The 137,786-nt window shown below is 39.6% G+C and overlaps 1 protein-coding gene across 2 annotated transcripts; it reads left to right on the top strand.

Moving 5' to 3' along the window:
• Positions 1-17,579: 17,579 nt before the first annotated feature.
• Positions 17,580-129,577, top strand: nphp4 (nephronophthisis 4). Of its 2 annotated transcripts, none has more exons than XM_026153873.1 (23): positions 17,580-17,838; positions 21,530-21,662; positions 40,002-40,220; positions 40,751-40,889; positions 44,116-44,168; positions 59,871-60,008; positions 64,692-64,849; positions 67,732-67,920; positions 72,015-72,202; positions 85,146-85,306; positions 85,855-86,038; positions 96,067-96,201; positions 98,388-98,587; positions 100,002-100,207; positions 110,892-111,081; positions 111,744-111,827; positions 117,067-117,223; positions 117,765-117,835; positions 118,646-118,731; positions 120,233-120,404; positions 122,760-122,939; positions 125,491-125,634; positions 128,658-129,577. In XM_026153873.1, exons 1-23 carry the CDS (start codon positions 17,645-17,647, stop codon positions 128,796-128,798), a joined length of 3,522 nt encoding a protein of 1,173 aa, XP_026009658.1. In that variant the 5' UTR covers positions 17,580-17,644; the 3' UTR covers positions 128,799-129,577. The 2 variants fall into 2 exon arrangements, with proteins under 2 accessions (XP_026009658.1, XP_026009657.1); XM_026153872.1 differs by having other exon boundaries at positions 17,581-17,838; positions 40,748-40,889.
• Positions 129,578-137,786: the final 8,209 nt, after the last annotated feature.

The raw sequence follows: 137,786 nt of genomic DNA, 5'->3' as shown, positions 1-137,786 counted from the left end.
ATTCACTATATAAATAAAATGTACTTACTTACTTATAGACTTATCAACTGATGATTATATTAGCGCTAAAATACTGCTCCAGAGCTGTCATCCTCTCATCAGTATATGGACACCACTGAGTCATTTAAGTCTTTTAACTTTAGGCATTTTCAGACTGCCTACTGTGTAATTAATGTTTTCTCCCAGTCACTCTAACTTTGTTTACAATCTGTGGACTATAGTTAGAGCAAAGAGGGTAAAACATGTGGGCTAACTTTAACAAAGTAAATGAAAAACACAGTAAATGCAATAGTTGCTGTGGCATAGATATAGCCTCCTTTTAGAAAGGCTTCTATTTACAGAATTATGGATGAATATCAATTCAATATAAAAGCCAGTACAGATATTAACATCAATTATACCTATCACCGTGTGACGGTTTTGGGTTTTTCTTTTTTAGTCAGTCAGGGTATATTTTTTTTAATGGAATTGCATTTGAAAAATATACACTCACTGGCCTCTTTATCAGGTAAACCCGTTCAACTGCAACAAACAATTATCTAATCGGCGAATCACATGGCAGCAACTCTGTGCTGTTAGGCATGCAGAAATGGTCGAAATGGCTTTCTGAAGTTCAAACCAAGCATCAGAATGGAGAAGAGAGAGACTTAAAGGGATTAAGTGACCAGCAGCTCTCTTGTTGATGTGATTTTCACCTGGAGGTTAGGAAATAATCACTTGTTACAACCAAGGCTTGCAGAAGAGCTTCTCTAAACACACTGAACCTTGAAACAGAGAGTCTAGAGCAGCAGAAGACCACACCAGGTGCAACTACTGTCAGCTAACACACCATGTCACATAGCTTAAATCATTTAAAACCGGCTACTTTAACATTACAGTGAGTTCGCTGGTAGTCAAATGGCCTCCACAGTCATCAGCTCCCAATCCAACAGAGCACCACTGGGATGTGGTGGAACAGGTCACGTCAATATGGATCAATATCACAAATAAATATTTCCAGCACCTAGTTAAGTCCATGACACTAAGAATTTGGACAGTTATGAAGGCAAAAGGAGGTACAACCCAGCACTATCAAGGTGTACCTAATTAAGTGGCAGCTAAGTGCATATATTTCTTGCTATATGAATAAAATATACATAAACTGGTATGGTTACCAACATACAGGCCATGCAATCCATCATCAGAGAAAAAGTCTGGTAAACTGAAATGAATCAGTGGAATAATACCATTACAGATGTTTCCTTGTATTCAACCTAAAACAGCTAAAATTACCAGGGATGAACATAATTTATGTTAAGCTCTTCTCTTCTCACGGAGTGACATGAAAAGTGGACATGAGAGTTAGATCATGTCACATTTTTCCGAAAAGACGTATGTGACAGCTCGATGTCCACGGTTGAGTGGCTGGGAATCATGTGTGGAGTCATACGTGGCAGACTGCAAAACACTGTGCATGGCACACAACAAATACACCAGACTTCAAAGAGAAGTTTTTTCCCCCCCTCATCTGAGCAAGCCTTGCTGGAGTATGTCTCTGCTTTAAGAAAGCAAGGAAAAGTAGAAAGGGTTGAGGCTTTAACTGTGGCTTTGTTACAGCTCTGACAGCTTAAATTTGGCAATCTATTGTATGTTTTAGAAACTTACACTTTGCAGATGAGTGTGGTCTGACAAGTGTTTGGTCTATTGTATTTCTTGTACTGTTATTGACTTTCTAAATCTTAAAAGCTGACAAATGCCATCAATAGCCAAAATTAAAACTAAAATCAAAACAAAACTAATCTGAAAACTGAAATAAATTAAACTGAATTTTAAACCAAAATAAAAAAAAACAAATGAAAATAACAGTACTTATCAATCAAATCTGGTTAGAAATGGCCCAAAACATTTGCTGACTTTTTCCAGTGCAGGGACGTTGTACTTTTAATCCACAGTTGCATTATAATGTTAATGTTAAATAATCAGTATCTTATTCATTCCATGTAATAGCCTAACTAAGATCAAAAAAATCTGTTTTCATAAATTACCTGGCCAAGAGGACAGCAGATTATTAGCAAAAGAAATCGCACAAATGCAACTCTCACACAGCACAAATAAATAAACACAGCATCCACATCATATGCAGTAATATGTCATAAAGTAAAAATTCAAGAGCAATCTCACTGAAAAAGGGAACAATATAAACTTTTTGTAAATCATCCCACAGTAATGTGTTACGACAAGTTCAGGTCCCCGTGTAGATTACTCCAGAAACAATGGGACAGCATAATTTAAAAGACATTTTGCACAATTTCTGTTCTGACACTGGGGACCAACATCTGTATAACAGCGTGAAAACAAAGGTCCAAACTCATTGTGGTTTTTACGCATGCGTGTACTGTGACAAGAACAAGCCAACACAAACAAAATTTTTTTTATAGACAACCGGTGGAAAAAGGTTCAGACATACAGACATGGCCACTTAACAGCAGCATAGGAAGAACAGTGAAGCATTTAAATTTCACAACACGTTCTCATCCCATCGTGTAAAATACCGACGATTGTGACAAATCGTTGCTATGTTACGCATTGTTAATGATAATGCTCCTTTAGGTTCTGGTCTGGTGCATTCATAGCAGGACACTGTAATTCAGTAATGACAAAAAATATGGCAAGTGTTTTTCTCATTTTGAGTGAAAACTAGATGCTTATTTTTCATACCATAAAAAGGTGGTTTATACCAGCACAGAGTTGACAGCGAGTATAAATATTGGTCTAATTTTTTACATAGAAGTTGTATTCCTTTTGGATAGAACTGTGTAGAATCTCAATAATGCAAAAGATCCACAGAAGAATAAATATTTTATTTATTCATTTATTTTTTTGGCTGACTTATAGTTGGATGGTGGTTCTTATCTCAGTAGTCTTGTTGTAAACTCGACCAAAGGTATCAAGGTACAAAACCTACTGCCAGCACAACAGTCAGCTTGTGATGATGGAAGATTGAAGAGAATGCTAGTGGAGCTAAGGACCTGTAATTTCACAAGGTTTTACATACGCTTGTATATGCAGGTCATGCAGCCCTAAACCTCCCTTTAGAACATTATTGATTGATCTGTACAATCAAACAGTCAGTTAGGATTTTGTCTCCACTACTTTTGCATTAATGAAACATATTTCAGTAAAAACTGAAAAAAAAAAGACTAACCCAGTTTTTTTTTCTTTTCCAAACAGGCCTATTCCCTTTGGCACTTCAATCATTAAGCATTTACAGGCAGCTCTGTCCTTTTTATGTTTTGTCCCCTTTCTCGTTTCCAAGGATATTTCTTGTATTTCAATCCAGTTTTTGTTGCATGCATACAGTTTGAAATTATTTCTGTATATTTTATTTCCGTACCTAAGTGTAAATATGGGAAAGTAGACTACAACTTTTTCTCTGTGAGCAAAGTGTCATGCTAGCATGACTAATTTTCTCATATTGGCGTTCACACTTTTTTTCCCTCCTTGGTGAGATGTTCTTTGCAGGTCCTCATAACCAGCCTATGTTGCGTAGATGAGTTAAATGTTCCAGACTTTTATAACTTCAGCAATATGACGACATTCTCACGTCTGCAAGAGGTGTTAATACATGCAGAAGTCAGCTTGATTGCAGCTTTTAATTAAAACGTGTCCGCATGTGTGTGTGTGTGACAGAGAGAGAGAGAGAGAAAGACAGACAGACAAAGAGAAAGGGTGTGTGTGTGTGATCTGTGTGTGACCTTTAAAGTGTGACTCCAGCTGGATTGTCATCAAGCTGTCTCTGAAGTGATGCTGACACCTCACACGCCAACTCGGTTTTACCGTTGTGTCTGTGTGTGTGTGTGAGAGAGTGAATGTGTGTGACTCCATGCTAGCGTGCTTAAATGATACTGAGGCAGGAATGGAATAGCAAAAATGAAAAGGAATGGGGAAGCAGATGAATGTACAGTACAGCATGAGACAAAATCCTTATACTGGCTGCTTGTCTAACATATCGTCTTCACTTAATCTCCCCATAAGTATTTCTATTTTTAGCTCAATAAACTATCCCAGTGTTGCTTCTTTCTACAGTCCACTTTCCCATATATTATACAGCCTGTGCCCTAGTTGATGTGCTTTTTTATGTGGACTAGTGTAGCTACTTTACTTTTATATAACAGTTTAATGAGCACAAGATTAATTTAAATTGCAGTCTTGGACCTCTTCAAACACACTCTGACCCCCTGTTTAAAAAGAAAAAGGGAGAGAGAAAAAATTAACACTACTCTTCAGAGATGCTTGAATTTGTCTACATTCCCCAAAGCCAAAGGCTTACACCTCCAGTGACCTGTAGCACCCGCTCACCTATATCTTCAATAAAACCTATTGCGCTTGTTGAAAGGGCCTGAGATCCTGTCAGAATGTATGTAACATTTTAGCTTGTGATCAAAAGAGCAGATAGAACAGAAGATGATGAAGAGGAGGAGAAGAGCAGGGGAGGACCAATGCCGCGCCGCAAGCAGAACAAAACGCCTTAGGCTGATTTAATGAACGGAGAAAGACTGTGGCAACAAAGCTCGGGGAAGTTTTCATTTGTCCTAAAAGAAGAAAATTCACTCAAAGTAGGACTGCCCCTGTGGACGCGGTAGTATTTAAAAGAAGAAAAAAAGAAGCATTTTTTGTTTGAACATTTCTGAACAAAAGCAGCGTTCTTGCACATTGTTCTCCAAGGAAACCCAGTTTGACTGCAGGCCACTTACCCATGTAACTGATGCAGCGCAAAAGAACAGGGTTAATGCAGTTGGCGAGCATAAAATATTCATGGGATCCAGGTCTTCGTAGTGATTGACGATCCAGTCATTAGAGGAGATAGACTGCAACTGATTATAGACACTGTAAGTCAGACAAGACAAGAAATGCCCAGCTGTTGAATCAGGAAACAGATAAACTTTAAACATCATCAAGAAATTATTATTTAATTGATTTTCAACTGATTCTTTTCTCTCTGTCATGAATTATTTTAAAATCCCTCTGAGTGTCTTTGAACACTGTTTCAGATGACATGCAATACCATACAATACAATAAAGCTCTCCTGAAAAACAAAAATTCTGCAAAAACACTGATTTCACTCTTTCACCTGCATTTAAAAGGTCTCTAAACATGCAAGGAAAATCATTATAAATATATATGTATTTTTTACAAAACAATGTATTGCATTTAAATTTTTTAAGTATTAGTTTTATAGAATTTGAATAGCCAGTATGGAAATGTAAAATAAACTGAGTCCAGATAGAGAAATTAAAGTGTTACATTCTGTGGTCATTTATTGATTACATGCTGCCAAGCCTCCAGTGAGGACTGTAAATGGGACTATGTAAATTCCAGAAAATCCATTTTAGTGAGCACAGATGTCACTTAAGGATAGTTGACCAGTGTGAGTCAGATATGTGTCAAAACCGCTGACTGTGACACTGTAAGATAAACTATTCAGAAATTGGAACACGAGAATCAAATGTCATTTATCGATGATATTCCACTAAGCCTGCTTTATGCACTGTCGCTGCAGAGCTGTTGTTGCAGGAAGAGTTGCTACTGCTGATTATCATTTCAATAGGGATTATCATTTCACTCACCTCATGCTGGCTGTTTCCTGACTGTAATGCTGAAGAAACATTTTTTATTTTTATTAAAACGGCGATTATGTAAAATTACGTTTTTTTGTTTTGTTTTGTTTTTTAGCAACCTTATAATTTTTTAATTCTAGAAATCGCCTTACATTTTAGGAAGTATAGAAGTAACCTGATGGTTCAGATCCATTTTGATACAGCTGCCTAAATATCATTTAGCCCTTGTGTCTCATTATTGCTCATCACCTTAAGCCTCAGTTACACAGGCCTACAGACTGGCTGGTGACCCCCTGGTGGCTAGGCAAAAATTTATATTCTCTGACTGGCTGGTGAGTGGTTGCTGGATGTGACTGGTAGCAAAGAGAACAAACACATCCTTACTACAGATATGGTTGTCTGTATTGTGTGTATAGAAGATGCCAACTTGTCTGCAAACGCTCACTGACTATCTCCTGAGCTGTACTGAAACCAGACAAAGTCCGACACAAACCAGGAATGTGTATATATATGTATGTATAAATGTCAAAGTGCAACTTGTCTTACCCATTAAAGCAACATTTTCCAAAAGGCACAACTTTTACTTTAACCTCCAAAGACCTGCTGTCCACATATGGGGACATCACATTTTGGGCTGTCAACAATACTAAGTTTTACTGTTTCAAATGAGCCATATTGCTCAAAGGGACACAATCGGCACTGAATGAACAATGGGCTGGGAGGTCCATTGTTCATTCAGTGTGCCGATTTCAGTCATTATGCAAATGTACTGTTTTATAGGATATAAGAAACCTGCAGTCAGCTGACACTGAAGAAGTCACTTGGATGAGTGACAAAACGTTTCTCCCACTGAAAACGCTACGTCCAGATGAACAGAATCAACCTTTGGAGATTTACTTGCCTGGATGATTGAGAATGCATCAAGACATATGAGGGTTTTCGTTGCAGCACCACATACCTCTACCTGAGTCTTTGTTTTTTTGTTTTTTTTTTATCTAGCAAGAGCCAGCAACCGTCTGCAACAACTCGCAACCTGATTGCGGAATACACATTTTTCCCTAGTGATGGATGGTTACCATGGAGTCACTGACTGGTCTCTAAGGCTGTGTGACTGGGGCTTAGGAATTAATGAGAGTAATGGGCAGCAGTCTCAGCAATTACTCAAATGTTTAGGGAATATTCGTTTTTACCGAGCAGTTGCCATGTGACCCATCAGTCTTTTTAGGCCTGTGTGACTGGGATCTAAGTGGTGTTAAAAGGGCCTTATATGAGCTGTAAATCACAGACAAATAACACACAGACATTTCATAACCAAAACAAATTTCCTTTTTGTGTTTGTTACCAAATCAACTAAAAATGCCAAAACTCACAATGTATTAATTCTTCTGTGTTGCATGAGCAGCCAAATCCTCGTTTTTAATTTTGTAAAATGAAGCTCTGTGGTGCGACACTACTTAAGCACATATATTGAACACACAGTTACACAGATGATCCTTTGGTACTGTTAATACTGAGGTTAAAATTGTCCCTAACAAATTTCAAAGAAAATTCTGAATTGTGACTCATTAAAAAACAAAAAAACAGTTGTCTACAATATAAATAATTAGGCTTGGATCTGAGTACTACAGAGAGATTAGGGTTAAAAAAATAACATGAAATGGACTTTTTCTTCCTGGTGTGTGTTGTCAGTGAGAAACAACCTTATCATTTAAAGTTATGATATGATATCACATATTTTTGTGCTGTTGGTGCTCATAGTTGGACTCAGCATTAAGGGGTTCCTTCCAAGTCGGACCAACTGTGAGACAACATAATGTGATCATGATGGTGTAGAACTCCATGTGCTGTGGTTGAAAGTGTTACGCTACGCTTAGGGACAAATGGAATGAAATGGGGAGGGGAACGGAAAGGGAGCAGTATGAGTGTGTGTTTGACTCAATATTTTTGGTTGGTGAATTATGGAAGTGTTTCAGCGGTCGGGCAACAGTGATTTATCGGTGGAAGCTCTGTGCCAGTTAAAATTTGTTAAGGAGTAGGGGAGTGGGAGGATGAGAGCAGCATGCTAATGATGCTGCTACTGTTTCTTGCCACGAATGACTCACCCTCAATATGGGGGAGCTAACATCCACTGCGTGGGTAGGAGCACATACTCACTCACTCACTCACTCACTCACTCACTCACTCACTCACTCACTGTCTTGATATGGGTGAAAATGAACACAGGTCATGGATGCATTTGATTTAAAGGTGTGTGAAGCTTGATCTGCCTATATTACATGACTCTTTCAAAAAACAAAACAAAGGTTTCTATTGTAGGTGTGTGCCCTGATTGCACAGATCAAACAGGTTAAAACATGAAAAAAAAAGGTAAATTACCAGCTCGCATCTTCTCCCTGGCTATGTGAGAAGTGTATGATCATAAAAGCTCAGAAGTGTTTCCCTTTGTTTGCCGGTTTTCAAAGGTAAGAGAAATATGCTGGAGTTGTATAACTGACTTGGTAATTGGCTTATACAAAACTCTTGTGGGACATAATTTCAACTGCTTTTTTTCTCTCACACTCTCTTGCCATTTCTCTTTCACACACTCACACACGCCCCTTGAGATGACAGTTGCCATCTGTAGAGTTATTATTACCTGTTACAACAGCCTACACATTGATTTCACAAAGTACTGACATGAAAACTTACTGATTAATAGCTGACAGCTTTTAATGGTGCCTTGCAGAAAAAAAAACCTCAGAAGCATCAGGGGAAAAAATCTGCAAAAGCTATAAAGGTGGTTTTGCTTTTAATTATTTTGTCCTGAAACCAGTAAAGAACCATTTTTCTGTATTCATGAGGAATATATACATAGATGGAGGAAAATATTAAATAACAAACAATCGCAATATTCTTGGCCAATCTGAAACCTGCTAATTACAGTATTTGTCACGTAATATATTTTTCTTAAACTTTTCTTTAATGGAAATTTAAAGTTGTAGTAATAATGAAACATAGACCATTAATTACCTTTTATATTTTATCTAAATTGGTACCAAGTTACATTTCAATAAAAAGTGCTCCTAGTTTCTGGACAGAGCTGTTATATACAAATAAAAATCAGTTAATTGCATTATACTTTACTTGATTGAAAATATTCCAAGTCTCCTTTTTGCCAGAACCCAACACGCATTTCTTATATTTGTGGTCGTCTGTCCTCAGTTAAAAAACAAAACAACACACATCTTTTCTGAAGCATGTAATCGTAGAGTAACCATTACAGAAACATTAATGCCTACAGTTAATAAGTTTTGTTCTTTCGTTGTGTTTTGCTGTTTTTGCTACCTTAAGGCACTGTAAACCTACACAGTTTTTAATGTTTCTTCATTTTCTGTGTTAAGCTGATTGAGTTTCGTGTAATGAAATCTGTTTTATAAATACAATTGTCATTATTATAAAACTATTAAAAAAATTATAATACTATAGTCTGAAAGGCAAATGATGGTCATTCCTGCACTTTTGACAGGTTTTTAAATTCTTCCATTTTATCAAAGTTCTGGGAGTTATCCTTTTGTACAGGCATGATGCAAACGTTTCATTGCAGTACTGAGATGGGTCAACTATGAATGCGTTAGGAGTTAGATGTAAAGTATAATTTTTCAATGTGCAGAGTACATTTATTGAAAAGCTATTTGTTAACCCAAACTACAATATTGTCCCTTTGCCTAAACCTTAAAAACAAGATAAAGTAACTAAAACAAAGCCCCAAATGGAATAAGAACCAAACTGGCTTCTGGCAAACATAAGGGGTGTTCACATAGGAAGTGAGTACGCATGCAACAATTGCTGATGGCTGGCCGGTAGTGGACTTTCCAGGCTCTGGTTGCCTATATAGCCCTCTAATGTGTTCACCATTCGGTCATGTCAATGAATGGTATCCTTCGGTCAGACTAGTAGTCACTTTGATTGGTCGCAACATTTTGAAAAGTTTAATTTCGCATCCCCAGCTGTTACTTCACTTGTAGTTCTCTGAAGTCACCAAATGTTATTGACTTTCTGAACGCCACATGTTTGAGTGGCTTCTTGTATGTATACACCTCTATTCCACCAGAAATCATTCCAACACCCAAATAATTTCTCTGAATTTGTTGTGCGAAGTGGATTAGTTCACCGCCTCCTAGCAGTAACCTTGTGCATATCATTGTGATGCTGATAGCATCTGAGCTAAAAGTCAGTATTTCACATTTTGGGATGAGAATGCGTTGGCTGGTCCCCCCAAATAATCATTCAGTTTAGGTTTTGCCTATTTGCTACACTTTCAGTTGAGTAAACTGAGTAATTAATCCTCCCCATACTTTAAGTTCCCATTTGTTTGTTTTTTTCACTAACACACAAACAAGCAGCTGCATTTCCTTCAGATAGTCAGTGTAAGATAAAGTGGATGATTGGGAATGAGGAGGACTATTATTAATTGTATTGTCAAGATAAGTAAGAAAAGATGTAATTAGTGTTTGAGTGATAGTCATTAAAAATATTTTCCCAGTTATATATTTCAGCTGGCCTCTGCTTTGGCACCTCAGTCACATGAAAATGAAGGCATTTGCCTCTAAGTGAGACGATGATTATATTTAATGGTTTTATTATTAAAGTTCAGCCCAGGAAAGTGCCAGGAAAAAGACTTTCTGAAACCACATTCTTGTTCACTCATTACTAGTTGCACAATTAACATTAACTTCATATTAATAGAAAATAGAGGTGTTGGAGACGTTGGTTTTGGCAATGCTGCTGATGATAACAAGCTGAGTGAATGGCATTGTGGCATTATTTTTTTAAGCTAAAAGTACACTGCACACTAGGCTGCTCATATGTACTGTTTGGATTTTTGAGCATTTGCATAAATATCAATGTACGAGTGAGAAACCTGATCAAAATATGTAAATACAGCATAGAAGAAGTAACTTTCAGCTGCACTCTTATTCACAAGAGGTCACTACAGCAGGTAGCTCCAATAGGGAATGTTATTGCCCCCAGCCTTAAAGTGTTAGTAAACTATACCAGAGTTGCTTGTCAAATGGATGAACAGTGTCTGAAACTTCCTCCACTCATTACTGGCATCATAATTTGTGTAACTTTCTACACTGAACATTCACACCCACATCCTACAGTTACTGGCCAGGTGTGTGGAGCTGAGAAAGTGCCATCTGCTTCTCTCCAGGTTTCATTTTCGCTCTTTACATAGCTCTTTCTGACACTTTCACTGTCATAACTAATGATGGCTTCCAAAGACTGTCACAGAATGTGTGCTGTTAGCTTCAAATGATTATTACTGTGCACCTCTGTAATGACAGCCGGTTTTGAGTGATATAACACGGTTGGATAATAAGTAATGTGAACTTGAATACTTTTACCTTTAGGTTTGTTTGGTAGTAGATTTTCCGACTCATGTCAGGAATGTCTATTAGGCTTCATCTTAATATAGTTTGCATAACTGACTTGTATTGATGTGGTTTTCAGTCAGTTTAAAGTTTAATGCACTATGTTGCTGAAAGTAATCACTTTGCTTTGCTATATGCTTTCACACGTATTTCACACAAACTTGAGTGACATCCCATTGTTAATCCATGAAGTTTGACATGATGTTGGGCTATGATGGCTTCAGTTATTCTAGGAAGGCTTTCCACAAGGTTAAGGGTGGTTAATGGGATTTTTTGACCATTCTTTCAGAAGCACATTTGTGAGGTCAGACACTGATGTTGAACGCAAAAGTTGCGGTCTCTGCGCTAATTCATCATAAAGGTGTTACATCAGGTTGAGGTCAGGACTCTGTGCAGGCCAGTCAACTTCTTCCACACCACACTCGCTCTCTGTCTTTATGGACCTTGCTTTCTGCACTTTTGTACAGTCATGTTATAAAAGAAAGGGGCCATCCCCAAACTGTTACCACAAAGTTGGAAGGATAAAATTATCCATTATGTCTTGGTATGCTGAAACATTCAGCATTTCTTACACTGGAACTTAAGGGCCGAGCCCGACTTTTAAAAAACAACCTCACGTCATAATCCCCACTCCACCAAACTTTGCAATTGGCACAATACAGGGTGGGCCATTTATATGGATACACCGTAATAAAATGGGAATGGTTGGTGATATTGAAGTCCGGTTTGTGGCACATTAGTGTATGTGAGGGGGCAAACTCCTCAAGATGGGTGGTGACCATGGTGGCCATTTAGAAGTCGGCCATCTTGGATACAACTTTTGTTTTTTCAATAGGAAGAGGGCCATGTGACATATCAAACTTATTGGTAATGTCACAAGAAAAACACTGGTCTGCTTGGTTTCAGCACCATTTCAGTCACATGAAAATGAAGGCATTTGCCTCTAAGTGAGACGATGATTATATTTAATGGTTTTATTATTAAAGTTCAGCCCAGGAAAGTGCCAGGAAAAAGACCATTTCACACCATTGTTTTTCTTGTGGCATCACCAATAATTCTGATGTGTCACATGGCCCTCTTCCTATTGAAAAAACAAAAGTTGTATCCAAGATGGCCGACTTCTAAATGGCCACCATGGTCACCACCCATCTTGAGGAGTTTGCCTCCTCACATATACTAATGTCCCACAAACAGGACTTTAATATTACCAACCATTCCCATGTTATTACGGTGTATCCATATAAATGGCCCACCCTGTACATTCAGACAAGTACCCTTTCCTTGGCAACTGCCAAACCCAGACTCATCCATCAGCAAGGCGGAGAAGCGTGACTCGTCACTCCAGAAAACACATCTCAACTACTCTAGAATCCAGTGACGGCGTGCTTTTACACTACTGGTGGCACAAAAGGCTTGGATGCAGCTTGGATTGCACTTACATGCAGCTGCTTGGCCATGAAAACCCATTCCACAAAACTTTCTGTGTGCTGTTCTTCAGCTAATGTGGAGCCACATGAAATTTGAAGATCTGTAGTGACTGACTCTGCAGAAAGTTGGCAAAATCTGCGCATTATGCACCTCGGCATTCAGTGACTCAGTTTTGTGATTTTACATAGCCATTTCATGGCTGAGTTGCTGTTATTCCCAATCACTTCCACTTTGTTATAACACCACTAACAGTTGACTGTTGACCGGACTTCATGCACATGTGGCATCCTATTGCGGTACCACCCTGGAATTCCACAAATGTTTTTGGAAGCAATCAGCATGCCTAGGTGCTTGATTTGATACACCTGTGATTGTGGAAATGAGTGGAACACCTGAATTCAGTAATTTAGATGGGTGAGTGATAACTTTTGACCATAAAAGTCAAAAGCTTGCGTTTTTTATAGAAGCCATTGGAAAAAGAAGCTATGCAGGACCCCAGCCCTCAAATACTATAACCTCTGTCTTTGTTCAAAGGGGTTTTTTTGTCTTTTGACTTGGATGTTACCCAGTATTGCTATACTGGCAGCAGTCAAGAGGGTTCAGGACAACTGTCACGACCTTTAACAAAGTTTCTATCCCATTATTACTGGGATCAGACCCATTTTCTATATTGGGTTTCATATGTCTTAGTGTTAGCCACCGAGGAGAGCTTGCTCCTGCCTTTTAAGCACAAAGAAATAACCTTCAGAAACTAATTTAGGCTTCTCTGAAAATCTACGCTCATTTCCCTTAAAATTGAACAATAAAGCAGCTGCTTCCTGCTTTCCATTTCTTTTTTGACTGCTATTATTTCTAAATTTGTTCTAAAGGACTTTCTTTTTCAGCACCTCCATTTTATTCAAATTACAATGTCTCCAACTAAATCAGTTTTGCTTACTAATATTTCATCCTCACCCCTGTGTCTCCTTTGCCTCACCCTGGAGTTGGGCCGTTAAATTGAATCTAAGAAAATCTTTGTTGTTAATATGTGACAATGTTAATGCTGTTTCCAGGTGTTAATACTCATAATCTTCCACTTCTTCACTTCAGAGGCTTTTTTTTCCATTTTATTTTGGATTCAGATACAGATGAGAGAGGGAAATAATGATAAAAAAAAAACACTCTGGAAAATAAGAAAGGCAAAAATGTGTCAAGTACACACTCATGCGGACTACAAACCCTTGTCAGCCATTATTGTTCACTACAGTGCATAGAAATATATGGTCTTTGTTTTCTGACTTGGTTTTCTTTCCAAGATAAGATGTGTTTTCCACCAGAGTTATCTTTGACTTTCTGCTGAGGGCTTTATCCCCAACCCAGATTTCAAGGCAATATGATTATTTTTCCTCAAGACTGCAGACACATTAGAAATGCGAGTTTTGCAGTTTAAAAAATATTTCTGTTGAGCCCTAAAGGCTTTATTGGTATCAAGTCACTTTTGGCTTACTCTTGATGGACTTCTGACTAACAGCCATGAGACCAACCATCACAGATAATAGTGGTGCACTGGCACTAGTGCATTTTCAACCCTTTGTGTTTTTCCAATGCAAAATGGATGGATAAGCAGAATGCTTAGTTTCCACTTACAACTCCCACATTAGGGCGACTTGTCTAATTAGAAGACAACAAAAATACAACTACAACCATTCCCTTACAACACACTGCTTTTGTTTGTGCTGTTAACAAAGCTCTAAAACAAACTGCATCCAAAAGCATGCAAATTAGTCTTGTTCTGCCTCCCCCCTTTCTCTTTATGCAACAAACACAAAACAGCATTTAGGCATGTTATCAGAAATGAATTCCACTTTTTTTAAACACAGATGTCGAGTGTACATTATGACAGCTGAAGGGACCGTGCTGATTGGTTACAGTGCACTTGTCTGGTTCAGCAATGTAAAAGCAAGCTCTGGGGAGGGGGAATATCAAATATGACACTAAAGTAGGAGACAACAAGCTTATATATGTGTGTGAAAAAGAGAAAGAAACACCCACATAGCACCGGTGTGCTCATCACTCAGAAAAGTCCCTCTTCTGTGACTCTGGAAATGGAGTATAATTTAACTTGGGGGCCATTTCATTGTTCCCTTTAAGCTTCTTAGCTTTAAAATATTCATATTTCAGACGAGGGAGGAAGAAATCTGTGACGGCAGCAGACGGAGGCAAGAGGGAGAAGAAAGAGGATAGCGAGCAAGATAGGTAGGGAGAGAGAGAGAGAGAGAGAAACTGATGGTGTGAGGAAAAAGAACAATGAAATGAAAGAGAAACTTGGAGGAGGGGTGTGAGGAGATGGATAGGGAGAACAGAAAGCAGCACTTTAACTGATGTTCTCTTATAAACAACTTTCTCTCTGTCTGTCTTTTATTTTCTCTCTGAAACACTTCATGGTAGACCTGTCCAACAAAAGACAAAGCCATTTCGCTGTCATCTTCCCCGCCACTGGTTTCCGTGAAGAAAAGAGGCGAGAGCAGACAGACTGTGTAGGAAAAGACAATCATAATTATAATCTGGATGTCACAGAAAGCAATTATTTACAGATATCCTGTCACACTTGTGCTGACAACTGCCAGGAAAGCCAAATGCATGATTTTGTTAGATAGGGTAATGTAAAGACAATTCGGTGTTTATAGTAGAAAATTGTAATGGTAAGCTGTACTGAGACAGAAGGATACTTCTGTTCCCAAGACGATATAACCACACAGTAACTTTAGCTATACTATATACAATAAATACAGTAGAAGTCAAAATGAATGGTTGAAATTTTGACTATGACTGTGCAGTTTACCCATATGGGAGAAAGACCCTTGCGCAATACCAATGCCAAGTGGCTGGTGGATTTCAGCCTACAGCAGCTTCCCAGAACAAGAATCAGTCAACATCACGATGCACACATCCAACCATTGGTCTCAGACACGAAGAGCTGGATAAAATCAAAATCTGGCCCAATCCACTCAAACTTTCTGAATAAGGTAACAAAATACTTCTATTGATCAATCTGTAACATACTTCTTTGCAACCCAGATGCTCCTTGCAAGCAACATAGCGTCTGTGCTGAGTAGACACACAAATCTACAAACAAGCATGGGTCAAAACAGCATTTTAAACAACATCAAAAGGTCAAAGAACAAGATACAGATTGGCTGGACTGACTACAAGAAATGAGGCAAATGTAGTTTACTGTGTTTTTTTTTCTTTCACTTGCACCACTGTATACAGCAATTTAGTCTTCCATAATTTTGTTTGGTAATTATTAATTGTTTTGCTTGTCACTGTGCATGCATGGTGCACGAGATTGACTTCCATGTGATGTTGACTCCTCTGTGTGAGTACATCTTAGTCTTGGCACTCAAAAACAGCAAACAGTAATTGATTAGAGCCTTAGCCTAAGTGATCCAGCTGGAGGACAGTTATGCAAGAGCTGAGTCGGTTGAAAACAGACTATACGTGCAGTGTTGCCTTAGTGAGGTACCAAATCTTAAAATAATACAAAAGAAATCTTATTAAAACGTACTGTAGACGCTAGGTCCACAAGCTGATTATTCATCATGAAAACTCGGCACATTAATTCATTTTTACCTGCATCTTATGTGCTTTTTAGTTGCCCGTATATGTGTAACAGCAAGGCTTTCTCTCATCACAAAATAGAGCACTTGTAATAAGCGGATAGTGTTTTGTTTGTTTCTTTTGTTAGAGGATAGTGAGAAATAAAGGAGTCACTTGAGGTTATCAAAAGAGCTTTAATCTTCCATCCCCATCACCAAAAGAAAAATATGGTATAGAGCTGTGCACATATTGGATAATGTAAGTGAGCGAATGAGCAACGATAACAAGAGGAGCGTAGATAGTAAACATGGAGACAGAGATGGAGTCAGCAGGCGCAGAGATGTAACACGAGGAGAAGAACAGCAGCGAGCGGTGATGTATGTGGGCCGTACAGTTATCCAAGCGGGCTGGGCTGTTACTCCTGCTCCTGTTTCTGCTGTTGCTGTTTTAAAAGAAAAAACCCAAAGCTGAATTGATATGCTAATTTGATTGAGAAGGTGTGGGTGGATATGGAGAAGGCTTTAAGCAGCGAGGGGGACAGAAAGAGAAAATGACAACGAAAAGAGAAGGGAAAAAAGGGAGAGTGGGAGTAGCAGATGTGATGGAGAGAGAGAGAGAAAAGATTGAACTGGAAAGAAAAAATGGGAAAGAGTGGGAGGAGAGGCAGGTTCAGCGTCGCGTTGCACTTCGGGGTAACAGAGTTTACAGTCAGTCACTGAACAGCTGTCAGTCAGCTGCGCATTAACTGCAGCTGATACAGGGTGGCAAAGCCATTTCTGCCAGCACTTGTTTGTTAAACAAAAGGAAACTACATAACTGAAAAAATAAGAATAGTACACACTATTATTTGAATGATGTCTTTCACATATTTTTGTTAATGATAAAATACTTAATTACAATACTAATAGAGCTAGCAAATTATTTGTTAATAGGATAAGTAAACAAGGCTGCTGATGGAAACTTTCATGTTATAAATCAATTTCAACTAAGAAACAAAGTCCCTAACACTGTTACAAAGACATAAAATATAATGTAAAAAATAAAATACTAATATTTATTGATTATAAGTGTAATATATGTTTACTTTTTTTCTTCACCGATTCTTAGCTACAACCAGGATCAGATGGTGCAATAAGGACAGTTGTCATTCAGGAAAGGAGGCTTCATGTTGGAGTCCACAATGGCTGGTGCTTCCTTGAGAAGCCACAAGTGGTAGTACTGGAGGCCTTTCCCTCAGGAGTCAGAGGACGAGCAGGCAGCCCTTCCAAACAGAGCGCTCTGAGTAAGGACAGGTGAGCAGGAGGAACTCTTTATGTCTACAGTAAAGCTTTAATTCTACACCATAAAAGAGCAGAGATGAGCAAAAACCTTTCCAGGAGTGATAATGTTTATGGTATTTCCTCAGCCTCTCCAGATGCCTTTCCTTTTGCTGATGGGCAAGTGATTCGAAGTTTATCTTGCCATGTCAGCACAAGCTGTATTTTTGAAAAAGCTTGGCTGGTATGAATATTATTTGTCTGTATTACTGGTTCAGAGATGCCTAGAAAAAGTTCAATATGCAGACTTTCTTCCTTCCTGGTGTTTCATAAGATATGCAGTATATATAATGTATTTGGTGTGTGTTAATGTTATTATACAATACAATACATGCATTATATAATGCATGTATTGAATTGAATGCACTGATTAGCACGGCAACATCACAAGGCCTCGATGCCCAATGGAAGATGACAGTGGTGGCTGATTGCAGGATCTTCTGTAGCAAAGAAAAAACCCTTCAGAACAGCCAGCCAAGAGAAGAATCAACACACATTAAGAGGTCGGTGTGCAAATGAGGACAGATTTATTAGCCCCTCTATTAAAATTTAATTTTTTAAAAAGTGTTTCCAAAGTGCTGTTAAACAGAGCAAGGAATTTTTAACCCAGCCTTTCTAAATAACCTTGTTTGAATTTGGATGCTTAGATTCTTTTACTTTGCACACAGAAATAAAATAGATGGTCTTCCAGATCTTGGTCTTAAACTAATCCCACAGATTTTCTGTGGTATTCAAATCAGGCTTTGTGCAGGCCAGTCAGTAACATTCACTTTGATTTTCTGGGGGTAGTTCTTCACCAGGAGCAACGCATGAGTTGTGCAGGAAGAAAAAGTGACTGCCAAACCCAGTTTTGCTGTTGACTGCATGAGGTATCTTCCACCTTGATGAGATCTGAAATTCCAGACTGAAGCATCCCCACAGCATAATACCCCCACCACTGTGTTTCAATGTGGGGGTGGCGTTCTTTGGGTTGTACGCCTCTCACGCATTTCTTGAAACATAAGCAGCACCTCTGTGGCCAAAGTGCTCTAGTTTAGTCTCGTCTCACCAAAGGGTGTACCTCCAGTATGCATAATCGTTCTGAGGTTGGCGTGCTAAAGTCTGGCTTGAAGGTGTCTCTTCTGCAGAAGTTTTTCTTGGTCTACAACCTCACAGTCCATTCCTGTGCAGGGTTCTAGTGATCGTCTTCTTTGAGAGGACAATCTCAACTTGGGAAAGTCATTCACGCATCTCTGCAGTTGTTCTGGGGTCTGTAGAAACATCTCTGACTAGTTTTCTTTCCAGAGTCTTTGAAATCTTTCCCTTTCTATCTCTGCCAGGCTTGTTCTGAGCTGTGTGGCTCTCTTTGAATTTCTTGATGTTAGTTCTCACTCCAGTTCTTGACACTTTGTGAACATCAGCAATTCTTTTCCTTAAGTCTAAAGTGATTTCTTTAGTTTTTGAAATGATGCTTGTGACGGCTCAAACCCTCACTGAAGTTTTTATACTGTGTTTAAATTGGAATATAACCCTCAGTTTTAACTTGATTTTACAAGTTCCGAGTATTGCATAGTTGGTGGTATGACTCAATAAAAAAGAATACTTTTTCAGGGAGCTAAGAATATTTACCCTGGTAGTTTTTGTTTTTTCTGTAGTGAAAATCCCTATCTGTGTTAAAAAGCATTTGAGAGGTTTTTGACAAAAAATTTAAATTTCAAGGGGGGAATTATCCTTATCTGTATATAATCCAAGAGTTAAATACAGTAAACAGAAGAAAAGAAGGGAAAATAAAGACTGTCCTATCCAGAGCTGTATTTTCTGCTAAGATTCACTCAAATGCATCAGTGTTCACTGCAAGACACTTCGTTTTACAGATGGACAACTCAAAACATCCGAATGGCTGTAATTCCACAGTTGTTAATCCATTACTTTGTGAAATCTTTGCTGAAAGTCAGCACTTCAGCTGCATTTTGATCTTGGTTTTCCAAATGTATTGCAGTGCCAAACTGAGCCACAAATGATGAAAATTATATCCTTTCCAAAAATATCTGTACCGAACTGTAATGTCACACTCCTGCTTGCCTGCTTGCTGGATAAACAAGAACTTTTAACACTGTGAAAAAAAGAAGTGCACATTAAATCAACACAATAGTCATAATGTGGAATGGTCATGTCTCGATGTACATTATGTTTAAAACTTTCTGTGTGGCTTTGTAAAATATTTGCTGACCTTGCCCATAAAAAATTCTCTTTTTCATAAGGGCTCCCATTTGCTAACCCAAGCTTAGACCCATAATTTACACACCGTACCAAAGCATACAAGATTCATACCTCATAAAATAGTCATGAAGTACATTCAAATGTACTACATTCGGTGTTAAAGTGGTTAAGCCAGTGTAAGGTCACTAGCACCTGGTTTAAATCATGAAAATAAAACAGGAGAGAGAGAACTCCCAAGTGAATTTCACCACTACAATACAGATAAATTGCAATCAAAATCATATTATCCAGACAGATGGATTTATTTATGTATCTACAATAGGAGTGTCAAACATAACACCCAGAGACAAAAACTGGCCTGGTAAAGAATCCAAATCAGCTCACTGGACAATTCTGTAGATTTCTGTAAATTAACGAAAACTTTTTGAACTACCAGAACTTTTTCTCCAGTTTTAGTTTTACTGGCCTGTATGTGGCCCACGATGTAAAATGAATCCTTGATCTACAATGCCCAGTCCTTAGAACCGCTATTAACAATTGGTGAAATTGAATAAAAACAAAAAAATAAATTAATAATAAAGATATTTTGTGTTTTTTTTAAACAAATGAATGTAATTAATTAATTAATTAAAAAATATGAATAATTTTTGAGGTAGTTTACAATAGGTACACCAACTATAACAAGACCCCTCAGCAACTTGTTAGCTAAGTACTGTAATTTCATTTGTGTGTAACAAAGATATTGTCTCTGGAGTGAGGAATAGTTTGAGATTTGACTGTTCTGGCAGCTGTGGCAAAAATACTAACAACTGAATCTCAGTCATACAACAAAATAAAAATAATGAAACTGAGTATGGTGACGTATTACTTATTTTGATTTTGTAAAGTTTATGTCGTATGTGGAGTTTTATTTTTATGCTCTAGCTTTGTCCCTTCTGTAAAGGGAGTGAAGAAATATGTTTGTGTCAACAATACTTTCTGGAAATAACCCATTCTGTCGGTGGACAGTGATGGCAGAAGCTACTGCTTACACTTTCACAACGGTTTTCCACACCTCTCTGTCAGCGTGTGCACTTTCATTGAAGATGAGCTTGTCGGGATGATTAGGAGAAATATTTTTCTACGGTTTCATGAAATAATGATAAACAGGACTTTTGAGCTAAGGATCAAATAAGTCTGTCAAATGTGAGAAGGAAATTAAAGCAAATATGCCAAAATATGCTGTAAAGCTCAGCCAATAACACGCATACACACACACATAAAAGAAGTGAATGATGTTCCCCTTCTCACTGGGCATTTCAATAAAAAATGTGTTTGCTACTTCACATTCAAGAGTAGCTGATGTTGATGATGATGTGGATGATTATACTGTATGAGTGGGTTATTAGTATGAAAAGTAATAACATACTAACCAGCGATCTGTCCTTAATTATGGTTTAAATATGAATAATAATAATCAGCATCCAAAAATTAAAATCTTTTGCACTTTCCTGAACAAAGTTCTTGTAAATGCAGTGATTTAAGACTACAGCACCAATGTAGGGAATAATTACTTTGTTTGAATTGTTTTGGTGCTGCCAGGAAAAGCTGGCAGTCTGTCTTGGTTATGTTATGCCTGATAGTTTCAGACAGCAGAGAGAGAGGGAAAAAAAGGACTCTAGAGAGTCCATGAAGCGAAAAAGGAAAAGGCTCTCGGCCCCACCTCGTGACACGCTAGCACTCCACAGTATGCTCCCGCCTATGGTGTATGCAAACTGTGAATGACGAATACCAAGAGTGCTGTTCCATTTCTCACACAAGAGGCCGGTGCTTGCCAAGGAACATTTAGCAAATCCTCACAGACATTGATTTTGAATCATTTTAATAGAAAATGCGGCTTTATTAACAGAAATAATGGGACCTGTGCATTTCAGTGACATTTAGTCACTGCTTTGCTAACAGCTTTGCGTCGTTTGCACTTTACTGCATGTGTGTGTCTCTTTGTTTCTTCTTCAGCTCAACATCTTCCCTGCCTCAGATCCTGGGCCTTCGCAGCAGCCTAGAGCTTAGACTGACCAATCATCAGGCTCTGGCAATCATCTTTCAGCTAGAGTATGTCTTCTCTACTCCAATAGGCCGAGAGACTATGGTAAGAGAAAAGCAAAAGCACATGGATTTTGTTAATCAACATTCTAGCCAAAAATTAACTCAGGACCAATCAGAAACACTCAAACAAGTCCTCACAACATTGTCTCAGCTCCACTCTGTCTTTGTTGTTTCACCATCGCTTTTGTGTTCTTTGAGTGTCACACCTTTTCCCCATCGTCTCCCAGAGGAAATCACTGAAAGCAATATGGCCTGTGTGAAAGAAGTATGGATGGTCAGATTATAGTGTGAGCTGATGTAAGTTTCCAAAGACATGCAGGCTTGTAGGTTGTATCATAAAGATTTGACCAGATTCAACTATACATCAAATTGTGGTGTTTCATTAGAACAACCTCCCATCTTTTTTTCAAATTTTATTAGCTTCTATTTAAGTTTCATAAATCAATTTAATAAAAAAGATAACAACATGCTGAACATGTTTCTTTAAACATGCATTAATGTGTAGTTTTCTGTTTTATTTTTCAGCTTAGACAAGTGTGCACTCTTTTCCTGCTAAAGTGCACACAAAGCTGAGGTTGAAACGTAGAGCTGTCAGATCTTGAAAAGAATGCCATTGCTCTTGGCTGGTTTGGTGGTATAAGTCATTTTATTAACTAACTAAATTAACTAAAATAAGTTATCAATTGTATCACTGAAATTCAGTCCACCTAAGGAAAATTTGCTGAGTTGTTCAAAGGCTCTTTGAGAAATCCAGCAAGTTCCAGATTATTGTATTTTTTACCATTACAGTGTGGTGTACTTTTTATTAGGATTCTGTACTTTTATAAGTACTTTGTTTCTTTTCATTAATATGTTTTTATAGTCACTATGGTGTGCCAAATTGAGACAAATAAATTAATAAATAAATAAATATTGGTCGAGCTACTCTCTCTGTTAAGTCAATTAATGTCTCAGAAAATCTAAACTCCTCACATCCGTGGTAGCCCAAAATATCCAGCAGCATAAATACCTCATCAGACGTCTGCCTGGATATTTTTCCTTCCAGTCGATTCTCCAAAATAATGACACTGTGCATAAAAACAGAATTCAGTGATTTGCAAATATACGTTTAGTATAACATTCCTCAATGCAAAACTGTTAAACAGAAAAGTGTAGTTAAAAATGGGAATTTCATTGTCTTATTGTTTTATGTTTTGCTTTGAACTTCTGCACAATCTGCTTTTTCAACTTTTTAACTCAACAAAAATTATTATGTTTTCTTTTACATAAATATGTCAAAGGTTTTTGAAGGGGCTCATTAAATGTTGTTGCCTAAAATAACGTCACATTAACAAAGCAAAGTCTTGACTAGTGTTGTAGCTACATTTTAGGTAGTTCTACAAAAAATGAAGCTCAAAATGCAGGTCTGCTTAGAGAATTCCTTTTAATTCTCTCTGTTTCAAATATATTATCTTAGATATTACTTATCACAACTAAAGCCTGGCCAATTAATTATCAACCAATTAACTATCTGCCTGAAATTTTACCAGATGGTCAAAGTTAGTTAGTAAATGTTATATGCATTAGGAAGCCCAATCCAAATATACACTGACGCATCTTAATATATAAACTGTGTGTTGATGTTTTTGTTTGTTAATTTTGACTGCTTAAAAATAAAAGTAATAACAGCAATGTCATTAATGTTGTTAGTTAATTGAATATAATATCTAAAGTCCTGTCAGTGTTACATCTGTTTATATTGGCAGCAGGCACCTCTTGCAAAGCTACAGAGTCGACATGTCCCCAAGGGAAGTAAATTCCAAATTCAAACCACTTAACAACCTCAAATGGCTTAAAAAAATCACAAAAGGACTGTGGTAATTATGTGCGTGGGAGAGCCTTCAACACTTAATGCATGCCAAGGCTGGGCTCTTACTGTGTTACTGCATGTTGTCCCTTACACAAGCATGGGTCACCAGATCACCAATTAAAAACAGCGGGAAAAACAACTAGCCATGGCTGGCACGTACCACATTTGCGTTTATGTATTAATTCACCCAATCTTACCTTTGCATCCACTTGACAGTGTATTGTAAATTGACAGATTCTCCCTTTTCTTTCTTTCTTTTCTTTTTTTTTTTTTACCGTGGACAAGAGTGATAATTTCCTGTTGAGACATAATGGTTTTTGGGTTGTGGAAAGGCAACTGTTTATATGGAATAGTTTTCTAGCACATGAAAGCATTGTTATAACACTAGTATCTCATAGGTGACTTTTAGAATTTAAAAAAAGAGATTGTGACAAAATGATACAGAGAGCCGTCCTAGTGACTCTGAGCAGTTTAACAGCATGAAATTCTAACGGTTACCATTCTCTTTAAACAAACTGTTGGGCTAATTGAAACGTTGACATAGTGAAGGTGCTAGATATAAGCCAGTGGATGAGCAGAGTCATTCTTGTTTATACTTAGAAGGGTGCTTATGTCTGTATTAAACTTTATTATAGCCTATCAACAGTGTGGAATATCTCACTTAAATTCACAACTGGCTGTTAGCAGTTGATTAAATGTCACCAAAGTGCAACTGACCTATAGCTAGAGTGGCTAAAAGTTACACAATTGCATGTGTATTTAGGTGAGAAAGTAGAAATAGGGGATGAATAGAAAGAATTTTCAGCACGCTCTACCCATTGTTGCATCTCTTTTTAAGTTTAGTCTTTGTGTAGAGCAGATATGGCCACAGCTGTAGGCTTGTTGACTTTAAAAAGTCAAGACTTTTCATTTTGTTTCATAAAAAAAACAGTCAAAAGTGAAATGATATCATATTTACATAATTACACCCTTTACTTATTACTAGATTAAACACGTCTGGCAGGATTGAGTTTCACAGCTCATGACGTTACATGTGTCGCACACCTTTCTTTTCTTAGGTTTCTTCCTTTCATCATAACAGATTTGAAAGGAAGCATTGGTGCAAATTGTGATATAGCCCTAAAATGATATCATGATACTTCAATTAAATGTATAGTAGTGATATTTATGATTATATAGAAAAACAAACACTGAAAAATGTTTTATTGATACTTGCAGGTGGCTTTAAGTAAATGAGGTAAATTTCTTTTTCCATCCTTATTTTGAAATGAGCTACTGTCATTTGATGACACACTGCCTAATTTGAGGTGTGAATCTATTGAAACAAGGTGCCGGCAGCTGTATTATGCATGTAACATGCTTTGGCACTTGAGTTTAACAATAACTAAAGTTAAAGTCACCTAGAGTAACCTTTCCACCATGTAACCGCCTCTCATATGGAGTGCAGCTAGCAATGCTCAGTTGAGTCATTTGTTTACATTTGGTTTGCACATCACCAGCTGCTAGCATCTCCTCCTTCGTAGCCCGGTTGTACTTGGATCAGTTTGACACAACAGGTAATGTTTACTCTGTGTACAAGTTTGTGATGCACGGTTGAGTAACAGATGTGAACATGAAGGTGGTCATAATTGGACTCTGGTAGGAAGCAATGAAGGCAAATAAACGTGAAATTAAAATCATTTTTTGTTTTTTGGAGTTGGAGTAACTGAACTTTTTCCCACTGTCAGGGTTACATTAATGTTATAAATTTATTGAAGTGGTTCATGGTCCCAGTAATATGATGTGTGTGTTTTTGATGACCCCATTCCTAATGTGCCACAATTTGCTTTGAGCACATTTGTGCTCACTAAAGTATGCACTGTATAAATTTGTAAATATGTGTCATGAGGTTTGCCATTAAATCTACCAGCCTTTGTTCAAAACATCAGATTTACACAATATTTCTTACTCTGATAGACATATTGCCATTAAATATTTCAAACTTTCAAGCTCCTAGTGGAATTATATTAAAAAAAAAACTTCATCCAAGTTTAGAAATTCTAATAAACTTGATAGAACCATCAAATTGTCATCTACATCCCCCCAGAATAGCAAGGGAGGGTGACAAAAACTACCTTCTGCCACACTCTACTTCACCACCTTCACCTTCTTTGGCATAAATGTTTGAATGTTTGATGAGGTGAGAGATATTTAGTGGGTGGAGGGTAATTTTTGTCTCTGTGTGTGGGAGAGGAGTGCATGTCTGTGTATCTGCGTCCTGATGTGTGCATATGTTATTTGTGAATGTTAATGCACAGGCTGCTCCTTCTTGGGTGTTGACTGATAAGGATTTGATGCGTGCTGCCTCCTGAAGAAATCTCACCCAGCCGCCCACTGCATCTTTCTCAGTCCTGCCATACTATCAGCTGACTGCTACGCCCTCACACTCTATATCTCTGGCTACCAAGAACAGTGTGATGGGACACTATACAGGTCCCTTGACTGTGTCGCAACTGTCAACTATGTGATGCTTTCAAGGTGTTATAGCTGTATTGAGCCAGGGTGTATCTTCAATGCAGACAGTTTTTCACTGCCAACAAGACTTCACACAATTAAATTAAATTCAATTCAATTCAATTCAATTTTATTTATATAGTGCCAAATCACAACAAAAGTCACTTCAAGGCGCTTCATAGATACAGAGAAAAACCCAACAACCATATGACCCCCTATGAGCAAGCACTTTGGCGACAATGGGAAGGAAAAACTCCCTTTTAACAGGAAGAAACCTCCGGCAGAACCAGGCTCAGGGAGGAGCGGGGCCATATGCTGCGACCGGTTGGGGTGAAAGAAGGAAAACAGGATAAAGACATGCTGTGGAAGAGAGACAGAGGTTAATAACAGATATGATTCAATGCAGAGAGGTCTGTTAACACATAGTGAGTGAGAAAGGTGACTGGAAAGGAAAAACTCCATGCATCATGGGAATCCTCGGCAGCCTATGTCTATTGCAGCATAACTAAGGGAGGATTCAGGGTCACCTGGTCCAGCCCTAACTATATGCTTTAGCAAAAAGGAAAGTTTTAAGCCTAAACTTGAAAGTAGAGATAGTGTCTGTCTCCCAAATCCAAACTGGAAGCTGGTTCCACAGAAGAGGGGCCTGAAAACTGAAGGCTCTCCCTCCCATTCTACTTTTAAATACTCTAGGAACAACAAGTAGGCCTGCAGAGCGAGAGCGAAGTGCTCTAATAGGGTGATATGATACTACAAGCTCATTAAGATAAGATGGGGCCTGATTATTTAAGACCTTACTTGACACCACTTGAGAACAACAAATGTGAGGGTTCATGTGTGATTGCCGCCACAACCTCTTGTAAGATTTTTCAAGCGCTAGTATAACTCTGGTGGTGTTTGAAAATCAGTGGCTTCTGTTAGTGTGTGTGTACTCACACATAAGGACACACTGCAGGCCGTGTTGAGAGATGCCAGGCTTTTGGCTAATGGTATTTAGGGAATCACCTTGTTGGTCAAAGAATGCTATTTGTAAAACTGTGTTATCATTGAGATTTTTTCATACTTTTTCTAACAAAGTCCAAATTTGTTCTTTGCTGAGGTGTCTGTTACGTGTAGACAAAAGACTGGATCCTCCCTTGAATTAGGTGCCTTTTCTATGCTTGAGTGATTCATGGGTCAGTGGTAAGTGGCTTAATAAGCAAACACAAAAAAGCAATAACCTCTCAAAATGGTCAGGTACAAGCCCTGGATTGAAAATGGGTGTTAAAGCAGCTAAAACAATGACAAGAAAGTTTGTTTCAAAATAGAAAGACAGGTTTTTTCACCGCACTGTAGATAAACTGAGATGCTAAATTTAAGTATACATATTAGTTATACTTATACAATATATTAGATGGTATATTATATGCATTAGAATAAAATGAAAGTCCATCTGTTTAATAGAATTACAGGATAACTGAGTACTGTAGGAAAGATGTAGAAACTGACATAAACTTGTTAATACACTGAAGTATTTTGCAGTGTTTTTGCAGAATAACGTTCATCGATTCAGCAATAACAATAATACAGTAGCTTTGTTGTAAAGTTTGGGGGCAGTGGGTGTTACATTCCTGAAGCGCTCTGTTTGTTGCATGTGTGGATTTGTCTTTTGAGTTATGTATGGACATCCTGCTACTTCCTTTGAATCCGATCTTTTAATGCCTATGCTGACACTAGATGGTGCTGTGTAGTGCAGCTTGAAAAGAGTTTCATCCGCTACAGAGCTGTGCTTGCATGGCAGCAACATGCCAGTCTGCCTTACTGTTTTTTCCCTTTGATTAAATAAAATTATATCTTTTAATGTATTCTGAGGGGGATGAGGTGGGTGAAAACTGTAAAACAATTTTGTTGAAATCCCTTCTCTTGCAAGACATTACCGCTGCAATACAGAGGCAATCACCTGGTGCTCTGAGACTGCCTACATGTCTCATCCTTGCTGTGTTGAAAGCCAGTCTGCTTCTCACAGTAAGACAAAAAACAAGGATGGCCTCCTTTTTAAAAAAAATTGCATTGCCCTTATCGCCTTTGGTTATGAAGAAAGAACATCATGCAGTGTCGTCACTTATCCTCTTTGGTATTTTTGATTTTGGCTATGATCGGGCTCCTTTTTTCTCTCTCTCTCTATTTTTTGCCTGCTCTCCCACTGCCATGCACTCTCTCTCTCTCTCTTTCTCTCTCTGAGAGCCTTTGAGCACCCTTTTTTATGCTCCTTAGCAGTCAGAGGGATGGAGATAACGATTTAAATGAAGGAGGCTGGGGAAAGGAGAGGAACTGGGAATTTGTCTGATAGGCTGTTCTCAGAGGATATCTGGGGTCAATGAACTTCAAATAATCAACTTTTCTTTGCCACCACACACACACACCGTGCCCACAGTCCTTTTACTTGCTTTCTCTGTGTTTTGCTATTTCATTCTCTCTTATCCTTTTGACACCATTGTACTATGCTGCCCGACACACCGCAAAGTGCCTGTACTTTGATTGGGTGAACACAGGGGAACTGTGTCCTTCTATGTCCATTTTAACACACTTCTCCATATTGTTTCTCTTAATGTCGAAGAAACTCGGGGGGGAGAAAAAGACAGCAGTGCTTAAGAGTTGCAGTTAGTTGCTCTGCTCACTGCCTTGCTCAGTAATTATGATGCTACAAAATATTAAGATGAAGGTAACCTTATTTTCCTCCATCTCTTACTATGTTTTTACTTTAATTGCTTATGTATGCATGTCATTGATTTCTTGGACGAAATGTGGCATTTTTAGCATAAACTAATACCTACTCCAATGATGTGAAAGATAATGAGAGATTTAAGAGGGTTTCAAGGTAAAAGCTGCCGCTTGACACTTCTTCAACTTTTGTAGAATGTTGAAAAAGTCCTCTCCTACCTTTTGCAGTGTCCGTGCTGATAATTGTTGGCTTAATTTGTTTCAGTTGCTGCCCTCTGATGTTTCTGCTTTCATCGCAGTGTGATACAGTGCTTTTGCTGTTTGGTGCTCTTAATATGGGGTTTGATCACAAAATATTTAGAGGATTTACTTTTCTCTGGCACAGACTTTTTTACTTATTAAATGGTTTGAACTAAATCCATCGATTTATGTCAGTGCCCACGACCTTATTGTGCAGCATTTCAGACTTACTTATATGTGTAAACCAAGCAGTTAGTGAACAAAGTAAAGGTCAAGACTATTCACAGCCAGTGCCAGGAACTATCCTGGAACATCATCAGAGGTTATACTTTTATCCCACTTACATGACATATAAACCCAATACCGTATTGGTGTCAAGAACTTTTGTTTTTATGGTAAAATGAGAAGGCCTTACACTTACAATAGAAGGTGAGTAAGGTAAGTTTATGCCAACACAAACAAATGCGCGCAGTTTCATGCCAGCCTTGTAAAATTTTTCAACGTTTGTGATTGCTCCTTTCTCAGCTCCTTCACATGCTCTATATAAGAAGTGGGAAAAAAATCTATTCATGATGTACTATTCAACATAGCACATCATGCTTTTAGTTATGCACTTAAAAGTTTAAGTGAATGCCTTCCATAGGCAGCGGTTTGCTCACTGTGCGAATACTCGGGTCACTGACAACTGATGCGAGGCAATGACGCCTCTCCTAATTGTTTTCTGTCAGCACCAATTTAGCCCCGCCGTAACTTCATCTGAGACATCTCTGCCCCTGCTCCTGCTTGCTGATTGCTGCCTCTCCTCAGCTACCGTTAGCGCAGCAGTACTCATCTATTGAGCCATGTAATACAGTTACGTAAAGCTTAATGCAAGACGATGGGGCTTATTGTTGTCCGCCTTCTTCTGCTGACAAGCACTAGCTCATCGCTAATGGGTGTGGGGGTGTAGGTTGGGGGTGGTGTGGGTAGTCCGGAGGAAATCAGTGAAGAAGGCTCTGCTGGCCCTCATGGCTTTGTCCTTTTGCCAGGAAACAATTTGTCGGGGAATTTGACAGCTACAGCCATCCAAAACACTGACACAGGGAATGAGTGACTGCTTGTAGGTCGCAGCCTAAAGAAAGATGGAAAGCAAAATGGATAGATCGACAGAAGGGAAGGGAGGGACATTTTAAGAGAGCTACTTGGTTTCATCCTCTCACTAACCACTGCTATGCTTCTGAGAGAGTGTCAAAAGTGAATCACATCCTCGGAACAGTAATTGGTGACTCTCCCAAGCTGTTTCGCAGCAGCAAACTTGTGTTGCTGAAAGAGGGTTTTGACAGTTGTGCTATGTGTCATGTACTGAAATGGGATCTCAGCTCGAGTAACTGGGCCTGCTTGCAACCAGTGATAAAAGTGTCACCTGCATCACATTTTCAGGTTGTGCCACCTTTGACCCTGACTGCATTCAGTGAGTGGCACAGTTGATTACTGAGCGTGGGAGGAAGTGTGACCATTAATGCATGACCTTTAAATGTACTCTGTTTTGCCCTTTCCTGAGCTCTCACGCAGATGTATGCAGACGCAGGTCTGAATTTGGCAGCGTGCCTATGTCTTACATGCTATTTAAAGCAACATTCCAATTTAAAGAAAACATGGTCATATGAAAGAAACAGAGTTGGGGTCGGGCAATGTTGCATTGTTTGCTGGCTGTGGTTTAATTTAAAACTACAATCCTAATACATCTGTTAGCTGTCAGAGAAGTGACAGAGAGCAATTTCCAAATAAATGAGACTGATGACTACAGTGGATACAGAGCTCATGGAGAAATTAACAATTTCCTGTATCCTGAACTGTACAGAGAGATCTGCGCAGGGAGTTGTCAGAACATCCTGCTATAGAGACGATTAAAGTCTGCAATAAACTGCATGTACACTAATGCAGTATACTAGTATTATACTGAAATGAAGCAAATCATTTAGAATTGTGCTGAAGATTGTTAATTCAATTCAATTTTGCACATATGGGACAAAATCACAACAGTCATCACAGCGAAAACCCCACCAATCAGCTGACCTCCTCTGAGCAAGCACTTGGTCACAGTGGGAAGGAAAAACTCTGTTTAAACAGGAAGAAAGCTCAGGGAGTGGTGGACATTTGCTGCGAAGACCGGAAAAAAGATAATCTGTTCCTAATGATTAAATGCAGAGTGATGAATAAAACAGAGTAAAAAGAGGTGATTGAAGGATAAACACTCAGTGCATTATGGGAGCCTTTGCTAAACAGTAGAGTTGAAACTTAACAAAGCAAAATTGTGAGTAATATGTGACTCTGCTCATGTCTTGGTAAATTAGTGCTGTGGAAATATATGTCACGGTCACTTTGTTTTTTTTCCATTTTTCTTTAACAAAACTGAAAATCCCAGCCCTTCTGGAGGTGTTTTGGCAGCCCATTATTGTTCATCCCAGGAACATTTTGTTCTGTTTTTACTCAAGCATTGCTGTGTTCCCACAATTGACTGCTCACTAAGCTCTCCTTTAGCAACTGTTTCAGACAGTGGTGAGGAAATCATCTCCCCTCTTGCCAGAAGCTATTACATTGTTTTGCCTGAAATGACAACTGTTGCTAGTGGGTTATATTTGCTGTGTTCAGCTTGTAAATGAATCTAATGTTAGTTTCATGGGTTGGTTGACCCTCTCTATTTTTCATCTGCCGTTTTAAAAGGAGAACCCTGTTGAGTGGTGTTATGCACTTGATGTCTGCGGGGAAGTAGATGTGTTGCTTGTGAGCCAGACTTTTCCTTTGAAAATAACATATAAACCCACAAAATGAAGCAGCTCTTTGCTTGTAAGAAGTGTTGATTACTACTGTATGTAGTATACAAGTTGGTTGGTTGGAAAATGGGGGTTAACAAGTTCTTTGCTCTTTCCTCTTCTTGCTTTTTCCACTGATATGTGGAGTATCGCTTTCACCATAACCCCACGCAGACTGATTCAACGTGTTCAGCAATCCGAGGCTTGACAGGCCTGCTGTGTTGTCACAGGTGCAGTTCCGCCTTGTCTCTGTGCCTCGACAAGAGCTGAAGTCGCTCTGTTTATTGTGCTAATTAGAACATCAACATAAGGAAATAGTAAGCTGCTCCTCCGGCAGCATATTAAAAACTCTACTGTTAATATATTGAATGAGCCAATACACACTTGACTGATGGCTTAGTAATTGTGGTTCAGAGTCTTACGCGGGCATGTGTCGCGTTTGGTATTTGACAATCCTTCCATTAGCTGAGCTATAATAAATATCACTCTCTTAATGATCTTTTTATTCTTCTCTCTGTCTCGGTTGTCACTGCCAGGGGATGGAGGATAAACAGTATGTGGAGCAGAAAGCAGTGACATAGGTTGTGGCTGGGTTTATTAAACGTGATGGTGTAGAACTTCTCCTCTGTGCCACAGAGGATTTTATTTGGGTTTTAATTGGCTCACCGACAGGTATTTCCCTTAAGTAGCTGTTTGTGTGCTTTTGAGTGTGCGTGTGTGTGTTGAGTGGTTTTTGTGGGCCCCTGCAGGGTTTAATGATGTTTGCTGAATGAAAAGTATCTTGCGAAGCTCTTCCCAATCAAATGCTTATCAGAACATCTACTTTACTGTAACACCGCTCTGTGAACTCACGAGCCCCTCCCTTGGTCGCAGTTCTTCCGGTCTGCTGGCATTACATAACGGGAGGGTGTAGACCTCCCTCTTGGTGTGGCCCGCTCCCTCAATGAAACCGGTTATATATTTGTTTGCTACTGATCTGAAATGTCATACAAATGTTAATTAAATGTTAATCAAACATCTTAAGCAAAGTAATGTCATCAGGATTTAAAAGTGATATATTTAGCTCATCGGTGGCCTATTCTGAGGGCATTGCTCCCCGGGCCCCCGCCCCCTTCCTTCCAAATGTGAAGCTGAGGCAAGTAAGGCTGCGTGCCGCAGAGACAATATTTCGCCCGCCTAATTAAAATGAATGTCAGTTCTCCCCCCAGTGAGAAGTGCATCAATCTCCCCCTGCGATTGGCCCAGAGTGAGTCTTACCCTGTCAGTGCCTGCCAGCAGTGCCATCCTTCTCCAGACGGATGCAGGGCCCTGGCAGCCAGAGAGGCATTGGTGATGATGTTTGCTCATCTAATGGTTTTCTTGTGAATGGCCTGCTCAGACTGGGGCTGTTTTATTTATTTATTTTTATTTATTTATTTGGGGGGGGGGGGGGGGGGGGATTTTTTTTTTTTTAAATGTAGATGAGATTCAGTCCAGACTTGATTTTCATTTAAAATAGCAGTTGCATAAAGAAGTCAGTAGCATTTCAGAGACATTTGAAGCCCAAGCAGCTGTAGAAAAGTCTAATTTAGCTTTTCCTCTCCACTGTTGCATACAGCTCATCACAACTAGGGCAGATTAGACAAATCTGAGTCTGCAGTATATCAGTATATCAGTGCACTGGAGACGAAAAATATTACACGATTAATTTTGAGATATCATGTCGACAGGTTTGTTTTGGAAAAGGTATTTGCTTGGCGTAAACTCTCACGCGCACGCGGTGTCATTAACTTTCAGCGAGTGATTATATCAGCTTATCGTATTACGATTATCTTTTGGTGATTTGAATTTTCATGCAAAGAGGTACGAGTGATCTGATGCTTTGATGAGGAATTGATAATCATCTGAAGCACTTCATATTGTCGCTGTCAGTTAAATGTGTCTGTATTATTTTAAATGAGAAAACTACTGATTATGTTTCTACTTGCCAGAATTTAATAAGGCATATGTCATGAGTTGAGTTTGTCTTATGGATGTTTTTGCACCCCCTCACTGTGAAAAAAACAAAACTCAAATGGTCCATCACTTAATGAGGCTGGTCCAAAGCGGCGGACCAGCCAAGTGATGATAACGTCTGTAAAACTGCTAGAGCGAGGATAAAAACCTCCATCCTGAGCATTTGGTCTGTGCCTAAACTATAATTTTCCTAAAAGCCAGCAAAATATCTGCTAATGGGTTTAAGCGTTTCACTATGCTTCTTTTCAAAAAAACATTCCAGAATAAAATTGAGCGAGTCAAACGCTTAACCGTCAGAGCTATGTCTATCGGTGTGTACTGTCGAACATCAAAGCTCGAATAAAAGACATGCATGTCCACGGCAAATTGGCCTGAGCCTGAGTGACTATCATGAACACCTCCTTGAAGTTGTGCCTGTCAACAGCGAGAGCTGAAAAGGAACACAATTCCTTCCCAAGCTTGATTTGGCCTTGGTGAGCTGAGTAGAGCACAGAAGCCTGCTGGGTTCATTTGGACTACTTGTACAGATGGATGAAAATGTGAGTGGTTTAGTGCTCTTAAGTTAATGATCTCTGTGCATGTTCTCTCACTTCCTTCAGGGCTTCTCATTGTAGAGAATAAGTAGCGGGAGCTGTGGGCCGGTGCCTGTCACAGGGTCTTGGCTGAAATAATGACTCGAACAGCCCAACAGACTGCGGTAATGGTAATAACTGTCAGACTTTGTCTCTCATCAATGCTCACATCCCCCTAATTTAGGATTAATTCCTGCCATTCTCTAGAAAGCCCCGAGTCGATGAGTGTCTTGCCATTTTTCTTTGAGCTTTTCCAAAAATATGTTTCTGCATACTGCTTTATCTCGGCGTATCGCAAACTTGGCTCCTTCATATTTGGGCACATTAAGAAAACTTAAACAGGCACAACAGGAGCCAGTCTGACTTGGTGGTTGTTCCTTAAATTAACGGTGGCTTTCCCCAGCCCCTTTTTATATGTTCTTACTTTTTCTGAGTTAATAAGTTGTAGTAAATTGCACTGGTAAGTGTCTGTTCCTCCAGTTCTTCTTGTCTGCTGGGATATGCGTTTTCAGCTCTCTTTGATGTGCAAAACTCGCCTTCTGTCACCTTTATAATAATTTCCTTCTTCCTGTCTTCTCCTCGGTGTCCCCCAAAAGTTTGATGATTACTTTTCTTGCTCCGGGTTACAGACGTGAGATCTTTGTTTCCACTCTGTATTATGTTTGAGAACAGACACACTTATTTGTCTAGAAATGCTGCAGCGTTATGTTTTACACTTCTAAACAAGGTTGATGGATTCTTCCCTTAGAAAACACTTTACCAGTTGGAGCAATTATGTGTGCGGTGACATTGCTGTTATTGTTTTTGGTTTTTTTTCCCTCAGTGCAACTTTATGAAAAAGTTTGCCGCTTCTCTGGTTTTGCCTCAGGCTTTTGTTTCTATTTTTTCCCCCCTCCCCGGTGCACTATTGAAACAAGTGCAGGGTTGCTCTCTGAGTGAAAGTTAATGGCTCTTATTTTAAATGTAGCCTTTAACGCTCAAATCAACGGTGTAATCACACTTTGGGGAAATTGGCTATTGATCATTCTGCCTTGTCCGACATAGTGACCGGCACAACAGCGAACACGTGGAAAAACAACTTTCAATTCAAATGACAAATTCTTTTGATTAATTCAAATGTTTCCTCCCCAAAACGGCGCGAGTGCAAAGAGTCATACTTTATTGCCAGTGAAATATAATGCAATTGATTTGATGTCTCTCTGCTGTCACCAGCAGGCTTTGGGATTGATTAAGTCTCACTGACACACTGTGGTGCTCAGAATAAGTCGATTCGTCTGACCCTCTCGCCAACTTTCTTCTCACCAGAGGCCCTTAACACAAATGCGTCAGCTGACTGCCTCCTACGGTGCTGTGCTCTTACCACGATACCGTTAAAGCCCTTACACCTGCATGTAGATGTGCCATTGCTCTCGGCTGTCGTGTAATCACGGAAATGAATATTGTAGCGCTTAAGCTCCTGCCTTTTGAATTCTGATGACTGTTTCTGTAGAAGGATTACATGCATATTGTGAATTTTTCTGCCTGGCTTTGAGTGGAACTATTATCCTGTTTGTTTACTCAAACCTCAAGAGTCCCTTTGAGATCCCCTCAGTCCTATTGTTTGCCACCCCACGTTTTTGGTGCTTTATTATTTTATTTTTTTTGCAGTTCATATGTAGATCGCGCTGTCCTGAAGCATTTTAAAACCGCTGTACTGAAACCGTGACAGTGATTCACACTTTGCGTCTAAAAGAGAATTATTTCTTGGTGTGATATCTTTCGTTGCCATTGTTGTAATCGCAGAATTCTGTTTTTGTAAACCTGCCAAAAGAAGAAAAGGCAAAAAAAACCCAAACGCCTCCACTTTGACCTTTAATAACTTCATATTTGTAACTTTGATGGGTGTTTAGCTCACTTCTCATTCCTTTTAGATTCCCATTCAGCTACTTGGTGCAATTCTGAACATGGGCTCAGTTTCCTATGATTGGAAGACTGAAAGTGTGATAAGCATTGAGTTTTGGACAGATAAAAGCTTCTTCTTTTTTTCCAAGGCTGTAGGCGTCCCTATAGAAAAGACCCCCTGATTGGTCTTTTGTCTCTCTCATTCTCTCAGAGCTCGGCCAGCGTTTTTGCTCCCGAATCACTCCTGCAATATATTCACTGAATAATACAAGAGGTGAGCGTTGGGTCATGTGCGAGACACTCATTTTGTTCTTTCCCTCATGTTCTGCACAGAGCACAGAGACGTTACAGACACAAAGTACGAAAAAAAAAAAAAAGAGACACATTAGATAAATTGCCTTGCAATTTTTACTGGCTACTCCCTGTGCCATAAAATGATCTTTCTCTAGTCTACTCATTTGAACAAAATCATCGCTTTGAAAATAGACTTGTTTGATTTAACATTTCATATAAAACATCCTATTAATTCAACCCCCATGAAATAGAAAAACAGGCAATGCCTGAACGGGGAATACAGTGCTATCTGTTTTATGTCTGCCATATAGTTCTGAAGTTAAAAAAATTGTTGTTAATGTCTGTGCTACTAGAGGGTAAAATTATAGTCTGAAACTGGCTCCCTTTCAAGAAGAACGGAGTATTGATCAGCAACTTTGGCCACTTGAGATATGTGAGGCTTTAAAGAGTTTTTTAGATGGAATAACAGACCTTTAATGGCAGGACTGGGTACTCTCCTGCTTAATTCCCTCTAAAGTGTCACACAAGCGACAACCATAGTGTTTACATGAGTGTGAAATTGGCAGGTATCTCAGCCCAAACACAAAAACCAAACACAAAGTCCGAAGGTTGGTTTGTCAGTATAAAAGGAAGTAAACGGCAGTCGAAGAACTTAATAAACACTGCAGGATTAGGTGTTCGTCTATTGTATATTATAAAAGCGAATATTCAAATTTGCTGTCAAGCAGGGAGCTGACATGAATTTAACCTTTACACCTTTACCACACGTAGTCCCTGCTGCAGTGCACTTTCACTTGTAGTATTCAAAATGTCAGCTCCATTAAGCTATCTGAACACTTCACTTTGGGCTTTGTTAACTGGGCAGTGAAATTACTTTGCATAATTCATAGTAAACTGACATTTTGAAGCAGCCCTCAACAGAAAAACAAAGAGTGCACTGGTTATTTTTCACAGGAATAGAACAAAACGATCTAAGTTTAAGCTTACATGACAAGGACCTCTTTTGCAAAGGTCAGTGCACCGCGGTGCTGTAAGAAAAATCTCTCAAGGAGGGACACCGTGGTAGATGGCTTGGTCAACAAAAGATACTACAATAACCATGACCGCACAGATCACAATTTATTTAAGAAAGCAGTGCACAGAAATGCACTAGTCTTGCTTTTCATTCACCTTAGATGGTGTTTCATCATGCCATATTGGATTTGTAGGTATATTAATTGTGGTGGAAACTGGCAGCTAATTAAATATCATGCAGTCATTGCTGTGACAGTCACCCCTTTCTCTTTCATTTAAATAGAAATGTGATATCGCACCGAAAAGTCTTCGTTCGTTCTTCTTCTGAATCTTTCGTTGATATTATGAAAGTAGAATTTTATGAATGTGGGCGTTCGTTTGTTTTTATCTTTTCAGTGAAAAATGTCTGATAAAAACTATGCTTTATTTCAGTGAAATCGAGAAGGATGTCACAACACATATATACTCATCTTCTCCCACTATACATTTCATCTAAAATGTCTTAACTGATTTAGAGATGTGCCTGTCGATTACACGACATCCCTATTTTTCAGAGCACTGGGATTAATTCCTGTGTTTGCGTGCTCTACCCTAGGCGTGCTTGAAATGGATGAACTTCCAACCAGTGTTTATCTGTATCACATCCTATTTAGAGAGAAAGTGTCCACTTACTGTTAATGCCAGTGTCTAATCTGGCTACAGTCCCACTAGAGAGTCCTGTATGATTTTAAGTGGATTGAGTGACTAAAATAATTATTTATTTACAGCCAATCTGAGTTTTTGACAATATTACTGATTACACAGTGTCCTGATTGGTAAGTTCAAGATTTACAAGTGATTGCAACATCCACTCTTGAGGCTAAAAGATAACTACAGCAATTGTTAGGAGTTGAATCTCAACAGAAACTGTATCCAAAATTGTATACTCCAGCTGGTTGTGGTGACTGTTATCAGGTAGCTCCTGCTGCTGCTGTTAGTTTAGTGTGTTAAACAGCAAATGCCATAACATGGATTGTGGAGCATAATGTTATTTATGCTTAAAGAAAATGGTTTTACTACAAATAGAAAGCCTGGAGAGCCTATCAAGAACATAATCAGTATGGCCCTGCATTTATTTGGGCCTTTTGCCTTTGTTAGACAGTGGAGAGCGAACAGGAAAGCCGGGAGACAGGCTGGCAGCAGATACCCAGCAGAGGGGGTTTGGGTTGGACTCTGACCCAGGTTGCTGCATTTCAGCCTTGCAGCACCTGCTCACCCCATCAGCCCAACTGGTGCCCATCCTGCTTTTATTTTTAAATCTGGGAAAGTTCCATAAGGCCTACAAGGCCATACGATAACATGATGTGTAATTGGGAACTCTGCTGAAAGATGGTACTGGATTGTGAATGAACATCTTGAACTCTAGTGGCAAACAGGAAACAGAAACACAATTACACAAATGCTGCTCCCATCTGGAATAGCCTCTGTGGTACTAAGTAAGATATGTTCTGTCTAGTGAATTTTTGACTGGATCTATCATGGTGAAGACTCTTTTAACCTTTTGGCTGCTCTCCTTTTATATACTGAAGTAAAAAGTGACTTTATGGAAAAGCAGTTCTGCTTTGCTCTCCTACCTTCCCAGACGATGGGACTTAACTTTTTATATAGAATGAAGAAAGAACTGAAACCACCACACTCTGAATATCATTACTTTTTTTTAGTTGACCTTTGCAAGAGTGGTTTTAGATTAGTTTGTAGATTATATGGCACAAAATTAGCTAAAATCTCCTCAACACATTGCATGGATAATTGTATTCTATTGTACCATTAACAGGTACTGTATGACATTTAGAATAAAGACACTACTTTTATGACTGATTTTCTATAGTGCCAGATTATGGTGTTACATTAAAGAACTATTCTCAGTGGAATTTGAAGCATTCAGCAAACTATTACATGGCCGGCTTTGTCTTGGAGCAGTGTGGGGCTAGTAGGCTTGTTGTGTATTCTGTCCTGTCCTGCCTATGATTGATTACAATCGTCTGAGGCTGACCAGCTTATTAATCGATTCAGCAAAACCACTGAGTCTCTCTGTGGATGATTTAAAGCAGAATGTTTTTTTACTTTTCCTGGGACGGCTGAAGTAGAGCCTCAGCGGCACTGATTGTAAATCATGTTCAAACACAGCAAAGCTGCTTCCAAAACGTGTGTGCGATGTGGGATTTAGAGAATGCTCAGTGCTAACGACAAGCATCACCATGCCACACAGTTTTAAGGCCTCTTGCAGTTCATTTTTGTGATTAGAGATAAGGATTTACAAGTTGGCAAATTAAATTATGTTTTTGTTCTTTGGTCGTACTTGGAGACTGTTAATGCTCTGCTTTATAAATTAAATAACTTTATCAATTGATCACAGTTAAACACTGTAAAAGATTGTAATTATTCAGTTGGATGAAAGAGAAAAGACTACATTCGGTTTAGTTTTTACAACAGTTTAATCGCTGGTTTCTTTTTGCGAGATCATCATATCAATGTCTGAATTCCCTATTCTTCTGTCGTTTTCCATCACACAGCTATCTGCTACCTCTACATCCCGCGCTGCTTTCTTGCATAGCCTTCGTTGGGGGATTTGGTGTCCCTTCCAGGAGCCAGCTGAGTGGAAGGGGGAAGAGATACAGCTTGTATTGCAAGGAGGTGCAAAGCCAAACCCTCATGGAGCCATGGTCTACAGCACAGAGGTGTCTGCCAAAGCTCAGAGCCCTGCACCAATCTCAGCTCCAGGCACAGCTCAGGTAATACAATGGCACAGAAGAATGCTTTTGTCGAAAGACTAAAATGTGAAGAATCCACTGAAAGGTGTTTAAACGAGGTTTTTCAGCAGCCTTCAATACTCACAACACTGCTTCCCTGAATTCAAAAGCTTTCACATCATCTACATTCGCACTTGGGTTTCATGCTAGGCCCCCGTACAGTACCGTTCAAGGTCAGGTTCTATCATCCCTGAAGGCTCTACTCTGAAATTCTGCATGATATTTTATAGCATGGATGTAGGCAGCTGTCTGCAAGTGACATTGTTTTGGTGACGGTATCAAAAATTTCAAAGGGTGCCCAAGTCGTCCTAATATGACTTAACTTTTCACACCTTGCAGAGGATTGCAACACTGCTTGGGTGTTTGGAAATAACTGCATGTCACTATCACGTCTTCTTTCTTCTGTCAGCTTTTTCATTCGTTTCCCTGCAGAATCTGAACTCTTCATTCTGTTTTTTGTTTTGTTTTTGTTTTTTTTGTTGAAATGTCTGAAACTTCCTTCTCTCAAGGAGGTCTCAGAAGCAAAGGATATGATCAAATTTTGGCTGTCATCCAGCCTGGAAAGGAAGGCATCCAGCCCAAAGCCATCCCTGAGGATAAAACAGGTAGACGTGCCTCGCCAGAGAAGATCACCTTCATCACCTTCACAGGGTAAATATCATTATGTAATTCATAATAGCTTTTTAAGCACACATTAATTGGAAAGCTCATACAAAGACTTTTCCTCCACAAAAAGACATAAAAGGCTATTCACTGCTTACATCTATAATTTTTTAAAATGGAAAGAGTGTAGTCTGATTTCTGTGCATGCGTGTGTTTATAGGTTGGGTGCACTTCAATAGTGCAACGGCACCTGTTTGCAATCAGCCAAACTTTGAAGCAACAGGCATCGAACTAGCCTGTCTTGTGCACATGTTATCTCAATAGAGCCACCTGCTCTCTACGTGATCAATATACTTTATGATTGGAGTCTGGGGGGAATAAAGGATACACCTAAAGGGATTGGTGAAGACGTTGGCTGTCCATTAGGGCCTCTCTGATATTAAACCTGCATTACTTTGCAAAATCATCTTACATCTGCTCTCAGAGTGGAAATTCCATGTCCCTCGATTTTTGTTTTGTTTGTTTGTTTCGTGTTTTTTTTAATTGATCTTAGTCTAGCCGCTCACCCAGGAGCAGTTTGTTTTGGGAGGCCCTACAAGGAATACATTGCCCCAGACTACGCAGCTCATAAGATCATGTGGACACACAAAGCCCTTCACAAAAATAAGGTGGCAGTTCACGGACTGGGAAATTAAATTTAATAAATATAGTGACTCAAAATAACTGCTCAAATAAGTGCCCAGAGGCGTTTCAGGATGATTGCTTCTACAAGAATATTGCATATTACCAAAATATTGTTGGTGGTTTGTAATATTGTTAAAGCTGCTGAATGTGGTGAAACTGTTTAATGTTTAAACTGGAATTATTCTTTAATATTTTGCAGTAAGACACGATTCACAGTTCAAGAACAAGCTCCACAGCTATCAAGTGAAAACATATGACTGATGATTGATTTTAATGAAAGCCTGTGTTTAGACAGTGCACACTGTCTTTGTGCTTTTTCAGCAACTCAACTTCTGCAGACATTCAAAAAGTAGATGTGATGGATATCGGGGTAAAGAATATCAAAGTGGTGCTAAAAAACATATTCATGATTCATAATAAGCAATAAGTAACGGTAAGATACTCTTACTGTGGGACTCTCTTTGTTGAGGTTTTTGTGGTAAAGCTTTGAAAAACATTTTTCCAGAAAGAACATATCAGCCATGCATATTGGTTCTTCTTTGCTTTCCGTAAGCATTACGATGAAGAGTGTAAAATTAAGTCTGAACCGTGCCCCTTATTTGTCACATTGGTAGGGGGTTATCAGTGGATGCTGTTGGATTTCTCCAGCAGAAGCTTCTTCTTCTTCTTTTTTTTTTTTAAAATCTTTTCCAATTAAGCGCGGATGTTCCACGATACTCTAAAAATAACTGCTGAACCCCGAGCTTTGGAGGCCTCCCACTGAAACAAAGTTCTGATTAAATATTCCACATCCTGCACGCAGCCAAAGATAAATGATGTGCCACTGCCTGCATCTCTTATTGAAACACAAACTGCTGATTTGCTCTGTGTCTGCCAGTGAATTGATTAAAAAAGTGTAGTAAACACTGCATACAGCCACTCAATCCCGGTGACAGCAGAAAAAACTTGAGTGGACCCAGGCTGTATGCTCGATGATTTACCTTCCTAATGATGCTGTTAACTTTTGAGACAAGAATGCGGTTGATCAGGGGTCTACTTCATTGGTGTGTAGAGAAAGCTTCTGGCAGTGCGCATTGTCAGTAATGACATTTTAATCAGTGTTCGCGCGTCTTCAGAGGGTTGCCCAAGAAGCTTGAATGATTTGGGCTGGTGTTCAGAGGAGAATGAGACCATGAATCACTGCCATTCTTTGATTTAGGCAACTTGATCATCCTCAACTTTGTTTTTTTTCCAAGACTGCATTTGCATGGATTTAAACATATGCCAGAAAGGATGCTTTAAACTGGAGATAGCTAATTTAAATGCACCCTCCATCTGAAATTCGCTGTTATTGATGCATTCATGTCAGAAAGAACCTGATCTCAGAAGGATTCTTTAACTCATACGGTACATGCTGACTTTGCATTACAATGTTGGAAATTCTGAAGTCTGTACGCTTTTATTAATCTATAATTTAGTCGCTTAATTCCTTGTCGTTTACGTGACCATCATGCATCGCTCCCTGTTGATACTGATGAGCTAAGAAGAAGATCAGGGAGCATATCTGGCTGGTTAGACGCAGATGTTCTTAAATTAATTTTAATGGGCCGTCGTCCTTACGTAGCTGTATAACTTTACTGCTCGTAAAGGTGTCTGAATTCACCAGCCGCACATGTGGTAGTTCACTCATCTGTCGAGAAGGCCTCTGAGGGATCACAAATAAATGGCTAATTGCACATTAGTCCAGCTAATGAGGTGATACACACTCTCCGTGGGCTCGAGAAGTAAAAACAGTGAGAAAGCCCTAAAAACAAAATGGCTGCCAGAGGGGGGGGGGGGGGGGGGGCATGCCAGAGCACATTTGTGAAACAGAGCCAGCCAGTGCAGCACCATGTCCACTCTGTGTGCACGTAGTCCGAACAGATGGGAGCTACACTAAGACACCCCAGGCAAACCGAAGCAATTTCCAAAAGGCCAGTCAAGCCCAGCACGGAGAGCGAGACAGCGTGAGGGAGAGGGAGGACAAAGGGATGCTAGAGAACCTTTCATTTCAGTATTACCATGGCTACGAACCAAAAATCTCAGGAAGCATTGTCAGACTTTAAAGTCAGTGTGAAATTTAAATCCAACTCACCTCCTTATCTGTGTGAAATTGGATAGATTTGCTAGGTCTGTAAATAGTTAGGTATTCCAGTGCTCTGCGCGGCTATATACTCCACTGTGCACTGCACTGAGTAAACATTATCACAGTGTATTTTTTTATACCTCAAGATGTCAGCTCACCGCAAATCCAATCATCAGGAAAGCAATTACAAAGGTGGCATTTTGCAGTCAACTTCTATTCCCTCTCACAAGCTAATATTCCACTGAATGTCTAACCAAACTATAAAATGAACTGTGCTACCAGGTGCAGAAAGCATGTGGAAGATATTACAATGTTGTTAATTAACCTTGTTAAACAATGAACTGGAGCTGTTAGCACATTTCCAGATGAATAATGAAGACTTCAGCATGAATACGTCGTAGAAGTGGAAGGCTTTTACAGATGTGTACATTTCTAGGTTGAATGCCTTTATCTTCTTTGTTGTGCGTTTGTTTTTCTTTTTTCTAGATCGGAAACGCATTCCACCAGCTTCTCCTCCAGAATCTCCTCAAGGCCCCGGGGTAAGACACCGTCTCACCTATTGAATTTTACAGGTGACCTATAATACTGGCCGGCCAAGAAAGCTTCTCTCTAAAGTTCCAAGTTAATACTTAAAACAAGTAAACCCTTTTTAAAGCTGTCTTTTATACTCATACTTATTTCAAAAGGAACCTGTGTCAGTAGGTCCACACAGACTCTTTTACACAAACAATTAGTCAAAAGGTCAGTCCATTACCTGCTCCAGTCATCTGTCATTTATTTACCTGCACTAATGTTTGCAGGAACTTTGCTCTGTCTCAACTCTTTACTGAGAAAAACATGTCACCCTTTAGCTGTTAACCGTACAAATTCCTCCAGCGGGAACATTTCAATTCTTTGGAAGCAGTCCTCTTGAAATTATATATTTAGAATAGCTTTAGCAGGGTCATGTGGGTTCTATGATAAAACTGCAATTTTTCATGTTGTGTTCTATTATGGTGCACTATTGAATGCTTGGAAATATTACAGCAGCAGAGGGGAAGGCACACAGGCTGTGTGGTTTACACAAACAATGGGGTTTTCTTCCTGTGACCCTGGCAATAAAACTTTTGTGTTTTATTCTGCTGTTACCTGAGTGAAGCAAGGAAAAAGCAAACGCAGTGTCTGCACTTTTTGAAAGGAACTGTTATGAATGCATTTTGGTTGAAAGCTGACCTGGATAGATTCCCGCCCGCAGAAAGCTCCTCTAGCTGCCCCTTGTACATGGACACAGCTCCCCTTACATGCTCTTTAGACATGGATCATTAATTCTGAGAGACCCACACTTAGGTTTTGTCTGGTTTGTCGACAGAGATTGCAGGTCAGGTCTATAAATTTAAAAAGAAAAAAAAAAAGTCAAGAAAAATTCATTATCTGACCCAGATCTCTCAACAACAGTGGAACTGGGAGACATAATTAAAGAAAAGCACGGGGCCTCTCGCAAACACCCCCCTCTCAATTCCCATCCTGTCACAGAGTGACACTTTGTTTGTAGTTGCACTCACAGCACCCTTCATTAATGTGTAACGTATAAATACAGTGGCAGCGTTGACTTCTTTTCTCTAAGAAGAACATCACAACATGGCTTAGGTGTGCAAAGTGACGTCTGGACAAACAAAAACATTTCTAGAGAAATGTCCTTTGGACACACAAGGCCAAATGGAGATGTAGTGCACAGTGCCACATTTGGTGAAAACTAAAATTGTCATGCTAACTGTCAAGCTTGGTGGCAGAGGGGTGATGATTTGGGCAGTCCAGAGAGCTGTGCATAAACAAATACCTCCAAACCTCAATGAAAAGAAGTTCATAATAATGTGAGAGAGTCATACATAGAACGATTGCTTCAAAATAGAACAGAAAGTAACAGGACACTTAACTCAAAAATTTGAAGATGTAGAGAGTGCGCAGTCAGAATCGTACCAATCACTAGTGAAAATGGTTTGTTAAAGGGTAAAATGTAAGCCATCCTCAGCATGAAAACGGCAAATGCAAAGACTAGGTGAGGTTCAAACATCAATGAACAAAGAGGACTTATATATAAATATTAAATAATGCTAAAAAATGAAAGAGTTATACTTTATGTCCTCAAGAACAATTAAAATGTTAATATGCTGGAGAAAAATTAATAATAAATGTAATTATAAGCAGCGATCAATACAATGTTATTGATTAAACTGTGTTATTATGACAAATGTAGTTTAGCTTAGAGCTCAAATGAATACGTTTTACCCTTTAATAAGCATTAAGAAGTATACTCAATCGTGAGTGCCGGCATTCTGTTTGTAGCATCATCCCTCAGCCTAAGTGAGAAGTGTCAGTGGAGACTGGGAGTTGTGATGGATGGTGCTCTCTCTCAGGATGAGGCCAGTGACACAGAGCGGAGGAGGAGGAGGAGGAGAGACATCAGCTCTGTTTCAGTGTTGGCTCTCTGGGCCAAAATGAGTCTGTATTGTCGACTCATTTTAAATTGAACCAGCTGGGAGCTGTGAGATCATCGCAGCCTTGAACTCTAGAAATCGACCCTCATTTTGATTAAACAGCAAGGGCGGTGGAAACCTACAGAGGGCAGCTCCCAGAGGTTGGGAAGAGACAATTCTGGTCATACTGGGCAGTTCTTTGGGGATGACATTAAAAGATGGTTGTGCTTAAATTAATCTACCATTTTATATAGAGCTCATGAGTCTTATCAAATCAAATTCCCAAAACATTCAGCCCCGAATTATTCTGAAAAAATAAAAATACAAAATTTGCTGACATTTCTGCATATTTCCACTGCAAATTAGGACGCTCTCATATCCTATTTTTCAAGGATTAAGGGTTAAAGTTCAACTGCATTTTCCCAAAAGGAGCAATTAACTTTGCTTCAGAGGAGGAACGCAAATCATAAGGCAGAAAAACACAGCCCAATTTTAATAAGCTGCTGATGTAAATTTTGGAGAAAAACAATCTGTGACCACAAGTGGCCATTACAGCACACTGAATTAATGGACAAACCTCATTCTAGGTTTAAAAAGATGATTTTTCATTTTTAAATGCCTTTCAATGAGTTGAAACAAAAACACTCCAAAAACAACAAGAGCAACGGCAAACATATGTCTTTAGGCTAGACAGAACACCTAAATGCAGAACTGTGAAAACAGGTAGGGTGCAGAAACAAAGAATCATCTATTTACAAGCTTAACAAGAATTCAGATTGTTTACCAAGTGTCTTTATAACAGAGGAAACCAAGAGAGCCAGGGGGAAAGGTTCAAAGTGGCAGCTTGTGGATTGACCAGAGGAGACGAGTTTAGTGAAGCCAGGAAGATTAATCTGTGGAACCAGGAGATCAGTGCAGCTCCAGAGCAGAGGTGGATAAGTGGCTGGAGTTTGGCAGCAACTGGAAATTTTTGTCTGTGGACAAAAATGAAAGTGGGTAAGAAGTTTAGCAAACAGATCGGTGCACAGGAAGGGCTTGACCTTGAATAACTGGGTAGAGGAGTCTAGGATCTGGTGATGTGGTGAAATAAGAACTGAGACAGTGTTTACGGTGTTATTTAAGTGACCTCCTGGCTGGGAGGTAGTCAAAAGTAGAGGGTATAACAGTTTGACAAAGCTAACTCTGGGCTTAAGTGTCAGATATTTTGAGATGTATTTTTAAAATATTATTCTGATATTTTATAATATCACGCCACATAAATGAGCCTCACTCCTGATTATGTAGATAGGCAATTATTTGCCACCATATCAGCCATCATTGTGGGGTTTTTTTTTTTGGTTCTTTCACTTCTGAGTGGTCAAAAAGCATAAACCAAGGCAGCTTTAAGTAAACGGTAAATATTTAGCACATTCACATACACTCCTCGGCGAATAATGGTGAAAGGCAGCAGTCATTAGTGCCTTAGATGCTCAGTAGATATCTGGTGGGCATCCAGGATCTTTCTGAAAAAAGAAGAAACAGAAAACGGCGTGTGAATCAGTGCCACTGCTGTTGGCAGCCACCCTACATTTCATCAAAACTCTGTTAGCTGTTGCAAAATTCACAAATACAGTCTATCATTCTCCCTGTCTGTTTTCCTCACTTTCTTTTAAACATGTATGGAAAAAAGTGCTTGTTCAGTCTTATGATGATATTTTTCCCTGTTCAACAAAATTTTCCTTTTCTCTTCAACATGGCTGTCAGGTGCTGATTAATCAGTGGCATCCTTCTCTGAGATGGCTCTGTAAACAAGCTGCATGCTTTAACTCTGTGCGCCGGCATTGTGGGATCTGACAACTTTCTCTTGCTTGCATAAATTATTGATCTTTGATGCTCTCTCTTTGCCGCGGTGCAGAATGCTAAAGATCCTGTGGTATTTATAGCCAGCATTTGGAAGAGCAGCCGAGTTTGTTTGCCTCTGTTGATGATTTCTCTCATCAGGCTGCGGCCGTGTTTCAGGGTCGCGCTTGTGTTCTGTTGACCCAGGTGGTCTTGTAGTCTGGGGGCCAAAGGTGAGACCGTGTTTCAGTTTGTTGCTGGCAGTGGGCTTGTTCGACAGCAGGCACTTGCTCATTCGGACCTAACTTTTGCAGCCCTCCTTTGCAAAGTGTTGTTTGTGTCTCGTTCTTATATCAATTAAAACAATACTCAGGGTTTTGCTGCTACATTTTATTGTATGACTTTTGAAAATCTAATTATTATTGTGTACTTGAAACTCAATTTCATGCTTTGATGGAAATCACAAGTATACAGCTACTTTGTAGGTATGCCTGAACTTCAAATTGAACATCAGAAAGGGGAAGAAAGGTGATTTAATTGGCTTTGACTTTGGCATGGTTGTTGGTGCCAGACAGGTTAGCCCTAGTATTTCAGGAGCTGCTGATATACTGGGATTTTCCCACACAACCAGGGTTTTTAGGGTTTTTCAGAGCATGGTCCAAAAAGAGCAACTGTCCAGTGACCAGTAGCTTTCTGGGTGAAAATGACCAAATGACTTCAATAAAGGAAGGCAACAATAGTAATAATACTACTACTACTACTACTACTACTACTACTACTACTACTACTACTAATAATAATAATAAGCACTTTCAAACAAAGTGCTGTACAACTATTTGAAACTAAAGAGATAAATAAAATAATAAAAGCGATACATAGCAATACAAGTAAAAAACAGTAAAAATTTAAAAACTAAAAGCCATAGAATTAAGACATGTAAGATAGGGTGAACAAATGTGTCTTCAACTTAGTTTTAAAAAACCTCCACAGAGCATGCCTGCCTAATATCTTGAGGGAGGTTGTTCCACAGAAACGAAAAGAAAAAGCACGCTCTCCAATTGTCTTTTTTCTGGCTCTAGGAACCTTTAGAAGGCCAGAGTCCTGAGATCGTAGACCGTAGATTGTAAAGGTGTAAAAGGTCGGAGAGGTATGAAGGTGCCAATCCGTTTAAAGTCTTGTCGGTGAGCAGCAGGACCTTAAAATCTGCTCGAACCTGACAAGGTAGCCAATGAAGAGATCTCAGTACAGGGGTAATGTGCTCAAATTTCCCAGTTCTTATTAAAATGCGAGCAGCTGCATTTTGCACCATCTGTAGACCTCTAAAACGTTTCTTTGGTAGCCCAGAAAGAAGAGCAATACAATAATCAATACGTGAAGACACAAATGCATGGACAAGAACCTCTGCAGTGTTGCTTGACAAAACTTGGCTGATTCTGGCTATGTTCCTCAAATGATAAACGCCAGTCTTTGTTATCTCTTTTACATGAGACTCGAAGGAGAGCACCATGTCGAACCACACGCCCAAGTTTTTTACCTTGTCCCTGCAATTTATGACACTATCATCAATTTTCAAGATGAAATTTTGAGACAATTGCTGAAATTTTTGTGGCTCTAAATAACCATTCGTAACAAACAGGGTATACAAACAAGCATCTCTGAACACACAACACATCGCACCTTGAAGCAGACAGGCTAAATCAGCAGAAAACTCCACTGGGTGCCGCTCCTGTCAGTTTAGAACTCCTAAATTTGTACAAACTCACCAAATTTGGACAATGGAAGACTGGAAAAACTGGTTTGAGGAGTCTGAATTTCTGCTGCAACATTCAGGTGATCTGGCATGAAAACATGAAAGTGGAGGATATTTTCTTAGTTTAGTGCAAAAGCAGCATTGTTTAAACACCACAACCTACCTGTGGTGGACATCCTTTTATTCGTGCAGCCAACCAATCTGTAGTAACTGTGTGATGCTATTGTGTCAGTATGGACCAAACTCTCCGAGGAATTGTTTCCAGCACCTTGATGAACCTGTGCCATGAAGAACCTGGTACTAGGAAGATGTATCTAATGCAGTGTCCGGTGATTGTACAGTATTGATTCAAGCTTAACTTGTTTTCTAATACATTACAATTGATGTTGTACACTATATACAATATGCAGGTTATAGCTTACTACTTTTTCTTCATGTGTACTTCATTATTCAGCATAAGTCTTTATTTCTTTTTTGAAATCATCTTTAAGTTTAAATCTCAGATAATTGTGTTATTGCACATGTATGTCACACATATGGCATGACGATGTGGAAAATCTGACTGGAAAATATAGAGTTGCATTTAGGAGATGGCACATTATTTGGAGCTCCTTATAGACGGAGCCTGAAGATTTTCCTGCTTTGAGGCTTTGAATTTGTGGGACTGGCAAGAACTGTAGCAAATACTGCGTGGGATCAGTATTTGTTAACAGTTAATATTATCTTGGAGAAGTGTGTCATGTTTGGTCTAGTTAAAACAGCAGAAGATGTGTTTTTAAGCCAACTAATATATATATAAAATCCTGCTTTGGTGGTATTGAGCTGAAGCCCCAAGAATGACAGCCAGTAAGAGAGCATAAGTCTGTACAAATCAAATGCTCGTGGCACCAGAATGCTTAAAATAATATAATCCATAACAACATTAAAATTCTGCACACTGTGCCTTTCCAGACAAGATAAGTGTAGTATACAGATTGACTGTTAAAGGGGCAGTTCACCCAAAAATCTAATTCACATATGTTTTTCCTCTGTGGCCTGTAATGCTGTTTCATGCCTTCATCTAGTCTTTTTGTTTGAGCTACCCAGAGCTCAGAATCTCTTTTGGATTTAAAAAACTCAACTCAGCAACAATGTCTTTTTTCCAGAAATCATGACCCAGTTACTCCAGAAAATCCGCAAACCTTTTATGTAGCAACTATTTTCATTCTCCGGTCAGAATCTTGCAAACAAAAGAAGCACTCAGATAGCTGAGGGACTCCATTAAGGGTTTCTTCTTGTACATGTCATGAGCATGTCATGGCTACATGGGTTTTTGTTTTTTCTTGTGTTATGTACACAACCCCCATCCGTTTTTGTTTTATCCAATTCAGGGTCACAGGGGGACCCTGGCAGTCATAGGGTGAGATGTGACAGCCTGTCTATGATGGGGCCCAACACACACACACACACACACACACACACACACACACACACACACACACACACACACACACACACACACACACACACACACAGATAATATCGAATCACCAGTTAGCTGGTACCTGGAGAGAGCCCTGCCTGGGTGAACATGCAAGCTCCACGCAGCCTGTGAATTCGAACCCACGACTTCCTCGCTGTGAGGGAGCAGTTCTAAACTCGGCACTGTCCTCCCACCCACACCCATTTTTTTTATTTCACACCAAAATAATTGACTGTAGATGGATGGAAGATGTGTGAATGTAATTATGAGTTGTTCTGTCCATTTGAGCTCTAAATGAGACTGAATTTTGTATATATTTGGCAGCTATTTTTCTAATCATATTTAACATTCTTAACACAGTCTTAACAGGCTGCCAGTTTACCTCATTGTCTGATTTCCATGCTCTCTGCACGCCAGTTTATTTTACTATTTTTACTTGTTCAGCCTAGATAAAAATAGCAAAGATTGTTGGCACAAAGCTGGACCACAAGTTTAGACCCATATGTATACAGTCCTAGTATTGATCCTAAACATAATAGCCCAAAATATAATAGTCCTCAAATTGTTATGATGATCTACCCAACATAACAACACAGATACAATTAAATTCCCACACATTACGTTTAAGTTATTTCTGCTGTAACAGAGCTATATTTTAGGAATATTTTCACAATTTTGGTATTACTACTTATATATACAGTTGTATTTAATTCAGTGGTTGTCACTATATACTATAACTTGTGTTTCTCTACTGTTACACATTAGAGATCACTTGTCTCCCAGCCACATACATTCTTACTGAACTATAAGTACTAATGTTCACATTGTGACTTGCTTAGATGGCTATATGTGTGGTGCATCAGTAATATTTTAAACCTTCAGCTTTCTTGACTTCTCTGCCTGTTGTTCTCAACAATTCATCCCAGTAATCCCTGCAACATTTTCACTGGATCTCATTCGAAATCCTCCTCCCTTTAAAGCGACGCCTGACTATTATTTCCTTCCTGTGAGTCACATGGTGAGCTTGATCCCACATCAAGGCCTCTCTCTCTGTCTTTCTCTCTCCTTTATGTGCGCGTTCTGACACTAAGAGAGCGGGCAGATAAACATTCATGAAGCTTCTTGAAGGAATGATGCTGGTTTAGCATATACAGTGGATACGTGCAAAGTTAGGTCCTTGACTCTAATGGAAATATAATCGTGACAAATGGTCAAAGAGCACACAACAAATTCTGAGCTCAACAGTCTGCAGGCTAACAAACAGTTATAGTGTCAAAATATCTCCTTGTGTCACCGGTACACACTTTCTTTCTTTTCCTGCCAGTCCTGCAGTGACTACCATTTTCCCTGCTTCCCGTCTTATTGGATCTTCTCCACCCACTTTACACACATGCTAATTCTGCCAGTAAACCTGCCACTACTGATAAAGGCTCAGTTTTTCTCCATGCGAGTCTGTTGGAGTTTCTTTTGTCATTGTGTGCCAACTGCTACCCGTATCTATTCCCACCTGAATTCCACCTGAATCTGCCTACCCGTACTTACTGTATCTTGCATTATTCGTCATTAAATTACTTGACTTTTTCCTTCCTGCCAGGCACATTGATTTGTAAGAGCAGAATTGGAGATTCTGTGTGTGTGAGGGAGGACAGAATCGTGAGCATCACAGATGATTTGAATATGCTGTAGGAATTATATAACTGCATTTGAGCAGGCACTAAGGAGGCTAAAGCTCAATATGAGTAAAGATGAGGTTTTGGTAGCTTATTCACCCTGTTACAGTACCCCTTGCCCTAACTGTCAAAATAAAAGCTTCGACAATAGACTGTAGTGTTATACTACGAGACAGAGATGTAAACAGACCAAACAGTGTTTGTTGTGCTGTATTAAAATTAACCATTCACTGATCTGATCTCAAATATATATGCAGGCGAAGCCTTTACAACAGAGTCATTTTGGAATTAAAGGTTATTGCAAAATAGAAAGTAGCTCCATATAACGATGGCTGTGTCAGCTTCCTGATTATTGCTGTTTCTAGGGTGTCCTATTTATTCTATTGTCATGAATAATTATAATTATTTGCATGAATAATAAATAAAATGTTTAAATGATTTAAACCATTAAACATGAACATACATAGCTGGTGCTCATTGTAGCTTCCAAGCACAATCCCGTACTCAGAAATCTAATAAGCCTGATACGGGGTGTATGGATTTAGTGTTGTCTAATCCCACTCCATGGGGGATTAAGAAAACTAATATTGTAACAAAAACAATTTTCATAATAGACACGCTGCAAATCTGAGGATCAGTCGCATCTCAAGAATTTGGCTGTCCATCCTTCCACAGTGCCAGTCCACACTTCTATTATAACTCGGTTTCCTCACGCAAAGCAGACTGAAGCAGCACTCTGAATTTGTTTCGTGCTCAGATCTTTCGTCAGCAGCACGTATTTCCACAAGACACATATGTACGCATTCACACATACTCACGTGCAGGTCCCATGAAACTAGAAATGACACACTTGGCTGTCAGGACAGACAGGCTGAGGTTAGAACATTGGCAGCCGCAGTTATGCCACGTCTAATTGCCTCTCTCCGTGTATTCTCCTGTTGTATGTGCGTGTGTGTGTGTGAGATTCTCTCACGCAGAGTCGTCTGCGTAGTGTCTTTCACGCCTTCTGTGTGCAGACGTGATGACTCAATGTGAGATCGCATGCATGTGTGGATATGTGATAGTCCACTGGTCTTAACATTTGAGGACATTTTGACTTGATCCCAACAACCGACTGCTCATATTTTGGTTTACGCCCACACCTAATATAGTCTTTAGAAGCGAGGAAACTATGAGACTTAGCACAATTCAAAATGTGTCAAACCACTTTGTTTGAAAATCTTCCATTTTTGCTCTGTTTAGGTGTCATTTCAGTTGATTCCAATTAAACCATGTCCCATATGTTCCATCAGTGCCACTTTCCTAGACAGATGGCAGTATTTAAAACTTAAAAAACAACAACAACATATATCTGGTTCTATATGCCAGCTCTTTTTTAATTAACAACAAAAATATTTCAACCCTGATTAATTTGATGGCAGTCTTAGTTACTGTGGTGGCAAAAAGTGTGGTTTAATGCCTCCCTTGGCAGCAGTCGGTCCTCGAGAAGCTCCGTCGTCAGAAATACACAAAAGAGCAACTGGTGTTTAGTCCTCAATCAAACAAACACACACTGTTTCAATAAACAAATCTGCCTTTTCCCATCATGGCGTGAGAAATTGATTTATTTTGATTTCGCGCCGCACTCAGCAAGCACATAACAGGGCACATTAAAGTTGGTTATCTTGCTGAGAAGTTGGAGGTGTGCAGCCTGTCACCTGCAGCTCTTTATCAACAGCACAGTTGTTGTTTGTTCTTGTTCCATTACTTTTACAGTGGTGACAAATATCTTGTTTCCTATGGCATCTTCACAGAAAACGTCTAAGCTGTGGCTGTTTTTTCATATCTTTGATATGTTGAGGAGAACACATGGTAAGCTAACTGGAATCTAGCGCACCCAGGTTTTTCCGTAGCAACAGGTTTCAAATAAGCGTTGCAATTTAACTAGGACACCAACACATTTTCAAGGGAGAAACAGAATCAGGTATTCTTAGTGTGATTTTTTATTTTTATTTTTTTTGTGGTTTTCTATCTATCTAGCCTGTCTTTTAAAAAGTGGATACTTTTCACGCAGAAGTGGGAGAAAGCTCTGTCTCTTCAGCATCAGGTCATCTGTTGTTTCAAACATTGTTCAAACTGGCAGACCTTGATTTCTAAATGTGATCTTCCGAGAGAGATCAAACACTCTATTTCAGAATCGATATTGAGGAAATCTGATTTATCGGGGGGGCATCTATTTTTCCATTTTCTAAAATAGTTCTGTCTTTGGTTTGTTCACTCAGTATTATGCTCAAGATCACATTGCTTCACTGAATGTATGGAAACATGTAATGAGTTTGATTAGCTGCGTGATTATGGCTAAAAATGATCTTTTAATTGTACCGTTGTATATAAATTTTCTAAATTAATCCGTTTTAATTAATCTTTGCAGAAAAATAAACCTTTATTTACCTGGCCTAAATCTTTTAGAAAGAAATTAAAAACAAACAAACATTTGACTCCATTCGTTGTACCTGCCTGTTGGAAGTAAATATAACTCACCAGCTGTGAGATCCCTCTCTATTTCCCCTGTTACATTTTGCATACAGTGCAGATTTTGCCACTTTAGAAAGATAATTGCTCGAGGGGATAACATATCTTTTGTGGAGTATGTTGACCATTTTCCTGACACCTTCGTTACTCACTGTGTTTATTAGTCTCGTGTGGCCACATGGAATGTGATTGGTTGGTGTTTGTGAGGTGGATGGATATACTGATGTGCTGCACGGACTCACTTTCATGGATGTCTGAGTCTGCCTTGGTGCATTTATTACACTACAGTTTGTGATGTTTTTTAGGTGGTTTGATCAGTTAGTTGTGTTGCTTTGCAGGCACAGACACACAACTTTACAGCACTTTTTGTATATGGTTTGTTCTTTTATTAACATCACTTGCCCTAAATCCGAAGTTTTTCCAGAAGAATCCGCTTCGAGGGACAGGCTCTTAGTCTTGTGCTGTGCCAGGCATTTACATTTTGTTGTATCTCTGTCTTTTAATGTTTAATTTACTCGTCCAGACTAGTCCAGGATACTCCCGGCTGTGATGGGCACTGATGTTAGGAGTGCTTGATTTGCTTTTGGCTTTTTCTGCTGGTGGAGCAGAAACTCTCATGTTTGTTTAATTGTACCAAGCCAAAATCATGATCAAGATCAAGATTTGATTAGTTGTGCAGGGTGAAGTTTAATGTTTTTCCAACATTAAAGCTACTTTATATCATTTTAATAGATTTTTGTCTTTATAGGGTTTTTTTGTATTTCTCTATTTAGCCAATGTGTGGACATTCAATAAAATTGTGTGGTTGCATCTGTTCACTTATATACTTGTTGCTTGGACACATAGCTAGAATCGTGGGCTGTGTCTCTGTGTGTAGCACCCAGCACGCAGCTACAGTGTAGACACACATCTATGAAATGAATACTAGCTATAACCAGCAGTTTGTGAAGAAGTACCCTGTGTCACAGAGACACATCAGAACTTGCTATGTGAAGTCTTCCTTGTTTTTTTTCTTGTTGAGGATAAGATTTGAAGAGAGCAGGGATGTCTGTTGTAGTTCATTTTAAGCATTTGCATTTGCAGTGTCCTCAGAAAAATACCAAAGTGTGTTAGGCCAACAAAGCTGTGGGTGAGTTAGCAATTCTTCTTTTATTGCTCAGTAAAGTTCATTGCAGTATCTTTATTGCCATCTAGAGAGCCATTTGTTTTGAGTGTAGCAGATTCAGTATGGGTCACAAGTGAACTGAAAGGCCCATTATTAAGGAATACTGCAGTTCATTGACAGATTATTTTTACCATTATAACCTTTTCTCTCTTACTTATCAAAATGACTTCCAAAGCTGAAAAAATATTCTGTAAAGCTCTGTCGGAGATTGAGCGAATAAGCAACGCAGCACTGATCCTACTAATCTTGGCTGGCAGAGTTGTTACACTTGTATATTTTCTAACTAGTTTTTATTTTTATTTCGTTTTGACCTTTTGTTTTTTGTTTTTTAATACAGTTTAGTTTGAGTTAGTTCCCAGAGTGGATTTTCTTATTTAAATTGACTTTTTTATGATTTGGAAATGTTTAGTTTTAGTTTAGTTTTTATAAGTTTCACTGTTAGTTTTTGTCTTTTTATTTATTATTGTATGGAGGATGTGACAGAGGCAATAGTTACGAAAATTAGTGCATATTTCACAATAACAACACATAACTTTATGAAAGCAGTTGACCGATCCAGAGTGTCAATAAACATGTGTATCCATCATATAGTTTATTTAGTATATAGTAATAAATTTATTTAAGTTCTAAAACAACTAAACTAAAACAAAATAATTTCACAAAGTTTTAATTTCTCGAATGCTTTCACATAATAACCTATGATAACCTTGACATGCAGGATTCAGTGTGCTAAGTTAATTCAACACACTATAAATTATTTAAAGGAACAACAGTATCACTTTTGGAAACTGGTTTCCCCAAATGTTTCATATAATTCTTTTTTTTTTTACTTTGAAATGTTCTTTACCTGTATTAGGAAAAAAGTTAACATTAATTGTCTAACTTTCAAAAAACAAAAATATCCAAAGCAGGCATCAGGGATAACATCTTTAGATATTTCCTTATATATTACGACCTGGTCTTTGTCTTTTTATTGATCTGAAGAAAGAGGAGGCGTAATCATGAGAATGATAAAGTGGTGTTTTCTCAGAGAGAACTTTTACTTTAATGACTCATGCAAACATTACACAGTTTACAAAAACTGTATGAAATAGATTCATAGTTCATTTACACATATTGTCACTGCCTCAGACAAACTAAAATCTATAATCTTTTTAAAATGTTATGTATATAGCTGACATTCACTAGTACAGCCCTCAACACGGAACACAATTAGAAACATTTATTGATTATTGATAGAGTACAGTGGCTGTATGGTAAGCAATGATCGAAGCCTTAGACTAAGTTTTGTGGAAGGACTCAGTGAGGACTGCTGTTGGCTCCAGAGCTGGGCAGATCTGAGGGGGGACTGAGAAAGATGGAGGAAGAGTAGGGCACATAATCAAGTACAAACAGGCATGTACACAGGGCAATTACTGTATAGATGTACAGTCTGACGGGAGGTGTATGAAGTCCCTTTTAACCCGTTAACCTGGTAACTGCTTCTGAAGTTAAGATGAGTTATGTCCAACTGGTTAACCATACGTTATTATTCACACTTTAGCGCCATAACCTCTTTAAAAACTTTGTGACAAGTTGTATTGTTGGCTTAAGCAAGTGAGCGCTACATTAAATTTTGTTTTGCAACTTTTGGATAAAACAGTTTGTTTTGTTTTTTTAGTTACTGGGAACGTGGAAATCTTAAAGCATCGGAGAGTGCAGTACATTTTAAATTTAATTTGAAAACGTTGTTCAGGTTTGCGGTCAATGAGCTGTGGGAGAATGAATGTGGCAGCACAGAATTTTCATACACTGATGAAATGTTTTCTCTCCTTCTGGGGTTGCTGATTGTGTGTTCTCGAGTTAGAAACTACTATTGTTTCATTTCTTTTGAGGGTATTTCATTGTGTACACGCTTTTATTTGTCAGGTTTTGATTTACTATCTTTTGTTGTTATCTGCATGTCATTAGGAGCCTATGCACAGGGACTATGCATGAGAATGAGCTTTTAGCTATATTTGGTATAATGCATATATTCTGCATTTTCCCTGCTAAATAAATAAATAAAGCATTGCCTTTTTCTCAAAGACAATAGAGGATTTGGATAAGTTTTAGTAATCATTTCACAGTAGCAAACAAAAAGACTTTTACCCAAAAGGTAGATAAACAAACTTGGATAAAATATCTCTTCACAATCCGATGCAATAAGCTGTCACCTGTCTAGGGGACAATGGTGCAGATTTGAATGTGACGGTAATTTGGGGGCCATTTAATTAGATGTATTCATTCTGATCAGAGTGTATTATTATGAAAAGACTAAAATAAGACAAAGGATCAACATAACTGGGCAGAAAGAAACATTTTTTTAGAAGGAGCTCAGAGAATAACAGCTGCTCTTTAGCTTAGAGATATAAACAGTATCATTTGGCTATCTGATCAAGATGCCACCTGTCTGCCTGTGGAGGCCCATCTCTGAGGAAACCTTTAGGCAGACTTAGTCGCTGCAGTATAAAATATCCCGTGGAGTGTGGGAATGCCTCGAGATACCCCAGGATTAGCTGTGGGGAAAACCGAAGATTAGAGCAATTCACATGTGAAATGTATTTCATACTTAATATTATGGTGATTGTGGAGACACGTCTATAGCTCTGAAGTGTCCATATAAGTGCAATTCTACAGCACTTATTCCATCATTGTTAAATAACAAAGTTGTGTTATACACGCCACTCCCCTGCTTTTTAATTTTACTCCTTCTTTGACATTCCTCACTGGTGTTCTTTTGATATCAGTAATACGCTGATATCATATGAACAATTTAAAAATAAAAGTACTTTTACATTAAGGGCAGTTAATTCCAGTGGGAAAGAGAAACGCAAAGCATAAATAAATATGACAAATTACTTAGAAATCAAGTAAAGGTGAGGTGAGTTTTATTATTTTCACTCTGCATTTACAACAGCTTCAAACAGAAATTAAAATGGGAAAATATAAGAAAGAAAATGCTATTATAACATTCAGAATAAACACTTTATATTTGTGTATTGATGGATGTCCGAAATGTACACCATTCAGTGTATGTACCACTGAATGTAGGTCTTTGGAGGCATTTTGAATTACATTTCAAGTCCCTTATGAGTAATGATTGATATTTCTACATGACACTTTTTGCACAATACTTAAGATAATCATAAAGAACGATGGAAACAATCTCACAAGTCAGTTAAAGTTGACCTGCGGGAGGATGACAGCGTGCAAAAAAGCAGTAGTTTTGGAGGCAGGTAGAGTGACGAGGGTTTATAAGTGTCAAAGCATTGTAATGGGGTGTTGCCATCTCAGACAGCACATGTGTCTCTCTGGTGTAAAGTATATTTCTGAGCCCTGTTGCTCATAATCATAATAATAACAGCGAATAATTTGCATTGTTTCTCCGCAGCTCTCACTGTCTCAGCTGGCAGCTACTTCACGCTACCCGACCATCAGCCACTCCAGCTCGGCGTTGCCGTGGCAACAGTCGTTTCCTTCTCTGCTCCATCCTTCCCCATTGGCATCGGCCCACCAGCTGTCACATGTCGTAAGATTTCCACCCCCGTTCGCTCACACGCGCACCCACAGAAACGCACACATCCTTCACACACACACTCACGCGCGCTGCAGAAAATACACAAACACTAGGTGAAAGTAAGTCATAGATACATTTACGAGGTGTACATTCAATCATAGCGAAGACACACAGTGTCGTACATTGTCCGCTTCTTCACTGGAGTACAAAGCCACACTCACCTTTACAGCACTCAGCTACCAGCTCATACCCATGTACCCATGGAGACACAAACACACACACATCCTCTAACCTGAACTCCAGCCCTGCACACTCTTTGTCTTTGGAGATGCTGGAGGTGCCGAAGCGGATTCTTTTCATCTTTAGAATCAAAAGAAACATTATTTTTTCACTTGGATTTTCAATTATTCTACAAAGACTGCTTTTTTTTAATAAGGTACTCACTGTTCTACGTCAAACTCATGTTTTGACTAATTAGGAAAAAATATGTTTAACCTACCCTGTACAGTACTTCTTTTATTGGTGATTGGTAATTGGTAACAATTAGCTGTTTTCGTGTGTAAATCAACCCTCCATTTGAAATACAAATTCTGGCAATAAAAAGTTTTTTTTTTTAATGAATGCCTTTTTATCAAACTCTTTTTGATTTAATCCCTATACTTTCCAGTGAACTAACACAGAGATAATAATGAAAATTACATCAGAGAAAAAAACATATCCGACTGGCTCTAAATGCTAACAAGCTTTATGCATCTGAACGCAAGTCCTATCATTGCAGCCAGAGGATTCACTGCAGCGTAAATGAGGAAGCAAGCTATACTGTTCTGATTTGATTAACTTTGCTGAATAATTTCCTGAAATGATGCAGGGCTAACCTATTCCCTGCAGTTGTAGGTGTTTGCTGCCGCGAATTGCCTGCCAGACTCATTTTGCCTTTGAAAGCTGCCTTGTCTTTGCTAAATTAGACTACGTTCACCCACAAATATGCATATATTTGGAAATATGCACATTAGAAGCATTGGAAGAATCTCATAGAATGGCGAGGAAATCATAATGCTGTAATCCTGGGATTAACCCTGAATCTTTTTCAGCTTATCGAAATCAGTTTTCACATCCTTATATATGCACATTTGCTCTTTGATGTAGAAAAAACCCCCACATAGCATATTGCCCTTGTTTGAGAAGTATAGGGATTTGTTTGGCTGCTTGTAAACAGTTTCAGTTTAGTCACATCCTGCAGCTGGGGATGGAACGTTTTCTCGAAATGCAGGAGGCACAGGGCATGTTTATTTCTACTTTTATGTTATTAGTGATAATCAACTTAAGCCTGTCACAAGTAGTCACAATATAAGCTTTGTTAATTGCAACTGGAGTGTTGTTGGTTATATCTGCTGTGAAGTTTCCAAAGTGCTCACTGTTAATACATCAAGTCTGCAATGCCACTGAGCTATAAGGGGAAATGCACACACTAATCGTTGCCATGGTTATAGCTCACACAGAGATCTTGACCCTGCCATCTTGATGACTCTGTTTTTTAAATCTTGTTTTGTTTTTCTTTCTGGAAAGGAATTCACATCGGCAATTATGGTGCCTAACTGCAAGGACATTTGAATATCATTAGTTATGTAATATTTTGTATTCTTTTTAACTTAACCCCATGTCTCCTGTCTTTCATATGAGGACAGAACTGGTGGCTAATGTAGTATCTAGTCCTCTAATGTACAGGTGACAGTAAAGCACTGTGGAAACACCATTGCAGATTTGTTCAAATTTAAGCGTACACACCAGCAAATGTGTTTGCTTGCCTCCCCTTTATTATCACATTAGATTGTAGGGGCTCGTTCAGTGCTGCCCTGGACTGTATACCTGCTTTCAGGTATACCCCTTTCAGCATAGCTGAGAAGTCCTGCGATATTGTAACTAGTCAACTACAGCTTTAATGGATTTCCTTCATATTTCATGCTCAAAATCTATATATCTTAAACCATGAATCATTCTGCAGAAATAAGCCAGGAACTAGGAATCAGACTTACTGGAAGGATCAAATATAATAAGAAAGACAACATGGCAGAAGGACACAATACAATTTCATTTTGAAAGACAGACTAGGTCGTGTTGTGAAATTGTCAGAATAACTTTATCCACTTTTCTATCTATCTAAAAGTAGGAACATCTTGTACTTACTGGGCTACATTCCAAGAAATAAGCTTCATTTATACCCATGTTCTCTCATTCACACAAGTTGTAATGCTTTTTATTTCTTTCCATATATATATTTCAAATCTAATGTCTGTTTCTGGCAACACAGCAGCATTTCCTTTTTTTAGTAATAGGTTAGCTTGGCACCTACAGTTGCACCGGTTGGCTTCCAACTGCATCACAGAATGTTTTACATTAAAGGAAAACTGAATGTTAAATTATTTCCGTTACTATATGTGCATCAATCCCAAAACAATAGATGTAATAATTATTTATTATAATTATTGTTCTACAGTGTAGAAGAGTAGCACATACAGGGAGTGAGAAGCTTTATTACTATGAATTTTACTATGTTATGTTTTTACATAAGACATGCTGTATTATGTTCTTTCATAGTGTATATAACCTTTCTTTAAAGGTCACATTCTGCTAGCAGTTTGAAAATATTACCTTAAATGCAGGCGACTTGTTAAAGTGCCTGACTTTGGTTGCTTGGTTTGTACTTTCTAAATGCCAATACTGTAGAATCCACTGCTGGATTTCATATAGGGCAGAAAACACTGTCAACATTACTGTGTACTGTGTATTTCCTTGGTCTCCGCGCTGGCATTTCATTCTGTTCTGATACTGTAAGCAAGTTTCTGAGACTCCTTTTGCGTATATTGAGTAATTAAACTAGATTGCAGCGTTTATTGTTTAAACCTCCATTTGTCCTTGTAACCTTACACCCTGAACTCACCAGCCTATAAAAAGTGCTCGTATGTCATCACACTCCATAGGTTTTATGGTAGCAAGTTGAGATAAAGTATAACTCAATTACTCTGAGCCTTTAAAATGTGTTAAGACTTCTACATTATGCATTGAAATTCTCTTAGGTTATTATATTGCAGGTTGTTTGATCAGAGAATAACGGTGCATATGTAGGGTATGTTGAATATACGTATATATAGTAGCACGACTTTGGTCGAGGTTATTACCAGCACGTTTGACGGAAAGCCCAATAATGCTCAGCCTCGCATGGTGTGTAATAGGCCAACTGAACCATGCACATGTATCAAAGACCAGGGGAAAAAAACAACTGCAAAATGACACCATTAGCACTTCTTAGCTAATTATCTTCGCTAATACCCCTCCAGCTGTGTGCCTGTCAATGACAATGAAGTGGGGATTAATGTTTGCCACAAAAAATGTAGAAATGTTGAACTGATCCACAGGCAATTAACTGTGCTGTTTCTTTTCATAAATATATTGTAAAGTCGAGTACTGTAAAGCAGCACAATGCAAACATTGGTGATTAAAAATGCAAAATGCACTCTTAAAGAAAAATAATTTAACTTGTTATAGGCTGATTAAGTCATCTGTGCTTTTTCCTGAACTTACTGTCATTGGCCCTTCCAATGCTTCGGCAGCCTTAGCGTGACTATAACGCTGCCTATTGTGCATTAGCATTGACATATTTATCCTTTAAAACGCTTTTTATTTGCCCCATACTGTTTTCCTCTTGTATTCTTTATGGAAAAATGTAAATTTGGGTCCCATCTTGACAGATTTTTTTTTTCTTGAAAAACACCAAAAATCACAATGAATTGACCCTGACTGCATTGTGCACTTATCCAGATTTTAATTTATCGTATCCATCTGGACAATTAGCAGCCAGTGTCATTCAGTGATGCCCCAAACTATGACAATCAATAATCTACTAAATTGAAATGATGTTTCTTTATTACGGTGACTGTGAGCATTTTGACTCAGGACCACATAACCTGTCCTGTTCTATTAGAGCAAAACATTTTTGAAAAGTTCCCCTGAGAAATGCACAATTTACTCCTGTTTAAATAACATTTGCTAAAGCCCGCAGCGTCCAGCTGTCTTTGTTTCTGACACACTTTGAAAGAGTTGTGTGTCTGCGGTGTATATTGATGGACAAGGCTATTTATAGTCTTGTGACTCATAGATAAGCTTTGAGGATCAATGCAGACATCCAGTAAACCTAACCAGAGTAAGCTCTTTACGTCCTCCGTGACATATGGCTGCTGTTTTTTAAAGATATGCATTTCCACTGTAAGTGTGCGGTTGGAACTGCTTTTCAGAGTATTAGGCAATTTCCTGAATCAGTTTTAGCTAATCCACCACAAGCTTTCATCCTATTGCCTTGTAAATATAATCCAAGTCTCCATAATGCAGTATACATGCTTTCCATACATCAAGGTGACAATAATGTTTTGCAAAGCAAGTCCTCTTTTGATTCCTTTCTGTCCATAACCGTAATACAGTTCAGTCAATTCACGTTGCTGCACATGGCTTCACTGACACGTGTGTGTAATGTTGTTAAGGAACTGGCTGTGTGCCATTCTGTATAATACGTCTGAGTAAGTTATCGTGGTAAAAACAATAGCGTTGACGTAAAATCCTCATGTACTGCAGCCAGTGGTAATCTCATTTATTGGATTATGCATTAATCATTCCTTGCTTTGTTATTAATGATTTTTATTTCAGGCCTGCTCAGCTGTCAGCAACTTCGCCCACCTGGAGATGGACCTTCAGCAAAGAGGAGGTGATTCAGCTTCACTTCATGATGAGGGAGACCAACTTCAGGAGCTGCCCTTCACCCCTGTCCATGCCCCTGTCATTACTCTGGGGATGAATGTGCCCAGGTGAGCCCAGTCTGTTGTCTGCCTCAGACACGAGCAATGATGTGACCCAGAAAGAAAAGACTCTTTTAAAAAAAAAAGTTATTGGACATCAACAATAACTTTTATAAAAGTTTGAAGATCCCAAATCTCTGCAATGTTCAGTTCAGTTTGCCCAAGGCCATTTTAAGGTAAAGATCTCATAATGTTATTGAGAGAAAACACAAGATTAATTCTCAAGAACTTAGCAACACTGAGGAGAAAAAAAAACTCCTTTATTGGAGGAAACCTGTGAAACAAACCGCAATTGGAAAGGCAGCCATGTATCATGACCACTTAGGGGAAGGGGGACAGTGGAGAGAGTAAGAGAACCCAGAGAAATAAGAAATACTGACATCAGATCAGTGTATGAACTTAGATCATGATACTGAAGGTTGAGAGAGAGAAATACCAATGTAGAGAGGGTTTCTACTGCTAGGATCCTAATTGCTGAGGGTTCTAGCTTCCATTTTACTTTTGACAACTTTAGAAAACACATGTAAGCTAGCACCCTAAGAGTTTCTCTATTTGGATGATCTACTACTGTACTGTGAGCTCTGTAAGACTTGTTCATTAAGAGCTTGTGTGTGAGGAGAAGGATTTGAATTTACACATCAAAACACGCTTAAAACAAATGAAATGCCAAATGGCCATAAAATATTACCAGTGTCTTTTTTGTGTGTGTGTTTTATCAGCTAATGTTTTATTTTACTCCAAGAGTGTCCATCATGTTTTAGGATAGCCTTCCTAAAACATGATGGATATTCTCTTAAAAATGTAATATTGTGGCATATTTTTTCATGCTCTCTCCACTGTGCATCTGAATCATCATTACTCATGTTATTGTTAGTCATTTACACCGGTCTTTAATCCAGCATGTGGGACCACTCTGCAACCCAAAGCTATCTGTGATCCTCTGTAAGGAGGATATGGAGGCTTTGTTGTTGGCGTCAGCTGTGCACCACAAATTGCAATAAAGGCCAGTTTTTATTTGTAAAACATTAAACAATGATAGATGCCTTTGAACTGCAGCACTGAAAAATGCATTAGCTGAAAACTAACTGGAATCGGGTGGCCACGATTAGTGTGTAAAAATATGTTTTTAGTGGATTCCTGATTTGTCAAACAACCGTGTTTTCAGCTAACTGAAAAACACAATTTTCTCCCTTTCTTCTAGTTGTACTTTCAGTGATTTCCACCTCGCTACAGCTTCTGATTTGGCTAACCTCTCCATGTCAGCATGGGAGGGTGACTCATGTTTGACAGGAAACATTACTAAAGAAAGGCACTTCAAATATCCTTTCAACATGCTACTGTTTTATGAAGCCTGGTATCCTGCGTGAACTCTAGTACGGTCCTTTATTACCACAAAAGTTTGCTATCTTGCTATCTACAGAGGGATATTGATTGGCTCACTAATTGGCAACATGTTTGCACTGGGTAGGATAACACTTCTGCCAGTAAGTAGGAGAATTCAGGTCAGAGCCAATTTAAAGAAAAATGTTTTGTCAGCTTTTACATCCCACTTTGGGTAATGGTTTCAGCACTGTTTGTTAGTGTGAAATTCATTATTAAATCCAGCTGTAAGGGAGAGGTTTTGACTATGATTTAGTTGAGCAGAATGCAATGAACTCAGCAGGCAATTTACGATCATAATGTCAGTGGAAATATAGCCAGGTCTTAGACAGGAAACCGAATGAGAGAGTGCATTCTGCAAATAATGGGCACACTAACTCCGAAACAAGGCATTGTGCTAGTACAGAGAGTCAGTAAATAAGCAGCTGGCTCTGAAACTGTTTTCCGATCCCAGAGTTTGGATCCAGACACGATGCTGTTCAGTTCAGTGGGCTGAAACATCTCTGCCTTTTCACTCGGATCCAAAACATCTTTTTGACTGTTTTCAGTGTGGAATGACCCAGTTCTTTTGAGAAGAACAATGAAGTCTAAAGAAGTTTAATTGAAGTTGCCGTGCATATCTGATTGAGCCTCTTTTGAAATAAAAATGATGGCTTGAATATTAACTGGGGCTAAATTAAGATACAACTCTGAGCGATGGGGGAGAGAAGGAAAGCATGAAATTGACACAGCTGCAGAGGAAAAGCCCAGTCGACTGTCTTCTTCACTGATGTTACCTTAATTAGTTTGATCAGGGCTTCGTTCTTTCACAAATGTGACACTGTGGGTTCAACATGGACACAGGCAGCATTACTGTTATGAGAAGCCCAAACATTATTGTTCATTTTTCTATGCCGGCACTTTAGTCAGCCATCTGTGCACGGTGTTATCAGACCCAGAATGTTTGGTGTCAGCACTGAGAGTATAAGTTATAAATGTTACCGTAGTTGTGGGAAAACAGGTGGCCACTATGATTAGAGATAACTGCCAATTATGCAAGAAAATCCTTTGGGAGTGCTTTGGCACCCGTTCTCGCTCCCCTGTTAGTATTGTTGTGGTACCGCTGCTTGACAGATATTGCTGACATCCTTATGCTGCCTAATCATCATTTCCCCACATTTTTCTTAAGTCCAGCCGGATATTGAAATTCAGGTTCAGTTTAATTGGATGAAGTCACTAAATTGAAGTTATTGCCCAAAAGATAAACATCTTGAGTCGAGATGGAACTGATCCAAGGCAAACAAAGCTAGGTCGAAAAATGATAAAAACAGCATTGTATTCCGCTCCACAGATCCAGACATTTTTTTTCCGCCTCATTTACAACCGCAAATCACCCAAGTGAAGCCAGTGCAGTGGGGACTAAACGCATTACCTCCTGCTGCTCGTAAAGCATCAAGAACGCATTCGCTGAAGTCTTTTCTGCTTGGCGAATGATTGATGTGTGCTGAATTTTTCCTCTAATTTAACTCTAGTTCCTGCTCAGTCAGCTCCAGAAGCTCATTGGCCCACCTCTTCTCGGCTGGTTTCCCTGACATCGTGGACTCTAGTGGACAGGTGGCTGATGTCCTGGATCCCACAGAACCCCTACCCTTTGATCCCAATCGAGAAGAGAATGACCTGCAGGGAAACTTGCTGGTGTTCCAGTTTCTGGCATTTACTAGGTGAGGCCTGCAGTACTGTGTCACATGTGGTTGAGGTGTTACTACTGTATAGCATAGCTTAATTGCTGTTGTCTTTGTTGCTGTTAAAGATTTGGCTTTAACACCATGACAGATTGCAAATTAGTTACTTTTTTGCTTCCAGAAATGGCAGATTTGTTGTATTCTAAGTGAAACAGAGCAGCCATTGATTCGACAACCTTGCCAATATCTTTCTGTACACTGAGCCACTATCTGTGTAGAGATTTGGAGACTGATTGACGGCCAAGGGCGGCTCCTCCCCGCCTCAAGGGGTTATCTATTTTTCAAGATTTCAATGCGTTTAAACCAGGCATAAGGTCCTGCCACCCTCTACGTACATGTCGAGCACATACCCCTACACAGTATGCACACATACACTCATGGTTGCAGAAAAGCACATTTCCTGTCAGCACAGGCTGAATTGTACCCCTGTCAGTGTCCCATCACGAAAACCCTGGAGCTGGCATCAACTCTGACAGGGGCTGACAGTGGAGCGGGGTTGGGAGGGGGGTGGGGAATGACGACTGCCGAACGATAGGTACAAAACACACCGATTTTTGTGTCTCTCTATCTTGTCATCAGTGCTGTTGGCATTGCTTACATTTGTCTTGTTCATCATGGACTCACCATCATGGTGCCATGACCACCCATGCATCAACCTTTACACTCTCTAACCTCTTGCTGTTTTGAGATGCATAATCAGTGCTTTGTGTGTGACTAGATTAAAAGACTCTGCTTTTGATTATAATTAATTACACTGTCTGAAAGTGCACCGTCTTTGCCTGTCACAGCTGCATGTCTGCTCAGTTTTAACAAATGATAGCAAAATCCTACCAATGGTGCGACACTATATTTTACATTGTTCACTAATCAGCGGAGTCATGTAACATAGTCCCTGGAAACTCTCAACCATTTTTAAAAACATTAAGAAGGATTTTATTTAAAATCTGGCACCTTTTGATCCTTTTTGGATCAATATTGGAAAATCCGATGTGAAATCTGCCTGCGTGTGGGTCTAAAGTGTCCTTGATAAATCATTAAGTAACACGATTCTTTGTGATGGCAAAGAGGAGGAAAGAAGTGGCAGGAAAAAGGGTAAAGAGCGACAAGTACTTGAAATCTTGTTACCAAAGAGGTATTGAAAAATTTAATAGGGCTGCAATCTTCTACTTTTCGCCTCTTCTTCATTTCATTTTATCAGTAACTTTATTAGTATTTAAAATTTCAGAAAAACATGTCTCTGAGGCGAAGTCTACAGATTTTTTTAAGGTAATGACAGTGTGTGCTTTGTAAAAAATAAGTCTCTATAGAGTAACTTTTCTATGAAAATTGCTGCTACAGTAAAAATAAAGGGAAATATATTCCAGAGTAAATTAAGAAACGATGAAAAAATACATACAAGTTTATTTAGAGGAAAAAAAATTGTTTAGGCAGGAGGTTAATACTTAAACCTTCATCACAGTACCTGATATACCTAAAACCATGACAGATGTCATTGTGAGTTTTTATCAAATAAATCAGGTGCTGATTTCCAGAGTTGAACTTGTATTTGGTAGCACTTCACTTTTCAAAGGTTCAAAGAGATACTGAAACAAGTCTAGGAGGCATCATTAGGCTGAAAAACCAAAAATGCATCAGAGAGACAGCAGTAATGTCAGGAGTGGCCAAATTAAAAGTCTGGTACATTTGTAAAGGGAGGAATGCATTGGCCAACTCAGCAACAGTGAAAAGACTAGAAGACCATGGAAAATGGTCAAAGTGAAAGATGACAGAAGTTGTTATGAAAAACCTTTCACAATATCTACCCAAGCCAGCAACACTCTTGAGGAGGCAGGTGTATCACTGTCAAGCTCAAGAGACACCATCACGAATGGAAATACAGAGTGTTAACAACAACATGCAAACCACTGGTTACACACAAGACCAAGAAGGCCAAATGAGCTGTACCAGAATGATGGGAAGAGAAACGTATAGAGAAGGAAAGGAACAACTCATGATCTGAAGCCTACCTCATCATCTGTCAAACATGGTGGAGGCAATGTTCTGACAAGGCCATGTATTGCTGTCAGTGGAACTGGTTCACTAGTGTTTGATGATGTGAATGCTGATAGAAGTACCAGGTTGAATTGTGAAGTGTACAGGACTATACTCTCTGCTCACATTCTGTCAAACGGTGTAAAACTGATAGGGCAGCTCTACACACCGTGTACAGATAATGACCAAATCATACTGTAAAAGCAACTCAAGAGTTTCTGAAGGGACAAAAGTTGGACATTCTTCAGTGGCCAAGATAGTCACCTGGTCTCAACCCAACAGAGAATCCAAAAGAGACACAGAGACTGACAAACCAGTAGCAACTGAAGGTGACTGCAGTAAATGCATCACAGAGAATCTCAAAAGAGAAAACACGGCATCTGGTGATGTCCACGGGTTCTAGACATCAGAGAGTCATTGACTGCAAATTATTTTCATCAAAGTATTAAAATCAGTCCTTGCATTTAAAACGATTTTAGTTTATTCACATACTTTTGGGCCTCTGAAAGTGGGAAGCTGTATAAAAATGAAGGTAATAAAGCTGAAGCTCCGCACTTAAATCACGTCTTGATTGTTTTATCTAAAGTCCTCTGTGGTCATGTACAGAGACAAAACTACAAATACTCGTGGACCTAAATGTAAAAGCCGACAGATAAATCACTCTTTGTGGTAGCAATTGGGAAGGAAGGTTATAGTCAGCCCTTGTTTTATTGCAAATTATACACCATGGGTGCAAGCTGAAACACTATCACATTATCAGTTGGATAGTACAAGAAAACATATAAATGTCTGAGTGTATAAATTTACTTAAGTGTTTATGTTGTGATGCTATGAAAGCCTGTTCAGTCCCTCTGGATCTTTTTCATCACCATCTTAGGGCAGCCTGAAGTGGAAACTAAAGCCTCAAACTGGAACATAAATTTTGAATCTCTGTTGGTCGTTGTAGAGTGAGGTAAGGCTGAGTTACCTCAAAATTATGACAAACAGGTATGGCAGACTGGGCTTCCGCCAGCGGCAGCAGTACCATTTAGACAGGCAGGGAGCCTGTGAATAGGCAGTGTAATTTCCACCTCTCACCCGGGCGCCATAATTATCAATCTTGTCTGTTTACTGAATGAATATTAATGCTGGCTCCTCTTTGAAGATGGAGCATGGCATCGTCTTTAACAGTGGAACACCAGAGCTTGTGATTGACTGGGAGGTCATACGCCGCTCTTATTAGTTTCCACTTTGAAATCTACGGCTTCGGCAGTCTGTGGTCATGAGGGGGCCCTCACAGCACTCCCTGCTTGTTTTTAAAATGCTTTTTCTTTTTCCTCAATACTCATTGACTGGTTGATAATTTATTCATCATATGGAAGCAAGAAGCTCATCCTGAAACTTGCTCTGTTTTAAATGTGCTTGGCGCTGAAATCGGGTGCTTGCAGGCTCACAGGGACTTTATGTGGGCTAACTGCAGTTTCAAGTGTGGGATTAGAAATGCGTATGTGTGCATGAAATCACACTCAGAGGGTGGCGTTTGTGTGAAAAGCAGTACACAGCACACGAGGAGGAGGTTCTCATAGCCCCAAAGATTACTTTTTCTAAACAGGAGTCCCAGTAAACAAACACAAGAAAAGTATTCTATTTGTGGCAATAGATAACCTAGATATTTATATATATTTATACACTTTTCTCTCGTCCACAGATCTCATAACACGTTCTCTTGCTGCGTTTCATTTTTTAAAAATGAATTGTGAATTTGTACCCACTTAGTCAGCAGTCCAGTTTTCTTAGCAACTTTAAAGTTAAGCTCTTATCCTCTTTTTGGTTTTGAAGTTTTCACTTTTAAGCAGCTACAAAGTTAAACGACTCCTATAAGATGTGCAGAATATTCATTTTTTAAACATTTGAAAAGATTCTGGGGAAAAAAATTATTTTCTAAATATAACATTTCGATTTCTTTGTATGCTAATTTATTTACACTGTATTCTTATACGGTCATTATCATTGTAATCATTATTTTTACATAATAACAATCATCTCTTGCTGTCTTTTCACAGAATAGCAGCACCGGGTGTTGGTCCCGATTGGCCTGAAAACATCTACTTCACCTTCCAGTTCTATCGCTTTCCACCAGTCACATCACAGCGGCTCAAGTTGCTGACTGGTGACAAGGTTCAGCACAAAGCTAGCAATCCACTTCCCTGTGTCCTCGCCTCCATTAACAAAGATGGCACAGTTAACACTGGTAAGAATTCGCAGCTTAAAAAAATATTGTTCATTCCATTTTTTTAAAAATATTATATAATGGTTATGTGTTGCCTTTGTGTCCCCTAAGCGATAGATTTATCAGAAGATAACTGCATATTGCATGCTTTAGAAAATCGCCACACTTGTGTGTGAGTCTCTGCCGTTGATTATAAAAAGTGTACGAGGCGTATATCTGTTCCAGATTCAGAGTTTATGCCAGGCTGAGATTCATTGTACTGCTCTCCAGGTTAACATTGTACAATCACTTCCTACAAACTGCAAGCTCATTCCATGATGCTCCATGATGTTCTCTGATGCTGAGGCACTTCTCTTTCAATCAGCCAAGCGGGCGCTGATTGATGTCAGGTCTATTCATGTAGCAACTAATGAAATGGAAGAGATATTACAGCTTCTGACAGAGCGTGATATTGAGCGCACAAACAACACCCCCCCACCCCATTCCTACGCCCACCCGTATTCTCTATTCCCCAGACACACACTTCAGTCTAACTCTGTCAATATTTCTCCGACTGTCTCTGCATCTCTCTCAGCCTATAGCATCCGGAATGCACTTCCACAAAGCCGTGCTACATCAAGACAAATCCTTCCAGATATTGTATTGCTGGGAGCCTTTTCACCTATTTCCAGACAGCTGTTGAACTACTAAAGCTTTCCTTTCTTATTTGAAGAATAAAACGCTTAGCTTATCACCACCGGCGGTTAGTCCATTCACAGCTTGTTTCCACAAATGTCAAAATCTGCCTCATGTGCCTGCATGCTTTACTTGCAGAACCACAAAAACTGTTTATGTACAATTAAAAGTTTTCCCTTTCTGTGATGATGTAATTTCAGTTGGCTAGCTCAAATAGCAGATTATAACTTAGGGTATCATTAGCTAAAAGACTAACGCAAGCTGAGGACACAATGACCCAAATGAACCGGATATTTTTTTTGTATTGGGTTAAATTGGTGATTCTGTTCAATATTAATGGAATTTTGAACATATTTAATGTCACTACAAGAGAATTTGTGTATCAAAAGTAATATAAGCTAAACAGAGAGTGCGAGGGAGGTGAATCTGAAAGGAAAACTTGATTTACTAAACCCTGGAGTTTTGTTTCTATAGCCTTACTTAGTCTGCTTTGTTACTGCTGCCATCAAGTGAACCTAACGAGAGGGTATTTTTCTTTCCTCTTTGTGGATTCATTCCACTTGATTTCATCCCGTGCATCTTATGATCCAACTGATTTAAAGCAATCTTTTTTTTTTAAGAAACATTTGATATGCTGCTCATTTTACTGCCAAAGGATATAGTTAGTACTGTTTTATTCCTAAAAATGAATCTAATGACTAAGGTGTAAGACATAGTTTTCACAGGAGCTTCACAGGATAGTTGGTGGTAAAGTTAAAATGAGAGTGGAATGTTGCTTTCTATCTGCTGGGAGACACAATCTCCATAAATTTGTTTTACTGTGTCAGTCTTATATTTCCGGCTTGTTTTGTACTGCCACAGTAATAATTCTGTAGTAATTTTCTCCAGTCTAGGTGATACTGTAACATTTAAAGCTTGAGCTTTTGTAAGGAATCTCAGTTTACTGCAGTAATGAATAGTTGCAGACCTTCAGCAGCGTAACTACACTTTCTCCTTCAAAAGCATTGATACAGTGGGTCAGTGACATCTTGTTGCATAAGATTGTTTCAACTTAATTCAGTGTATTTCAGTAGCTCTATTATTATTGAAACTCTTCTGTAAAGCATGATTGAGTCAATTGAAAAAAAGTTCCTATTTTATTCTCATTCTTTGAACCTTCATTTCCTGAGGAAATATCTATTTCTTGCTTCAGTCGTTCACTGCTTAGGTGGCTGTTCAGTGTGGCCGTGTCAAATATAAAATTCACGGTCATGTTTTGTTTGTTTGTTTTATGATGTCCTCTGCACTCTATTCAGCATGATTGCAAAGCGCTACAGTTCACACATTGTACTTTAACGCTCTCTGACACTTACTTTGAAAAGTTGATGGGTTTTTTGCCCTGCTGTCAAAATGTATCTCTTTAACGTGTCCATACCTGAATATCAACATGTTGGCAGGATTCGATTGTGATCAGAAAAAGTCATTGCATACATACAGACACACACAGAATGTTTTCTTGCTTTTATCCTGATGGTTGTCAGTTTCTCTTTCACTATGGCAAAGAGAGAGCCTGGCAGAGAACGGATGGATAGTTTCTCTGGGGGAGTGTCTGCGTCATGTGTTTTATGGTATGGACTTTTCTTTGACCTGTTACAAGTTGTAAAACGTTATTATTTACATTTAAAGTTGCATTTGCTTAGTTTACTGCATTGCATCATTGGATAGAAATTACTATTGCTATTGCAGTTCAGTGACAGAGGGAGTGCTATATATATTTTACTACTACAGATTAAAGAAGACAGTTTAATCACTGTTTTTCAATAATGTTTTTAATTTCTAGCTATACTGCACAAATTAGTCCAAATGTAAAATCTTGAAAGCACTCTTTAAGTGATTTATAAAGATGTGAACGATCCAAGTATTGTACGAGATCAGTGATTTGGTATCTGCTCTCTGGTTTGAGCTTCCTATGTGCGTGTGTGTGTGCAAGAAACGGTAAGAGTCAGAGATGGGAGTTTTAGAGAGAATATGGAAACTGACTTTGAGCTTCAAAGCTGCTATGGTTATTCAGCTTTGTGATTCTGTGTCCTACTGGGTGGAAGTTTCCCAAGAGCCGAATGAATTCCTAAACCCTGCTTAAGCAGTCGCTTAATGAAATCATTAGGTCTCGCAAAGTTTCTTCCAATCCTGCTGTAAAATTAGCTTGAAGAGGACACCTGATCAGGTTGAGTGTAAATCTTCACATGCTGTAAACCAGCGGTCCCCAACCTTTTTTGCGCCACGGACCGGTTTATGCCCGACAATATTTTCACGGACCGGCCTTTAAGGTGTTGCGGAAAAGTACAACAAAATAAAACTAGTACCAGTACCGAAAAAAAGAAGATTTATTCATTCACACGTGAAAAGACCCAGGAAGACCGAGTTAAAGATAAAAACGATAACAAAATAACGCTGAAAACCGCTAAAAACCCTGAAAACCATACATTTCACACCTGAGCCTCAACTCTCGCGGCCCGGTACCAAACGACTCACGGACCGGTACCAGTCCGAGGCCCGGGGGTTGGGGACTGCTGCTGTAAACCACTTAAACCAGTGTGGCTGTAACAATATGATACATACCTCATGTGATTGTGTTTTAGAATCCATTTTGGTATTGGGCTTATCTTTCTGCCATGTGATCAGCTTTCTACATGGGAAATGATGAATACGAAGCCTGGGAGCAAAATTCAAAACCACACACCCAGATTTCTTTGTGTAGAGAGTCAGTGCACAGAGAAATCTATGTGTCTTCCAGGCATTTTATGATATACAGACCAAGTGATTGTGGTGCAACTGAACACTCAAAGACTGAGAGGGAAATGAGGCACAGTTGGGTGTCTTGATGTTTACCTTATGGAAGATAACTGAAGCAGAAACTACAGTGTTCTGCCTCAACGGCTGATTTCTCTTATTTATTGTTTTTTTTCCCTTTTTTTTCAATTTGCAAGTAATTGAAATGGTTAACGTGTAGCTGTTACAAATTAAAGTACAAAGAGCAAATGAAATTGCAATCATCTGTCTTTGTGTTAATTAGTAATTTGAGGCTTCAAAAAGAGACAATATTAAAGTCAGCAGTGGGACACAGCGGTGGAGAATCTGAACAGATAGTAGCAGCAACAAATCAATATGTGAAGTGTGTTATTTTTTATTTTTTTCTTAGCAAATATCTACCAGGGATAATCCCAGATCCCCACACAGCCAGAGTCCACCCACACTGCTGTTTTTATTTGCTTCCTGATTAGAACTCTTCTCGGGAGTGCGTTTGATTGACGTGTCTGAGGTTTTTTCTCCTTTTTTTCCTTCTCTTTTGCACATGTATTGCTCATTAAGATTAAACCAAAAAAAAAAAAAAAAAAAAACACCAACACAGCACCAATAGAATAAACACAATACATAAATACATGTTTATGTATTGTGTTTATGTGTTGAAGCCCTTCTAAACAACACATCGTTTTCTCATCAGATACAGCGTTACACGGTTTGAATGTGCATATCAAAAGTGATGGAGGGGTTTAGTTCGTTCTAGAGAGAAACCTTTAGAAAAGTCCATTATTCTGTTGCATGTTTCTGTTCTCTGCCGACTTGGGGCTGTGAAACATCATCACTTTACACCCACACTGACTCCCAACAGACAAGAGTCAGAGTTCCTTGTCCACTGTGTCACATTTGCATTAATATATAGTTAGACATTTGCTGAAAATGACTGTTATCTCAGCGTGTGGGCTGCTTTCCATACAAATGTATTGATCTAAAAATGGTGTGGATTATTAATCAAGTACATAATAATCCAGACATTGCAATAAGAAGCCCTTAGTGGCCGGTGTGATCTTTTCTTTCGTTCGTTCGTTCGTTCTTTCTTTCTTTCTTTCTTTCTTTCTTTCTTTCTTTCTTTCTTTCTTTCTTTCTTTCTTTCTTTCTTTCTTTCTTTCTTTCTTTCTTTCTTTCTTTCTTTCTTTCTTTCTTTCTTTCTTTCTTTCTTTCTTTCTTTCTTTCTTTCTTTCTTTCTTTCTTTCTTTCTAACAAAAAGGCAGACATATTGGTAATTGTTGATCTACGGTTCTCATCAGTCCTTTCCACATCTATCAGTACACTCTGTGCTTTCTCTTTGTTTTCTTTGCCTGCAGCCCTCACAGTGTTTTTGTGAATTGTTGATCCCTCCCTGGGTGTTCAGGCTGCCCAACCTGCTGTAAACATACCAAGTGCCCGCCCGTCCAGGTTAGGGGGAGGTATGTTGGGTGCTGCCCCTTGTCTGCAGGTCGAGCCGCACATACACGCGACCCCGTGCAACCCTTGGGCCAGATCTGTCAGTTCCTCCCCACTTGTGAGCACAAACACACAGCACATTCTGTCTCCTTCTCTCGCTCTCCTTCTGTGCTCTCATTGCCACACGTCCACAGCACACAACCCTAGAGCATGCTGAGAGAATTAATGGTCCAAGTGGAAAGAGTTGGCGGGTGGTTGGGGAGATGAAGGGAGGAGGGATTGGTGAAGGAGGAGGTGGTGTAGGTTAAAGGAGAAAGAGTTCTGAAAAGACTATATCACGAGTGCCGTGGTCTTTCTCTTCCCTCTCTCTTCGCCTGTTTCTTTTGTATACAGACAAGCCTGTGATGCCCTCTTAGTAAAAATCTAAAGTTGTAACTGTCATGTAAGTTACGTGAATTGGAGATTTTTCTATAATCTACAGTGTGTCCAAGTCATGGCCCACAGGAAAAAGTTGGCCCTTCACAAATGTTAATCCAGCCTGCATATCGCTTTAGGTTCTTAAATAAATTTCAATTTGACCTACTCGGTTGTAGAAGTCATCTGCAAAGCAGTGTGCACCTCACACACGTGCTAAAACTGGATGCAACAAACAGGAAAGTTAGTTCTTAAGGCAGACCATTTCAGCTGTGGTAGGAGACTGAATAAACTATGCCTTCACCGAGTGTAAAGAGGCAATTTCTGTTTTCAAAGAACTTAATTTGTTGTCTGAATCCACATACCAGTAAAGGTATGGAGTCATGGACAAGGAACAAAGGCTTTGGAAAGTCCCTGAACAAAAAAAAAAAGCTGTGCAACTGTGTGTTCCTTCAAGGCCAAACTCAAAGTGATGGAGATGCAACGGTATCGGTTTTGTATCAGCAGCCAGCTTCATGGCAGAAGCTCGGCTGTACGGTAAAAGCTGTTTTCCTTGCCTTATGTTTTTAATGAGACAGTTACTGAGCTCTGATGTTCAGGCCTGCAAAACAGCCTATATGAGACTTGTTAAAATAAAATATTCGCCATTGTTCTAAGCTTTTACATCAACTGTAAATACAGGCTTCTAAGTCAATTTGTTATAATTTGTTTGAATTGTAATCAGAATGCAATATTTTTTCTTGATAAAATGCTGTCATGGTTAAGAAACTTTTGTTTTCTGGCTTAATCCTCTATGCCAGGCACATCAAACTCATTTTACATTGTGGGACCACTTTCATCTTATGTGGGCTGGACCAGTAACACTCAACTTTCTGTCAATGTAACACATTTTAACTACACATTTAATCAATGACACGATCTTTATATAAGACAAAATAACACAATTTTAACAGTATGTTTGAGAAATGTTGCTAAATTAAATGAAGGAAATCTGTCAGCATGACTCTTTGGGCTTAATTTTAAGAAGTAAATGTGTGAAATAACAGAATTCTATAATTTAAATACTGTGGTGTGTTTTTTTGGAGAGGGTCGAGTAGGAAGGAGTAGGCTGTAAAATGTAATAAAAAATATAGTTAAAAGTACCAAATTTAAGTCCTCCACATTTTCCTTTCCATGGGCCAGATCAGAGTCTTCACTGGGCCAGTTCTGGCACCTGCGCCTTATGTTATACACTCCTGCTTTATACAAACCAAACTATACACAAATAGGCTACAAGATGCATAATTTCCCAATCAAATGAAATCCTGTTAATAAGCTATATGTCTGACCCTTGGTGTGACCCTTACGTTAGCGAAAGTGAATTTGACACCCGTGTCCTACTTGGTACTCGTTTTTCTTTTTAATTTTGAAATCTCTTTTTAGAGATCTGAGCAGAAGTCTGTAAGACATTCACTGTAATCTTCCTCAACCTATTTACAGGGGGTGTATTTTCTTTGCTACTTTATTGTTGTAAACCCGCAAATGCGGCTCATCTGTGAAGCACTTTGATGTACCTGGGTCTTTTAACACTAGATTTACTAAACCTGCGCAAATTTGCTTAACTTCCCTAAACCCAACACCCCCTAGAATTACTGGGTTTTTATTTTCTGGTGCAAGTCCCGAGGTGTTAAGCACCCCTGCTGAGATTTTCACAGGTCGTCAGCTCGTTTCTCCTCCAGCTTTTGTTGTGCAAACCACCCATTATCCTTGAGGCCTGGCACATTTGCATTTGCTCACTCAGAGTTGCTCAGATCCAAGTCAGGCCAAACCTCTGTGTTACAACTTTCAGAAATGCCTGCCGTACCTATACAAAATATCCCACACATTGACTGACCTGCAAATATAAAAGACATTCACACCTTCCTTGACTCTCAGCACAGATCTTCCATTGTCACTGTGTATGTGAGGAAGTGGCATTGCTTGACTACAGCACAGTGCTGTGCGTAAAAGCAGACCGACCCAGGCGGGAGAATGATTTCTTGTTACATTTCTGAGAACGCACATCAGGATGGCCTCCGTATGTGCTATAGAAGTAAAACTGAAACTGAAACTGAACTGAAACTCTCAGCACTGACCAACTGTGTTTGCTCTTGGAACTGTTTCACATACAAGGGTCAGTACTACAGGCAGAAACATAGGTGTGTCATGGGTTCCCCACTTTGTTGACCAATGGTCATGACAACTTGCATATTAATCATCAAGAAGCTGACCTCATAGCCCATTGTTTGACAGTGGTGCTAGTTTCAGTAATTATGCAAATGTACTGAACCCACTGACATCCAGATGAACAGAATTTCCTTACCTGAAAGATTGAGCATGCATCAGGACACTTTCTTCTGTATAATCCTCACTTACATTACACTGTTCCTTGGTGCAGCCTCAGTTCATTCACTGACTGTTAGCTCCCATTAAGCCCAGTTTCTTTTATTGGCTGCCCCAATTCAACTTTATTGTCATTGCACATGTTACAGGTACAAGGCAACGAAATGCCTTGGTTGCATCCATCCAGAAGTGCTTTAGCCATGATATAGATATATTACAAATATATATTAGCAATAATATAGATATGTAAGTATATTACAGAAATGGGTCTATTATGGTATGTTATAATGTACACGGTATGTTATGAATATGCTATAACTATAAGTATATACAGGCTGTAGTGAGTACAAGCTATGTACAGGCTATGAACAGGATATAAATATGAAAAACTATACAGAATATGAAATAAAACAACTATACAGAAATATGAGATATACAGCTATACAGAAATGTGAACTATGCAAGTTATAAACAGTTGTAGAATTAAAAATTATCGTATTGTACAGAATGATTATTTACACAGAATTATACAGTAGTGCAGTTAAGATAAGTGAGATATGTGAATAATTTCTACAGAGGCTATATAAAGTGCTAGTGGTTGTGAGTGGTGGTTCAGTCCATGTTATTATTGTGTTTATGAGGGTACAGTTGTCCATTGTGTGTGTGTGTAGGTGGTTGTATCTCCAGTCCATGTGTCTAATGTGAGGCAGAGTTCAGGAGTCTGACAGCTGTGGGGAAGAAGCTGTTCCGGTACCTGGTGGTCTTAGTCTGGAGGCTCCTGTAGCGCCTCCCAGAGGGCAGGAGGGTGAAGAGTCCATGTGATGGGTGACTGGGGTCTTTGATGATTTTCCCAGCCCTTTTCAGACACCGCTTCCTGTAGATGTCCTTTATGGCAGGAAGTGGTGCTGAATTAACATTGGGTTTTAGGCTAGTTTTTTTGTTTTGTTACGTAGGGACAAAGTTTCATATGTTAATAAGATGATATCTTTGTTTCCAACACCCAGGAGAATTTCTTGTAAATTAGATCCCTTGATGTGAATGAAAGCTTGTGAAAGGAAAAAAATATTAAAAGATAAAGTGGGTCACTGTTTTTTTTATTTTGGAGGTCATCAGATTGTAAAAATCTAAATCACCCAAGTAGCTGATTCAAAAAGAACTGGATTTAATTGCCTCTTTGAGCTTAGATCCAGCTATCTTGGAGGCCAACATGTAATTACAGGTATTTGTCTTAAATAAACCAGTCTTTTTGGACCTTTAAGAACCCTGTCTGTTAGCCTCAGAAAAGGCTATTTCTGCATGCATGCTTCATGGGAATACTGACACTAAAGAAGTGTGTGTGTGTGTGTGTGTGTGTGTGTGTGTGTGTGTGTGTGTGTGTGTGTGTGTGTGTGTGTGTGTGTGTGTGAGAGAGAGAGAAATAAGGAAAAAAGAAAGAAAATGTGCAAAGAAAAAAAGTTTTCCCTTCATTTCATGTGTGGAAAGATTCAGAGGGGCATGCTGGTCTCTTAGACACAGCGGGGCTGTCACCAAAGGTCCTCATTACTCCACTTCTATCCAGTCGACTGATTCTCTGCACATTCAACTTATGGGAATAAAGACAGCGTGGGGCTTTGATACAGACTTCCATGGATTCCATGGAAGAGAATTCTGGGAATAAGGTTGGCACGCAGACCCCATACTCACACATTTTAACACACCGGTGTAGGGATGATTTGGACGTAGAGGAAGATTCACTTTTCAGCAGGGTGTATCACACAAAGTATTCAGTTTACGTTCTCAGACTGGTTCTTGGCTTTTACCATAAACCGATTTAATCAAAAATAATTTCTTATGCGTGCGTCCCTGCATGTAGTCTAAACTGCTGTTTAATATGCAACATTTAGTGATGTTTAAGGGCTTGCTGTAGTTCTCAAAACAGCGTCTGTTATCTTACTGTGTGTTCAGTATTTTGTCTAAAGTGGAAAACCTTTTGTTTGAGTGATTAGTCCTTTTAAAGGTTGGAAAGTGACGATTGTGAATGTGCTGATTAAGCCATGACTTTATCCCACTGTTCATAAAATTACTCTTGAGGTTTTTTTGGCAGTTAGGCACCATTATCGTCTTGAATTATGGGAACCCTGGAGAGCTTCTGATTTTGTGAAATAGCTTTATACTCCCTGGGCATTTCACTCTGATTCTGTGCAGTCATCAGACCTAATGACTCCCAGTAGATGGCTAGTGCACCAGTTTAGAAATGCCCACAAGGTTGGCAGCTGATTCCAGATATTATGACTCTTCTCTATATTTAAAGCCATCTGGCTAGAAGGAACGGCTAACATAATCAGATTGGTGACTTTTTCCTCAGACTGACTTGACAAAAGTCAGATTTCAAATTCAAATTCAAATTTTATTTGTCACACACACACAACCATACACAGTATGACATGGGGGTGAAATGCTTGTTGCTGTACAATGCCCGACCATTAAATGACAGAAAAAAAAGTTTTACAATATTTACTATTTACAGGTTACTACAAAATTTACAATTTAACTTAGGAATTTACAGTAAAGAATGTGCAAATAGCAGAAGAGATTATAAAGATTATAAATTATAGGAATTATAGGATTATAGGAAATGTGTGGTGGTGCGTGTGGTGACGTGTGTGAGAGTCCAGTCTTATAGTGACGTGTTTGGGAGAGTCCAGCCCTACACCTGGTTCAGGGCCCGAATAGCCTGGGGGAAGAAGCTCCTCCTCATTCTCTCTGTTTTGGCCTTAAGGGAGCAGAAGCGCTTCCCAGACCGCAACAGTGAGAAGAGTCCATTGTTGGGATGGGAGAGGTCCATCATAATCTTCCTAGCTTTGGACTTGCACCGCTTGGTGTAGATGGACAGCAGGTCAGGGAGCTCTGATTGAATGATGCGTTCGGCTGAGCGCACCACTCTTTGCAGATCTCGTCTGTCCTGCTTGGTGCTGTTCCCAAACCAGGTGCAGATGTTTGCCGTCAGGACGCTCTCGATGGTGCAGGAGTAGAAGTTCTTGAGCACCTTCAGTGGCAGAAGGAAGTCTCTAAGTCTTCTGAGGAAGAAGAGACGCTGACGGGCTTTCTTAACCAGGGAGTTGATGTGGCAGGACCATGACAGGTCCTGAGTGATGTGGACACCCAGGTATCGGAAACTGTCCACTCTCTCCACTGGTGTGCCACTGATGATGAGGGGTTTGTAATTCCTCGCCTGCTTTGTAGTGAAGTCCACAATCAGCTCCTTAGTCTTGCTGATGTTTAGGAGCAGGTTATTCTCCTGGCACCAGGTCTCCAGGTTCCTAATCTCCTCCAGGTAGGCCGTCTCGATGTTGTCGGAGATCAGGCCCACAACAGCAGTGTCGTCAGCAAACTTGACAATGGAGGTGGTGTCTGATGTGGCTACACAGTCCTAAGTGTACAGTGAGTACAGCAGGGGGCTTAAAACACAGCCCTGAGGCACTCCAGTGCTGAGTGAGATGGAGGGGGAGACTTGTTTTCCCACCCTCACTGATTGGGGTCTGTCTGTGAGGAAGTTGAGGATCCACTGACACAGTGATGAGCTGAGTCCTAGATCCGTCAACTTGGTGAAAAGCTTAGAGAAAAGCTTTTCGCCAAGTTCATGCAAGTTCATGTAATCGACAAAGATATCTAGACCTTGACACCCAAGTATGGGTCAAGCCCCCAAAGAATCGGATTTTATGAGTTTTTAACAGCTGTCTGGACATCCTACTGTTGATGTTGCTGCAAACTATTTCAGTCAGTGAGGGGTGAATCATTCCTACTGACATGATTTTCTTTTGATACAGTAGGTGCAGAAACAGTAAGCTAGAGCAGTTACCTACAAAAGGTTTTCTGAAAAATTGAAAATCATGCTTATTATTATTATTATATAGCTGCCACAATCTCATCTAGGGTGGGATGATGTCTCCTGCCTCAATACAGCTCTGAGTGGTTGATTGTTTCTTCAGAAGTTAAATTTAACCAGTCCTGAATCAAGTGGGATTTGTGATCATTAGCTGAGCTATTTGACAATGTTTTAATCAGTCAGTCTCTGTTTTCTCTGTATCTCACAGTAAAATGTGGCAAAGTAATAACACAGGTTAGTGCTATGCTTCATACCTTTACCGATGGCAGTTACACAACCGTAATTACAGCACTATAAGAAGAGACACAGAATAGCAAGACTTAAGCTACCATTCTTTCTTCATCTTTCCAAAGGAAAATGGGTAATAGGTGCAGCCATGTATTGAAACGTGTGCCAACAGACATGAAAATACAGTAAATAAGAGCAAAAAAAGAGTATAATACAAACTTGAAAATCATAATTTGATATGACCACCTTTATTCTTTAGCACAGTCTGAACCGTCTTAGACAGCTTTTTTGCAATGTCTTCAAGTATCTTCAGGAATAGTTCTCCAGGCTTCTTGAAAGACATTCAAAGCTCTTCTTTGGATCTTGGCTGCCTTTTGTTCTGTTCTCTGTCAAGATGATCCCACACTGCTTCAGAAATGTTGACATCTGGGCTCTGTGGAGCCCAATCCATGGCTGATAGTGTTACACTCTGTGATTTTCTATACAGGTATGCTTTTAGTGCACTGGCAGTGTGTTCGGATAATTGTTATGCTTAAAAATGAAGCTGTTGCCATTCAGATGCTTTCCTGATGGTATTGCATGGAAGATCAAAATCTGGTGGTATTTTTTCTGTGTTCATAAATCCATTAATTTTGATAAGATCTCCAAATACCACTGGCTACAATGCAGCCCCAAGCTATGACAGAGCCTCCACCATGTTTTACAGATGGCTGTAGACACTCATTGTTGTAGCTTTCTCTTGACCTACTGTGTACATACTGAAAACGATTTTAACCAGAAGTTTCAGATTGGGATTCATCACTCCAGAAGAGCAGTAGATGATGAGTGATCAGTCTTAGACACAATATTGGTTCATCCCTTGAGTTAGGTGCATTATTTATGCACAAATGATTGTTAGCCACTCTTTAGTGACTTAACAAACAAATCAGTTGACTGAAGACTTTTGCACAGTAGTGTATTTAATCCAGTACATCACCTGAACATGTTTGATTGTTGCAGTAGTTTGTTTACTCCATGGGATACATTCAGTAATGTCAGGCTGTTGTTTCTTGACTGTGTTAAAAATAAACTGGTGTCCAGTTATATTTGGGCAGTGATATTTGTTGTCATTTTGTCTTTTCTGTAATTCAGACGTTCACATCCATATTAGGTTAACATTAATGCTTTCTTTTATTTGAAGTCCTCTCTCTCCTTCTTCAGGCTCTCCAGGTCTGCAGCTGCAGTTCAGAGTAGATGATAGTTTCCTGAAGCCAGGGGAGAAGCGCTGGTTTCTTCGCTACCTGGCCCTCCACGCCATGCATATTGACATCTGGGACAGTGACTCCTTGCTCCTGATAGGTTCTACTGCAATCGAACTCAAGGTAAAAGCCTGTGAGGTCAAACCTGTGATCATAATGTGACTATTATGGTTTAGAACCACAACACTGGACTTCAGCTCACCTGATATTTTCCAAAAACTTCTGGAGTTAATGAGAAATACAAGAAAGACAGCAAGTTCAGACCACACCGTATGCCCCCCTGTCAACTGAGAACAGGAAACAAAGGCTTCTGCATTGGTATTGTCACTGATTATTCCCACAACAATTATGATAAATGAGTATCATAATTGTTATATGTACAAATAAGCCTCTAAAGTCTTTGTTAATACTTATGTTACACTTTCTAAAAGTCACCATGACTCATTAAGAGATCATAAATAATTGGTTTGCACTTAATGCAATACGTTTGAAAATATTGTCATTAAACATGTTTTATCAATTTATTAATCCAGAAATAACCATTTAGAGCAGTTAGGAGTAATGTTTTCTAAATGATGAATGAGTACCTTACTAATATTTAATAGTGTAGTAATTGTAAGGTGTTACCAATGTTTCTCATGTTGAGTTTTTTTTTTTTTTTAAATCCCTAGTACATGTTGCGTCAGTGTAAATCGGCAGTACAGGCGCTTCACGAGGTGGAGGTACTGACCACTGACTACGTAGGAGAGGATACCTTACTGACAAACCCAGACCTGGGTCGACACTCTGCCTCCAGCCCCATGACGGTTCACACCATTGTCAGAGGCCGGCTCCACATACGCACAGGCAACATTGGCAAGTACAGAAAGACTCAGTTGCAACTCTATTGCTCAATTGTAACTTTCCTGCTTTGGCATAACAATACCAACGTTGTGAAAAAAGCAACAATTCTCTTGAGTATTTTAAATAAATTGTTGCTCAGCTGTAGCTGTGGCAACGTTTTTCAACTGTAACAAGGCCAACTGAGAGAGATGAACAAAATAATATCCTTAGGTCTGACAGCACGATCACTATTCAAGGTCTTCTTTCAGTGCCTTTAATTGAAGAACCATCTCATGACTCTGCAAAAACCTTAGGCTCTTGTGCATAATCACTGATCTGTATTCCATGGCTGCGATGACCATAATTCCCCGCTGTCATGACTTTTAATGGATATACTGTATGCAAGAGATTTTGGATACTGTCGTTTATCTTCATGTTCTACTGGGGACACACGGAAGAAGCTCTACGCTTAAAGCACTGGAAAGAATTCATTGGACCTGCCACTTAGTTGGTCGCAAGTTTTATTGCCGGTAGCAGACACTCTTCGGCTTCCACTGGGACACGGAGGAGTGAGTGTGTGTGATAAAGTGCAAATGGTTCGGCGGTTGCGCTCTGATAATGTGAACGTAAATGTAAGCAAAACCTGGAAAACACAGAGTTACACTTGTTTGAGCTTTTATGGGAAAATCCACTTTCGGTAATCCCTCTACATCTGAAATATTTATGAGTGTTTTATATTCAGGTCATATTCCATTGGAGCCTTATGAAGTAATGTTGTCTATTTACTCTTGCTGATGTGTAGAGTTGAGAAATGGCAGTGGATCACCAGGACTGCTGTTGCTGTTCAGAGTTCCCATTTCCAACACCGGCAAACAGAGGTGTGCAGGCTTGCAAAGCGAACGCTGTGCCAAAGCAAAAATATCTTGATGTGATAGTTCCGCTTCGTCTAGCAATTGAAAACCTTGCTTCTTCCTTTGCGCTCATCCAATTTGGGCCCGGCGTGCCCCTGCGGCGCGATGGCAGCTGACGATAGCTTCCCTGCCATTAATCAACTGTTGAAACGATACTCCCTCTCATAAACAATGCATCCTTTTCCAGGCCTCCAAAACTCTTCGGTGTGCCATTGTTAGGGCTAAATATGCCAGCACTTTCTCATTGGGCTTATCACTCAAAGCAGGTTGAGAGCGCAGCGGGTTATTAGGTGTGCTGGGGATGCGAGGAGGAGGGTTGTGTCTGGCATGTAAATTCCAATCAAGGCTCAGATATCCATCAGGCGCCCTGGCCGACAGTCAGAATCAATTTGGGGAGGGAGTACTTGCAAGCACTTTTCTTTGTTTCAGCTTCCATCTGTCGCTGCCTTTCTCACATTCTCCCTCCTCTCTTCACTCTTTATCACTGTCTTCCTGTTTTCTCTTATTCATCCATTTACCTCTTACCCTTCTATCACACGCTCGCTTCCACCTTCTATTTGGCTGTTTGTTTTACCGCTCTCACCTCTCCAATATCCACCGCGTCTCTCTTTCCCTCTCAGCATCTGTCATCAAGCCATAATGAATCAGCACTCTTATTTGGTGGGTGGTGAAGGATGTGAAGCCAGCATTTGATGGAAAGGACACACACGCGCATGCATGCGCATGCACACACACACACACAAGCACAGATGCATATCAAGCCATTCATACATGCCTGAAAGGTAGGCACTCTTGTACTCACAGACATATAGACAGACAGGTGTAACGGAGCGTGGGCAGGTTGTGTGATGAGCCAGGATGGCAAAAATGAGAGGAGGACAGGTAGAGTATATCACTGATATAATATGAGAACCCTGGAACCACAATTTCTCTGATTTTTAAGTTCAGTGGAAGGATTACAAGGCTCCTATATGGATTGAGCATTTTCCTTCTCCCCTGGCTTTAAATCCCCACTGCACAGGCTCAACAAAGGACCACCGGCCAAGCTGAGAGACAGGCTGTGTACTTGTGGTGATACTGTGCAGATACAGCGCCTGGATTTCAGCTTGAGAGGTGAAGGAAAGTTGCTTGAAAATGTCAATGATGGAGGCGTGCGTGGCAGCAGCAGCAGAAATTTTTCAGTGAAGCGTTATTATAGAATGATGTTCAGCAGCCTGAGGTAGTCTGATCTGGTAAATTCTTAAACGTTGGTCACTTTCTATGCCATATTTTGTAGCCTCTGTTTTATCATCTTTTATTTGGTCCTGATGAAAACTGCATTTATCAAAAACAATAAGAGGAAGTGTCTAGTTCACACCAATAGTCGTCTAATACTCTGCACTGTGACGCTTCTCTTGCAGAAATGCTCATTCAGTTGTGTTCATTCAATAATTCCAGTTGATTTACTTCATAGTGAAGTTTCCATTTATAAAATGGTACTGCTCTTAAGGTATAATCAGTGACACTCAGCATTTCCTTCACAAATGTTTCAAATTAAAAGCCAGACACCTATTGCTTGGCATAATGCGGCCCCTGTTGCTGCTTGGAATTTATTTTGATACATATACAGGAAGTGGTCGTCTTAATCCAACTAAATTTACAGAAAAGGACAGAAAAGGCCTTAACCTATCCAATACGGTCCGGGCTCTGGGGAGACCAATCCATGGCTGATAGCTTTCCAATGTGTGTTTTTCTATCCAGGTATGCTTTTACTGCACTAGGAATGTGTTTTGGGATTATTGGCATGCTAAAACATGAAGCTGTAGCCAATCAAATGCTTTCCACATGACCCTGTTTATGTGTTCATAATTTTGAAAACAAGACTCTCACTGTTGCACTTCTCTCATGACCACCTTTGTACATATTGCACAGAATATGAACCAGAATTTTCCAATTTAAATTCATCACTTCGTAAGATCTGTTACCACTGATTTGGAGTCCAGCTCTGGCATAATTTGGCATGCCTCAGCCTTTTCTGTCTTTTGCCCTTGCTTAAGAATGGCTTCTTGACAGCCACCCTTCCACTGTCACTGTTTCAAATGAGGTTTCAGCCAACAGTAAATGGATCAACTGAAAATGCTGAGACATACGCAACTTTCCAACTAATACCTCTTAAGGAATCACCTTGTTGGTGCAAAAATACTATTTTATGTCTGTCTTTCTCATATGTTGAACTAAAGTAATTGGAATAAAATGTATGTTTTTGCAGCAGGCTGCAAATTGTCTAAAGATAGACTTTAGACACTTTGTCAAATGAACACAAGGGTGGGAATCATACGACTCTGGTAATACTGATAAAATTAGTGTTGTGTTAAATTATTTCTGCATTCTCAGTGAACCCTGATGTCACTGTGGATTTATATTATAAATAATATATGATATACATGTGTCATTATATTATCATCCCCCAAGCCTTTTATAATTCACAAGCAACACAGACCTGACTACCTACTGCTCGGCCCCTTTTGTAATTTTATGTGTCTCAGTCATGCATGCTATTAATCATGTCTTTTCTTCTCTCCTTTGGGAATTCATCAGAATTAGGCTTTATTGAAAAAAATGAGTGGCATACTGTCATTTCCAAATGAAAAAGAGTGAAACACCAAATGATATCCTTTTTTAATTATCACAAGGTGGGATTGACAAGTAATTAATTAAATGGTAATGATATATGCTGTCAGGCCTATTCAATCATTCTATAAAGTAGCTTTTATTAATAGCGTCGTAAAGGACAAAAGTATGTGGCTTAGTTGAATAATAGCGAGTTGTGAGATCAAGGGTTTGCTTTTTGCTGCAGTATATTAGGAAGAATGACAGTGCTCCCACATAGAGCACTATAGGAGCAGATGAGGAGTCTTTAAACCATGACGACCGCCTGCGCGTCCCATGAAATGGATTGACTGGTGTGTCAGGAGGAAAACTCTGATGCTTTATTGATTTTTTTCTGGTAAACCCACAATAAACTCTGTGGGGTGGGGAGGGGAGGGGGGCTGAGATGGAAACAGAGGGAAAGATGCATTAAAGGGAGGTGCTAATCAAAGCATTACGATCAGTGACCAACTTCAACCCAAAGACAGAGAAGAGACAAAAATTGAATAAGCTTTCTAGTCCATTGTGTCATTATGATGTAAAGCATAGAGCAGCATGTAAAGCAGCTTTTCCATAGATGGATACTGTGCACTGACTGATGGCTTTGTAATGTATTTATTGTCTCTCTAAAACAAGAAGGGAAGGAAAAGCGAATAGATTGAAGTCAGATGGGTACAGATAAAGGCTGAATGAAGTAATAAATAAACAATGTAAGAAGTGAACAAGACATTGTTTTTCATAGATTTTAAGCTTTAAAGCCTGAGGACGCCTTAAGAAACCACAACAGGGGTGTATACTGAACTCAAACAGTGGCTCCTTCTGTGGGACTGTGAACATTCACGGCTGCCCCGAAAATCCTTTCCTTACATGCGCTGCAGATTTCCCCAGATGATTTTGTCACTGCAGTAGGACCTAAGGATAACAATATTATCTCTGCAATTTTAGTAAACCCTGGTGCTATTGAAACAATATGATATATATAAAAATAACACATGATATTCATATGCATGTGTCATTGTATGTGTATCATATATATCGTGTACATTGTTTTTTACAGTTGTTTTATTCATAGTAAGTGCCAGGATGCTGCATTTACTGTTCAAGTAAATGCAAGATTTGATGATAGGACAGTATTATTATTATTATTATTATTTTTAACTGATTTTAGTTAAAAGCATTAGAGGTTTACTTAGTGCCAGCACAGGGTTACATCAGGTTAGATTATCTCTTTCACCGTCAAAATAAGACGATTACCATGAAATTAATAGTTTAACTATTTATTCTCGACAGTTTTATTCAGACAAACAGAGTATCTGACCCCCTGATTGTCTCTCCTTTAATCTCTCCCTACATTAGTGTTGGTCTTCACCAAATTCTGTTGCAGGGGCTCTTCCTATGCTCAGACTCCAGTTGGTGTTTTCGATGTTGTTTGGTATTAGGCAAGCAGCCTGCAAAGGGCCTGTGAGACCTCAATACCTGGAAACTGTTGCCTGCACTGCTGGAACCAGGGTTAATGAGAGTACAGAGTGAGAGTCAAACAACCAGCACCAGCTTCATCACCCGGTGACCCCTTTCACTTAAAAGGTGATTTAGAGGTTTTTACTTAAAGCTGATCTGTTGTTTTGCTTTTTAAAAGTTGTCATTAGTTCAGATTTCACACAGATTTGTTTCGGTGCCCGATCCCAAATGTGTGTGTTTATTTAACAGCTTCTCCAATTCTACCTTATTTGACTCATAAAAAGGTAAAACTGCTTACATTGCCAAAGAAAAAGTCGAAATAGGAGGTGCTTTTTTAATCCACTCTGAAATGACAGTAATATTTGCCAACACTAAAACAGCCCATATGTGACAGAAAGGAAAGCCTTTTGATGAAAACTAGTTTTGCTGACTGTGTCGTGGCTAGATCCTTTCTCTCCAACTCGTACGTTCTGTTGGCGTCCCTTTAAGTAGTCCTCATATACACACATCTCTCCCAACACATCATACACAAACCGACAGCATGTATCTGCTTCAGCACAGTAGAGAAGACAGATTAGAACCTTCTCCAGACCACAGTGCTCCTCATCTGCACCCGCCTGATAAGCCCTGGAGAGACCGTTTGCTACAGCAGGAACAAGTCGAGAGATTTCTGCCCGAAGCTGGCACAAGTGAAACAAAATATCCGGGAAATTTACCTAACAATTAGTTTAGCTATAGGTGACTTCCCTCGGGGGCGCACAAACAGTATATCTGCTCATTAAAGGCTCTTGTAGTCGGCTGACTTCATATGCCTTGCTTTTAGCCTTGAGGTTAGAGAATATCTGCTTATTCTGAAAGGTCAGTGGCCTGGAACGGGGAGGCAGAAGAAATCGAATATTGCAGGCTACTTTGAAACCCCCTTGGTGCTTGCTCCCATTTGTTCTGGGGCCCAGTAAATCAGTGGTTTGTTGTGGCCTTAACCTCTAGAACTGCCAGCAGAGCAATGAGGGCGGGCAGGTGGGTTACTCCAGAGAAGGGTTATTGTCATGCAACAGCGAGAGGCAGTCAATAAATTTGATAGAGTTCAGCCCCCTGGCACTTTGTTCACAATTACTCTCCTCCATACAGACAACGTGAAGCAGCAGACGCTGTGCTGACTTTCTGTCTGCAGCACAAACCTGGAGTATCACGTTGTAATTAAGTACTGAGGACCGCGAGCTCTGTCTTAACAATCTGCCACTGTGATTCAGCAGGTAGGAAAAAAAGATAATACGACACCCACGTCAACCAGAAGACGCACTTAAGTAGGTATTATCTGTTGGGCTTAATGATGGTTGTAGCGATAGCCAATTAATTAAAATAACTGAATGATTAAATCAGAGGATCATAATTGGGTTCATCATCAGTCCATTTGTTTTATTATAGACATGTAGCACTCGGTGTTCATCTTATCACTTTCTTGATGGTTTATTGTGTAATTCTGTCGATCAGCAAAGCCATTCTTGACATAAACAAAGGGTCCATAATGAAGGTTTTGGGAAGGAGCTCTACACAGCTGCGTAACTGATCGTAGATGATGATGTGATGGTGATGATGATGACGTCTTTACTGTAATATTTGGGAAACACTGCTGAAAACAAATACATTTGGCTAAGTCGTGTGGCCAGGGAAAGGTGATGGATGATGAGAAGAACGCATTGGGACGGCAGACACCTCACCCATTAATCTGCAGAGCTACGCTGTCTGTGTCTGTTTGCATGGCAATACCAGCTCCCCATTACTCATTTAGCTGCCGCCTATTATCAGATTGCTGATGAAGAAGTTGGCCTCTAAAAGAGTTGGAGGGTACTTCTGGCACACCCTTGTAAAACTCTTATAAGCTAACAGAGGTGTCAGTTCTGGGCAGTAAAGCCACTTAATTGCTGCACTCACCATATTTCATATGAAAGCATCCTGGATTATGTATCCCGCAGCCTCTCAGAAAACACTACACTATACTTCTTATGATACAATTAAGCAGCTCAAAGCCTGGAAACTGAGGGGAGTGATGGGAGCGCACGTGTCAAAGTGCACTGTAATTTAAGCAGTTGCAAACTTTTAATTTGACTTGCTTCTTCAGTCAAGTGTTGTAAATTGTAGCTAACTGTTTCCAAGTGGAGGCCTGTACCTGTAAAAGACTATTTGACCTGTGGTATTTAAAAATGCTCTTAGGAAGGTGGGTCGTAGGTTTTGGTTGGGACTCTGTGCAATTACCCGTCACTTCCCTTAGCGGGCATTTTGTATGTGAAGCACCATTCAAAGGTGTAAACAAGCCTTTCCCGTGGCTGCTATACTGCAGGGGCTCTGCACTAGATGAATTAATGTTTGGAGAAACTGTAATATTGACCATCATTCAGTGTCCTGCTACAAGTGCACCATGAAGCACTTATTTATCCACTTGCCTGTTAAAAAGAGGGAAAAGTTATGTTTTTGCCATCCTGGAAACAAAAAGAGGACACAATTACAGCAGGTTGAATACTCCCGGGACTGTTTTTTCCAAACTGTCAACTGAGCTATTCAAACTATCCTGAACATAGAGCGGATGTGATGACAAGACTAATACAGTGAGAGATCTTTTTTTTCTTTATCTAAGAATTCTTTAGAATAAGGTTGTGTAAATCTGTGGCCAGTCCCCATTCCAGAAATACTGGCAGATAGTTCCAGGTGATATTTAACTGCTCTGTGTTCAAGTGTCTTACTTCATCACTGACACCCAGCACTCAGCCAAACCAGACAGAGGCCAACAAACCCATCCATCAGCATCGTGTTGCCAGCTTTTTGTGTCCAGACCTTTCTGGCAATTTCAGGCCACTAATTACCACTGTAGGCTTGTCTGCATGTATTGATCTTCCCTCAACTGTCACTGGAATGTTTTCACTTTGGCAGCACCGACAGTGAAAAATGCGTTGTTTTGCACGTGACTTTAAAGAGAACTTAAATCTGTTTGTCGTTGTTTTATCGTAAACATAGAGGATATGTCCTCAGACCTTTCTTTTTAGCCTCCAGTGAAACAATAAGAGATGACTGTGCTTTCATGCCTTTGTTGTGCTCCTGATACAGTTCTAAGCACATAACATGTGATTAACTGAAAACAAAGAAAGAAAAATCTCCAAAATTGTTATTGTAGCATTAAAAAAAACTTGACTGATAAAATATTGACTTCATAAATAAAGTGTGCAGTACATCTTAAATGTTGGAGAAAAATTGCAGTAGCCTTATCTGCAAGTCACTGCTATTGTAGGTTTTGTAGTATTGTGAGATATCTTGAGTAAGTTTCTTTATTGGCACAGTTTTTTGTGCCATGAACGAAGGTTATTCACAAGGAGGACCGTTATTTTATTTACTATATCCCAGCTCTTGGCGATATGGGACAAACACAACAACTTTTAAAGAGTGGAGATGCATTTTACGTTGAATTTGTTGCGCAAAGGAGAAGAATGTGAGTGTAAACACAATGCTAATCTCTTCTATACACAGCCTGTTGTATGCATACCCCAACCAGCCAAAGCTTGCTTTTCAGCAGGACAGAGATGAACTATGCTTGCTTGCAGCAATAAACATAATGGTGGAAACGTTTCCTACTGCTGCTGTGACATTTTATGTAATACTAAAAAATTAAGCACAATATAGAAATAATGATGCAATTATTAAAAAAAAAAAAGAATGCCACAACTAGCTCAAATAAATGCTAAATGAAAAGTGACAGACATGAAATGTAACACGCTGTCTGACAAAATACTTCATAGAGGGAGTTAATGAGTATACCCTGATGCTGCAGCACTAATGACATTTCGTTTTATACACAGTAGTAAATCACCAGGTTGAATCATAGAGAGTTTGTAAAAGATGGACAGTATGGGTGTGTTGCACAGACACAGATACCTGCTGATTAGTGCTAAGTAACACCACATATGTTATCAGGGGGTTCAGTTCAATGTGTCAAATTAGTGGAGGTGACAGCTAGCAGGCAGCTAATGGCCTGTGTCAGCATCCACCTGTCATTCAAACAGACCATACCACCAATAAGGCACAACTTTAGCTTTAATACCTTAATTAAACACCACCCTTACAGTAGTTTTGAAGAGGTAATTAAGAGTTAACACAAACAGTTTTTTCTTTATAAACTTGGGCATTTTAACATCATTGTCTGTGACTGGGATCTGGGATCGACTCGGCCACTCCAAAAACATCTACATCATTTGACTGGACAGAGTAGCGTATCTCAAAATATTCAGAGCTCCATCTCTTGGAAAGTATCATGCAATCTTTCTGTATTTCAGAGCCAGATGACTTTTGAGCAAAAATCTCCCTTTATGAGCTTTGGCTAAGGATGACATAACTGCAGCTTTCTGCACAGCTGCCAGACTGTGGAGGATCCTGCCTTGAGAGGTTCTCAGCAATCCAGAGACACTACAGCAGTCTCATACAACCGTTTGCTGCTAAATAGTGACTTGTTCTGTACTCCTTTAATTCCTATAATTCTGATTTATTTGAGCTTTATTCAATAAGCCTTAATCTCACCAGTGTTGCCAAATTCATCTGGAGATTTTTAAAGGTTGATAATTTCTTGTCAGCTTTTGCAAAATATTGATGTTATACTTTCATGCCTCTTGCAAGACATTGCACTATATACTCTATGTTTCAGGTGTTCAAAAAGGTATTTCTGGGTTCCTATGTTACATAAGAACTGAGATATCAGTTGAAATATGTTTTTTTTAAACGTAAAACTTTCATTGAAACAGTTGTTATGTATAGTTGTTTCACTGTTGCATAATAAATTGAAAAACAGTGTATGTACACAATGCCATTTGAATGCCATGACAGTAGATAAAGCAAGTGTTAAAAATGTAAGAGATAATAGTGAAGGTGAAGGTCAGCACAGATGGAGCTGGTCTCACAATGACTGTACAGCCCTCCTTTTTTAGTTAATAACTGGGTTGCTAGTTAGAGTTACTGAATCAAAGTTCTTTCACAGGTGTTTCGTATGTCAGTATATAGAACTAAAAGCTGCTGTTTGTCCTAAAGGGTGCCCTGCAGACTCTGGCAGAAAGAGGCCAGCAGACGTGATGCAGTCTCTCTTGCATATCATCACGCCTTGTGAAGTCACCAGCGGTTTCAGTGGAGGAAGTCTGTCCAGCAGGAACATCCTCCAGCTCAATGGCAAGCATTTTATTCCACAACACACTGCATTTTGCTTTTGTTTGTTTTTTTCTTCCTGTTTTTCTCTGTTTAGAGTTCTGTGCATGTCTAAGCACATGTAGGTTACTGAGTATTTTATGCCACAGAGTAATTAGTGTCTTTTATTTTGGCAGTGACCATGTTTGTGCCTTGATCAGCTCAACCAGATCTATTTCACATTCTCTCTTGGCTGCACCACAGAACCACTCAATTTTCAAACTAATTGAGCTTACAGAAGCGTCTCTGGTGGCTAGCCACAGTCCTGTTTGTGTTTTGTGTGTGTGTGTGTGTGTGTGTGTGTGTGTGTGTGTGTGTGTATGCACACTCCAAGTAAAGGCAGAAACACACTGGGGAAACCAATTTTTTCCTCAATTACACAAACCATCACGAGTCAACTGGTATGTGATTCCTAAATTTGTCCTCAAATGTGAATGACTGGCACACACACACGCGCGCACACACACACGGATAAAAAACAGATTAAAAGCAAGCTGCAAATCAGCCAGTTGCTTAGAATAGTATAAAGAATTTCATCACACTTCTTAAAACATTTGCTTCGTGCACACCACATACTGATACACAAAGACACTCTAATGCGTTTGGAGGTAGCAGCAAACATTTTGTGTATATAAAATATGTTTCATAATTAATTCATGAACAGGTTCGCCTAACATGTATTCCACAAACTGTTGCAATCATGTATTCACAGCTCTTGTTACTGTGCAAACACAGTCTGTTCACTGCTTGCTCACAGTCTTACCTTTATCGCACCTCTCTAACTACCGCAACCTCTCCGACTCCTCTTGTCTCTCCTAAATTGAACTCTTTCCTCTTCTCCACCTTCTTGTGCCATTTAAACACTTTCAGCGCAATAATTGCTTTCACTGGAGTCCAGTCAGCCAGTTAACAGTAAGCACCTGTGAACAGAGCAGCTGCACTGTGCTGTGTGTGTGTGTGTGTGTGTGTGTGTGTGTGTGTGTGTGTGTGTGTGTGTGTGTGTGTGTGTGTGTGTGTGTGTGTATCTCACCATCCCTGTCCCACTTCTGCCTGCCCGTGGCTGTGAAGGAACCAGTATAGCTGGACACTATCAGGTTAGGTGACTGTCAGGCCAGTGCCTCTTTGATAACGACACTGGTTCAGAGAAGAACAGTGATAGTGGGAGTAGAAAACAGAAAGGGAGTCAGATATCCCATCAGGCTGTTATTTATCAAAGTGACACAGCAAATACAAGTAATTTCAGAGGCACTATGACCAGTGAGGTGATGTATATCTAACAACAAATGCAATGCAAAACCCGAAGCATTACAAGGAGTACAAAATAAAGCAGAAGAATAGTTTTCAGAGGATCCTGAAAACCATCTGATGAATGCTTAAGGAATTAATCCAAGTCTAATGTCTGATGCATTCCAATTACCATAGGTAATATTCTTGAAGAGCTTAAATAAACTACTTTACATAAACCTCATGTCTTCTTTCTGTCATTCTCTCTTTTTCCCCCCTCGGTCTCCCCATTTCTCACCCTCACTTCCTGATGTACTACTTGCTTTTTTTCTCCGCACTGAAAACAGCCCATTTCTGTTTAAGATTTGTGGCCAATTTCAGTCAGTCTGGGTTTATCTTCCCATTGCTGCGATGCGAGCTCCATCACTTGGCTCCAAACCGAATGTTGGAAGAGTAAAGCTGTTCTAGATAACAAAAATATGGTTTAAGCAGCTCTCACTTAAAGTTTGTTAATGTCTGAGTGTTATTCAAAGTGCAGGATTAGGCAAATTCTCGTGTAAACAGTCGGGTAATTTGCATGATCCAGTCCAAATGAGGATGGATTATTTGGTGACTGGTAGATGAATTTGATATTTTAATTAGGTGTTTTAGTCCTTGAAGAGTACACATGACCGTGGAGGTGAAAGATAATTTAGGAGGAGAGAGTGAGTTTGTTTTCCCAGCAGCAGGGCTTTGGCCCAGTTGTAGCGGTGCCAGTTGTTTGACTGGACTGTTTTCTGTAAACAAGCTGTTCTTTCTTGTGTTCCAACAATACTTTAATTTGTCAGCGCTTCTCTCTTGTGGACATTTGGAGGGGTTTTAGAACATATGGTCAAAATGGCTAAGAGATTAGACTCCACTCTGTTCAGTAAATATATTCATGATTGCAGCTTGTTTCTACTTCACAGCGAGGAACACTGCACAAGCAGACAGACTGCCGATAAATGAGGATCGGGTGCCATTGTTCCGACGCGGGATCAGAGCTGACGGTGTCGTGCCCAAGGAGAACAGCCTAAACAAACCTGATGACAGTGACCGAAAGCTGAAGTGCATGGCTGCAGTGCGCGAGCGGGAGGCCAGCGAAGATGCTAAAACGGCAAAGGTTGCGGTGAGGTCAAACATTGCACTTTAAGTCCACAGTGAGCCAAAAATAGCTCCTATCTAAAGCTGAGCTGCAATAATCTGTCCCTCTGAGTCTTCTTCACTGATATCTGAGAAAGACAACAGAGGCACAACAACAGCCTGCTTTCTTGCTCCGAAACATGTCTCAGAGTTCTCCTCACAGTCACAAAAGCACAGGAGGTTAAAGGGCACGCTGTCAGGATAGGTTGTAACACATACACAAGACTGATATGACACTTGTCATGAGCATAGTCTTAAGGGATGGTTGGAACTGTTAAGTCATCTTTAATGCAGCTTTAACATCCTAGGTCCATAATGAAGACATTTAACATCATGATGTCTTTGTTAGAAGAACTTGACTTTAACTAACTGTTTGTGACAACTTGCATTTTTTTCACCCATGGGTGCAGGCTTTTTCTTCTTGTGGTAAGACCTTGTGATCTGCTTGTTTCACAGCTTTGTAACAGCTATTACAATTTGGAATATAACTCAATCCTGTTCGCGTCACTGGAACCATATTTTTTGAGTTCTTTCTTCAAATTCAATTTGGATTTAACTTTCTTTCTGGGCTCAACCGTCATTTGACCAGGTTGATGCTGGGGATCATTTTAGAGGACTAAACCCGTGGAAAATTTCAATATTGTGTTTTGGCAAGCTGAAGTTCAGGTCTTTAATTTATTTTTTTGGACCAATTTACTAATGGGCATTATGAGCTTTGTAAAAGTTTTTACATTAAATTTATAATGGCATATTTGTCAGGGATGAAAAAAACATCTTTTCCATCAGCTTTGGAATTTTTTATTTTTTTTTACCAGTTTAATGTTTGAGAATAAACATCAATTACAATGATCAGTTCTCAGTGTTATAGCACTGATAAAAGTCTGGATCTATCTCATTTCGCTTAAGAAAATATAAACTGATTTTGAAAAGGTCATTGGCTCCAAAGGAATGTTTGCCTGCTCTGAAAGCATTCTTTAAAGCTTGTACACATCTATGACATGTAATCATAGGCTATTCAGTCGAGCGTTCTTTTCCTTCTTATCAGAAATGTCATGTTTAAAAACTCTGTTTTACTGCAACCTTGGGATCATTTTTTAAATGTCATCAGTTATGGTAACATTGGACTCAAAATGACTGCTGTGATCTGGGAAAATGCAAAAGTCAGTGTAAAGAGTTGGGAGACTTTAAACCGTGCAAAAGTTTAGGTAAAGTGAGTGAGTACACCTTATGTTGGTTAGGATATTTCTTTTTAACAAAAATGATGTGTATGCAAACTTCAGCACGCAAGGTAGATCAAAAATGAAGTCCCTCTCTGTCAACTGCGTTGGTAATAATTATGGTAGTTTGCAGCCGAGTGCTGAATTGTTTTTTAGCCTTTTGCTATTTTTCTTTGGTAACAGGCTCAGTCTAAAAAAGCCCAGCTGGCCAATCCCAGTGAAGCCAAGAGCAAAGCAGAGAGCATCGCCAACATGCTGAGCCAGGCCATCACCACCCAGCACCTGCTTTATGCTAGCCTGGGCTCTGCAGAGTACATGGAGTTTGTCCTTAAGAATCCATTTAATGTGCCACAGACGGTCACCATTCACAGCGATGACCCTGAGCTAAGGTGAGATCCTGTAAACTGTGAGCTGTCTGTGAGGTGGTGTCAGACTAATGTCCTATTTTTAACCCTTTATGTGCTGCCATAATTATATTTCCCACTCTCATAGACCAAAAAGCTCGTGTTTCAATCTTTAAAATTAAATGGATTTTACAAGTTTATAGGTTTGCCCCTGTTCTAGCACACCAACTGTGAACATGTGTTTTCTATACTGTATGTGTTTTCGATTATCAAACTATAACTAGCCTTGCTCCACCGTGAAACTGTGTTCACACTTTCTGAATGTGTTTCCGTAGGTGACAGTAAAGCTCTGGAGATGATGTTTTTGGAACCTATTTTCATGCTGCTTTAGGAAATGATGCTTTGTGTTCACACTTGACACTCCTCACTGTGAAACACATCCCATCCAAAAGGGTACACACATTTAGGCTATCCACCTATCCCTTAAACATTTACGTCATCAGCATTAGTATCAGATACTGCCGTTATTACCACGTGGTGAGGGCAGAAAAATTTGAGATATGAGCCATCATTAACAAAGAGGAAGAAAGAAGATGGCCTTCTACACCCTTTTTAAAAATCTTAATTGATGGCTTCAAGTCTGTTGTGTATAAAAGGTAACAAGTGGTGTGCTGAATCCTTATTCCTTCATATTATCATCATTAGGGCGTAATTAATTGCAAATGCCATCCCTACACTCTTTTCATAGACTTGTGATTGTCTTTGTCTTGGTAATATTTTTCAACTATCAGTGTGGTTCAAATTATTATTTTTAATGTCTTTTTTTCAGCACACATTTTTACTTGCCATGGTATGAAAATTACAGCTGACACTCATGGCATTAATGATGACTTGAGTTATTTAAGTGTTGCAGTAAAACCATGCATAATGCACCATGAACAAGCATGCACAAAACCGGGACAGTTTGATAAAAAATATGCTTTTTGCTTTTTTTGAATTGAAACTTTTTTTCCTCAAACACAGGCTTTAATCTGTGTCTACAAATTATACCTATCCGGCATAAAATTATGACCACCTGCTCAATATTGCATTGGTCCTTCTACTGTGCCAAAACAGCCTTCATCTGTCGATGCATCTCCACTGGCACCTGAAGGTGTCCTGTGGTATCTGGCACCAAGATGTTAGCAATAGATCCTTTTAGTTGAGAGGTGGGAACTCCATGGATCAGACTTGTTTTATCCAGCACGTCCCACAGATGCTCGACTGGATTGAGATCCTGTGAATTTGGAGACTAAGTCAACACCTCAATCTCATTTTGCTTCTCAAACCATTCTTTTACTTTGTGGCAGGGAACATTATCCTGCTGAAAGATGCCACGGACATAAGAGAATACTGTTTCCATGAAAGGGTGTCCATGCTCTCTGGTAATGCTTAGGTAGGTGGTGTGTGTCAAAGTAACATCCACATGGACGGCAAGACCCAAGGTTTGCCAGCAGAACACTGCCCAAAGTATCACACTGCGTCCGATGGCTTGCCTTATTCCCATACTGCACAAACTTGGCCATCCACATGATGCAAAAGAAAACATGATTCGTCAGACCAGACCACCTTCTTTCATTGCTCTGTGGTCCAGTTTTGATGGTCATGTGCCCATTGTTGGTGCTTGTGCTGTTGGACTGGCATCAGCATGGGCACCCGGACTGGTCTGCAGCTATGCAACCCAATACGCAACATAGAATAGAATGGAACAGACCTTTATTGTCGTGTACTTCAACAACGAAATAGGTGCCCCATGCTCCGTGCAAAAGTAAAATATAAATAGTAAGACAGCAGGAATAAGTAGCAAACAAAAGAAATATGTACAGCTAAGAAGAATATATACAAAACAAGAGAAAGGCACACATTGGAGAACAAAGTGCTTGGAAGCAATGCAACAGGACATGTCTGAGTGTAGAGTCTCTGTGTTAGTGGCCTGAGTGATTAGGGTTATTTAGAACACAGTTTAGAGTGGTGAGGTGGGTGGGAATAAACCGTGATTCACTGTAAATTCTGGCATCTTTCTGACAGCCAACATTAACTTTTTTGGCAATTTGAGCATATAGCTCGTCTGCTGGATCGGACCACACAGGCCAGCCTTTGCTCTTCAAACTCAAATTCTTATGCTCGTCCATTTTTCTTGCTTCTAACACATCAGACAAAATGAGGACTTTAGATTTTGCAAACATTAATCAAATCTTGCATGGTTTCGGATACCTTACAGTGCTTGTAATGTGCCAAAATACCACTTGATCATTTTGAGGTGAGAGCAAATTTCACAAGTGTTATGATTTTTTTGCAGTAGATACTGCCAAAGATAGTTTAGTTACAATGAAACCAGAGCAGGATGTAAAAGTGGGGGGAAAAAGCAAGCTTTACTTCAAAAATAACAAGGTCCTAAAAGCAGGTAAGGCATGAGATGCAAAAAAGTTTTCTGGAAAGCAACGGCAAAGAGCACAGAAGCAATCTGGCAGAGTAGCAGTTGCGAGCTTAGGGTATATATCCTGCAGGGTTGATTAGTGAAGTGGCTCCTGGTGATCAGAGGCCAGGGAAGATCAGGTGATGCAGGCAGGAAAGCAGGGCAGGTGAGAGTGGCGAGTCTGAAGAGGGAGAAGATGGTTTTGTAAGAAGATGAAAACCAGACTGAATGAATGACTACATGAAAGAAATAAAGGCAGAAAAGAAAAACTATGACAGCTGCTGGCTGCCATGTTTCTGATTTGACTATCTTTATCAAGATCATCTGTTAATGTACGGACCAAAACATGATTGCATGCTTACCCTCTTTATATGTTTCATAAAAGCTCGTGTTGCTTATGAAGCATTTTAAGACATTTATTTCTTATGTAGTTGGGGGAGAAAAACCTCCTAAACAATACGTGAACCTAAATCTGAAAATTGTTTCCTGTGAAGAAATTTAAAGCAACCAAATTGTGATGCAACTCGAAATGTTTTAAGAATGATTAAGAATCTCATCATCCAAAAGCTGTTGTTAATTAGGTATATACACAGTTATATGTGTAAATATGCTTCTAAAAGGGTGATACGTCAACAATGGGAAGATTATGTGATAAATTCATGAAGAGGTTTGATTGTGTGACTGTGTATTTTTTGCAGGTCTGAGTCACATATTGCTCACTGACTTGAAATGATGCATGTACGTGTAGGTGTGTGCTGGTGTGCGGGTTTTCATCTATTACATTTTTAGGACTTGAAATTGGGTTTTTTACATCAGTGGGCATTCTCTGTACATGCATTATCATGTTAGCCTGATCCAGTTGCTTCCGGTTTGGGGTGAAGTTTGGAGCAGTTGCTGCATTGTTGGCCACAGTAATATATCAGTAAGGTTAGCTGGATTATTCATTATAAGCAAGATTAAATAATGGGCAGTCTTTTGCACAAGACATGGGATGTGATTATTGCAATGATAATAAGATGAGCATTGCATGATTATAAAGACTTTTTGGCTTGACTCTTTACTTTCAGAGGTACTGCAGGCACTTTAGTCTGAGGAAGTTATTATAATTATATTAACAGTGTTTGCTGCACTGTCCTAAAATGTATTAAAGATAATTAATTTCATTATTAAGATGCTTATGTGTTTAATTTGCTGGGCACTTGTTGCCACCCCTCCTTTCTGCTTTTTGCAATTTCAACCCTATTGTGTGAATCTCACGCAGGTGCTCTGTTTTACATAACTTAACATCGACCAGGTCTCCACATTACTACATTTGCTAATTATACATAATCATGATCTCTGCCAGTGTCTGTGTTCTGCCGGAGAAAAAAGAACCCATTTTTCTGACCACATTTCAGTTGTTTTATCAAAAAAGTTAAAAATCTGAAGTTTTCAGTGTAGTGCATTACATTATGTTTTAACATTTCACAGTTTTTCATGTACGTAAGCACCTTTCAACCTCTCCTTTCCAAAACTCTGACAGTATTTGAATGTGTTGACTTCATGTCTAATTACACACCCTAATCACCCAAATCTCAACAGGTTCTCCTGAGTTACATTCAGCACAGCACAAGTCTGACCTACAGTACGTGCAGTCACTTCAACAGAACTACAGTATTATGATGCACTGACATAGTTATATACACTGAACAAAAATATAAACGCAACACTTTTGTTTTTGCTCCCATTCCCCATGGGATGGACGTAGAGACCTAAAATTCATTCCAGATACACAATATAACCATCCCTCCCAAACAGTGGTCACAAATCAGTCCAAATGTGTGGTAGTGGGCACATCTGCTATATTGAGATAATCCATCCCACCTCACAGGTGTGCCACATCAGGATGCTGATCTGACATCATGAGTAGTGCACAGGTGTACCTCAGACTTCCCACAACAAAAGGCCACCCTGGAATGTGCAGTTTTGACTCACAGCAAAATGCCACAGATGCCACAAGCAATGAGGGAGCGTGCAATTGGCATGCTGACAGCAGGAATGTCAACCAGATCTGTCGCCCGTGCATTGAATGTTCATTTCTCAACCATAAGCCGTCTCCACAGGCGTTTCAGAGAATATGGCAGCACATCCAACCGGCCTCACAACCGCAGACCTCGTGTAACCACACCAGCCCAGGACCTCCACATCCAGCAGGTTCACCTCCAAGATCGTCTGAGACCAGCCACCCAGACAGCTGCTGGAACAATTGGTTTGCACAACCAAACAATTTCTGCACAGACTGTCAGAAACCGTCTCAGGGACGCTCAACTGCATGCCCGTCGTCCTCATCGGGGTCTTGACCTGACTCCAGCTCGTCGCCGTAACAGACTTGTGTGGGCAAATGCTCACATTCGATGGCGTCTGGCACGTTGGAGAGGTGTGCGCTTCACGGATGAATCATGGTTCACATTGTTCAGGGCAGATGGCAGCTGAGAATGTCCCAGTTCTTGCATGGCCAGCATACTCACCGGACATGTCACCCATTGAGCATGTTCGGGATGTGCTTGACCGGCGTATACGACAGCGTGTACCAGTTCCCACGAATATCCAACAACCTCGCACAGCCATTGAAGTGGAGTGGACCAACATTCCACAGGCCACAATTGACAATCTGATAGACTCCATGTGACGATGTGTTGCACTGCATGAAGCAAATGGTGGTCACACCAGATACTGACCGGTTCTGGGTCCCCAGACCCCCAACAGTGCAAAAAACTGCACATTCCAGGGTGGCCTTTTGTTGTGGGCAGTCTGAGGTACACCTGTGCACTACTCATGATGTCAGATCAGCATCCTGATGTGGCACACCTGTGAGGTGGGATGGATTATCTCATTAAAGCAGATGTGCCCACTACCACACATTTGGACTGATTTGTGACCACTGTTTGGGAGGGATGGTTATATTGTGTATCTGGAATGAATTTTAGGTCTCTACGTCCATCCCATGGGGAATGGGAGCAAAAACAAAAGTGTTGCGTTTATATTTTTGTTCAGTGTATATAACTATGTCAGTGCATCATAATACTGTAGATCTGTTGAAGTGACTGCACGTACTGTAGGTCAGACTTGTGCTGTGCTGAATGTAACTCAGGAGAACCTGTTGAGATTTGGGTGATTAGGGTGTGTAATTAGACATGAAGTCAACAGATTCAAATACTGTCAGAGTTTTGGAAAGGAGAGGTTGAAAGGTGCTTACGTACATGAAAAACTGTGAAATGTTAAAACATAATGTAATGCACTACACTGAAAACTTCAGATTTTTAACTTTTTTGATAAAACAACTGAAATGTGGTCAGAAAAATGGGTTCTTTTTTCTCCGGCAGAACACAGACACTGGCAGAGATCATCATTATGTATAATTAGCAAATGTAGTAATGTGGAGACCTGGTCAATGTTAAGTTATGTAAAACAGAGCACCTGCGTGAGATTCACACAATAGGGTTGAAATTGCAAAAAGCAGAAAGGAGGGGTGGCAACAAGTGCCCAGCAAATTAAACACATAAGCATCTTAATAATGAAATTAATTATCTTTAATACATTTTAGATCAGATCAGCATCCTGATGTGGCACACCTGTGAGGTGGGATGGATTATCTCAATATAGCAGATGTGCCCACTACCACACATTTGGACTGATTTGTGACCACTGTTTGGGAGGGATGGTTATATTGTGTATCTGGAATGAATTTTAGGTCTCTACGTCCATCCCATGGGGAATGGGAGCAAAAACAAAAGTGTTGCGTTTATATTTTTGTTCAGTGTATATACTGCAGTGGATAACCTGTAACTTGTAATTCTTGGAGGATGGGGGATGAGAGAATCATGACGATCATCTGCTTTGTTACAGTAAGATAACAGTGACATCATTCACACCACTGGTTTCTATGGTAAATGTTTGGTAGATGTTGAGATCATTTCTAAATATAGCTGTGAAATCATTAACATAAGATAAGATCTTAACAACAATCAGCACTTTACTATTACAGGAGTCCTGTTTTTAGTCTCGAATGCTTCCACTTTGCCCTGCAGTTATGGTTACAGCTGACTGAGGAATATCAAGAAAGTTTAAAGTTAAAAGGACAGGAATTTTACTACTAATTGTTGCATCAGTGGCATTTTTACATTGCCATGATGCTGTTTAGAATGACACCTTCATTTGGTCTTAAAAATCCTATCTCAGTCAATCTCTAATTAAGGGGACTGGCTTTGACTTTAGTGTATGTCTAGACCACAGAACACCACCATATTTCTGGGTGTAACAAACAATGTTGCGTAATTTCATGTCTGGCCATGAAAAAAGAATATTTTTATTCCTTCCACAGCACAATCACTTGACACAGAGGCACACATTATGTTCGAGAGATGCTAAATACCCTCTTTAATCTGCCCATAGCAGCCATTATGGCTGATGTTTCCTGAATCACCCATTCTGGTGTTTGTTTCCTTCAGTTAGCATCATAGTTAATCCCCTCTCTTTGAGTCTTTTGTTAGTGATTCTGCTCATGCCTGAGCTTGGATTAGGATATATCACATTGATCAACAAATGCTGCAGTGCGCTCTGGATGACTCATTATGGCATTAGCCCGGCCACCGGGCCTAGCAGGTCTAATTGAGAGTCATCAATCCCTGCATCTGTCCTCTTGCTGGCTTAGCACTCTGTTAGTTTTTTCATTTCTTGATGAGACGGTGTGACACTTTACACCAAACCGTCTGTCACCTCTACCAAGAGCCCTGAAATGTGTAAATTAACGAGCAAGCGCCGGCATTGGATGCGCTTTTCCTGCAGCCCCTTTTTATGAAACAAATGCATAGTGCACTATGCAAGGCACTGCTAATGACACATTTTCATTTTATAAAACTGGTATTTAATCATAGATAAGCAGCGCTGTGATATGGATTATTGTAATGTACATGTGAATGCTGTTTCCACAGACACAAGAGGGAAATTTATATAAAATCAATATTAACTGGGTTCATTTCAGTCTTTTGTGTTCTTTAACATGTTGCAGGAAATACTGGACTGTCACATAGTTTTGTTGCAAGTTCTGTCCTTAATGTTATTTGGAAACGGAAATCTGATTGATAAATTTGTTTTCTTTGACAGATCTTAAACTCTTTGTTCACACACAAAAAAAAACACCTTTCCCACAAGCTGCTCTTTTAGGATGACGGTTCTTAGAAAGTAATCTATATAGTTAGTATTGCTGCATTCATTGTGTTAGTATGATTTGTCTTCAGTACAAATAACAGCCTGTCATAGGCTAACACAAATGTATACACTGTATACACTTTCTATACACAGGAATTAGGACATAAAAAACAAGACACATTAATATAAGGTGAACCAGATGCTGGAAGTAATCACAAACTTTAAATGCTACAGGAAAGCTTCATGGATGAAATATAGTTTGATGACAAATTACAAAGAATTGGTGCCCTCATCTTTTACCCATATACTGTTTAATGTATATAACAGCCAATACAGTTTTCCTTAACTATGAGGTTAAGTATTACTCACAGTAGTCCTCTTTAGTGTCTTTAAAGGGACGGAAGGTGTACAAAAACAACAACACTGGCCTGAATGACCGTGTTTTCCCGCACTCTATGAATTGCAGTTTGTCCATTGCACTGGAGTTACTCTGCACCTACTTCCTTGTTTATATTGTGGCCAAATAATTGACAAGGAGCTTTCTTGAAAATGTAAACCGGTCCCCGGGTCAGCTCTTTGTTCTGCAGGAGCAAACAAGAAAAAAACAAGTTTAACCTTTCACTGAAATTTGAGCGTCAGACTTTGAAAGGAGAGTACTTAGTGGCAGGCTAGGCTAGCTGTGGCTTTGATGTTTGCAGTGGTTTCAAGCCCAGAGGCTCCTCTTGACATGGAGGAAAGGTTTGCTACCTGTTGCCATCCATTTTCATGGCTACTTTTCACACTTGGCCTCACAGAGCCCAGCGTGAGCCAAGACTGGTGGCTAACAGAGACAGAAAGAATTCTGCTTCATCCAACTGCTTTCTATCTCATTACTTTTCACGCTGTCATTATCCATGTTCCTCTCTGCTTTCTCGACCCTTCTCTCCTGCTGTCCTTTTAATTATCGACTTCGTTTTATTCCTTCTCCCTTTTTACTCTCAACCTGTTTTTCCTCATTACCTCATTCCATTTTTCAATTTTTTTTAAAGGCGTTATCAGCCTGTGGTCTTTGTTTGAGGCTCAGGTGGACAAACACTGCCGGGATGAGCCGGAGGCAAAATCCTTTATTTCAAGTGCACAGGTGGGAATAGCCAAATAATTTTCATAGAATAGCCTGTTGCATCTCTCCTTAATGTTAGCGAGGTGGGGCCCTGAAAAATTCATAAACTCACTCTCCTATTGAGAGACATTTCCCTCTCCATGCCTGTGGCTTGAAACCTTTGAAGTTTAAACCAGCACTCCTCTTTATGCATTTGTGTGTGAAATTTTTGCATTCAAGGGAAGAGGAAAGCATAGAGGCAGACCTCCCTTGGTTGGAATGTGTTATCTGCGCCTGACTTTTCTCCCTGGAAATCCATTTGTTGAGGAGTAGAAGGGAGACTTTCACTGAGCCCTGTACACCTTCCCCCCTGTCTACTGTTGATAATTAAAAGCAACGAATTGTGTGCAAGCGGTGTAACTCTTGGCCGTGAAATTTTGGTCACTTGCACTGCAGTGAAATTTACATTGCGAGATTCAGGTTGTAAGTGTGAGAGGTCAGTATTATTTTTTCTGTTTAGCTCAGAAAGTAAATGGTAATGGCCTGCATTTGTATAGCGCTTTTCTAGTCCATAGGACCCCAAAGCGCTTTACACTACATTCAGTCATTCACCCATTCACACACACATTCACACACTGGCGATAGCAAGCTACATTGTAGCCACAGCTGCCCTGGGGCGCACTGACAGAGGCGAGGCTGCCGGACACAGGCGCCACCGGGCCCTCTGACCACCACCAGTAGGCAAACACGGGGTTAGTATCTTGCCCAAGGATATTTGGCATGCAGCCAGGGTGCAGCCTGGGATCGAACCACCGACCTTCTGATTAGTGGCTGACCTTCTCTGCCAACTGAGCTACAGCCACCCCAAAGTGAAGGGGGGTGAACGTTTAGTGCTCTGTGGGATTTATATGCAAATAGGTGTCTTAACGGTGCGGTCAGTATGTAAAGGATCTTTGGTTCTTCTCTCTCTTTTTTACTTTTGCCTTGAAACGAGTCTCAGATCATTATGCTAGCATATATGCATGCACGCTCTGTTCCCCAAAGTTTTCGTACTTATCTAAGCACTCTGTTTAAGGAATTTTTTTTTTATTATTATTTCTATCTCTGTAATACGTCACTGAGAGCAGATATGCCTAATATGGTCATCTCAGGCACACAGCTCTTGAACCAACCGCGTGCTGTTTGGACCTTCTGTTTGCAAGGGGCAGCCAATCAGAACAAATCTGGCTTAAAGGGAGTGTGATCTTAATGGTAAAGCTAAATTGTCGTTAAAATGAAGGACTGCCCCAGGGCCTGGTTTTAGATAAATTTAGCTTTTCTGGGGGAAACTATGAATCATGCAAAGCTATTCTTGTTCAATCCAAGACTAAAATTATGGAGCTGGAAATGAGCATATTAGTTCCACTATAAATATATTTCCCCTGTCACCTAGAATAATCTACAGAAGGACATAAAATTGTCAGAGTGGAGTATTATTGGGGGCTTGAAGTCAGTTTTTTTAAGGATTGAAAAATTTGTATTCTTGGTCTGTCACTGTTGTGACCTCGATCTTCCTATCTCTATGAACTGGATATTGCTTCACTTGTGTGCTGTGGGATTTGTGGGTGGTTGTTACAATGCTCTCCAATCGCTTGGTCTGGCCACTCTTGAAAAAGATGGCTTTATCTAGATGAGACATTTACTTCAATAATTAAAAAATACAATAATTACAATAGTTTAAAAAGTGATGGCGGTTGACTCTAAATATACAATCAAATGACAACTTAATGCTTCTTCTTCTCTACATTAATTTTTTGCACCTGATTTTAGTTGAATCTTCAGCATAGGGTTTATTCTTCTATATTCCTCTCGGCACAATCTCGTCATAGCTTGTAATAAACGCTGTAGTATTCTGCAATGAGGGATCTTGTCCACGTAACAAGTCCAGCTCTGATCCCCTGATGGATCTCTTTAAAAATATGTAAGAGCCTCCTTTCATCTCAATTGTGGCCTTTAATCTTTTCATCCAGTGTCATCACAAACACTGAGGAGTGGCGTTACTTCAAAGCGCTAACCAGAACTCCTACCCCGCTGGAGGAAAACATGTTCCACTCGGAGCAGGGTGCTCCAGGTCCTAGGGTTTACCTCCGGCCCAAAGAGAGCCTCCACGTGCCCCTGAAATACCAAAGCTTCCTCTGCGACCACACCATGGCCCTTCAGGTATGGTGCAGAATAAAGGTGCACTCTCACAGCATGTTTTATAAAGTGTGAACTTGTTCTGTAAGGAAAAACCACATTCTTGGATTGGTAACTATTTCTGGCTGCAGGATGTTAGACAAAATTAGATATATTTTTTTCTTGAGTCCTTTAAATGTTTAGATTTGTCTTACAGTAAGAAGCAGTCACCACATTTTTATCACTACAAATGAATGATCAAAGTAACTTGTGTGAACCTATAAAAAAATCTTCTTTCATATACTGATCTCATGTCATTTAAAAAAAATGGGAGTAAGAGGTGGAGCATGATGAAAGTTTATGTAACAGTCGTATAAATGTCAGTACACCTCAAGGTTTCTGTAACCAAAGCCGACCTATTTCAAGGGCACGTTTTACACACATAAAGCCAACCCAGTCTTTGTAGTTAATTTGATGCCAGAAGTACAGTTCAAAATAAATGTCATTTAGATTGGCTGCGCTCTTATCTTCTTCTAGATGAAGGTAGTTTTTAAACCCTTTGGTTATATTCTGCTTATCGTGATTGTATACAGTTTTCTTACTGGATGTGCAAATGCAATTTTTCTTTGTGCTCTTTTGCTATGTTTTTTTTGGGGTAGATGTTCATTTTTGATAACAAATGTGGGCTTCTTATCAAATCCTCACAGGGACCAAGCCTGAAGGCTACAGCCAGAGGTTCCCAGGTGGCCAAGAAGAATCTGTCCAATATTATTGCTGCCAAAACTATCAAGGTACAGAATGTGTTACTTATGCTTTAAACCATTTTTATATTATATATCTGAAGTCTTTTGCTTCTCAGTCCCTGATTTGTTTTTCTTCAGGCTGAATTTAAAGTGCAGAGTGCATCTGCTCTTCACTTTGCACTTTAATGTAAATGTTTCTCTGCCGTAACGCAAGCTTTAGAACTGAGATCTACACTTTTTCCCATATTTGGCTATATAAACTGATCATTTGATTCAGGTGAGCTGAGAAAGATGAAAGTGCCTTAAACGCGACATATATTATAAAGCTTGTGATTAGAGATGTACCGATCCGATATTAAGTATCGGTATCGGTCCGATACTGACCTAAATTACTGGATCGGATATCGGAGAGAAATAAAAAATGTAATCCGATCCATTAAATATCAAAAAAGCAGCTCACATAACTTGCGACATGGCGTAGCTCGGCTCATAACTGAGCAGTATGCGTCACGTGATAGAGCGGCGGTGGCATGCGAGATCTGTTGTCTGGTTCAGCATTTGGTGCCTCGCTACCAAACTGGCATTTCATCCCAAAGTTATCCCAGAGAGAAGTAAAGCAAGTGTGTAATCTCTAAATGTTTGTGAAGCATTCCAGCGTTAAGCTTGCCAACCGATATATGGAGCGACTGCCTCTTCTCTCTCCCTCCCTCTCCTGCTGCTACTTCAATCGTGAAACTGATCAATGATCAGCTGATCGGCTTTTCTGTCAGTCCGTCTCTCTTGTTTGTTTATCTCCCACTTCGCGCCAGAAAGAGGAAACCAGCGGCTGACCAACAGCAGCACGTTTAAGATTGATAATCTGTTGTTAGAATTTATTTAATATTACTTTGTACACCACGATCTTTTTCTACTTAGCTGATGGCTGGTAACTGTGCAGGGGCGGATCTAGCAAAGTTTAGCCAGGGGGGCCGATAGGGCATGAACAGGGAAAAGGGGGCACAAAGACATACTTTTCTTATTCTCATTTAAAATGTCTAGTTTTTAATAATGAATTATCTGAACCTTACACCCAAAGTTTTAATCTGATGTAAAAAGTATAGAAGTCCATTACTGTATATAGTAACTATTAAGTCTAATATACCCTAGTAAGCTAGTACTTTTGCCTTTGGGAAAGTACCATGTGTGCAGTCTGCAGTTCTGTTGAAGAAAGATGTTGAATCTATTTAAGTATTCTTGAAAAATAATTTATTTCTGTGCATTTTTCTTTTCACACTGCATCAAATTAAAGTTGATTACGTCGATTAAGCATCATGAGGTGGGGGGTGGTTCCTTATTTATTATTATTTTTTTGCTGGGAGTTTGCAACCATATTAATTTAGGTTGCTTACTCTTTAAAATACCAGAATAGGGAGGATGGAGTAGGTTTAAGTTTATTAGATTGATCAGTATTGCTGAACTATGAAATATTTTGGGTGCAGTGTATTTTTTGCATACAGGTATAACAGAATAGCTTTAGTGTTTGTTTGTTTTGTTAAACTGGAATTTGAACTTATACAAAATGCAGCAAGATATTAAAAAAACAGTTTTAATTTAAAAAACACACTATATCGGATTTATATCGGTATCGGCCGATATCCAAATTTATGGTATTGGTATTGGACATAAAAAAGTGGTATCGTGCCATCTCTACTTGTGATTGCAGTTTAGTTGGGTTAACCTCCTGCTAGATCCCAAAGTCTAACAACATCCACTGTACCCGCACTCCCAGACAACTCTCTGAGGAGTGGCAGTGCACCGCCTCCTCCCTCCTCTCCTCTCCTATTCTTTCCTGCACAGTCACAGCACAGACCCAAAGAACACTTTGAAGTGTCGACTATTAAAAAAGTTACGCTAGCCAGACAAGATTGTCAAGCAAAATTATATGCTGAAAATCACTTTTATCTTACTGAACATTGTTTATCTTCTCCAACTGGCAAATGTCAGGGTGGAGAGTTAAACTATCCCAGGCTAGACGACAGCTTGACACGTCTGGTTAATCTACTTTAAATGAACCATGCATATACAGTATTACTCTGAAGTTATTTGACAGTATTAAGAACTTATTCAGCTGTTTATAATATGTAAGACGGTTAGAGGAGGGAGAAACACTGTGAACAGGCTTGTTGGGCTGTACTATAGATAAGTCCTCCACATCACCACGTGAAAGAATATTCTTTGTGCTGCAGTTGTCACTAAAATTAAATGCTGTTTCTTATGGAATTCATTAAAACGAAACTTAAGGCTTCTTGTTAAATACTGGAGCTTAAATCTCACGTTATTGGAATGTAGCCTGAATGTGCTGAAAAACAATATATTCATCACCTCTCGCTAACCTGCAGGACCTTACAATAATCCTGTTGTTGGTGTAGAGTACAGTACCCAGAAGCTCTCACATTGCACAAGCTGATGAAATATTTGCCAGTCTGCCAAGCGTGCGTGTGTGTGTCTGCCTGCAGTTTGTGCGTATTGTGTGCCGGTGTCAGCACTGCTGCTCTGAGCAAAAATCCTGTCAGGAGGTCAAAGAGGTCGGGTCTGGATCAAATCTGTGTCCCGCTAAAACTGACAAGTCCCAACAGCAGCGCTGTCAGGATGCCAGCTTTGGCACGGCTGTCAGTCAGCACACATCACCAGAGCCAGATATGGGCCGCTCTTGTAGGTCAGCATTAGCCTGCAAATCTGACGCATCAACGATTTGGACAGCTGCTGTGTGTTTAATGACCAGATTGTGGGAAGTTAACTTCAGAGTGTAGGGCATTCCTCGTGGCTGAAATTTGAGTCTGTTTTAATCAGTTGCTGTAGTGTTCCTTTATTTATTTATTTATTTTGTAATCTTTTTTTTAATTCTAGCACAGCAGGTGGGAATGCAGGAGGTGGGACAGAAACCATTTTTTAAAAGTTTTTAGTTGTTACCTGGGGTGATGCATTAGAATGTAACACATTATTGTGACTGAATTCAGTAATCACTTAACAGTTATTGATCAAAATATTTGGCTTGTGCTATTCAAGTTCTTTCAATCAACTGACCTTATTTTGTGGTAGAGGTTGGCTAAAAATATCAGGATGGTTTATAACCTTTCAGAAATGGAAATCTTTGCAACAAAGTCGACAAATCTATCAGATGTATCAGTCTTTCAGATAGACTGATAGATCTGATAGATGTCAATGACAGACATTATGGGACTCCGGTGATCCACGGTGAGAGCCATTAGCCACAGATAGAGATACTGTAACTCAGAGCAGTGGTAAATCTTCCTTTTCCTCAAGAGCTCATCTACAGCTCATCCAGGAGGTCACAAAATAACCAAGAACAACATCTAAAGAGCAGTAGACCTCATTTTTCTCAGTTAAGATAGAGTTCATGATTCAACAATAAGAAAGAGACTGTGCAAAAATGGCTTCCATGGAAGAGTTAAAGGTGAAAACTGCTGACCGAAAAGAAAATCTTGATGATCTCCAAGACTTTTGGGAACTAATAGAGTAATCAGACAAAAGCTGAACTTTTGGAAGGTTTGCACATCATTACATCTGGCAAAAAACTAACACAGAATTTCATAAAAAGAGCACAAAAGAAATGCCATACCAACAGTCAAACATGGTGGTGGTAGTGTGATGGGCTGGACCTGCTTTGCTGCTTCAGGACGCCTTGTTGTAATTGATGAAACCATGAATTTTGCTCTCTGCTCTCTGTTCATGCCCTGCAGCTCAAGTATACAAGTCCACCTCTGATTGGACCTAAAAAACTAAAATGAAGGTTTTTAAGTGGCGTAGTCCTGATTAAAATCAGATTGAAGTGTTTTTGAATGTTCTTAAACAGGCTGTTCATGCTTGAAAATCCTTCAACGTGGCTGAATTAAAACAATTCTGCAAAGAAGAGTTGGGCCAAAATTCCTCCACAGAGATGTGAAAGACTCATTACCGGTTATCATAAATGTTCGATTGCAGTTCTTCCTGCCAAGAACCACTTATTAGGTTTATGGGCAATTACCTTTTCACAAAGGGCCAGGTAGGGTTGGATAACTTTTTTTCTCTTAATAAATGACATCATCCTTTAAAACTGAATTTTGCATTTATTCAGGTTATCTTTGTCTGATATTATTGTTTGATGATATGAAACACTTAAGTGTGACAAATACAAAGACTGTACCCTCCTCTTGTCATATGACTCCACTGTCTCTGAATTGGATAAGTGGTTAAGAGAATAGATGGTTGGATTATCAGACCTACAGTTTGTGGTCCGGCAGCTGTAGCAGAAACTGTCTCCGACAGTGAAGTCACAGCAGCACACACTAGTTTTCCTAAAATATGACGCTTTGTGAGCAGGAATGAGCAATTCCAGTGTGTTTTCATATGCCGCTCTGATGTATGTGCCAGTTATCATATATAACCGTGCAGAATGACTACATGTGTATGAACACATTTGTGTTGATTCAAACAACTCCTGGGGGCTATGTTAATGCAGCAATCTTCAAAGCACATTCAGTCAGTCTGTGGGGGTTTCAGCAGTCAGATTGCAAGCAACTTTTATATTCTAGTGTACAGCTTTCTCCATCATCATAATACTCTCTGGTGAATTTTAATATAAAGTTTCCCCAAGGCTGTTTTTAAAAAGCCTGTATATGTTGTTTAGAAATGAACTGCTTCAGGAAGAAAACATGGCACACAGAGAGAAATCAGGAGGAAAAAGCCCTGTTGAACTAATGAAACCAGTTTGTGCTGTTACTACCTAGTATACACGACCTGGCTATTAATTCCAGTAAGAAATCTGGCAGCGCAGGAGCCCTAGAGGTTTTAAATCAGTCTATTTAACTAATCTTGTTTGGAAGAGAAAATGATTATGTTGAAAGTATTTGCTGTAGCCTGGTTAACTTTGACTTACACAACTACTAGTGAACTTTCCAAAACTTCAGTTGTTTACTTTTAGATTTACCTCTAAACACTAGAACGCGATAGATGAAAGATATGTATTCCTGCTACACAGATTTGTTTTACCAAAGTTTTTCTACGTGTAGTTTTTTTTTTGTTTCCAGTACTGGATACCTTCTTTAAATTTCCAGAAACCCCTCTGGTCATACTGCACAACTTACCGTGCATGTAATGTATTTGCAATGCGAGGTAGTAACTTGAAGCTTCTAATGAATCTTAAACTACCTTATGATGCAAAACCTGTTTTAATGCACTGAATATCAGACTATCAGGTGAGGAAGTGACATGCTGCTAATAATGCTGAATTTTCACTTTATCTCCACAGGTTACTTTCAAAGCAGAAGATGGAAAGCCAATGGCCATCTGCCAAGTGAATGTGGAGCCAACGCCCCATGTTGTTGACCAGACTTTCCGACTTTACCACCCCGAGCTCTGTTTCCTTAAAAAGGCCATCCGCCTGCCAGTCTGGCACGACCCTGCAGGTTGTACAGATTACCCTGGCTATCCCCCATGAGCCAAGTATTCCTCGTCCTTCAACTCATATTTCTTGCTTTCTGAACTGTGCTTAAATTAGTCGTTTGCATATATTCCAGTTTTAATCAATATATCAAATGAAGATTAAAATATACATTCAGTTCTCATACTGACTTACTCTCCTGTGTGAGCATAAATGTGAATCACATGTTCACACGCACAAGGCGAAAACAATTTTGACAGCTTATGTGGGAAATGGGAATGAGTAATGTATTCTGCCTTCACTTTATTATGTTTTTACTAAATATCAACAGAAACAACTTTTCAATATCAGTGCAGTTTCTGTCAACAAAAAGGGTAATAAGAAGAGAGAAGTATCTGGATGCAGAGCAGGAAATGAAAAGCAAGAAATAAAAGTTTAAAATCAAGAAAATGTTTGATTGGCTTTTATGACTGGCTTGATGTTCTGAACTATAATAAAAACAATTTATAGTAAATAGTAAATTGATCTTATATTTGTTTTTTCCTGCCTCTTGTTGGGAAAACCAGCTATCAACCCAGATGCTCATGTTTCTGTCCGCTGCAGTGACCCTAACATCATCTGCCAAACAAGGATGCTGGTGAGTGAATGACATTGGATTTAATTCCTTCTGCAATTAACATACAAATATTAACAGGGTTAATTACTGAACTGATAACTGTTTGGAAGGGAAAGCACTTTATTCTAGCTGCACTGGTCTCTTTGTGTGTTGTCCTCCCTGAGTGTGACCATAGATAAACAGCCAGCCAAACTTCTTTTCAAGAGCCATTAAAGTGAGCGTGCTTGCTCCTTTAATGGCTTCATTCACAGCAATCACATCAAACTGACATCACTGAATTGGAGTGAAACCATAAAGACACACACAAACAACAACAACCTCTTATTAGGTTGTCATGTAATCCTCAGGTAAATATTGTTAAGTGCTAACACAGGACACTACAAGGTAAGTATCCTATAGGTATACAATCTAATATTTACACATTGGAAAATAAGCAGGTCAAAGGCAAACATATGTCTGCATCATTATCTCAGAGACTTCAACAAATCAAGCTACTGCATACTGACAGTGTGAGGATAAAGGCCATCTCATCTCATCATCTCATCTCAAAATGTCACAAAACCATCATCAGCCAGTTCTGTTTGAAGGATTGGATTCAACATAAAGTGTAATTCTTTGAGCTTCCTTCTGACATGTTTGTCTCTTTTTTACAAAACGTAATCAGGACAGAACTCTAGCTCATTTTTGATAGATTACAAGCTCTTTTGATAGAAGAAAAGGCTTGCCCTTGTGTCGTGCCTTTACACTATTGTAGTGCCAATGTGGGGTCTTTTTTATTTTTGCCTCTTTTTCCCCTCTACTCTTCCACCTTTTATCTGTTTCTGTCTGTAGGCACCAGGAGAGCCTCAAGATGTGTACTTGAAAGTGCCAGGGAGTCCCAGTCCACACATAAAAATGTTCTTTGTAATGGTTTTCACGTATGTATTATTTACTGGCCAGACACACACACACACACACACACACACGCACAGAGCTTAGCCTGAAGAAGCATTCATCTTTGCAATAATTAAATTGTTCATGCAGGCTTGAATCAATTAACTAATCAGACTGAGTTTTCATGCTCTGGCTGCCTGCAGTTCCACAGTCCATCGTCCAGTTTGCCTAATCTCCATCAGGATTATGTACACCTTGTTTTTAATGTGATATACAAATACTTGTTTTCTATTAAATATCAGAGAGCTGTCGTTTAACTCTGAGGACATGAATATAAAAGCATTTTGCCTCGTTTCACATGATTTCATTGTTTTCCTCATTTTCCTCTGTCACTTAGTGGAAATGATGGATTGCATCATGCATATGCTCATTCACATGCACTCTTTCACACAATATACAATCCTAACCACAGATATGTGCATAGCACTACTAATGGTACTAATGGTTATGTTTAGAACAGGAGTGTCAAACATAAGGACCAGGGGCCAGAATTGGCTCAGCAAAGACTCCAATCTGATCCTCTGGACAGCTTTGGAAAATTTTTCCAGCTGATAAAGACAACCCTTTCAGCCGTGCATAAAGTAATATACAGTATAAACAATTAAATGGAAGAAATGAAACATTATATTTTTGGTTCATTGAGAAAACATTAGCTACCAGAACCTGCACTTTGTTGTCTTATGATAAGATATCTCAGGGATTAAATGTGTAGTTAAACGTCTTTTTGCTGACACAAAGGCTCATTCGTCCGGCCCACTTAAGATCAAAGTAGGCCGTGTGTGGCCCTCGATGTAAGATTAGTTTGACATCTGTGGTTTAGTATCTTTATATTACAACGTGCTTCCATCAAGAAGAGCACATACTGTATAGCTAATTTATTTTACTAATAAAATATATTGCAGAAGACACATTGCTTCTTCATTTCATGTCTAATACTGTCCTCTAATACTGCAATATAAACCAGTCCCAAGTGCTGTAACACAGTCATTTGGCCCCCTTGCATTAGTGGTTGAGCATTTTTTTAATTTTTCACCCAAGTGTCGAGCAGCCAACCCGATTACCAGCAAATTACACGCAAATACATTTGTGAATTTGATCTGGATTTGATTTCTAACATTTAAAAAAAATATCTGACGATATCACTGTGAAAATATTTTAGCTTCAACCCTCCAGATGACGTGTTTGCCCTCAAAACCCCATATCACTTGAATCCTATTCCAAATAACCACAAACGCTTTATGAGAGCTGTTGTCTCAGAGCAGACCTGAGTAGGTGACTGCATCGCCTCCCACTCTGAGTCAGCTAGGGCCACTGAGACTGAATTCCTTTCATCTCAGCAGTGTGAGGATGATGTTGATGGCTCTGCTTATTAAAATGCTAGCACAGCCGTAGATCAGCCCTCCTCATCTCTTACCCCGTGCTGCACCGGCTGCATCTCCAGGGGGCCTTAGTTTAATTGTTCTTGATGATGTTTTTCCTCTGTAGTGATAAGTGGATGGCAGCGCCCTCCCAGATCTGGCAGATTTACGTGCACTTCCTGGAGCGTGTGGACGTCAGCTGTGTGACTGGCCAGCGGAGCTGTCAGTCACTCGTTCTGAGGGGAACGCAGGCTATCCGTAAGGTCAAGTGTTTCTCATCACACCCCGGCGAGATTGAGGTACGATTGTCACTAAACGCACTATTTTGAAATAGTAAACAATGTGCACATGTTCTCTGCAGCGTGGGATTCAGGCCTCTATCAAGATTTAAAGATTCATCAAAACTAAAATCAACTCACATGTCTTCTAGTGAAGTCATTATTTTATTAACCTGAGATTAAAAAAAAAAAAAAGTGAAGAAAAATGTTTTAAAGTGGGCTTTTTATGCTCATTTCACACTGCACATTTTTATTCTTAGATTCTACTAAAGCACCTTTGAATGATTCACTCCTCAAAAGACTTTGTATTTACTCTATACCTGGCCTTGGTGCAACCCCTGTGTTCATTTTCTCTCTGAAACAAGCTGTTTTAGCTCCCATCCCCTTTAGTTTAAGTCGCCTTTCTTCTGATTGGCTGTCCGTTACAAAAAAATAATGTAGTAACAACACATTTAAAAAAAAAAAAAAAAGCAGGTCGGTAAAGCTTCTTTGTGCCACTTGGATCCACTTGTCTAATAGACATAGCCAAACTGACCCTCTTCTGTAGCTCAGATCTTGTGTGCATCACAACCATTGCAGTAGAAAATTGTTGCTTTGTGGCAGATGTGTGAAGTGAAAGAAAAATAACATGTATTTTTGCTTTTTTGGATGACAGCTGCCCTTTAAGTGCTGGAGCATCGTGCTCCTGCTGATGCTGTTCTGACTCTCTGTTAGTCAACTGGATTTTGGATGAGGTCTTGCTTCCCTTAGGCTTTATGTGGGTCCCTTTAGGATCCTGTTGCACTTAATGTTTAAAATTAATTTTTGCACATTGGGCTCATTTAGTTCCATCGGTCCGGTTTTGGTTTTAGACCCACGAAGACCTCTAGTGGAGAGCTCCGTTCAATTCTTTATGAGTCCCAGGAATCTAGTTATTTAATCCAGCGTTCATAGCACTTCAGCTGAATATATAATTCTTGTTTTGAGTCAAGTTGAAAAGAGATCAAGAGCATGCAACCAGCAGTAGTAGTCTGTGGTGATGAACTATGCGTTACACCCTCTCTACCACCCGTACACATTCCCTGTCCTGTCACTCTCTGTTTCCCCCGCCACTTAACATTAGCTTGTGGTTCAGAGACTGGAGCAGCATCTTAGTCATCAAGGGTGCTTGGGTCTGGATGCATTTTTTATATGTGAAAGTGGCATGTTCGAACTAAAATTAGGCTTTTACTGTATTGTGTTCTTTTTCAATTGGACAAAATCCGACTGATGCAGACGACACTCAACATACAGGACAAAAAAAATGCATAAATCTCACTTATCTAAAAAAAATGTTGAGGGATTTATTCTTGACAAATGATCTTTTTATCGTGAGCAATTTTGAAGTTGCTCATCTAAAGTGATTTAATGCAAATTGTTCTCTTAGCAGCAAAAGGAAAAAAAATGGAAGCAATTCCTTCCCTTATAATACCTCCAGTTTAAGATTTGAATCATTGTCAAGAACATGCAAATGCAGATTGACAGCATAATAGGTCTTTTTATGGGGTTTCATTTCATTTTATTAGGTTCCCTCGTTACTTCCTGTCTTCATGCCAGATCATGTCGGGACCCAGTTTGATACAATTTGAAAAAAATTAGCAGTGGCTTTTATGCACTCTGAACATGTGAAAATATGCTCCAGGAGTGTCACATTGCCCTCTATTTTTAATAGATTGTTTCTTATTCATAACTGAGTACAAGAGTAGAGGGAGCATGACAATACTTCTTCCTCAGAGTTGGAATAAAAGGGCATTTTATAGCATTCATGGAGAAAAAAAGAGAAGTGATAGACTGTCACAACCACCACGGGTGCATACAGTATGACCCAAACATGTTTTACCTTTAGAAATAGGGTACTGGCTGAAAAAGCGACAGATGTATTTTTAAAGATTTCGGCGTACGCATGAGCAGCTGCTTTGATCTGACTCGCGGCAGGTTAGCTCACAGTGGAATGCATTGGAGGAGTTCTATAAAGCAGGATAAAGCTCAGCGTCAGTGAATAGCTTTGCTTTTCTCAACAGATTGAAAAGGAGCTGCACAGTAAATCTCATTCCCACATTCTTATTTCTGTCACTTTCCTGCCTCTACTTCTCTCATTTCATTGTCTGCCTCCCCCCTTTTTTTATTGAACCTCATTCACCCTTTCTCTCACCCACTCTCCTTTAATCTGCACACTTCCTTTACCTTCCTCTGACTCTGTTAAGCATCTTTTCCATTAATTCTGTCCCTCTTCCATTTCTTATTAAATGTATCTCTTCTCTTTGAACACTGTCACATTCTTTTTGTCACTTGGTCGACACATTTCTCAGTCCACTTGCCAAACCCAATAAACTTTAATGGCCTTTGCCTTCTTTTTAGGTGGACCCAGCGGGTGTGTTTGTTTTGCCTCCTGCAGCAGTGCAGGAGCTCCAGCTGAAGGTGCAGCCATGGCAGGCTGGCAGCCGCTTTCTGTACGTGAACGCGGTAGATGTGGAGCAGCAGCGGCTGGTCACCGCGTGGCTGCTCTGTCTCAATGTTCACCGTCCTGTGCTGTCCAAGGTAGGACCCTAAAAAAAATCTTGTGTTTTTATCGTTTCCTCATATGGGTATCGGCCATCATTATCCAGTGGGGCACATTTGGCAACCCGGGTTTTTACCCTTTTCTTCACTGTGTCAGCAGCAGCAGCAGCAGCAGCAGCAGAACAGTGTGTTAAATACAGTTCCAGGTGTCTGTTTGAAAGCCAAACACTACAGCACGAAAGCGTCAGATTTGCAGACCTGCTCATCACACCGCTCTGCTGCAAATGTGGTTGATGTGTTAATTAAAGGTCTCCCTTGAACTTGAGCGCTCCCCCTCCCATTCATTAAAGGACAATGTTTTAATCATTTTTGCACTGCTGTTGGTTAAATAACAAAAAGCATTTCTCTGAAAAAAGCACTAGCTAAAGCTAGAAGCTTGATTCTGCTTAAAGGTAACATGCTAACCCTTCCCAGGCACCTACAGGAGCTCAGTCATTCATCTTTTTCGAAAAGCAGGACAATGTCTACCAAGCAGCTAGCTGCCTAGCTTGGTAACTTGTACGGCAATAATCTACCACAATATCAATACAATAAAAGTGTTTGTGCCACCTAGTTTTGTCTCACCAGTGTTGTAGAGTATATTTCATTATCAACCTTTTTGGGATTTGGGATTTTCCAACTCTTTGGACTCTCCTGCTCTGTACTCGTAACATTAGCATTGTGAGCACTGTGTGCATTTAGTCAATGACCTAATGTGTTCCTTATGCAACAGTGTTGCGTTAATAAACTGCATTATGGTTGCCTCTCATTTTTATCATCACTTTGTGAAGCTCTAGTGATTTAAAAGGGAACCCCCAATTTTACATAACACTGGGAGTAATACTGCCTATGCGGAAAGAAGATTACCAGCTATCATCTGCAGCTTTCCAGCAGGGGTAACCATTACTAACCTAACACACCACAATCTACCAGCAAACTGGCTTTGGCTCTGAAGGATTCTGGACATGCGTTTGAAGGATATCAGTGTATGAAATAAAAAAAATATTTAAGAGGAAGACAGAAGATTTGACATCATGATTTCATTTTTATAGTACTTGTATTTGTAACAGATTCAATACTTGAATCATCCGGGTACTTCCCAAGGCCAGCTCAACATTCCCAATCCCTTTATAAAGAGCAGCAGACCAGTGCTTAGATCCAATTGTCTTTAATAATGCTCTTCTCTGCCTTTCTCAATCAAATGTCTAATCAATTGACTGTGTACCTAACTGGCTGACTGGATTATGCTTTATGCATTATAGGTAAAGTACTAAATTCTTCTTTTGCCTGTTGTGTACAGAACATATTTCTCATGCACTACACAGCAGAAATATACATTTAATCAAATGAAATCAATTTAAGTTGATCAAATATCCACTTCTCCTAAAATGCTAAACAATCAAGTGATTGACAACAATCACATTTTCTCTGACAACAAAACAAAGAAAATGTAATGCTTAAAGGGTATTGCAGTGGTTATTTATCATCTCACATTACATAAAGTTATCTTGCTTTAAGTCAGGGATTGCCAAACATTACTTTAAAACCATGAAATAAGCATCTGAAGCCAGTCTTGGCCATAGGATGGCTGCATGTCTTCCCTGTGTGGTGACCTATCTTGGTTGGATTCCCAGCTGTCAAAGAGTGAGAGGCAGGGCACAACCTGGACTGGTTGCCAGTCTATTGCAGGGCTAACACAGAGAGACAGACTCACGTTTACACTTATAGCCAATTTAGAATTGACAGTTAAGCAAATGAGCATGACCTGTGGGTGGAAGCTGGGGTACATGGAGAGGACCCATGTAGGCACAGAAAAAACATGAAAATTCGGCATAGAAAGCCACCAGACAGTTGTTGAATTCAAATCCAGGATCTTCTTGCTGTCAGGTGTATGCCAAACACTGTAGGAAAGTATTTCTTTCAGTGGACATCCCTTTACAGATGCTCATTAGTGGTAGTGGTAGTGTAGTGGTTAACACATTTGCATTAAATGCAAAAGATCCCTGGTTTGAGATTGGCAGGAACACAAACCCAGCTTTAAGGGGTTATAGGCTAGCGTACTCTTAGTGCCAGTACCAAGACTGGATAAAAGTGAGGGAAGCACCAGGTGTAAAATCTGTGCCAAATGAAACATGCGGATCCATCCACTGTGGCCGCTGTACAAATGCTCATTACACCAGTTCACAGGCAGCCAGCTTATCCTGCCAGCTTTGTACCATTACTTTGAAGTATCAAATCACATTCAGATCACACTTACAAACTGTTCAAGTTCATTTACTCTTGCAGTTTCACTGTAGGCAGCCATGGGCTTCCTTTTGTTGGATACTTCATCAAATCATCTGGTGCACTTGGATGAATCCTGCAGTTTTCTCAGCTCTTGTTTTCAGACATTTCAATCCCTCCCTCATTCCTCTGTGCCCAAGAAGGTTTGATGCTATAACACGTGTGTGTGTGTGTGTGTGTGTGTGTGTGTGTGTGTGTGTGTGTGTGTGTGTGTGTGTGTGTGTGTGTGTGTGTGTGTGTGTGTGTGTGTGTGTGTGTGTATTTGCAGGCTTTTGAAGTATGCGTTCCAGTTGGCGGTGGACGTGGCAGTTCCAGAAAAATCACCTACACCAATCCGTACACCAGCAGCCGTACATTCCTGCTTCGCTCTGACCATCCAGATCTGCTCCAGTTCAAAGAGGATAAATTCCAGGTAAAATGAGACTGGAGGCCGTCCACTTCTCTTACCCCCATTAAGAGTAAAATCAATACTTTAATTAGTGACTAGAAGGAAAGAACCCTCCTCCTTAACAAAAGCTGCTCAGATAGTTTTGTTTCACGGAGTAATGGTACATATGTTGCTATGATGGTGTAACTGATGTCAATAACATTAGCTTTAACCAGCGGTGCTACTGACCACGTATAATCTGACACACTTTGACTAAAACGAAACTCTTTTTGACAGATTTTAGAAAAAAACTAGGCTAAAGTGCTTCCTGTGTGTCTAAGCAGTTAAGTCTTCTGACATTCTGATGGAGATTTCATCTACAACCGATATGATGGAGCTGCCGTGTAGGAGGCAAGCGGTTAGATATTATTGTACTGGATCTTTTTCCCCAAGTTTCTTCTGGAGATTTTAGCCTGGTATCAGGCCCTGTCATCAGCTTTCATGCCCTCCCAGTCAAAATTATAAATGGGTTATGGCATAACAACGCTACTGTTTTGACCAAAAGGCTTATTGTAGAAAATATGAGTGTATGAGTCGTGAATATACAAAGCAATACTGTTGACTTTCTTGTCATCCTGACAGGTGAGTACAAGACATCAATAATTTCTAGTCTTTTATGTTGACTGCTCATTCCTCCGTAAATGGCTTCCTTGTCGGCTTTCAGAACTGAATGCAAAGAATATTACAAAGTCATTAGTGCTGCTGTTTTATTATTGTGCGGTCAGCCTCAGTGTCTCTAAAAGCTGATTTGCTCACATTCAGACATGAAACACTGCTGTCATTGCCTTTAATTTAGTGAGGTGTGATAAAATGCTAAAACAAATGAGAAACTATCATTTTAAATTAAGAAATAAATGAATGAGAGGCGAGGGGAGCCTGTTTTCACATAAACTATTAAAGAGTCTCATTGTTGTTGGCCAGAAGACACTGCATCAATTAGACAGGGAGGGTGAGCCAAGTGAAAAACAGCCCATTGTTTTTTCCATCTTGTCAGTGAAGCTCCAGGTGTCTTATAAAGAATTTACCATGCCTGTGGCATTAGGCAAATGTGGAGACACTTTTCTCTTTTTTGACATAACTACCTCACTGTGATAAAACCAGCTGTCAGGAGGAAAGGCGAAGCAGAGATCAATACTGCCATGCTTGTGGGAAAGATTACAGCATAAATCCCTTAAATTGACCCATATTTCTGTTGTTGGCTATTACAGAGAGTAGAAGGAAATATTTCTGGTCAATCTACAGTAGTGAGAAAGTAACAAAAAAACACCTGTTAAAGATCTACCTCACTGTGATGCCTGAACAGAAAAACAATCACAACATACAAATAAAAAATTCTAATACTAGACTTTCCACAGAGGCAGTCAGGAGGTTAGAACAACTGGTGCTTCCTCATTTAACAATTGTGTTTTAGACATGCCTGAAAAGGAGATGCCCACAGCGATGATAAGCATTAAAACAGTGTGGATAACCATTTGCTCCATATATGGGTCATTTTTGTCCTGAGAAATGTTTTAATTTTTGAGTCAGATCAGTAAAATACCTTCAAATCTAACTGAAATACACTCTGTTTATTATCTAATTACTGCATGGAAGAAGGAAACTAATTGGATACTGAAATGAGGTCACCGGAGTCACAAAACATGCGATTAAACACTTAGATGCGTATTTCCATGTGAAAGAACCAGAGCTCACTATTTTTGCATGGCAGTTGTATTTAATTTGTAAAGTAGGTTCTCTGTATATCTTAGGAGGTAAGGGAACAATCAATACAGAACAGTATCACAATATTGTGCATTGCAACGTTGTATTGATACACAGATACCAAATAAATTGTATTAAAGAAGTTAAAGCATAAAAAACAACTTCTGGTGTCTAAATGTTGCCTAGAGCCTAAGATTAATCACAAGGCGATACCTGGGTCACCTGATAGGAGGTGACCTTTCTGCAAACAGTCGCAGTCTGACCTGGGCTGGCTGCAGTCACTCTCAGAGAGATTGTTGAAGGTTTGCAAATAATTGCTGTCTCATTTATAAATGCTCAGGTTTCCAAACATGTTGCCATCAGTCTGAATTGAGGGGATTCATTTCAACTGGCTGCCAGCTGGTAATAATCTGGTTATATTCATATAGAACGGTTGCTGACGTAATAAGTAAATAGAATTATGTTAAATGTGAATTTCTGTCTATGTAGACAGCAACAGATATGTGATTTTCAACAATTTCTTACAACTATTTGTTGTACTATCAGTAACTCACAATATATATTATTGCAGTATATTGCAATAATATATATTGTGAGTGAAGTATTGTGATAATATTGTATTGTGAGATGTCACCTTTGGTATATATTGGTTTCAGTTTTTTAAATGTGTTGTAGGATACGTATTTTTTCACTCTGAGGCATTGTCTTCATCTCAGAAGAATGAGTGGGGGTTTACATTCAGAAGTCTGGCTCTGTTACCGTGGCTACATGAGCACAGTGAAGTATATATGGTTAATCTAGTGTAAATGATCTAGTCTAGAAAAAGGGAGTCACATCTATAACTGGTTTACAGCTCTAATAATGTTAACAGATAACATCAGACAGTGTTATTGATCCCTGTCAGGAAAGTCATTTAACCCATCCTAAGCATTAGGAGCAGCAGGCGGCCACAGCGTAGCACCTGGGGACCAGCGGCTAGTTAAACCCAGAGCTATGGTCCAGGGCACACCGATGGAATTAACAGCATGTTTTTGATCGTGGGAGAAACCAGAGCAAGCACAGGAAGCCATGTCAGTTGCTGTGAGGCAACAGTGCTAACCACTGAGACACCGTGCTGCCAAATCGGTCTCAGTGACTGCCATTTATTCAGGGTTTTTATCTTGGGGCAGATCTTTGTGAACAATGCAGTTCAAAACAAAAATGATGGATTTATTATTAAACGTGTGAATGGGCAGACAGGTCAGCTTTAATAAGAAAAAAAAGATAAAGATCTAAATAAAATTATGTGTTATTTTTACTATGTTCAGATTGGAGGGGGAGAGAGTTACACCATCGGACTGCGGTTTGCCACGAGCCAGAGTCCCGGATCAGTGGACATCCTGGTCTACGTGAACAACCTGGAGGAGAAGACGGAGGAGACGTTCTGTGTGAAAGTAAACTATTCGTGAAGTGAAAGTTGTTTGAAAAAACAAGTAGAAGCTTCAGTGGAAATGTTGACTGTGCTGTACTTTGTAATATACTTTAAGAGTGTGAAAGAAACTGAAACTTTCCTGGCTCTTTTGTCATTTTGTATTAGATTATTCTTCAAGAAAATAAAACTTTGCAACACTGAGTGTTTTTCAGTCTTCTCATACAAACTGGTTTATTCTGGACTGCGTGACCAAGAAGTCTGAATGAAATTTGTTACAATAAAATGAGGTCACGTTGCAGGAATCAAACATGTTGAATAGAATCGCCAGCTTCCTTTCTAAACAAAACAAAACAAAACTGACTAGAAAAGCTTTATTTGCTAAATTATGCACTAAACTTAAAAGTACTGGGAGCTATAAACTGGGTGCAAAGCAGCCTGAAAAGTAGTAAATGATGTTGTAAATTTGCTTTGTTTCATAATCAGCAAAGTAATGCATGCAATCTGCAATTAAGGTGTCAAGGTTGATTCCCACTAGTGAGCTGTCCTCATCCAAAAAGCCTGTCAGTTCAACCCCAGCCATCCGAAGGTGGGCCGAGGGTGAAAGCAATAACATTTTATCGACTTTAATTACCCAGCAAACCCACTTGAATGCCACTTGATGGCCGAGTTTTAATCTAAGAAAAGCCGGGGGTCTGCACTCCTCGTCCCCTCACCTCCCAAACAACTTCTCCTCATCACTTGCATTATTAGAAACAGCGCCGTAATGAAGTATGATTTTCCAGCGAGGCGCACATCTCTTCACATCGCCCTCATTAACACCAGCACCCTTTTAAACCCTTCATGCTCTCCCTCCTGCTTGTTCTGCCATGTCTCTCTATTGGAGGTGCTGAGAGGGAGAGAGAGAGAGAGAGAGAGAGAGAGGAGGACCGGAGACGGAGAGAAGGCTGTGCATATTGTGTTATGTAACAGAGTTACACAATCCCTCCACCCTCTGCACCCCCCTCCATACTTCCTTCATCCTTGCTTTCTCTCTCATTAGAATGCAGGCTGCAAAGTAAGCCTCACCAGCGTGGCAAAGCCTAATAAAACGAAGACAGCAGCCAAGCCTAGTGCACTTCATCTTTACCTTCTCAAAGCAAAAAAAAAAACAAAAACCCAAAAACATCCTTTGTGTATTATGCATTTCATGTTAATATGGTCACAGCTTACAAATATACACATTTAAGGCTGTGTAACCACCGACATGGATGGGTTCCTATATTTAATTAAAGTTTGCCTTAATACAAAAGCTAAATGCCATACGGACGAGGTGCTGGCTGGTGCACACGTTCCTCCTGTTTCATGCTGAAATTTTGAGAGACTAGAAATTGAGTCCATTCTGTGTCGATGCATTCAAAAGTTCATCTGAGGCTAACGTGCGACCGGCCGTCTGATCTGCCCCATAAATGAACCACTGACTTAATCAGAAATTATTTAATCAGATTTTATTCAACATAACATCAGATTTTTCCTCAAAAAGAAAAAAAAAACAAAAAAACGTGCCAATTTTGTTTTGTTTTGCTCTAACCAATCAGTGGATTCCTTCCACATGCACAGCTGCACACCATCCCATGTAGAGGCTTTAAAACCCAACCCTATCCCTTAAATGGCGAGGCAAGTGACTTCAGTTTTCCATTCACTGCCCTCACAGCGGGTGTCTGTTGGTGAGCTGTCCCACGTGTCTCTGCCTGTGCGTGGAAAAGATTTCCTCCTCCCATCCATCCTAATCTGGCACAAAATAGTGCATAGCATCTCCGATAGGAATGGGGTGGTGTTTTCTGTTTGTGTGAAAGTGTGGAAAAGAAAAAAACAAAACCCTTCCCTCTGTTGGTTTTAATGCCTGGATCCTGGTTGGTGCAGCAGGCCCTTCGGTGTGAGCTGCATGGCTGTTCTCTGAGCGTGGGGCAGAGCTGCACTGACACCTTATTAGTGGTGCCAGTCCAGTTGTTGTCAGTTCCTCCTGAAGGAGCACAGACACCCGCCACAACAACTCACACTGTCTGCTCACCTTGTTAGTGTGGTTAGACGGGTCCTGTCTTGCTGCCCGAAGTCAAGGCTGCCTTGATGGTTTGCTGAGTGGAAGCGTGCCCATTGTTGCCCTGATTTAGGAAAAAAGGGTGGGGAGAAAAAAGCAGGCCTACCTGCTGGTGCATGTCTCTGTGTTAGTGTGGTCTTTTGTGAATGTGTGCGTGTGTAGGTGCCTGGCCTGAGCCAAGTAAGTGGGTGCATGTCTGTGAAAGCATACAGCGACGCAGGTATCAAAGAGCTTTGTAACTGAAGGAATATGCAACCTAGCAACAAGCCCTCCTCCTCATGTACACCGCTGGTTTGGATCGGCACTCGTGCAGCGGCGAGAAGAGTTTGTTATTATTACTGCGGTTCACTTGAAACGGAAAACACACACATTACAGCAAAGGAGCTAATGACGGTTTTTCCCTACTGGGGGAAAAAAAGAAATACTGCAATAAAGAAAATTCAAAGATTCACTTCTTCCCACACCTGGATGAACGATGCCACGGCAGTTTTTTGGTTTTTTGTAGCTGTGAAAGGCAAAACGTCTGCTGTGGCATCACTGATTGGGGTGTGGCTCGAACTGCACGAATTTTGAAGCTTTCAAGCAGCAGGCTTGAAGTGCTTTTGACATGGGGATTTATGTAAACAGTCGAGGTTCTTTAATAAACATGAAATTGTGACATGAGGTGCAAGAAGGAGCTCTTAATGAACTGAAATTCAATTACCTCATTACTCGTCTCAGCAGGACCCTCCCTCAGCCATGACTGCTGAGCACAGAGGGAACATGATTTTCTGAGGGAGCAGACGCTGTTCCTGCCACTGCAAACCTGGATCTGTCCAAATTCAAGACAGTTCTCAGTAGATGGCAGCCTTACACATACAGCTCAGTTGTTTTGCCATTCTTCCTTTCCTCTGAGGCTTTAGTGAATTCAAGAGCTTGTATAAGACTCCCCCCATTCTGATATCATGAAACACAAATAAACCAGCATGTATAACCTTTTAGTTATTTAAAGAAAATAGATCAATCACGTTTGTTCTCTTTACTTATCTGTGTGAAACCTTTACAATCAGTCCATCGAATTTCATATAGAGATAGGTCAGAATTGACTTACCAGAGAGTTAATCAATAGGGGAGAATTTCCTTGCAATGGGTGCCATTAACCTGATAGTCCAGAATGAATATGGACTTTAACGGGTTTCATAAAAGGTCATTTTCCTCACTTTTTTAGTAGAATGAAGAATGAAGAATAAAGAATAGAGAACCTTGAACGGGTTACAACTAGAGATGGACCTATCCGATATTAGGTATCGGTCCGATACTGACGTAAATTACTGGATCGGATATCAGAGAGAAATAAAAAATGTAATCCGATCCATTAAATTAAAAAAAAAGCACCTCACAAAACTTGCGACATGGCGTAACTCGGCTCATAACCGCAGCATGTAGGAGCAGTGTGTGTGTATTTGTGCTACCAAACCAGCATTTCATCTCCGATGAAGTTATCCCAGAGAGAAGTAAAGCAAGTGTGTAAGTTCATCTCTGAATGTTTGTAAAGCATTCCTGCGTTAAGCTTAACAACCGATATATGGAGCGACTGCCTCTTCTTGCTGCTACTTCAATCATGAAACTGATCAATGATCAGCTGATCGGCTTTTCTGTCACGAGTCCGTCTCTCTTGTTTGTTTATCGCCCACTTCGCGCCAGAAAGAGGAAACCAGCGGCTGAACAGCAGCAGCACGTTTAACCTTGATAAGCTGTTGTTAGAATTGATTTAATATTACTTTCTAGACCAGGATCCTTTTCTAAGCAGCTGACTGCTGGTAACTGTGCAGGGGCGGATCTAGCAAAGTTTAGCCAGGGGGGCCGATAGGGCATGAACAGGGAAAAGGGGGCACAAAGACATACTTTTTTTTCTTATTCTCATTTAAAATGTCTAGTTTTTAATAATGAATTATCTGAATCTTACACCCAAAGTTTTAATCTGATGTAAAATATATAGAAGTCCATTACTGTATATAGTAACTGCTAAGTCTAATATACCCTAGTAAGCTATAGTACTTTTTCCTTTGGGAAGGTACCACCTGTGCAGTCTGCAATTCTGTAGAAGAAAGATGTTGAATCTATTTAATTATTCTTGAAAAATAAATTATTTCTGTGCATTTTTTTCCCCACACTGCATCAAATTAAAGTTGATTACGTCGATTAAGCATCATGAGGTGGGGGGTGGTTCCCTATTTTCTTTGCTGGGAGTTTGCAACCCTATTAGTTAGGTTGCTTAATATTTCTGCGAAGTACTCTTTAAATTACCAGAATAGGAAGGATGGAGTAAGTTTAAGTTTATTAGATTGATCAGTATTGCTGAACTATGAATTATTTTACAGGTATAACAGAATCTCTTTAGTGTTGTTGTTTATTTAAACTTGAGTGTGAACTTATACAAAATGCAGCAAAATATTTAAAAAAACAGTTTTATTGATTTAAAAACACACTATATCGGATTCATATCGGAATCGGCAGATATCCAAATTTATGATATCGGTATCGGACATAAAAAAGTGGTATCGTGCCATCTCTAGTTACAACAGTGAATAAAGTTCTATAAGTACTAGATAAACAAGCAGAAAGTGTTTAGCATTAGCCACCTAATACCCGTCACCCACCAGAACCCCAGTCATTTTGATTATATAGCTTTTAATACACATATGGTTTTCTTTGATTTAGCTCTCAATGTTTATTATAATTAACTGGTGCCATTATGAGTCTTTAATTTACCAAACACCATAGCAAAATGCTAGCACTTTGTGAAGAAAATTACCGTCATTATACTAAATAAAAAAGGAAATGGGATTATTTTTGTAGCTTTTATATTTCAATTCTGATATTCTGAAATATTTTTTTCAAAACTAAAATAAAACACAGTAGTGTGAAAAAGAAAACTGAGTACACCTCATGATTCAGTAGCTTGTAAAACCAAATGCATGACTGTTTGACTTTTTCAGACACACGGTTGTGGCCCACTCATCTTTACTGCAGGCATTCGTTCATGCACAGCTCTTTTAAGATATACTGCGGCAGGATTTCTAATCAGGTTGAGGTCTGGACTTGGACTGGGCTATTGCAACATCTTGATTCTTTTCTTTTTTTAGTCATTTTGCTGTAGATTTTCTTTTGTGCTTTGGATCCTTGTCCTGGTGCTTCAGCCAAGCTTCAGCTGTAGCAAAGCTGGCCTCTTAAACAAGCCCAAATCATGACTGCTGTCCACCGTGTTCGACAGTTGGTATCAAGCATGTGTGTCTGGTTTTCGCCAAAAGTGGAGCTGTGGATAGTAGCCCAACATCTTCTTGTGTGTTCAAAGCATATTGTTGCAGAGGTCTTGTGGTTTGTTGAGATGTAAGTTTACAAACCTAAGCTGCATTGCCAATTTCTTTTTAGAGAAGAGGCTTCTGAACAGGTGCTCACTTATTAGTGATCAGTTAATCAAGTGTATTTGATTAGTAGCACCTGTGCGCTACTTAAACTCATCCCTAACCCTGGAAACGGTACAAGGGTGTACTTCTGTGAAATGGCTTTTATAATAAGTGAATAGATTTGCATAAATTCTACACTGTAAATAAAATGGGGACTTAGACAAAGTTTCTCTCCTTCTCCTCTCTGTGGACTTGATGTGATGCTGCTCTGATGTGTAAGTGGATCAGCTGTGACTTATATATTGTATTAGCCTGGCTCCATTTTCAAATGTGTTGACCACCAAAAATAGGACTGGTCTTGTTTCTTTAATTAGTAGTTATAAGTGGGACTAAAAATGTTACATTTGATAAATAGGACAGCTTTAAGCTACTTTCTGTGCCCTGGGAACATAACCATGCTTAAAAGAAGTCAAGAGAAATGATCAGAAATCTCTGGAAGAAACAAGAACAAACTACAAAGTAATATCCAAAAGTTTTGTGGAATGATAACTTTGCACTTCTTAAACCTTTATTGCAACGAGTTTTATTTTATGCATTTAATCTTTGAGATTAAAAATGCAATTATGTAAAGTTGCATAAATTAGTAGCACACACAGACACATACATCAGTTAAGCAAAGTCAATAAAAATAAAACTGAAACAACTCAAATATTTACACTTCACTGTAGACAAAACAACAACAACAAATACCTTGGTAAAGGTAACTTGTAAGTGGAGGTTTTCTGAATGAAATATTCACCTGTGTGTTACATTTCAACTGGTGGTTCACACCTGTTGCTGTATATAGTCTTTGTGATCTTGCTGTTCATGCATGGATGCATCATTTTTGACAATTAGTGCAGAGTAAGAGCAGAATTTCTCTCATCAAATGAGGTAAAGGCTTTAACCTGCTCTACCTGTGACTCAAAGTGGCCACGCCCCTATCTTTAGCTCCAAAGATTCAAGATTGAGTTTCAAACATCTGTAACACACAGATTCTAGGTCTGACCAACTGTCTCAGCCGTGGGCAACAGTTGACCAACGAACCGATGAAATTCTAAAGGATAATTTATTAGAACAAAAATAAAAAAAATGAAAGGATAAAATAGTCCCATGTCCCACTTGCAAAAGGGATAAAACACACAGTACAAGTCAGATGTACTTTACATGTTGACCACTTTAACAGGGATCAGCAGTTGTCCTCCATGACCCACCACCCTGTAAGTAGAAGGCAAGTAATCAGCGTCAGCAACCCAACTCTGCCTTTTGGCTGCAGCATATAGGGCCTGGCCTGCACAGAGAGCAAAATATCACCATGTCTTCATTAAACAATTAACAGAGCAGCAAACTATCCATCATTAACATATTTAAATCAAGTCATCTTAGATCTGGCCATATAACTTGCACAGAGTGACAAAATATCACAGCAGGGTTTGGGCTAGTAAGTAGACTAGAGTATCAGCACAACCAAACACACCTGCCTTCAATGAATCCAACCTCATCACAGCCATTGGCTCACAGCAAATGTGACACACAAAACCACTGCCAAACCAGTGGCAACTTCCCACAACAAACATGAAGATGAACTGTTACTGGCAACATTAGGCTACAATGTCACACATGTTCTGCCCTCATGATTGTTGTGAAGGGGTAAACATGCTTGTGTCTATTGGGGATTTTCACACACGGATCTACTGCAGTTGACTTGTTTCCTTAACCAGCCAAGAGTGGCCACCTCAGTGCAGTGCAGCTGTTGATGTAGCTGCTTGCTCTCTTGTTGGTACCCGAGCAGTTCTGTGACTATTTCACGACCTGACCAAAATTTGAACTCGGCTGTAACTATCACAGTTTTATTAGCACACAAATAAAGCACATTTGATATAAATCATCCCTCAGTCATTCTTCCAGCACCACTCTCGGAGCAAACTTATCAGATTGTTGTTTGTTTCATCCACGGCTAGTGTTGACCTGTCCCTCGAGCAACCCCTTTGACTAATTTTATCTGATAATATAAAAAGACAAACATTTTCTTTTCCTCAGCTGCCGGGTCGATGTTTTAACTAACACTGACTGTTCACCGAGGAAGATGGGGGCAAGGGTATTTTAAGGCCATTTAAGTGCGAGGAGATATGTTGATGGGCGTGTTGCTACAGGGTGGAGATAAAAGAGAAAACACAAAACAGTGAGCAAGAGTTTATTAAATGTCAAGAAACCACATAGAGGTTCATAGTTTGTATTTTGATGCCTGATGCTTCACCATCAATCATTCATGTCAGCCCTGGCAAGGTAAGAAGCATTTATGCAATAGAGGCTGGTAGCCTACTTGGTATGAATATTTGCTTGGATTTTTATTAGTAACCATGGCACTGCATTTTGCTACAGCTCAAGTCTTTTTGACCTGCACCTTCTGCTGCAGGACCTCCTGCTGTGGTAATTCAGAGATGTCGTAGAGGGGAATGAGAAATTAAGTTTTTTTTAGTCGCATAGCTTCTTTTGGTGGCACTTGACAGGACACATCAGTAGGAAAAAATATATGAAAACTCATTTTGGATTACAAATCATACAGTACCATTTCAAACAGGTCTATCACGGTGTTGTATATTTCTATGGCTCTTTATACAGTAAGTGTGTACTGCAGGTAGCACTAATGATAAGTGGCTAAACGAATGAAATGATGTACAGTATTGTGCAAAAATGTTGAGCCGCCCCTCATTTCTTTATATGATGCTCTTGATCAATAGTTCTCCAGGTTTTCTGAAGGTCTTTCAGGGTTTTCTTCCTTAAAACTGATCTTTGAATCACTCAAGAGTTGAACCACTGACAGCTTAGCAAAGAGCCAATTTTAAACTGTATCTTTTTTATTTGCAGTCTGTCACTAAAACATAATTTGTTCCACTTTATTTAGTTGAACCTACACATAATAATAATAATAATGATTATAAAATACCAAAGTATCAATGAACAGTATCTGAAAGTCACACACTTAAAAATAGTAAAATATCCAGATCTGACTCCATTTATCCATTTATTGTTCACTGAAGCCTCATCAGAAATAGCCTGAGTAGAAGGGAAACAGGGAGAGACGTCTGAGGTATGCCACGTTACACGAGAACTGGACTGAAAGTCAGTGTCAGCAGGTCTTATTGAGGTGATCAATCAGCATTTGATCAAATAAGAGTTCAGACTGTGTTGAAGAATACAGCTGGTGGTACCAAATACTCGCTAAAAACAACCTAAACAGCTCAGTTTTTACTTTATTCGTTGCTTCTTTGTTTGACTTTGTTTCCCCATGTGTTTGTACATATTTCACCTATTTTCCTTGCGAAATTTATCTCAAGAGCTTGAGCGGGTCGTCTTTGAATCAGAAGGCTGGTGGTTTGATTCCTGTAGTTTTTGGGCAAGAGAAAAAAGTGCTTGTATGTATGTGTGTGTGGTTGGGCGAATGAGAATTGTAGTAGAATAGAGCTTTGAGTGCCCAAATTGAGTAGATAAGCAGGACACAAGTACCAGTCCACGTATCAAATCG

The sequence above is a fragment of the Astatotilapia calliptera genome, chromosome 20, assembly GCF_900246225.1.
Source record: "Astatotilapia calliptera chromosome 20, fAstCal1.2, whole genome shotgun sequence".
Taxonomy (NCBI): domain Eukaryota; kingdom Metazoa; phylum Chordata; class Actinopteri; order Cichliformes; family Cichlidae; genus Astatotilapia; species Astatotilapia calliptera.
Note: the sequence above shows the minus strand (reverse complement) of the source record. Positions and strands in the feature narration are given on the sequence as shown.

Bases quoted from the DNA above. Each gene is read 5' to 3' on its own strand.
- nphp4 (XM_026153872.1), top strand. From the start codon at position 17,645: ATGTTATTATACAATACAATACATGCATTATATAATGCATGTATTGAA. The intron at 96,202-98,387 runs GCAAGCATTTTA...TCTACTTCACAG, and splicing joins GAACATCCTCCAGCTCAATG to CGAGGAACACTGCACAAGCA. The intron at 122,940-125,490 runs GTAGGACCCTAA...GTGTATTTGCAG, and splicing joins ACCGTCCTGTGCTGTCCAAG to GCTTTTGAAGTATGCGTTCC.